At 36.7% G+C, this 117,494-nt stretch overlaps 3 protein-coding genes, 1 long non-coding RNA gene and 1 pseudogene across 6 annotated transcripts; 3 read left to right on the top strand and 2 right to left on the bottom strand.

Annotated features, from left to right (window-relative positions):
• Nucleotides 1-2,696: 2,696 nt before the first annotated feature.
• On the top strand, nt 2,697-16,278 carry LOC119982096. Of its 2 annotated transcripts, none has more exons than XR_005464271.1 (6): nt 2,697-2,853; nt 2,981-4,222; nt 6,592-6,838; nt 8,314-8,524; nt 8,634-8,712; nt 15,975-16,278. It is a non-coding gene; the product is annotated as an uncharacterized LOC119982096 (long non-coding RNA). The 2 variants fall into 2 exon arrangements; XR_005464270.1 differs by lacking the exon at nt 15,975-16,278 and adding an exon at nt 9,043-9,368 and having other exon boundaries at nt 2,699-2,853.
• A 181-nt stretch (nt 16,279-16,459) lies between these two features.
• Nucleotides 16,460-18,992, bottom strand: LOC119982095 (endo-1,4-beta-xylanase 5-like). 2 transcript variants are annotated; one of them, XM_038825293.1, is made up of 7 exons: nt 18,854-18,992; nt 18,721-18,767; nt 18,425-18,647; nt 18,161-18,327; nt 17,870-17,968; nt 16,931-17,725; nt 16,460-16,858 (listed from the first exon to the last, which is right to left on the bottom strand). In XM_038825293.1, exons 1-7 carry the CDS (start codon nt 18,903-18,905, stop codon nt 16,514-16,516), a joined length of 1,728 nt encoding a protein of 575 aa, XP_038681221.1. In that variant the 5' UTR covers nt 18,906-18,992; the 3' UTR covers nt 16,460-16,513. The 2 variants fall into 2 exon arrangements, with proteins under 2 accessions (XP_038681221.1, XP_038681222.1); XM_038825294.1 differs by having other exon boundaries at nt 18,425-18,651; nt 18,725-18,767.
• Nucleotides 18,993-36,254: 17,262 nt separating this feature from the next.
• On the bottom strand, nt 36,255-47,028 carry LOC119981903 (annotated as a pseudogene).
• Nucleotides 47,029-52,919: 5,891 nt separating this feature from the next.
• Nucleotides 52,920-55,430, top strand: LOC119981902 (endo-1,4-beta-xylanase 5-like). The gene is made up of 7 exons (XM_038825041.1): nt 52,920-52,926; nt 53,162-53,292; nt 53,444-53,663; nt 53,748-53,911; nt 54,039-54,137; nt 54,206-54,988; nt 55,077-55,430. Exons 1-7 carry the CDS (start codon nt 52,920-52,922, stop codon nt 55,428-55,430), a joined length of 1,758 nt encoding a protein of 585 aa, XP_038680969.1.
• A 29,364-nt stretch (nt 55,431-84,794) lies between these two features.
• On the top strand, nt 84,795-86,376 carry LOC119981901. Its single transcript, XM_038825040.1, has 3 exons — nt 84,795-84,901; nt 85,018-85,699; nt 85,744-86,376. Exons 1-3 carry the CDS (start codon nt 84,795-84,797, stop codon nt 86,374-86,376), a joined length of 1,422 nt encoding a protein of 473 aa, XP_038680968.1.
• The last annotated feature ends 31,118 nt before the right edge of the window (nt 86,377-117,494 follow it).

Genomic DNA, 117,494 nt, shown 5'->3' with positions numbered 1-117,494 from the left:
GGGCATATGGACTGTGCCTTGGTGATGGACCGTATGGGCTGTACCTTGGGCCTTGTATATGGACTAGGCTTATTAGGCCCAAGATATTTTTTTGGTGCTAACAGTAACTAATAACACAAATCAATGTAACTAATTGCATATCAACAAATCAGGGTAATTGTTTGCACAATGTAAGATTCACAATTTCAAACTATACAACATAGCATAGCAAACAAACTGTATAGTCACAATGTAGACGTCAAAATATATACCCACACATACACATTGAAAACAGTTAAGCATAACGACATATCAAAAAATCAAGGTAACTATTTTCGCCCAAAATCATATGCATTATGATGTCCACAAAAAAGGGTATGGATCAACATAGACCATTTCAACCTTTTTGGTACAAGATAATGTTCACAAATTGGGCCAGTACGCTTGGAACAAATGTTGGACAATCTAAGCTTCCAATATTATACTCCAAATGATATTCCAACACAGAAGTCATACAAAACCCAAGTAAATCATGCTTGTAATCTTAGGCAGGATATATTTCAATAAGGTAAGCGCCAAAAGCCACTACAGTCCAACTTCAATGTATACAACTAGCAGGTGGTTCATATAAACCCATTAAATACCAAAAAAATTCGGCCAAGAACTTGAACAGGAAGACGGAAAAGCAAACATCTTCTGATCGAACGATGTACCTTCAAGAATACGGATGACAACGTAACTTCGATTACACTATGAAAAAAATTAGAAATGATGTTTTCAATTACAACGTAACCCCATTTTTTGGGGTTAGGAGGTCCTGAAGGTGCAGATTCAATTCAGGCTCCTGAATTGTGACTCTGTGTTTAGATGGTGTTCCATTTTGAAAATATTCGAACTTGTAAATTCATTGAGATTGGAGCCAATACAATGGCAAAAAAAACACTTGCGGACACTTCAGGACAAAAAGAATTCAGGGCCCCCCCACCCATTTTTCTGTGACTTTATATTCATATAATCATATACGTGCGACTGTATATAGTGGGTTTATCACACAGTGGATGGGAGTCTATTTTTCTCAAAAACCATAGCTTATGGGACTGAGTCTGCCCATTGCATTATAAACCCTTCAGAACACTCCCAATTTTTCAATGTGGGACTCTTTGAGTGGTTCTCTAACAGTTTTCTCTTTTATATGTATATATGTAACTCTACTTCTACCAATAATCTGATGTTCTAGTACTCTGACATATATGTGTATATATACAGTCACAGAGCGTGTCATATGGCTATCTTGAACAACCCCTTTTTCTTTTTCCTTTTTTCTTTTTGTTTTGGACAATGTTGGTTCACAGTATGTTTTCTTTTCTGGGCACTCTTTGGGTGATCTTCTCTCTATGCATATGTCTATCTAAATTCTTGAAAATAAATAGATAATAAGCATATATATATATATATATATGTATGTATAGTCAAATTCTGGGTCACATGGAGGTAGAGCCAATGTTACTGGTCTAAAACAAAAAAAGCTTGCCCTGCAAAGTAACAACCTTTGCTTTCTTTATTTTTCATTACATGGTGAATCAGACAATTTATTCATGTTAACAATGGTTTGGTCAGTGATTCGACTAGAGGAGGTATATATATAATGGAGATACAAACATTTACAATATCAGGAAAGTAAATAAAAAAGATTCTAAAACTCTATGAGAACTAAATATCAGAAAAGTAAATCAAAAAGATTCTAAACTATGAGAACTAGTAAATCTCTCCAATGTGGGCTACTTAAGGGTCCATCATCTAATTGACGATCGTAAAAGGGTGTTGGAATGAGACTTTTGAGGGAGTTGTTCCTCGATTCCTTCCGGTTGATGTTGAAGCTATTATGGAAATTCCATTGGGAGATGTGAGAGCTCCGGATGTTCGTCGATGGTGTTTTGATCCTAAAGGCCATTACTCGGTCAAGAGTGGTTATCATGTTTATGAACAACGGCGTAGATTTTCTAAGGGTGATCCTAAGTTGAGCTGTTTTTCCGAATCAGAGATTTGGACTACCATTTGGTGGGTTGCAGTGCCTCTCAAAGTAAAGACGTTCATATGGAGAATGTGCAATGATTTTATTGACCTTCACAAATGTTGTGTTTGTGGTAGGTTTGGAATATGAGAAATCAAGATCTTCATCAAAACAGCATGGACAAACCTGAAGATGTAAGATGCTGCATGCTGAGCACAGGAAGACCAAGCTACTGATTTTGAGGAGGTTAGTTGTTCCAAACAATTCCCCAACTAGTTGGTGTTTGCTCCCAAGTAATGTCACAAAGATAAACTTTCGACATGGCATTGAAGAAGTCTAAGGTTGGTCTAGGAATGATTGTCAAAGACGAGTTTGGAATCAGGGGCGACCCTGGGCATGGGCTAGCTGGGCCGTCGCCCAGGGCCTCCAAATTTTAATAATGTTAGTTATATATATAGTAGTCCATTTATCCTCCCAACCCAATTTAAAACCCCAAATGTATTAGTTTATAAAGCCCCATAAAGAAAGAAAGAAATAAAATTTGAGAAGGAGAGGCCCAACTAAAAAGACCAATAGCAGCCCGTTAAAATGTCAACTTTAAAATCTACAAAAAGAGAATAAATTTTAAGAAAAAAAATATATATCAAAAGGCCTCATTGACTCATTCACTATTCCCTATTCTTCTCAGTTCTCGACTTTCAACTTCGCTTCGTTTCTACTATCTATTGCAATTGTGCAATTATAATAATAATTATTTCTAAATCTTTGATTTTGCTAAGTTCTCTCTTACATTGATTTGCTTTTCCGTTTGGGATTTTGGAACTAGAAGGAGGATGGGTCGGGTCGGGCCTTGAGAGTTGCAGGTAATTCTTTCTTTGAGTTTCGAATTTCTAGGGTTTTTTTTTTATCTTCATGATTTCTTTGGTGTTGCAATCTCTAATTCTCTTTGATTCTTTTTGCAATCTCTTCTGGGTTATGCTCTGCATCCAGTTTTGGATTCTTTGAGATTTTGCTCCTTCTGTAGTTCAACAGCCTCTGGTTATAGCCTTATCAGGTGATTTTGTTCCACTTAATAGACTCAATAATTGAATAATACTCTTTGGTGTTGCAAATGCTTGATGGTGGTTTTTCAAATACATGGATTGCATATAGAATATTGTTAACTATTCTGGTAACGGTATCCTTCACCGAGAGAAGCTTTTCAAAGTTGAAATTGATAAAATCATATCTTTGGTTCACCAAGTCGAAAGAAAGGTTAAATGAGTTAGTTATGTTGTCTATTGAAAGTGATTTGCGGAAAATGTTGATTATACTAACATAATTAGTGATTTTGCATCTCAATATGCTAAACGAGTTATATTTAAGTAATATATATTTTTCATAGAGTTAGACTTTTAAGAACTATATGACAATCGCAACAAAAAAATTTTAGTGGGTCCTTTTTTTACAGTGTGCCCAGAGCCCCCGTAGACTCAAGTACGCCACTGTTTAGAATGCACATTGCTTCTGGGGCCATTTCTTTGTCTGCCCACCGCTTTGAATCTTGTATTTCCTTAGTGCCTAACAGCTAAGGAAGCTCTTACTTCACTGCGAGTCTATTATCTGGAAGGTAATTCATAACTCGTGATTGCGATTTTGAATAGCAACAACAACAACTCTTTTGAAGTCACTTTTTAGGGGTCTCAAGCATTATCTTTTATGTTATTATAGACAAGACTTTTTCTTTTTTCGCGTGGTAGATAAAGTATTTGACAATTTGATTATGTATACATGTCTATATTTATATTGCTCGTCTATATAATTTTTTTTTTCATAAATCAAGATATTCACAAATAATTTTACGTCTTTAATATATTACCATATATTTTTAATATATATTACCATATATTTTTAATACTTTTAGTCTTTTACGTTTTTGGCTTTTTACCATAAATAAACCTCACCTACCACATTCCATTGTAATATTGTATGATCCCCGTTCGTTCACCTTAACCTAGAAATTAAATCTGCTTTCATTAGGAGATTTTCAGAGTCGGTGGTCGCCGCAAGAACGTTCACCTTCCCGAGGAGATCGCTTGCCAAGCACCGGCCTTTCCTGCCTGCGTGCAATTTCGGGATGGAAGACACTAGTTTGAGCGAGGGCGAGAGCGAGAGCAAAGACGACGAAGAAGATGGAAAATTCAAGATCTTACAACATCAGATCAGTAATCCACCAAAACCGTCCCCTCTCAGGTTTGATTTTGTTAGAATTTATTGAGAACTTGTTTGTTTATTAGGGCGTTGATGCACATTGAATTCAGAGAAAATTATTCTTAGGGCCTAGAATCTGTTCTGTATCAACCTCACTGTAAAGGTTTTATTATACAATTTATGTGGGTTTTTCCATATTGTGTTTGAGAATGCAATAGAAACTTCTCTCAAGAAGGAACCTAGCTAGAAGACTTTGTACTGGCATTAGTTAACCGTACAGTCACTTGTATTGTTTTTGACAATTTTCATATAATGGTGTTTGTACACATTGCAATGCATTGAAAACAGTTATTTTAAAAGATTTGCACTTTCATTTTTTCCCTAAACATACTGGCTATTCTTTGGTTGCAATTGTGTTATGGTATTTTGCATCTTCGCTCTGGTGTTGCTTAGCTATGTTTGATTCCGGGTATGATAACTATGAGTTTGCAACAGCGTGGTACGACAAATTTCTGTATGCTTTGTTTTGAAAATCTGGTCGTGGGAAGTCTATTTTATCAGCTCCCAGAGCTGCTGCGTTGCTCGATTTTACTGATGATTATCTTATTAGCCGTTAGATTAGATTAGCTCCACCTAAGATGTCTATATCCTTGATTAGCTGTTACCGTTCTGATTCTCTGCCGATGCTTGTTGGTCTTGTTCTCAGTTTCTTAAGTTTATTTCATAGTATTAGGTTTTGTTTACAGGGTCATGTAATGTTTACTTTTGAGCGCCCACGCACAGTTGCATATTTATGTCTAACTTGTGAAGTCTGTGGAGAATCTAAGGAAAGCTATAGGAGATGTGAAAGTTCTTGTATAATGATCCACAAACTTGCCTAACCATTGACAAACATGTTATCTTCTCTGTATGTGTGAGAAATATAAAAGTTCAACAGTCACCAAAATAAAGAATAGTAGACGAAGAGCTTCATACTCACAAGTTGGTTTTGCTATTTTTTAATGGCGATCATACCTGTCAAAGGCGCATCTGAGGTGAAGCGATGGGCTCTCACCTCACCCAGCCAGCATTCTAAGACTCAATTTCAACTTGGCTAAAGAGTTTTAATGTTGAGTTTCTTTTGGAATTTGAAGCCCTGGAAATAAATAACTCAAGATGAAGGAACCTGAGCTCAAGAACAATGTAAACTCAAATACATTGAAAGAGTAAGATTGGGATCGCTACTGAGAATCGCAGCCCTATCTATCGTGTGATAGAGACCAACTGTTTCCGAAACGTTTCGCTTTCTGAACTTAAATATGTCATGCTGTTATGTTTTCTTATTTTGTTAGTTTTATGCTGTTATGCTATTTTGTTTTATGCACTTGTGGGATCAGTTTTATCATTTATGTCACGCTTGATAATTGGTACTTTGATAATGCGATGTGATCATGTGATCTATTTATTTCTTAATTTATTATTGTGTGTTAAATAATGTATATTATTGCATACCATTTTAACAATTATTTGATTTATCATTTATTTTATTAATATTGTGCCTTGTGTCTTTCGGGCGCTTGCCTTATGTGTGCCTTGTGCCGCGGGAAATAGAAGTCCTTGCGTCTTGGATGATAGAAGTATTTTGAATCTTAGGTCTGCCTCCTTGCATTTGACAAGTATGATACCGAAGTACTTTTAAGCTAGTCTCTAGCATAAAGATGCTATGTTTCAAGGCCATATGAATTTGTTGAAGCATAAGAGAAATAAATACTATAATAGAAGAACTTGGACTTGGAGAGAGAGCACATTATCTAAGCGAAGGAAACTAGGGTTGGAATAATACCCATCCACCTTTGATTTCTAAAAATCCAAGATAGGTGGAAACCATTGTTTAGTGATAGACTTGCTCGTTCACTTGGCAAATTGGGATATTCATGCTATCCAAAATGCTCTTCATATTTAAAGGAAATAAAAAACCATATTGTGTTCACAGTGCGTCCGAAGCAAATTCGATGCATATCTTTACTATTAGTGAAAATTGATGCTCAGATATCACGGGAACACTTTAGGAATATTTTACAATTTGCAACAACATCAAAAAGAGTGTGTTTCCCAATTGGGATAGCATTATCATACTTCCATCATCGGTTTTTTTTTTTTTTTTTTTTAAATTCAAAAAGAAGCGTCTTCGAGTTGGACATGTGGTTATTGAAACATAAAACCTTGTTGTATAATAGAACCATTTACCAATCAGTATATGCCTATTTTTCTAGAAATTTCAGTTAGATAAAATTATATTCATATGTTTCTCAAAGCGTTTTTATATTATTAACTTATATAGAAACGGCATTGCAAACTCAAACCCTTTAAAATATTTGCGATCCAGAGAGTCAAATACTAGTAGTTGACATTCTTTGTATGATTTGGTACAGAATTGGACAAAGGTCAGCCCGAATATGCCTAGTATTTCCATCCCGATTCAGCAGCGTTATTGCAGCCTCAATGATCCGCATCAATGAATGCAGTGGATGGTATATCAATATTAAGTGATAAGACCATCTGCCGTAGAGGAATACTTGGATAGAAGCTGCGGTGTGTTGGCTTGTCTTCCTTGCAGAAAGAGCCCTGAATGGTGTACATCGGCACATGCTGTCGTTCTCCCTTTCTCCTTTACTTAAGGTATTTCCCTTGTAGCCTTTTAATGAAAATTTATATCATTGTTAGTATAGATTGTAAATTCACGAGACTAGACCAATAAGATACTGATGAGAAATAATTTTGATATCTATGAACATTACTATATTATCTCATTTGGTCAATGTCATTTGTTATTGTTCATATGAAATTGTCTCTTGATGGGAGTTTCGTTCAATTAATTTACTACTTCTTTGATGCGGATGAGAATTGAAAGGGTTTGGGGCGCGATCTGGAACTTGATGGGTGTCATTTGGGTGCCTTCTAAGAATCTAAACTCTGAATTGGAGGTTTGGCATTTCCTGATTCGTGACAAACCTAGGCAAAATTTCTTGGTGCTGATCCTCCAGGCTACTTGTTGGTTAATCTTGAAGGAACGAAACTCTAGGGTTTTCCAGGAGAAGGATTGTTCAATATCAGCTTTTTTGGATGGTTGGCTAATTGCGCTTAAGCAATGGTCAAGTGGGCTTAGTTCCAATTTTTTTGCTAGTCTGTCTTTCTCTTCTTTGTAATGACTGTTTGGGTTGCACCCCTTGGTGCCAGTAATAAATTTTTCTCTTCAAAAAAAATGAGAGTTGAAAGGGGTTTTTCCTTTTGGACTTTGGACCAAGTTTTAACAAGTTAGTGAAATTTTGAAAAGAATTCTTGAAGAAAGCAGGGAAGGATGCTTGGTCGGTTATTTCCTTGATCGGAGATTAGCATTTCTCTGGCCAAAGCTCTGTCCCTGGAAAAGTGCTTGGGGTTGCTGATTCCCAAAGACAGGCTGCTCTGGTATGTTCTGCTTTTCGTGGGCTTATTTAGAGCTACCTTTTCGAGGAAAGCTCCACAAGGGGCTCCTGGGGTTACGATGCAAAGACAATCAAACTTTTAACAGCTCGGGATTTCCTTATCAGCTGGCCTATCAATATTCTCCTTGATTGAATTTCCATTCTTGAAGATTAGCATGCCATTAATAACACTAGAACAAATTCATGGTTCATGATTACTATTCTTTATAAGGCATGTTGCGTGTTGCCTGGCTCGTCTAATTCATCAAATGAGAACTGGTGGAGCTATAATGATTTAATGAAGCAGGATTTAATTAGAATTTACTATATAATTGTTAAATTTGAGATGTCTTCCTATTATGAAAGTATTTCTTCTCTAGGCAAAAGCCTTCTCCGAGTCAAGATGATGTCCCTCTGGTTGTTGATTTATACTTTCATTAAAGCTTTGAGATCTTGGTTGTTGATTATACCTTTCATTAAAACTCTTAAATTCTTTTTTGCTTTACTATACTCACCTGTTAATTTCATGTAGGGAATGTGATGATTAATAATCTCTTATAATTATATTTATGTTATATTAATTAGTTTTTTATTCGTAACATATTGATCTATGTTTTCTTCATTATTTCATAATATTAATGGCTTAGCATTGTCTAGTAGGCACTTTTAATTTTCTTGTGCATGTTGTTTCAGTAACTCAATAACAAGCGAGGGGGAGAAACAGAACTTCCAAGGTGGCAGTACTACCAGATGCGGCACTTTATTCGACAACCATTATGGGCCAAGGCCAGCGCATAAATGCAACTACGATTGTCGCAACGAACGTGGGTGGCCGTGTATTCTTGCTTAGTGAAGCATAACAGCAAGCCATGAAGAGAATTGGGTTAAAACACAAATGTGTCGGGTAAGCTAAATTTAAGTGGCCAGTATTTGTATTCGCCATAACTAGGTATTGATGTCCTTGTTTTGTTCTAATATTTTATTTTTTTGGTCTAAATTTTGTTTTATTGTAGAGCTCATAATCATCAGATTAGTAATCCACCAAAGATAATGCAGTACTGTGAAGCAGGAATTTAATATACCTAAATATTGGTATGAACTTACCTTCTCTTTAAGATATGATTATTTAAGTATAATTGCTTTTTCATTAGCAATGTGTTTTAAATTCCCAATTTTACGACTGTTGGAAACTTGGAATACCCCAAGGATGGGAGCCCATTTTTCTCAAAAACCATAGCTAAGTCTACCCATTGCATTATAAAGTATAAACCCTTCACAACACTCCCAGTTTTTCGATGTGCGACTCTCTGAGTGGGTGTCTTCTCCAACATTTTTCTCTTTTTTATGTATATATGTAACTCTACTTATACCAATAATCGGATGTTCTGGTACTGACATATATATGAATATATACGGTCACAGCGCGAGGCACATGGCTATCTTGTGTGTGCTGCTCCATTGGGTATGGCAACATGTTTCAACTCTTCGGGGTCCACAAGAATTGCTATTCGAGGCAGCTTTCGATGTTTCTTTCAGCTTTATGGTTGCAGTATCGGAGCTGTTGAGTCTTGCTTTGAGTCTATTAGGAGATTATGCTTAAACCTCCATTTTTTTCTCCACAATATTAGTTATTTGTATGTAATAAAAATATGTTAATAGACAAGTTATGTGCACAGTGTGTGATTATCTTGTTTATTATTAATTTTACAGTATGGATTATCATTCTGTTAACATGGTAAATTCTCCCAGATATACCACCAAATTTATTTTCATACATACATGGTTAGCAATTACTAATGTTATATGTCGTAATCCCAATTCACTAGGCATTCTAATTGCATGAAGAGCCCTCACTGCTTCAGTTAGAGTGGATTCCATATAAGCATATATAGGGTTTGTTTGGCGCATAATTTTGACAGTAGTATATATTGTAGCATATATGGTTGATAATAAATGGTAGTAGATAAGGTTCTTGAAATGTTGGTAGGTGTTTGGTTGTACTTCTATTGGTAACATAAATTGTGTTAAAATAGTTGCAATAAATGGTAAAATAAATAATAAAAAATTTATAAAATAAAAATTAATTAAAATAAATATATTAATATCAGTAATTACTTTTCAAATATTTTTTAATAATTTTTATTTTAATAATTATTAAAGATTTGAATTATTAACTAATCTAAACTAAAAATGTGGGGTAAAAAGGTGGAGAGAGAATGAGGGTATTATAGTTACTTCAATATAAAGTGAGGGTTAAAAAAGGAAAATTATTGCAAATTATCTCCAAATTATCCCATATAAGACCATTTTGAAAAAAAAATTATATTGTCTAGAAATTGTCTCGGTTTTTGGGATATAAAATTGTTGTTTGTTTGTGATTTACAATTTAATGTTAAAAGATAATATATGGTGCACAAAACATACCCATACACATGTTTTTCTAAAGCAAATTGATCAAATTAGTTTGTAGTCATATATTAATAATCACATTTCACATATCTAACTTGTCATTTTTACTTGCTATAGACAAGTTCTTTCATTTTTTTTGGTAGAGAAAGTGTATGATAATTTGATTATGTATATATGTCTATATTTATATTGCTCGTCTATATAAAATTTTCATAAACCAATGTATTCACAAATAATTATAAGTCTTTAATATAATACCATATATTTTTAATAAAATACCTTTTTTACCCTTAAGAAGTTTACTCTTTATATTACCCTTAAAAATAATACAATGTAAATATTAAATACTACGGTTTTGCCATAAACAGACCTCATCAACCACCTTCCATTGTTGATCCCCGTTCACCTTAACCTCAAAATTAACTCTGGTTCATTAGGAGATTTTCTGAGTCGGTGGTCGCTGCAAGAACGTTCACCTTCACGAGGAGATCGCTAGCCAAAACAACGGTCTTTCCCGCCTGAGTGCAATTTTGGGATGGAAGACACCAGTTTGAGCGAGAGCGACGGCGAGGGCGAAGACGACGACGACGACGAAGATGGAAAATTCAAGATCTTACAACATCAGATCAGTAATCCACCAAAACGTCCCCTCTTAGGTTTGTTTTTCAGTTAGAATTCATTGAGGACTTGTATTGTTTATTAGGGCGTTAATGCACTTTGAATTTATAGAACATTATTCTTAGGGCCTAGGATCTGTTCTGCATTAACCTCAATGTAAAGGTTTTATTATACAATTCTGGTGGGTTTTCCCATATTGTGTTTGAGAACGCAATCGAAACTTCTCTCAAGAAAAACCTAGCTAGAGGACTTTGTACTGGCACTATTTTACCGTATAGTCACTTGTGTTGTTTTGGACAATGTTCATATAATGGTATTTGTACACATTGCAATGCAATGGAAACCGTGCTTCTAAAATTTTTGCGCTTTCATTTTTTTTTCCCTAAACATACTGGCTATTATTTGGGAAAGAGATGGTACACATTTTTTTTTCAAAACATCACGTAAAGTCGAAGAAATGTTTTTTTTTTTTGCCTAGTGTTCACTGATTTCAGAAAGAGGAACGTATACGATGCCAATCACGTAAAATGAAAAGAAAAAGAGGATAGCAGAAGTGATGAAAAGAGACTAAACCCATTTGTCTAACTTGTGAAGTCTGTGGAGGATACAAGGAAAGCTATAGGAGATGAGAAAGTTTTGTTTAACGATCCACAAACTTGCCTAACCATTAACAAACATGTTATCTTCTCTGTACCTGTGAGAAATATACACGTTCAACATTCACCAAAATTAAGAATAGTAGACGAAGAGCTTCATACTCACAACTCACAAGTTGGTTTTGCTATTTTTTAATGGCGATCATAACTGTCAAAGGCGCATCTGAGGTGAGGCGATGGGCTCTCACCTCACCCTGCCAGCATTCAAAAACCCAATTTCAACTTGGCTAGAGAGTTCTAATGTTGGGTTTCTTTTGGAATTTGAAGCCCTGAAAATAAATCACTCAATATGAAGGAACCTGAGCTCAAGAGCAATGTAAACTAAAATATGTTGAAAGAGGAAGATCCGGATCGCTACTGAGAATCACAGCCCTATCTATCATGTGACAGAGACCAACTGTTTCTGAAAAGTTTCACTATCTGAACTTTAATACGTCATGCTGTTATGTTTTCTTATTTTGTTAGTTTTATTCTGTTATGCTATTTTATTTTATGCACTTGTAGGATCAGTTTTATCATTTATGTCAAGCTTTATAATTGGTACTTAGATAATGTGATGTGATTCACGTGATCTATTTATTTCTTAATTTATTATTGTGTGTCAAATAATGTATATTATTGCATACTATTTTAACAATTATTTGATTTATTATTTATTTTATTAATATTGTGCCTTGTGTCTTTCAAGCGCTTGCTTTTTGTGTGCCATGTGCCGCGGGCAATAGAAGTCCTTTGCTCAAAAGCTTGCACCTTGTGTCTCGGATGATAGAAGTACTTTGAATCTTAGGTGCACCTCCTCGCATTTGACAAATATGATGCCGAAGTAACAACACTTGGGGAATCTGTTTTTTTTTCGTAACATATAGATCTATGTTTTCTTCATTATTTAATAATATTAATGGCTTAGCGTTGTCTAGTAGGCACTTTTAATTTTCTTGGCATGTTGTTTCAGTAAACTCAATAACAATCAATGGGGAGAAACAAAACTTCCACGGCTGCTGTACTATTAGATGCGTCACTTTATTTGACAACCATTATGGGCCGAGGCCAGCCCATAAATGCAATTACGATTGTCGCAACGAACGTATTTGGGCCAACGTATATCATTGTAAACGAACGGGCCAAACCCACATTTGTGATCCGAATTGTAATCTGCGGATCTTTTGTGATACATATACCGCAATTTGTTGCGTGAATGGCCGTGTATTCTTGCTTAGTGAAGTAGAACAGCAAGCCATGAAGAGAATTGGGTTAAAACGCAAAACGTGTCGGGTAAGCTAAATTTAAGTGGCCAGTATTTGTATTTGCCATAACTAGGTATTGATGTCCTTGTTTTGTTCTAATATTTATTGTTTTGGTCTAAATTTTGTTTTATTGCAGAGATCATAATCATCAGATTAGTAATCCACCAAAAATAATGCGGTACTGTGAAGCAGGAATTTAATATACCTAAATAGTGGTATGAACTTACCTTCTCTTTAAGATATGATTATTTAAGTATAATTGCTCTTTCATTAGCAATGTGTTTTAAATTCCCAATTTTACAACTGTTGGGATACCCCAAGGATGGGAGCCCATTTTTTGGGGTTAGGGGGTCCTGAAGGTGCAGATTCAATTCAGGCTCCTGAATTGTGACTTTTTGTTTAGATGGTGTTCCATTTTGAAAATATTCAAACTTGTAAATTCATTGAGATTGGAACCAATACAATGGCAAAAAAACACTTGCGGACACTTCAGGACAAAAAGACTTCAGGTCCCCCTCACCCATTTTTCTGTGACTTTATATTCATATAATCCTATATGTGCGACTGTATATATTGGGTTCATCATACGGGGGATGGGAGTCCATTTTTCTCAAAAACCATAGCTTATGGTGGTGGATCGTACTTAACACAAGAGGGGGGGTGAATTGTGTCCTCAAATTCCGATAGGAATCTCTTTTTATAATTTAAAAGGAAATCAATGTCAATTAACAATTAGCACACAAATTTGGACTCTAATGATTATCCTAATCAATATTCATTCCAATGCAAGATGTGATTCAATATGGTGAATGATCAATTATCAAATAATCAAGGAATTACAAAAACAGATTTTTCAAACAACACACTGCACACAGATTTTACAACTCAAATTTCATCTAGCAAATCAAGTCAGAATTCAACGAAATTTGGTATGCAGTATCACAACACCCTAATGAATACTATATCAAAAATTCAGATCAAAATTTAAAGTTTAAGTAAGTCTGCTAATCTCGGACAGATTAGGGTTTTGAAAATCCTGCAGTTTGAAACAAGTAGTAAATATAAACAAGTAAACAAAGAAATCAACACAGCGATTTATAGTAGTTCGGAGACCCTTCTCCTACGTCTACTACCTAGATTCACCAACCTAGGATTTTCCCAACTCCACTAAGGTGTGGTTTTAAGAGTCCCACAAAACTCCTTACACCAAGGGTTTCTAAGAACTCCCTCAAACTTCAATGTTTACAATTTTCCCTAACAAAGAGAATTTCTCAAATGGGATTTTCAGCCAAGGTTCTCACAGGTTACCTTAAAGGTATTTGGTGTGGAACTCTCAAGATTACAGCAACACTCTCAAAGATAGGATTTTAAGAGCAAGAGAGGTTTAGATTGTAAGTAAACAAAGCCTAAAGGATATAGGAACTTCCCTTTTGCAAAAGCAAGAGTAGTGAGAAGTCCTTGATTGTAGAGGCTTGTATTGGAGAAGAATGTTGTAGTAAATAGCAAGAAAGCTTGATGATTGATGAACTTGATAGCAAGAGGTTTCTCTCAAGGAGAATTTTCAATTTGCTTCTCCAAGTTGTATGAAAGGGAAGATCCTCTTTTAAAGGCAATTTTCTCCTATGCTTGCAGCCATTGGATCAAACTTCAAGAGTTGATCTCTACCATCCATTGCAGCTCCTAATCTTGGTCATTGATGATTTGAGCAAACAAATCTCCACCATAGAGCATATAGACGTTGCACATGCTCCTCTTTTAAGTCAAAAATTGCAAGCAAGAAAGTTGTCTTATGCACAACCATTTGATCAATGTATGTCTTCAAATCTTGACCATTCAAACTCTCTTTAATTCTCAGCCATGGATGTAGATTGTACTATGCCATCTTGTCCCTTCATTTTGAATCAAAGACTTCAAAAGTGATCCCTTAGTCAAGGATCTTGTTTGATTGCACCAACCTAACTTTCTTGGTAGCACATGTCTTGAGTGAAAATGTCAAACAAGAATATATCACTAATGATCTTCCATAAGTATTGTCACAAGCACAACCCTTTGATCAATGTATGTCTTCAAATCTTGACCATTCAAACTCTCTTTAATTCTCAATCATGGATGTAGATTGTACTATGCCATCTTGTCCCTTCATTTTGAATCAAAGACTTCAAAAGTGAACTCTTAGTCAAGGATCTTGTTTGATTGCACCAACCTAACTTTCTTGGTAGCATATTTCTTGAGTGAAAATGTCAAACAAGAATATATCACTAATGATAGAGAGGACAAGGCTTGTCCCACATGTTTGAAAAGAGTTGTATCTCCATGAAGACCACAACCAATAGCCTCAATGTTGGATTCATTCAACTTGATTAAATGCCTTAGTGGAAAGTTGGCAAATATAGGATTTTTCATAGTTTCCTAGAGCTCCAAGCTCATTCTTAGAAACAGGACTTCGACCACTCTTGAACATACTGAATTCTGAGCCATATGAGACCACAATGATGATTAACCTACAAGGAAATAGGAGGTAGAACTCCCCAATTGCATGTAAGCTCAAAGAGCTTCATATAGAGCGCATAGGTTAATTACATTAGAAAAACAACCCAGAAAATTCATATTACTGCATGATAAATCATTTTATATGTATTAGAATGTCCATGTAAAATTTCATAACAATCGGAAATCGTTTGGTCACTCAACCAAGCAATTAGATCACTAATAGTGAAACCGATAAATTCTAAGTGTAAATTCAAAGTCATTTTGCAAACTCAGTGTAAATGACCTTTTCTCTTGAACTTTACCAAATCAAATATGTTCATAGTGATGAAACTAAGATGCACACGAAATTTCATTTAAATCGGAGTTCATTTGGTTCACCACATTCACAAAGAACACATATGCACAAAATTAGGTAAAACCTAGTTTTGGCGGAATTTAAGCATATGACCAAATATATATGTGATGCACTTAATTTCTCATGATTATAGTCCTAGAACATATATTAAACCTTCATGTGCATGTGGTTCAAGTTTCAAGTCATTTGGACCTAAGTTGGTTAAGATATGATAATTGGAAAATTGATGCTTAACTTAGTCCATGTATGTTTGTTTTCAAAACTTAATTTCCAGCACTATCTCAAAAATATATAGTCATTTAAATTCAATTCATATAAATCAAATATTGCTTTAATGTTTCATTATCATTTATAAATGATTTAATATCATCAAAATTAGACATATATGACCATAGGTCCAACATATGGGACTGAGTCTGTCCATTGCATTATAAACCCTTCAGAACACTCCCAGTGTTTCAATGTGGGACTCTGAGTGGCTGTCTTCTCCAACAGTTTTCTCTTTTATATGTATATATGTAACTCTACTTCTACCAATAATCTGATGTTCTGGTACTCTGACATATATGTGTATATATATAGTCACAGAGCAAGGCATATGGCTATCTTGAGCTGCTCCATGTGTTATGGCAACGTGTTTCGACTCTTTGGGGTCTGCAAGAGTAGCTGTTTGAGGCGAAAGTTTCTTTCAGCTTAACGGTGGCAGTATCGGGATTTCTCAGTCTTGCTTTGACGCCATTTGGAGATTCTAGCTTAAACCCCCAATTTTTTTCCCCACAATATTCATTTGACAGTATGTGCTTAACTTGTTAATTATTAATTTACAATTGGTCTTAAAGAACTGGTATCTTCGAATTCGTTGCCAATATACGTATGTTTGGCATTCTTTGGGTGATCTTGTGGTTATGTATCTGTATATCTAGATTGTTGAAAATACTTTTTTTTTTATAAGTTGTTGAAAATACTCAATAAGCATATATATAGATATATATAGTCAATTTCTGGTCTCATGGTTTAGATAGTACAGATTACAATTTTTGGTAACATATTAAATTCCCTCCCAGATATACTGCCCAATTTATTTTAACACATACATAAGTAACAAGTGCATGATACAGGAATCAATCAATATGAATATGAACAGTTTTTCCTGAGATGTTTTGTGTCACTTTAATTTTCTGTGAAGTCGAGGAGTCGGTCACCGGGTGCTTAGCAGTGACATTGTACTCCCCATGGAACAGTGAAATCTCAGAGGATCCTGTATTGTCTGCTTTGAATTGTAGATTCTCAGTTTTCCACTCCCGAATCAGCTTATCCACAACATCCCCAGCTTCAGTATTCTTGAAATCTCTGTCTGCAAGAGTGGTAACGTTGAAACCAGCGTATTCGGGGCCAGCAAAAATTATAATCCCCTTAACAGCAGGATGTGTGTAACCTTCCCAGAGTATGTCCTCCAAGTACTTTGCCTGCAAATTAAGGCACAATATTTTTCAATCAAGCAACTTAGTGTATAATTAGATGGTTGCTTTTGAGATTACCTGATTTGGGCATTTGTCTATATCCACTTCTGTGAGCCAAATGGGATATCCTGTTGATCCTAGAATGTCCAATGCAGATCTCATGTAAGCGAGGTTTGGTTCGCCAGCGCCGAAATGGCCTTGCAATCCAATGCCTATTGGCAAGTCTTTGTTACCAGGGAATGCAAGAATATTCTCAAGCTTGTTCATGTAATTGACTGCATGTGCTGTCTCATCTTTACTGTGCTCAATTGTATTGTATTCATTGATGAACATGGTCGTGTTCGGATCAAGCTGATGAGCTGTGTAGTAGTAGAACGCAGAGGCATTTTCGCCTAGCTTGTCCTCGAAAAAGTGGAAATGCAGGTTCTCATTCATTACATCCCATGCAATTAGTTGTCCAGAGTACCTTTTAACAACTGAAAGTATTCTCTTTTCTGCTGCTATTCGTAATTCCTCAGGAGAAAGGTCTTTAACCCAACCGGGCTGTTGCTTCGGATTGTCCCAGAATATGTTGTGACCTCTGACAGAAATACCGTTCAGTTTGGCGAAGCTTAACATGGCGTCCGCGAGGGTATAGTTTTCATGGCCTTGTACTTTCTCTGTAGTGTACCATTTCATTTCATTGGTGAAAGTGGCAAACTTGAATCTTAAGGCAAACCAGTCCTGGTAAGCTGTGCTTTGCAGGATGTGGTAGTTCATGCCACATCCGAATGGAAAGCCCGACTCGACATGATTGATGGATATTACAGCACCTTCCACTACTGTTTTGTTGGCATTGGTTGTTACCTTGAACCTAAACTTGGCTCTACGTACCTGTGACAGTCCACATTTACACATTCTATTTGCAGAAGATGTAAAACACAACTAATTTGTATAGTGAACTTATATAGATTGTCTGTCTGTTAAGGCAATTTATAAGTCATTTTATGCAGCATCATATTGCTTGGAACTATGTACCTTGTCAATGCTTTTCGCCTGGTGGGATCTCCATTGCTGCTTGGTGAATGGTTGCAACGAGACATTGTCAATCCATATGTCCCCAGTTGTGTTCTTGCTCTAAAATGGGCAAGTTCCATAATATCAGATTCTCAAACAAGTAAAAGAAGACAGTAGAGACGATTACTTGGGAAAAAAAGGGTAAACAACTCTCGTACACACGGTTTCCATAGTGGACGGTGTCAGGACATGCAGGATCTACAAAAACCTTACTCTACATCTAAGATTGGAGTTTTGATTGCATATTTTTACCTGAATAAGAATGTCAACGGTGCCTGAAAAATTGGCAACCAAGCCACCCTTGAGTAAAGACCAGCATCCTTGCTTAGCTGCTGCTTTTCCACCATGTATCAAGTCACCATGACTAGTTCTGAACACAACTGCAACTGTGTCACTTCCGTCCGATAATTGAATCCAAGCTGCAAAAAGAAATTTCCAATGTCGTTCGACTTGTGAAGAACATTAAAGAGTTGCTTCTACTTACAGATAAATTTTTTGTCTCAGTTATTCAGTTACCAGAGAAGCTATAGAGCATTCCTTCTTCAAGAACCACCTTCTGAGAAATACCGTCTAATGACCGTGTTCTACGATGAGCGACGACAAACCTGTTTCCCTCCTCTGACATGCCTTCTTTGATGACGCCTTGTCCGAATGTCGTCCACCCTTCTATCCCATGATTGAATTCTGGATTAACTATGATTCCTCCTCCATAGTGAGTCCTTCCAGGTTGCACCACACACTGATTCAATAAGATATAGTCAAACATGTATCTTAGTTGCTAAAACAATTTATATTTAGAAGAATTTCTTTACCTCTGTTGTTGCAGAATAATCGTAAGTCGAAGCATGACTTGTTTGACCTGTATCAGTAGTTGAGATTGAAAGTATATTGACATATATACACAACAGAGATAAGAAAATGAGAGGAAGACTGACTGATTATTACCTAAATACAGTGAAATGAGTGAGAGTACCAAGCTAAGATTTTCTGGGAGCATCTTTGGTTTTTATTTTCTTAGTAAACAAACAAGTTTTCTAAGAAATAGAGGTTAAAAAAAGCACAGAGAGTGACAGAGAGGTGTTCAGTACAAAACAAAGAAGATGTCACATGTGAAACTAGACCCGTGAAAGTGTTGGATGAGCTGGGGATAATATTGGTGGAAAATGGATTTTGTAGAGATGAAGATTCAAGGCACGTTACAATGTTGCTCTCTTTAAGGGTAAATTAGCCTCCACCAATTTGGCAGTACAATGGGTTATCGGCTAATTTGCTTTAGGATACAACAAATCTTCGTTTCACTTTCGATAACTTGCTTGTACTATCGAAAGTGAAACCTTAAAAGATCGAAAGAACAAGAATGCGAATCGGAATTTTGATGCTTGTACGGAACATGTACAAGCATCAAAATTTCGTGATACCTTTAGAGAAAAGTGTAGAGAAAGAGAGTGAATGCTCGAGATGTCAAGTTGTGTATTTTGGTTGACAAACCCATGTGTTATATACAGTCAATGGTGCGCCCTTTCAAATGGGACACAACTCATTTCAAAAAAATGAGTCATGTCCATTCGCAAGAGTTACAACCCATACCCCTTTGGATGAGACATGACTAATTATGACGAAGAGTCATGTCCGTTCAGATAGGTCTCAATTCATTGCATCTCACAACTTTCTCTACGTCTTTCTTCCTTTATTCAAAACAAAAACTCTTCCTATTTTGAAAATATCCAATAGAAAGAGCTGTAGTGCCCAAACATAGAAATAAATGGATACCAATTAACATAGAAATGAATGGATTGACATTAGTGCTAACCCAATGGCAATATACAGGTGAAAACACACACTTAGAATAATGGAGGAAAGCATTGATCCATTACAAAAAAAAAATGTCAAAATAAGGTTGAGGATGTATAAATTTGTAATGGAACCCTCCTGACTCCAACCACCATGAACCATGAACCTTCCTTCCAAACATATATTGCATTAAATTTATATCTGACAAAATAGTTGAACAACAAGAAACTCCTTTGTCTGGGTTGCAAAGTAACTCTTTGAGCTCAAATCCAATAAATAAAATACCCAATGCACACAGCCGATGTAATTCCCTGAACTTCATTTCTTTTAGAAATTAGGTATGACAAACACGTGTTGAGTATGTATATACATATAAAATCATTAGAAATTAATACCGAGTGATTTGGGGGGTGTACGAGTGGTTTTAAAACTGAAAATTTTGACTACAGAGGTAACCGTCCGGACGGTTTTTAAAAACTGTCCGGACATATATAGAAGAAAAGAGATTTTTAGGCATAGGTGTCCAGACACCTATAGAGGTGTCCGGACACCTCCCTAAATCTGCACCCCGAAATTGGTTTAAAACACCTATTTTCACGATTTCTTTCAAAATACCCGACCTAAACAAATCCTAAACCTCATTTTCTCTCAAATTTCCTCCCTCCCATCAATCTAAGATCATCAACCAAGGTAAGATTACCCTCTTTCAAGTTGTTTCAATTTTGATTCCTAACTTCTCCTCTAGCTTACATATTCTTAAATCCCTCTCTTTGTTCTAATCTTTCGAGGTTTGAACCCAAACTCAAATCCATGGGTTCCTACATCATTTGAGGCCTAAAGGAAGCTTGAATCCCTTCCCTCTACTTGTTTCTACAACCTTGGTAAGTTTCTTAAACCTTAAAGCTAGTATTTAAAGATTGGGTGATTTGGGATTCTAGGGTTTTATGGGTTTTGTAGATTTGGGGGAAATTCTTTAAATTAGATGAAATTAGTGATCTAATAGGTTGATTTAGACTTGTTTATGGTTGTATTGCTAGATTCTATTATGGATTGGAGTAGCAAGCTTGAGTAGGTGAAGTTCAAGAATTTGGGAAGTTTTGGGTAAGAGAAGGTAATGAGTTCTTGATTTATTGGATTAATTTGTGTTAGATATGCGCAATTGAAGTTGCTTGTATATTGATTGGAGGATGGGTTTACCGAATAATAGGTTGGCTGAGGCCGGAAAAGTCAAGGTTGAGTACTGATTTACATAGCTAATTTTTTGAGTGCGAGGTAGGGAAATTCCACCCTTTGTTATTCTCTTTGAATGTGTCTTCCTATTGAGAATATTTATCTTTCCCAATGTTCATTATAAATTGGTTCTCGTCTTAATTGTACCTAAGAACAACCCCACTTTGTGATATCCTTATTGTATGATTTGAATTATATTGCATACCCTACTTGTTCAATCTTCCATTGAGCATGAATTACTCTTGAACATGCATCATGTAGTAGTATATATATATATATATATATATATATATATATATATCTAGGATGTATAAATACCTGATTGCATAACCATGTTGGACATGCATTGTAGTTGCATGATAGAAGTCGGGTATGGACCTGTATATCTCCTAGTTGTGATTGATGTGAAATGTGGAATGCCGTTGGGCAGTTCAGGGTTCCTATGACTACGGGAATGCCGGTGGGCTGGATCAGGATTCCATATGTGCTTGAAACACTATGCGATGATGCCATTGGGCTATTCAGGGTCCCGATATGTGTAGGGATGCCGGTGGGCCAAGTTAGGATCTTGTATGGTGTGGTTATCTACTTGTGTTTGGTGTACATGATGTTAGCTATCATATTGTTGCATTTGTGCATTTCTTTGATACTTCATCCTTATATTATTCACTTACTCTTTATTATTCCCTATCGGACCTTTCGCTCACCCTTTTCTTTCTCCCATTCCCTCCTCGTAGGTGAGTCTAGTTCCAGTATCAGGGTCGCGGATCAGGAGGTGGGTGCGTGACATGGATGGACCCCTGGAGAGTGATAGGACTAGATAGTTCTAAACTTTATTTATGTTATTACTATTTTGGTCGTATCTATATTTCTTAGTTGAGACGTTGTGTAATATCCCCATTCTTGACTGTGGGATGGACGGTAGGGAGGGTACTCCGTGTGATCGGGACTCCCGAACCGGGTTTGTGGACTTTGTGTCCTGACGACTTCTTATGTTTGCTAGATTGCTATTTGTGCTGGATGTTGATTATATATGTTGTTGTGTGGAGAAATTATGTGTGATTGTTAGGTGGCCTGAGGCCCTGCTTAGATGTGAAATTGATTGATGATATGACATGCTAGGAGGCCTGAGGCCCTGTATAGAATTGAGAATTTAAATTGTGATATGAATTGTTAGATGGCCGGAGGCCCTGCCTAGGTTGTGAATATATTTGTGAATTTGCTGCGTGTTACTCTAGGTTGGCATCCTCCGTATTATGGGGAGGTGCTGTTGGAATTTTTGGTGACTTAATGATTGAATCAATTAGGAGATTGATTAAGAGGATACCAAAAGTAACGCATTCCAGGTCGGGACGTTACAGCCTACATATATGATCCTAGCTACTGGAGTTTTGTCCTTGAAAGGACACCTAATGTCCCACATCTTAATTAGGTTGTTCTGCTGTGACGGATCGAGTTTAACACAAGAGGGGGGGTGAATTGTGTCCCCAAATTCCAAATGGAATCCCCTTTTCAATTTAAACAAATTAATGGCAATTAACAAGTAGCACACAAATTTGGACTCTAATGATTTTCCTAATCAATATTCAATCCAATGCAAGATGTGATACAATATAGTGAATGACCAAATATCAAATAATCAAGAATTGCACAAAACAGATTTTCAAGCAACACACTGCACACAGATTTTTCAACTCAGATTTTACCTATCAAATGATGTCGAAATGCAACAAAATTTTATATGCAATGTCACAACACCTTAATAAACACTATATCAAAATTTCAGATCAAAATTCAAAGTTTAAGGCAGTCTGCTAATCTCGGACAGATTAGGGTTTTGAAAATCCTGCAGTTTGAAACAAGTAGTAAATATAAACAAGTAAACAAAGAAATCAACACAGCGATTTATAGAAGTTCGGAGACCCTTCTCCTACGTCTACTACCTAGATTCACCAACCTAGGATTTTCCCAACTCCGCTAAGGTGTGGTTTTAAGAGACCCACAAAACTCCTTACACCAAGGGTTTCTAAGAACTCCCTCAAACTTCAATGTTTACAATTTCCCCTAACAAAGGGAATTTCTCAATGGAATTTTCAGCCAAGGTTCTCACAGGTTACCTCAAAGGTATTTGGTGTGGAACTCTCAAGATTACAGCAACACTCTCAAAGATAGGATTTTAAGAACAAGAGAGGTTTAGATTGTAAGTAAACAAAGCCTAAAGGATATAGGAACTTCCCTTTTGCAAAAGCAAGAGTAGTGAGAAGTCCTTGATTGTAGAGGCTTGTATTGGAGAAGATTGTTGTAGCAAATAGCAAGGAAGCTTGATGATTGATGAACTTGATAGCAAGAGGTTTCTCTCAAGGATAATTTTCAATTTTGCTTCTCCAAGTTGTATGAAAGGGAAGATCCTCTTTTAAAGGCAATTCTCTCCTATGCTTGCAGCCATTGGATCAAACTTCAAGAGTTGATCTCTACCATCCATTGCAGCTCCTAATCTTGGTCATTGATGATTTGAGCAAACAAATCTCCACCATAGAGCATATAGACGTTGGAAGCTTGAGAGAAGTCAAGTTGTACCTTTCTTCCATAAGTGTTGTCACAAGCACAACCCTTTGATCAATGTACGTCTTCAAATCTTGACCATTCAAACTCTCTTTAATTCTCAACCATGGATGTAAATTGTACTATGCCATCTTGTCCCTTCATTTTGAATCAAAGACTTCAAAAGTGATCCCTTAGTCAAGGATCTTGTTTGATTGCACCAACCTAACTTTCTTGGTAGCACATGTCTTGAGTGAAAATGTCAAGGATCTTGTTTGATTGCACCAACCTAACTTTCTTGGTAGCACATGTCTTGAGTGAAAATGTCAAACAAGAATATATCACTAATGATAGAGAGGACAAGGTTTGTCCCACATGTTTTAAAAGAGTTGTATCTCCATGAAGACCACAACCAATAGCCTCAATGTTTGATTCATTCAACTTGATTAAATGCCTTAGTGGAAAGTTGGCAAATATAGGATTTTTCATTGTTTCCTAGAGCTCCAAGCTCATTCTTAGAAACAGGACTTCGACCACTCTTGAACATACTAAATTCTGAGCCATATGAGACCACAATGATGATTAACCTACAAGGAAATAGGAGATAGAACTCCCCAATTGCATGTAAGCTCAAAGAGCTTCATATAGAGCGCATAGGTTAATTACATTAGAAAAACAACCCAGAAAATTCATATTACTGGATGATAAATCATTTTATATGTATTAGAATGTCCATGTAAAATTTCATAACAATCGGAAATCGTTTGGTCACTCAACCAAGCAATTAGATCACTAATAGTGAAACCGATAAATTCTAAGTGTAAATTCAAAGTCATTTTGCAAACTCAGTGTAAATGACCTTTTCTCTTGAACTTTACTAAATCAAATATGTTCATAGTGATGAAACTAAGATGCACACGAAATTTCATTTAAATCGGAGTTCATTTGGTTCACCACGTTCACAAAGAACACATATGCACAAAATTAGGTAAAACCTAGTTTTGGCGGAATTTAAGCATATGACCAAATATATATGTGATGCACTTAATTTCTCATGAATATAGTCCTAGAACATATATTAAACCTTCTTGTGCATGTGGTTCAAGTTTCAAGTCATTTGGACCTAAGTTGGTTAAGATATGATAATTGGAAAATTGATGCTCTAACTTAGTTCATGTATGTTTGTTTTCAAAACTTAATTTCCAGCACTATCTCAAAAATATATAGTCATTTAAATTCAATTCATATAAATCAAATATTGCTTTAATGTTTCATTATCATTTATAATTGATTTAATATCATCAAAATTAGACATATAGGACCATAGGTCCAACAATCTCCCCATTTTTGATGATTACAAAACATGCATGATATAAATGTCTATTTGATTGTAATTGAATTTAATATCAATTCAAAGTGCATTAAAAAGTTTAATGATATCAATTTAAAACAATTTTGAAACTCATATACAACTTTAGTTAAGTAAGCTTAGCTCCCCCTTACTTTAACATCTATTCTCTCCCAATCATGGCATATACACTCCCCCTTAAGTTATGCCTATATATGTATTTTGGCAAATGATTTTAATGCAATTTATCATCATGTCTCTCCCCCTTTTTGTAATAATTCAAAAAGTGGAGAACTAAGGGGTTGATGCAAGTTTTGTAAAAAATTTATAAGCATTTTTTAGATTTTATCACAAAAGTGATTTAAGACCATAAACATGCTTCAAATAATATCAAAACTAGTTCTCATCAACAAATAGTCATGGCAACACACCAATTGAACTAATAGAACCTAAGTGACCCAATTTGGAGCCTATCACACTAAGTGACCCATGGCCTCCTAATGATACTAGGTTACTTCCCCTTCAATCATGCATACCAATTTATATATTTAGCTTATAAGCACATATCACCAAGAAAATATAATAAGCATTCAAGTTCAAACTTGGGATATCAATCAAACAAGGATATGCATTCAAGTAATATGCACTCAAGGTGCTTCACACAAACCCAATGCATTTCTTAGTTTTATGAATCTATCCTTAGCTAAAGGCTTAGTGAACAAATCGGCAATATTATATTCCCCTTCTACATGTTCAAGCACAATGTTCTTTTTAGCAACATGATCTCTAATGAAATGATGTCTAATGTCTATATGCTTAGCTTTACCATGATATCTAGGATTCTTAGACAAATGTATGGCACTTATGTTATCACAAAGAATTGGAATGTTTGAAAATTCCATATTAAAATCAAGCATTTGTTGTTTAATCCAAAGCAATTGGCAAGTACAACTACCAATAGCCATATATTCGGCTTCGGTAGTGCTCAAAGCAACACATGTTTGCTTCTTGGAGAACCAAGATATGAGCATATTTCCTAGGTATTGACAAGTACCACTAGTACTTTTCCTATTTATTTTGCAACTCGCAAAGTCGGCATCTACAAATGAATGCAAGTCAAATGAAGATTTCTTATCATACCACAACCCTAGGGAAGGTGTGTCCTTTAAGTACCTAAGAATCTTCTTTATGGCTATGAGATGTGTTTGCTTAGGATTAGATTGAAATCTTGCACACATGCAAACACTAAACATAATATCGGGCCTAGATGCGGTCAAGTAAAGTAAACTACCAATCATTGACCTATATCTCTTTTGATCAACATCATTACCATCTAGGTCGGGTTCTAATTTGGTTCCCACTCCCATAGGTGTGGATGAACCTTTAGAAATATCCATGCCAAACCTTTTTAATATCTCATTTGTATACTTAGTTTGACTAATGTGAGTGCCAAGTGGGGTTTGTTTAATTTGTAAACCTAGAAAGTAAGTCAACTCACCCATCATACTCATTTCAAATTCATTCTTCATGCATAATGCAAAATATTCACACATAGATTCTAATGTAGCACCAAACACAATATCATCAACATATATTTGCACAATTAGCATATCAAGACCTTTGTATTTAATAAACAAAGTATCATCAATACTACCACATTGAAAACCATTTTCAAGCAAGAACTTAGACAATCTTTCATACCAAGCTCTAGGAGCTTGTTTTAAACCATATAAAGCCTTGTCTAGTTTGTAAACATGGTTTGGAAATTTCTTACTTTCAAATCCGGGAGGTTGTTTAACATAAACTTCCTCATTTATCACACCATTTAAAAATGCACTTTTCACATCCATTTGAAAAAGTTTGATATTTTTGTAACATGCAAATGCAAGCAATAATCTAATAGCCTCTAACCTTGCAACCGGTGCAAAGGTTTCATCAAAGTCAATGCCCTCTTCTTGGCAATATCCTTGGGCCACTAATCTAGCTTTGTTCCTAGTTACATTACCATTTTCATCCATCTTATTCCTATAGACCCATTTTGTTCCTATAATGGTGTGGTCTTTAGGTTTAGGACAAAGAGTCCAAACCTTACTTCTCTCAAATTGTTCTAACTCCTCTTGCATGGCATACACCCAATCATCATCATGCAAAGCATCACGTACATTTTTAGGCTCTACTAAAGAAAGCATGGCAAAAGAGTTTAAAGGATTAGAATTGACCGTAGAGTCCCTTTTGGCTCTTAGTTGCCTTCCTTGATGCAAGTCTCCAATAATTAGTTCTTTTGGATGAGACTTCATCACCTTGTATTTGTGAACACCCGGTTGTTCCATAGCATTTTCAGCTTCATTTTGTTCTTCATTTCCCTTGGGTTCACTTTCACTTTCTTCATTTGGTGGTGTTTCTTCATTTGAGATATTCATCTCCCTTAAGTTCTCCACCAAAGGGACATCATCTTCATCTTCTTCTAGCAATTGTACTCCATGTGTACCTTCATTTTTGTGCTTCAAAGGATGTTCCAAATCTGAAAATTTATTTTCTACACGCACATTTGGAGCAAGTGTGGTCATATCATCGAATTTAACATTTACACTTTCTTCCACAATTTTAGTTCTAGAGTTAAATACTCTATATGCTTTAGATGATGATGAATATCCTAAAAATATTCCAATGTCACTCTTTGCATCAAATTTATCCAAATTGTCTTTGGTATTTAAAATAAAACATTTAGCACCAAAAACCTTAAAGTAATCTACTTTAGGTTTCTTGCCATACAAGAGTTCGTAAGGAGTTTTCTTTAATCCTTTTCTAATGCTAAGTCTATTACTCACATAACATGCATTACTAGTAGCTTCGGCCCAAAAATATTTAGGAAGATTATATTCTAGAAGCATGGTTCTTCCTAGTTCTTGTAAAGTTCTATTCTTCCTTTCTACAACCCCATTTTGTTGAGGTGTCCTAGGAGCACTAAACTCGTGTTTAATACCAAAAGAAGCACACAAAGAATCAAAATTAGCATTTTCAAATTCACCTCCATGGTCACTTCTAATTTTTGAAACCTTTAAGTTATGCTCATTTTGCAATCTCCTAAGTAAGTTTTCAAAAGCATGCAATGCATCACTTTTATGCACAAGAAACAAACACCATGTAAATCTAGTATAATCATCCACAATAACAAATGCATAGTATTTTCCACCTAGACTCCTAACTCTACTAGGACCAAATAAATCCATATGCAACAATTCTAGAGGCCTAGAAGTACTAATATCAAGTTTAGGCTTAAAAGACTCTTTAGTTTGTTTACCCCTAACACAAACATCACAAACATGTTCAACATTGAAATTTAACTTAGGCAATCCTCTAATAAGTTCATTGGCACACAACTTTTTCAATGTAGACATTCCGATATGACCTAATCTTCTATGCCAATGCAAAGCATCATCATTCTTAGCAAGCAAGCAAGATATTTTAGAATTTTTCATAGCATCAAAATGCATTACATACATATCACCACTTCTACTTCCTAATTTCACAACATTACCATAAACATCAAACACATAACATTTATCATTTTTGAAAAGAATATCAAAGCCTTTATCGGCTAAATGACTAACACTCAATAAATTAGAAGATAAATTTTCAACCAATCTTACTTCACTAAGGGAGAAAGAAGAGTTACCTATGGATCCCAAGCCTAGGATCTTACCTTTGACCTTGTCTCCAAAGGTCACAAATCCTCCATTCTTCTTTGCTTCAAAGGATGTGAATAATGAAGCATCTCCCGTCATGTGTCTAGAACAACCACTATCCAAATACCATTTGCATGACTCGGATTTGGATTTTAAGCACACCTAGATAAACACATGTTTAATATACCTTAGGTATCCAAACTTTGGATCCTTTGGGGTTAGTAGCAATAAAGGCATATGCATCAATTTTGAAAGTTCTCATCACATATGCTTTCTTTTCAAAGTCATTCAACCCTTTAGGCACCCAAACCTTCTTCACATAAACTTTTCTCTTCCTAGGTGTAGTTCCCTTAGGAACATTAGCCTTACCCTTGGGGTAGGTACCATTTTTGTTCACGTTGACCGTGGCCTCCTTAGCCTCTAGGGTGTCCTTAAGTTTCATAGGATCATATCCTAATCCACTCTTGTCAAGATAATGTCTTTGAGATGCAAGAAGTTCATCCAATTTAGAAGAACTCATAGAAAATTTTGAAAATTGTTTTTCAAGCATATTGTATTTCTCATTGGCCATATCAAGCTCTTTTTGTAGAGAAGAAGAGTTAGGCATAATAATGCACTCATGATCATCCCATGTATCCAACTCACCTTCTAGCTCATGAATCCTAGCATGCAAAGCATCTAAGTCATGTGAATTGCTAAATGATGCAATGTTACTAGAATTAACACATGTTTTCAATTGATTTTTTAAATCCTCATTTTCTTGAACTAATGCATCAAGTGAAAAACATACATCATCATATTTAGATTTCAAATCACAACACTCATTTAGATGCATTTTTTCTACTTTAGAAAGTCTACTAACTTCTTTCTTAGCATGCTTGTGTTTATGCATCAATTTCTCATAAGCAATATAAAGTTCATCATAAACACAAGAGAGCTCATCATAAGAAGGTTTAGAAGATGTTACCATCTCATCCGAATTTGATGAGGACACTTCCTCTTCCTCATTTGCCATGAGACACAAGTTGGCTTGGAGTTCCTCTTCACTATCACTTGAAGATGATGATGAAGAATCATCCCAAGTGGCCTTGAATGCCTTCTTCTCCTTCTTCCCTTTTTCCTTCTTCTTTTCTTTCTCTCTATATTCCTTATGCTTCTTCTTTTGAAGCTTAGGGCAATCGGCCATAAAGTGACCTACTTTGCCACACTTAAAGCAAGTACTCTTTTCTTTCTCTTTCTCCTCTCTCTTTTCTTTAAAAGCATTTCTATTCTTGAATCCTCCACGTTTGTTCATCTTCAAGAACTTCTTGAAATGCTTAGCTAATAGGGCTGCCCCTATTTCACTATCATCATCACTAGAATCCGAACTAGTGTCACTATTGATCCTAAGAGCTAAGCCATTTTTCTTAGGTGGTGCATCTTCCTCATCTAATCTTGACATCTCCAACTCATGTGTCATTAGACTTCCTATTAATTCCTCTATCTTAAGCTTCCTAAGGTCTTTAGCCTCTTTAATGGCTACTACCTTATCTTTCCAAATCCTAGGTAAACTCCTAAGGATCTTTTGGACCTTATCAACTTCCTCATATGGTTTGTTCAAAGCTTCTAATTCATTACATATGCAAGTAAGTCTAGAAAACATCTCCCTAATGCTCTCACCCTTCTTCATCCTAAAGCTCTCAAACTCGGTGACTAGCATGTTTATCTTAGAGTCCTTCACTTGACTTGTTCCTTCATGCTTCAACTCTAACATATCCCAAATCTCCTTTGCACTCTTACATTGAGCTATGTAATCAAATTCACTCCTAATAAGTGCAATGTGCAAAGTGTTGATTGCCTTATTATTTAGGCTAAGTAATCTCTTATCTTCCTTAGTAAACTCACTCTTTTCCTTATCTACCATCTCATCACCCAAAAGTTTCCTAGGAACATAAGGACCATTCTCTACAACTTTCCACAAATCATAATCAATGGAATTTATAAAAATTTTCATCCTATTTTTCCAAAAACCGTATTGCAAGCCATTGAAAAATGGTGGTCTATTCATGGATAGGCCTTCGGCCTCACCATAAGAATTAATATTTGCCATAAATATGCCAAATAGGATATAACTCCTAGTTTTAGCTAACCTGCTCCGATACCAATTGACGGATCGAGTTTAACACAAGAGGGGGGGTGAATTGTGTCCCCAAATTCCAATTGGAATCCCCTTTTCAATTTAAACAAATTAATGGCAATTAACAAGTAGCACACAAATTTGGAATCTAATGATTTTCCTAATCAATATTCAATCCAATGCAAGATGTGATACAATATAGTGAATGACCAAATATCAAATAATCAAGAATTGCACAAAACAGATTTTCAAGCAACACACTGCACACAGATTTTTCAACTCAGATTTTACCTATCAAATGATGTCGAAATGCAACGAAATTTTATATGCAATGTCACAACACCTTAATAAACACTATATCAAAATTTCAGATCAAAATTCAAAGTTTAAGGCAGTCTGCTAATCTCGGACAGATTAGGGTTTTGAAAATCCTGCAGTTTGAAACAAGTAGTAAATATAAACAAGTAAACAAAGAAATCAACACAGCGATTTATAGTAGTTCGGAGACCCTTCTCCTACGTCTACTACCTAGATTCACCAACCTAGGATTTTCCCAACTCCACTAAGGTGTGGTTTTAAGAGACCCACAAAACTCCTTACACCAAGGGTTTCTAAGAACTCCCTCAAACTTCAATGTTTACAATTTCCCCTAACAAAGGGAATTTCTCAATGGAATTTTCAGCCAAGGTTCTCACAGGTTACCTCAAAGGTATTTGGTGTGGAACTCTCAAGATTACAGCAACACTCTCAAAGATAGGATTTTAAGAACAAGAGAGGTTTAGATTGTAAGTAAACAAAGCCTAAAGGATATAGGAACTTCCCTTTTGCAAAAGCAAGAGTAGTGAGAAGTCCTTGATTGTAGAGGCTTGTATTGGAGAAGATTGTTGTAGCAAATAGCAAGGAAGCTTGATGATTGATGAACTTGATAGCAAGAGGTTTCTCTCAAGGATAATTTTCAATTTTGCTTCTCCAAGTTGTATGAAAGGGAAGATCCTCTTTTAAAGGCAATTCTCTCCTATGCTTGCAGCCATTGGATCAAACTTCAAGAGTTGATCTCTACCATCCATTGCAGCTCCTAATCTTGGTCATTGATGATTTGAGCAAACAAATCTCCACCATAGAGCATATAGACGTTGGAAGCTTGAGAGAAGTCAAGTTGTACCTTTCTTCCATAAGTGTTGTCACAAGCACAACCCTTTGATCAATGTACGTCTTCAAATCTTGACCATTCAAACTCTCTTTAATTCTCAACCATGGATGTAAATTGTACTATGCCATCTTGTCCCTTCATTTTGAATCAAAGACTTCAAAAGTGATCCCTTAGTCAAGGATCTTGTTTGATTGCACCAACCTAACTTTCTTGGTAGCACATGTCTTGAGTGAAAATGTCAAGGATCTTGTTTGATGTTCTAGGACTATATTCATGAGAAATTAAGTGCATCACATATATATTTGGTCATATGCTTAAATTCCGCCAAAACTAGGTTTTACCTAATTTTGTGCATATGTGTTCTTTGTGAACGTGGTGAACCAAATGAACTCCGATTTAAATGAAATTTCGTGTGCATCTTAGTTTCATCACTATGAACATATTTGATTTAGTAAAGTTCAAGAGAAAAGGTCATTTACACTGAGTTTGCAAAATGACTTTGAATTTACACTTAGAATTTATCGGTTTCACTATTAGTGATCTAATTGCTTGGTTGAGTGACCAAACGATTTCCGATTGTTATGAAATTTTACATGGACATTCTAATACATATAAAATGATTTATCATCCAGTAATATGAATTTTCTGGGTTGTTTTTCTAATGTAATTAACCTATGCGCTCTATATGAAGCTCTTTGAGCTTACATGCAATTGGGGAGTTCTATCTCCTATTTCCTTGTAGGTTAATCATCATTGTGGTCTCATATGGCTCAGAATTTAGTATGTTCAAGAGTGGTCGAAGTCCTGTTTCTAAGAATGAGCTTGGAGCTCTAGGAAACAATGAAAAATCCTATATTTGCCAACTTTCCACTAAGGCATTTAATCAAGTTGAATGAATCAAACATTGAGGCTATTGGTTGTGGTCTTCATGGAGATACAACTCTTTTAAAACATGTGGGACAAACCTTGTCCTCTCTATCATTAGTGATATATTCTTGTTTGACATTTTCACTCAAGACATGTGCTACCAAGAAAGTTAGGTTGGTGCTCATATATTAAACCTTCTTGTGCATGTGGTTCAAGTTTCAAGTCATTTGGACCTAAGTTGGTTAAGATATGATAATTGGAAAATTGATGCTCTAACTTAGTTCATGTATGTTTGTTTTCAAAACTTAATTTCCAGCACTATCTCAAAAATATATAGTCATTTAAATTCAATTCATATAAATCAAATATTGCTTTAATGTTTCATTATCATTTATAATTGATTTAATATCATCAAAATTAGACATATAGGACCATAGGTCCAACATGCTGTTCCACTACTTACATAATGCCACAAACAAGCATCTCCACTGACTAGTACTCAAGTGGCGCACTTAATTTACAATAAGTCAAACCAACAAAACATCTTAAGAAAGCTCTCGTGATACATGGGAAGCATACTATTGAGATGTGTTAGCAACAACAATCTGGGAAGACTTCTTATTTTTTCTTCTCAGCTTGCATAAGCTTGAACAACTCTAGATAACCATGATTCTTCTAGCAAACATCAATATTATTCTGGTGCCATTGTAGTGAGTGCAACGGCGAATAGGGTATGACGTACTAGAAGTCACATGAGGAGATGGTGCCTAATAGCTGGGTCTCTTGATGGCCAAGGCTGACGCTTAATTTTCAACACGATCTTCAGTAACCATGACAACTGTTGAATTACCCCTTCAGAATCACCGGATTGAGGAGTACAACTCGGCAAGAGGATCCAATCACGAAAATGATCAAACTTACCAAAATAACATCTAGACCTCGGATATGGTATTAGACTAAATCCAAATGTTTCCACAGCACAAAAACCTAGATCTGCAAACAAAAACGACTTTTGTATCTCGCTAGAGAAGGAGAAGGAGATAGAGGGAGAGAACAGAGTGCTTGTGTGAGAACTCTCAGAAGAAGAGTAACTTCAGAGGTCATATTCCCTACAATAAATTACATTATTTACGACACTTTGGCTCGGCGGTTATCTAAAAGCGCTGACGCTTTACTTTATTTTAATTTTTATGGCGCTTCTTAAAAAATTGCCGTTAAAATGAAACACAAAAGCAACGCTAGTTATAAGCGTCATGAAAGGTTGATATGTCAGCGCTTTTTCAGAAAGCGTCGTCGATGTAAAAAAATTCGTGCCAAATCAGTTGGCGGAAATTATACCATGGCACTTTTGATAAAAGCATCATCAATGTTCCGGCGTTTTGTCCATGCATGCATCCATAGTTAGTATTACAAATAGTCACACATGCATACTACTTTTCTTTCTGGAGAATGGAACCTTTTGATTTTGATTAAAATCACTAAAAGTATTTGTTTAATTTAAAACATCACCAAGTATTTGTTCAATTTGTTGTTGAAGTTACAGTACGTAGATCAACTTAATTAATTGCTCTTTATTTGTATTTTTGTAGCTTAAGACTCAGTTGGCTACAAGGAAGGCTAAAGGTCGAGCTCTCATGGGATGCTCATGCATTTTCGATGACCAAGCTTTTATGCTTTGTCGAAATATTTTGAACTTGAGTTTTCAGCATGGGATGCTCATGTAAACTACCTATATTTGTTGTTCTATATGACCTAATTTAGATTCTTATGACTTCAATATGTGTATTGACCCTTTATTAGTTGTTTGGCTAAAGCCCATATTGGGTGAAATAAATCCAATATTTCCAACATACTCCCAATCGCCCACTATGGGCTTAAATTGAGAGAAGAATAAATATTTTTCTTTTCAAATATTAGATAAATGGGTCATGTGACTGGAAACACACATTATTTGTCATTTTTGTTAGGCCTCAAGCATACCTCTCGCAACCTGACTATGAATCGTGATGAATCTTGATATGCCAATTATATTCATATAATTGTGCATCCTTTTATATGAAATCTTGCATTGTTTAAGAGTTAATTCGAATTATATGCTGCTTAAAGAGTGTTATTTGCACATTTCAGGTTCCGGAGCATAAATGGAAGAAAAGCAGCTTAATGGATAGGAATAAGCAAGAAATTGGACCCGGAGGGAAAAACCGATCGATCGGCCCAAATGTCCGATCGATCGGATTCTGATTTAGCTGAATTGGACAGTGGAGAATTCCGATCGATCGGGCCAAAAACCGATCGATCGGCCAGAGTAGTCTCGCGAATTTTTAGGCCTTTAAATGTCCGAAATCAACCTAAAGTCAAGAAAAGACCAGCTCAAAACGACATCATCCTGTGAGATGAACGACTCTGGGTCATGAGGAGTATAAAAGGAATAAGTTGCTAGGTTTTGAGGTGGTTGGAATTTTGGAGAAATTCTCTCAAGCTTGGACGGCAGCCCTTGGGAGCTCAAGCTGGAATTTCAGGGGTTTCATCTAATTTCTTCTCATTTCTTGTATTAAATGACTGCTAGTATGGATTCTAAGTTGTATTTCGTGATTATGAGGAACTAATCCTCTAACTAGGGGTCCTAATGGAACCCCTCTTTGAATGTTGAATGAACTTGATTTTTAGTCTTTAATCTCTCTTATTGTTGTTGATTTTCTATGGATACACTTATTGCTTTCAAATGCTTGATCACCATTTGAATGATTTTTAGCTTGAGTTGAGTCCGGAAGGATAGGCCTAAGGTTGCAAGAATCCATAGAAAACATAAGTTGAATGAACCATAGAAATATAGGTTTATGACTTATGCAATTGTTAAGTGATTTCCATTGATCTTAATGGGTTTACAATGTACTAATCCGAGTGTTAGGAATAACCCGGATTTAAGTTGAAAACACATTCGATGTATCTAGGAATAGAACATTGAATAGAGTGGGAAATTGATTGTCAACAACTAATTTGAGAATTGAGAGTTAAAGAATCAATGGAGTTCAATTGGATGAGAGGTGGTGAAATTAGGAACCCTAGTGTTTAACTTTCTTGGAAATCAAATTGTCGTTTGTTGTTAGTTAATTGTTCAATTTGTTACTTACCTAGTGATTTTGCAGTTGTTTGTTAGCTTTCAATGACCACAATCACAATTCGCATTGCCAATTAGTGTAATAATTGTTTGAATTGACTTTGAATTTGAATTTGCCAAAATATCCTCGTGGGAACGATACTCTACTCATTCTTTATTACTTGTGCGACTTGTCCGCTTGCGAATAATTTCACAACAAATCTTAATTCAAAAATTATAGATCGAGAGTTTGGGTCTATCGACATTTCATATAAAGCCACTTACGTACATTTGTGTTTTTTTTTTTTAAATGTGGGGCTTGTGTTGGGTTCGAACATAATAACAAGACTCTAAAATGAATAACATATGACGAAATCACGTAAAAGATCATTCAATGAAATTTGATAGGACAACATTCAACTAAATCCCAATGTCACATTCATGTTAAGCTACAATGAGCCAATATGAAGCCTCTTTCTCCTTATTTTTTGACAAAGAAATAGTGCACGATTGGTCAGAACTAAATTTGGAGAACCAATGTTGTTTGCTCTGATGAATTTGTTGAAACAACGTTGATGCTCTGAGACAGAGAAGAAGTCAACGAGGTTGGATGAGTGAGTTTAACTTGATAATCTCCATGAGGAACTGAAGTCTCAAAGACACCTCCAGCATCTGTTTTGGCAGATAAGGTCTTGCGACCCCACTCATGCAATAGCTTATCGACAACGTCTCCTGTGGCCAAGTTTTTGAAATTGTTCTGTCAAACACATCCTGTAACATCCCTTTGGATTCCATGGCGCCCACATTACAATCCCATTGACTTTTGGGTGTGAATGTCCCTCTCTTAGAACCATCTCCAAGTAATTTGCCTGTCCATGCATAATTAATCTGAATGAGTAAAGGATAATGCTTTTGGTCACAGAAAGAAAAGTGTTGACACTTAAATAACTAGTACCTGTCTCGGAGATTTCTCAACATCTATTTCTGTGAGCCAAACTGGCAGACGGGTGGCCGCAAGGGTATCGATAGAAGATCTCATGTAAGGAATGTTTGGAGTAGAAAAGTGTCCTTCCAAACCAATCCCCATCTTAATATTGCCGGCAAAGCTTTGGATTTCCCTGAGTTTTTGAAGATATCGAGCCGGCGATGATTGACTATCGCCACTCTGTTCAATGGTGTTATATTCATTCATAAATAATGTAGTTGCTCCATCAATACTATGAGTCCAGTTGAAGATAGTTCCTGAAGCCTTTTCGCCAAGTTTGCTTTCAAAAAAATTGTTATGCAAATTCTCATTAACAACATCCCATCCTATAACCTGGCCTTTGTATCTTGAGACTACAGAGTTCACTCTTTTCCAGGTAGCCTGTAGAAGATCTTTAGGTGAGAGTGAAGTGACCCACCACGGTTGAGACTTGGGATCATCCCATACAATGTTGTGTCCTCTAACTGCTATCCTGTGGAGTTTCGCGAATCGGAGCATTTGATCTGCCTGGGAATAGTCCTCATGGCCTCGAATCTTCTCCGTACTGTACCACTTCAATTCATTCTCAAATGTCGTGACTCCGAAACCCTTGGAGAGAAACCAATATCTGTAGGCAAAGTTTGTGAGGATGTTGTTGTTAATGGCACAACCGAATGGGAAACTTGACGACGTTTGTTGGATGGAGACTGTGGCATTAGGCAGGGGATTCCCTTGTTTATCAACTGCTTTGATACGCAACTTTGTCATACGTGCCTGAAAATATATATATATTTATAAGCTATAAATCATCATGTACCTAAATGTAGGACTTTGCAAGTTTCTTACTTTGTTGATGCTTTGGTCTTGGTGAGACGTCCACTCTTGTTGGGTGAATGGCTGCAGTGAGATGCTATCAACCCATATTTCGACTGATGTGTTCTTGCTCTGAAACAATGAGCACATTGTAATATATATATGTATAGCTTTATATACAAATTACTGTATCAATATATATATATATATATATTATTACCTCAAAGTAGAGTTCAGCAGGGCCTGATGCATCAACAGTGAGACCTCCTTTGAGCATGGACCAGCAGTTGGACTCAGCAACAATTGCACCAGCAAATTTGGTCCCATTAGATGTTTTGAATATGGCGGATACTGGAACGTTTCCATCACTCACTTGTATCCAAGCTGCCAAATATACTCCAATGTTAAATATACTTTGACTGTAAACCAGCTAATAAAATTTAACCTAACTCGAGCCGTACTTACCGGAGAAGGTATAAAGCTTGTTCTTTTGCAGATGAAGCTTTTGGGAGACACCATCAAATGGTTGGTTTCTGCTATAAGCGACCACAAATTTGTTGCCTCCTAATTCTCTATGCTCAACTTTTGCAGCTCCAAATACAGACCATCCTTTCAACCCTTGGTTCAGCTCTGGGTTTATGATGACCCCTCCATCATATTGAGGTTTGTGAGGTTTCTCTAGACACTGAAATTCCACATCATTTTGTGTACACAGACATAACAAATAATTAAATGGAAAGACAATGACGTGTGTATATATATATATATATATATATGTTATTTTATTATATAAAAAAAGAAAAAAAAAAACGTATACTGCAGAGCTTGCCTCAATACTGGCCGTATAATCATATGGCACTGCTTTGGATTTAATTCCTGTACATATATACCAATAATTAAATAAGTCAAGTCATATCAAATCGTATCAAATGAAGATAAGCTTTGTAAATATTTGTATTCTAAAGGTGTATGAACACAGAATCGTGAAGAGAAAAGAGAAGTTTCGTAAATATCTCATCAACCGTACTAAAGAGATTGCATAAATTAATAATAATTAAGCTAAACCTGTGAAGAGTGGAATAAACAACAGTCGTAGAAGCACAAGCAGAGGATTGTTTCTCTCCAAAATATTCATTGTAGAAGAAAGAAAGATTGCTTGCTCTATTCATTGACACACACTTGCCTCCAATTATATATATAGTTCTTCAACTGTATGTCTTTTCTTCTATGGATATGTTTCAACAGTCTTATGTTCCCATGCATCTCCTAGTAACCCCCATTAATGGTAAATTAGTCATATATTATGAGTCATGACCAAGGGTTTGGAGCCTTCTTAATTATGACATTTTTTTCCCATAAAAATGCATCCTCCAGAAGAAGGAAGTGGTTGTCCAGCCTTCTTCAAGACATTTTTTTCCCATAAATGGATCCTCCAGAAGAAGGAAGTGGTTGTTGAGCCTTCTTCAAGACAGTTTTTTTTCCCCATAAAAGATGCAACTTGTGCAAATCCAACTTCCCATAATTCTTTAAGGGATTTCTTTTGTGGTTTTTTTTTCAAATAATTTCTTTTGTGGTTTAAACATGTGACAAAGTGTGATTTTCGCCCTCATATTAATTAGTTATATTTATAATAAAAAATAAATGGAGCTACATTAATTATAATTTATAAAAAATAAGTAGAACAAACACCGGTTTAAGCTTCAACCATCCAAATACCTATTGTTCATATGAGAGTGAGTATTGGGTCTTGGGAATGTATGAGAGAGCACAAAAGTCTGCAAACCATCATACCATATTGTGAATTTCCATTTGATAGAGCTTATTTGCTATCAAAATAAATTGGCTTATAAGTTGTGAAAATTAATCTACCTTATAAGTTATGACAAACGCCATTCTCCATAGCTTATGAGACTGAGACCATCATCCCACTGAAGATCGGCCTGCCAACCATCATAACACTGACACTTGAGAGAGGTGAGAATGACAATTTCTTAGCCATCAACCTAGATCTTATTGAAGAGAAGAGAGAATTAGCAATGTTGAAATTGACTTCATACCTTGCAAACCTGCATGATAAGAAGGTGAGAGCTAGAAGTTTCCAACCAGGATACTTAGTCCTAAGAAAAGTATCGGGTAATACAAAGAACCCGCACCCACAAGACGGAAATTGGGAGCAAATTAGAAGGCCCATACAAGGTGACATTTCTCAGCGAACTTGGAGCATATAAAATTGAGGATCTTGCAAAGAAAGTAGTCTTTAAGGTTCCATTTTTGGGGCCCAGCCCGGCCCGAAGCCCGACATTATTTATTTTTATATGTATATAATATGTATATATTTACATATATATATATATATATACACACACATACATATATATATACATACACACACATACACAGACAGTGCACACTGTCTGTGTATTTGTATATATATACATATGCAGGCAGTGCATGCACCGTTTGCATATATATACATAACTATATATATGTAATATATATATATATATACATACATACATATATATATATATATATGTATATATAATATATAATATATATGTGTATATATATATATATTATTGCAATGTATGTGTATATATATATGCACATAATACGTATATATTTCACTCTCTTTAAAATATTGTTCAATTGTATAAAAATTAAAGTACAATTATGACATTAATCAATTGTAAGCAAGGATGAAAATTTGTCCCCGACCTGCCCCGATCTGACCCGACCCGCCCCGTGTGGATTTAATCTCCAAAACCCTAAAGACTCTAAACCCCAAAACCCTAAAGACCTAAAGACCCTAAACCCCTAGATCCTAAAGACCCTAAAGCTTAAAGGCCCTAAACCCTAAACCTAAACCTAAGCACTAACCCTAAAGCCATAATATGACCATCTACTCATAAATGTTGATAAAATCTTAAGACCCTAAGATTTTATGAAATAAGTATAAAATTAAACTATTTAAAACTATAGATGTGTATAATATAAAATTTAAAATCAATACTCATTAAGTAAAACTAAAATTATTTAATTGTGTTAAAAATATAACAGGTGGTATGTAAAGATAATAATTTAATTAGTTGGCAAATATAACATGAAAGTAGCTTTGGCTTGTTGGTCAGTTCGTTAATCTCTTATCTAAAAGTCCCAAGTTCAAATCCTATGATGAACAATTTGATTTTATAATTTTCAAAGAGGATGAATAGTGGCGGGGCGTGGGAGCCTGAGCCCGAAGCCCGAGGCCCGAGCCCAAAGCCCGAGCTTTATGAGTCTGGGCCTCATATTCTCAGTTTGGCCGGGCCCGTGGCCTGAAGATCTAAACCGGGCCGGGCCGGGCCGGGCTGGACTGGCCCTATGCCGATCCCTAGTCATGGTCAACATTCCAAAAAATGTCCATGGGACTTTTCAAGTATTTTGGGTTTGATAAACCCATGGGGTTCCTCATTGAGATTTGGGATGGACGGCCAAGGCCAATAGTCTAAAAAAGTCCATGAGACTTCCCAAGTATCTTGAATTTGATTAAAAACCCATAGGATTCTTCATTGGGGTTTCGGGCTAGACAACCAAGGCCACCAATCTAAAAAAGTTCATGGGACTTCCCAAGTATTTGGGCTTGATTAAAAACTCATGGGGTTCCTCATTGAGATTTGGGTTGGAAAGCCAATGCCAACACTCCAAAAAAAATCAATAGGACTTCCCAAGTATCTTGAGTTTGATTAAAAACCTTTGGGGGGAACACTGAGGTTTGGGATGGACGACCAATGCCAACAGTAAAAAAAATCCATAATAATTCCCATGTATCTTGTATTTGATTAAAAACCAATGGGGTTTCCTTCAAATAACGAAACACTCTCTTTGCGGCTTTGAGATGCAGCTCTGTTGGTTTTTCCATAAACCTACTATTCAGACATAGAACATACATGATATCAGGTCTAGTGGTTGTCAGGTACATTAGACTTCCAACAATTTGTTTGAAGTATGTGCTGTCAATCCTCTCCGCTTCTAGATTTTTCGTGAGTTTTAGTCTAGGTTCAGTTGGAGTACCAACTGGATTACAATTCACCATGCGAAATCTTTCCAAAATCTCTTGAGAGCATATTTTCTTTGCCCAATAAAAATCCTTGCAAGTGTTTGTACAACCTCTATGCAAAGAAAATATCTCATTTTTCCTAAGTCAGTCATGTCAAATTCAGCCATCATTAAATTCTTAAAATTAATAAACATTGCTTCATTTTTTTCAGTGAAAATAAAATCATCGACATAAAAGAAAACTATCAAGATTTTACCTCCCTCTTCAGTTTTGATGAATAGAGTGCATTTGCTGATATGGACAATTATGAAAGCCTGCCTTTCCAAAGTAACCTTCTATACGATTGTACTAGACTTGAGGTGCCTGTTTCAATCCATATAATACCTTCTTCAGCTTAGAAACCTTATGTTCTTCACCTTCTTTCACATAACTAGGAGGTTGATCAATGTACACATACTCAAGAAGTTCGCCATTGAGGAAGGCTGATTTGAAATCAATTTGGAAGATGGACCATGAATTTTCTGCTGCCAATGAGACCACCAGACGAAGAGTATCTTGTCTTGCAACTAGAGCAAAGACTTCTTGAGAATCAATGCCATGTTCTTGCATGTAACCCAGCCCAACTTGAGACTAACCCGGGCCTGAAATTCAGTACGAGACAGACTCACACCCGAAACCCGGTTCGGACCCAACCCAAAAATGAGAGAAGGGTCGATACGTATGTCATGTGAGAGAGAAAGGAGGTCGTCATGTGTGTGGTGTTTTAAAAACTTTTGAAAACTTTTTTTTGTGTCTTTAAAAATTTTGAAAAGTTGTTGTAGGTTTTGATAAAAACGGAAACAAAAAATACAAACATGTTATGATGAATGTATGTGACTAATACAAAGAATGTGGATGTCCTTATACATTACATGTATTAAATTATATCATAAATGTGGATGACTCTTCACATACTATTTGGTTCCTATAAAAGGGACATTATATGAATAAAATGATGAACTTTGAGTTAATCATCTGCATACTACTCTAAAGATTTCTTATATATTTCTATCACCAACACCATTTTTTTTTGAAAACCAAAACAAAAAACAGTAGTGATACCAAATAAGTCCTTAAGTTTTTAAGTATTGTATATAGATTATGGTTTAGAAACTTCAATTGATTCTTTTTCTGAACGTATTTATACTGTGTGCATATATGTTTTTTAAATTATTTTTAAGTGAACGTAGGACAAAAAAATAAAAAGACATATATATAACCACACTCTCTGAGTTTTTGGAGATAAATCATTTTAGCTAGAAAATCCAAGTTCAACTCTCCACATTAATACCAAACATTTTGATTAGGAGAAATTGAGACAATTCAAGTATTCGAGGTTTACACACTCATACACATATACATTTTACGGTGAGGCCTCAAACAACTGATATGCATATTATTATATACCTTTTTGCTTGTGTTTTTACATTGAATTGATGTTTTGTTTACTGAAATAAGATCAGATTTGATATAAATTATATTTTTTGTGCTTTTTCAGCTCCTTACGCTCAACAGCTGCTCAACCCATGCTCAAGCATAGATGTCGCAATATTGGCCAGCAGCTAGCGCTCAACAGATGCTCAACATGCGTTCAACAGCTGCTCGACAAAATAAAATCCGATAATTAGAAGTTTGACTTGTTTTAGGAGTTTCCTTTGAGGTTTACGTGTTTATTATTATTGAAGGAAACCCTAGGAGGTTGGGGAGAGTTTAAAACATATATAAATTCATCATTACAAGTCAAGAAGGAGATCTTTGAAGGTTGACGGGAGAGAAAGAAGAAGGGATTTCGGCAATCGGGTTCCATCATTCTTGTGTTTTCTTTCCTAGATTTCCATGGATTCTATTAGTTTTATTTTCTTTTGTTTTGTCGCCTAAGTAGCTAAACCTTTTGCTAGGGGGATGATGTAGCCTCTTTAATTGTGCTTAATGATATTGGTTTGATCAATTTTTAGATTTCTTTATGTTATGTCAAGTGTTGATTGTTGTGCTTAATTGATGATTGAACCGTGATGCTTAGCTACCATCTAGGTTTGATTGTTTTGATACAATTCGTTGTAGACGCCATGCTCGGATTGGGAATAGCTTCTTGCAATTTAACACCATGACTGCCTAGACATAGACACCATATGCTAGGATTCATGTGATTGCTACATAAGTTACCATAGATCCAATTGCGTTCTTGTTTGTTAAACTAGTCTAGAAGCCATGGATAGTTGCAAATTAAGACTAGACGTAGTAAGTTAGACGCCATGACTACTACATGAATCAGGGGACTTGGTATTTGACATACATGAAGGAATTGATAATTGACAACTAAAGGATTTAAGTACAATAAAGATGGTGAAATCGGAACCCTAGCTCACCCATTTGTTTGTTCTTTGCATGCTTCTTATAATTTTCTCTTTTAATTTCATAATTGTTCAATCATAAATAATATTTTGTTTTTATTTGGTGATGTCTATAGTGAATTTCGGAATTAAGATAGATTAATACTCAATCCTTGTGGATTCGACACTCGTATTTGCTAAGCTATACTACCATTGATTCATGCACTTGCGAGTAATAAACTGAGTTTTGAATTGCTATAATTTAGTGGTTCGAAATCTCACATCAACAACCTTTAACCTTCAAAGCATATGTGCTTTCGCCACTCTAATTTGTTTAATGCAACAAATAAATATCTCCAATGGTGCTCAAGTGGCACACTTAATTTACAATATAACTCAAACTAAAAAAATATTACCTTCAAATTCGTGTTGAAATTGGGCTTAAATCTTCCCCTTTCTGCTACACCTTCCGATTGTCTTCTTGCACTTGTATATAGAATATATATGAGACCAAATAGAATTAGGGTTTTATAGATTTCTTGGAATAATTAATAAGGTAGTAGGTAGATGTAGTTTAATTAGGAACTTGAGCCACATATTTGGTCATACCTTCATACTTGCTCTTTTTTTTTTATCTATGCATGCGACTAATTAACCAGCTGTAATAAACAAGAAAAAGTAGGAATGCTTAGGTGGTTATTACCAATGTACTGTCTACATTAATAATCCCAGTAAAAAATAAGAAGGCTAACAAAAATGTTGTATTTATTGGTGAAAAATGAGTTTAGTTGCTGATTTTCTACTGCAGAGTTGCATCTGTCCGGACGGCTTATTTAGTTGTCAGGACAGTCGACGATAGATCAGTCTCCGAGGTAGTTTTTGTGTTAACTGTCCGGACACCTCAAGTGGGTGTCCGGATAGCTGACGGGCAGCAACAACTTAATTTGATGAATTCCAGTCCAATTTGGTTTCGGGTTTTTTTTTGGTTCTTTTAGGTTTTGGGACGACTTAAATTCTTCCATATAGTATAAATAAGCTATATGTTGTAAACCTTGGGGAGAGAAAACACAAAAACAAGAGTTAGACATATTATTCTTTTGCGGCAACCCTTCGACAACTTTGGAGTTTTGTTCACCGTTTTGTTTGGGAAGAGTGTGAGAGAGTTGATTGTTGTTCTGGATGAGATTTTGGGTAGTTCTTGGCATAGAGAACCGATCTCTTGAAATTTTCTTTGTAATCTTTTAGTTCATATTAGTGAAACTTTTGTCGAACCTCGTTAAACTTATGTCTTGTTCTTTTTCTCTAGTTTGTTTCCGCATTATTGTTTCCTCAAATTGAGTCGTCATTATTCACAACAAAAAATGTTAGGGATCCCAGTAAATGGTATCCAGTCATCCCAGTAATTCAGCTTTTTCCTTGATTGATGTAAGTGTAGGGATCTACAAAACCTGGTTATTGAATTAGAGAGTGACATGAATGACTGAGATCCTATTTACTGGGATCCCTATCACTTCTGAAAACTTAATAATGAATGACCTAAATATTTTGTCCATTGATGCTGAAGCTAATCTCCCCATTGATTTATTTTACTATTATGTGGCTTTAGTAAAGTCCATTCATTCACTTTACTATTATGTTGATTCCACCTTCTTGATTTACTTTAGTTTGGAACTTTGACTCCTTATGAAAATTTTTACTCATACATGTTAAAGTACTTTATTAAATTTTTATACAGTCGAAATACTTCAAGCGTGACTCAAGCGTATGGTGTCCCCCTCCCTCTGGTATTGCTAAAGTTAATTTTGATGCAACTTTGTCTTTATATATATATATATATATATATATGTATGTATGTATGTATCAATCCGTCTCACATGAGGGATCCCGTTGCTTAGTTATTTGCGGGATACAAATTTCTGCCATTAAATCAATCTTGCGGTTCATATAAGCTTTTATCCCCTAACCCATTGTCTCTATCACTCTCGATCTGCCCGTCTCTCATCTCGATCTGCTTGTCTCTCTCACTCAAGCGACTGTCTCTCTCACTCTCGATCTGAAGAAACCCATCCCTTGTGCATCATCATCTCGATCCTTTCTTCCCTTGCACATCTCTGCTTCTATTATTTCTTCCCTCTTTCTTCTTCCCTTACCTTTTATTGAAGTCTTTGCCTCCATCATTGGTGGATTCTCATGGGTAGGGGTTATGGCAAACGATTCTCCAAATGGGCAAAGCAACGACCACGAATCAGATTCCCCATGGATGGGCGATTTCATCTTATTCGGGCTTGCGTATGAGTTTGACAGATTGGGATGAGTTTGATAATGTGATGGTTTGGGTGATTTCGACAAACGATTCTTGAATCAGTTTATCTATGGTTTTGAATTTTTCCTTGTATAAAGATTTTCTTTGACAGCTTATGATTTTGAGCGGATTAGTTCGACATTTTGTGTTTCGGAAGTGAATTGGTTTGGCCGAGTTCAACAATTTTTGTTAGATGTGAATTGTTGTGGCTTATTTAGAAATTGTTTGGCTATCCATACCCGATATTGGCCGACTTCAATGCCTCTGTTTTTCCTGTGAAGTGCTAAGTTAAAATTCGGAAACCTAGATTAAAAGTGGTTACTAGTATGCCGACATTGATTCTACCCTTTTTACTCACCTTTCATGTGCTTTTGCTTATGTGAACTCTTCCTCTTATGAGCTTTGTATGGACTTTCAGGGAGGCTTTTGACAAATGAGAGTATAATGTCATGGATAAATGGTGGAATGTTTGCTAATAAGCTACTTCCGGGTTTGCCCTACCATTGCTATGTGTGGTTCCATTATCTGGAATTACATAGATGTTGAAGAGGCTCCTGTGTCTTCTAAACAACCCAATTTCTTGATCATATGATCAAGCAGACATCAATATATGAAAACAACCTCTTAAAATAACACTACTAATAATGACGAATTAAAGTAACTAAAACCACAAGTACATAAGTAGTAGTAACTAAATGCAACATAATGTCATAATAACAAGTCCAACAAATTTTTCATGTTCAATACCATTGATACAGACACAAGGGACAAACTACTCATAATAACTAAAAGCAATAGATTGCTCATAATGCAAACTCTCATAGTCTCATTCATAAGAGAAGTCCCCTGACACTCATCTCAGCATTCTTTTATATTTTCTGAGAAGCAAAATTCACAGCTCAAGAATAGGATCTTAAATAGCTGGCAAACCATCATCAATCCATTATGACTTGGAGTTCATGTATTCCTACAATAAAAGAAACCAAGTTCACCTTATCAGTCATTACAACAAATAAATATAAATAAAACATTCAATGCATGCATTATAATTTAGTGAAAACTCACCCGTTATGTAGCGTCGGACAATTCTTTTTATCATGTGATTGTCCTGCTAGCCCGCAACCATTGCAACGTCTAGGGTTATTCTTCACGGACATTTCTTTACCTCCCTTTAACCTCTTTCCACAACCTTTTGATCGGACCTTGTCTGGCTCATGATAAACAAGCTCTGAAAGACAACACTTGGAACTGATTGTTGTCCATCACTTAAGGACATGGGCTTGATCTTGTTGTGAAGAGACTCAAACGATTCTATTGCCAATTCACAAGTGTCGCAACTCACCAAAGCATCATCAATTATATTCGATACAAGTTTATGTAAGGTATTGTGATATACAACTAGTGAAGCATCACAATTGACTCTCTCACCCGCAACATTAAATGGACTCAATAATTTTACAGCCTTAGTCCATCTACATAACATATACACATCCGGCAATGGTTTTGCCAATTGAATCCTCCTCAACGTCGCCAATATATGTCAACAAACAATGCCACAAGACTCAAATTTCTTGCAACTACAACTCGTGTAATTCGTAGCTTTATCCTCTGTTACTTTACGTACCCTTCCATCACCTTTCTAATCTCTATTATAATATCCTAGTCAACTGCTACCATGTAAGCCATGCTTTGGTACAATTCTTATTGAAATTTGTAAAATATGCTCTGTGTGTATAACTCACTTGTTTACTTCTCTATTGGGCACATCATTTTCATGAGAGGGTGCTCGTTGACATCTTTATGATCAAGAGCTAACTCTTGATGTCGTTGGTGTTTTAGTGCTCTAGTAAATCTCACCACAAAATCCATCAAAGTATTTTCTTAGACATAATTTTTTTGAAAAATGAGTGACAACCTTCCACTCGTTGACTACTGGACGTGCCTACAACAAAATAAGCAAGAATTCCATCAATTAAACCAACTGAGAATGTTCATATGCAATAAGTAGAAAAGCAAATCATTATACCTGTAGAGAATGTTTGATTAATATAAGCAAGAATCACTTATGTCGGATATCGTACAACCCCTTCAACCACTCATTGTCAAAAAAACCACTGTGCTAAATCACCCTAGACCATGCCACTTCAAATTCATCTAGACTCTCAGACTCCCATATGCATTTATGGAACTCTGTGTAGTGTTCTTCCCACTTTACTGCATCTAACTTCTCTGAAAACTTGCTCAGGATATGCCACATACAATATCTATGCACAGTGTGGGGAAATAACTCACCAATAGCTCTACTCATAGTGGAATCTTGATCAGTTATAATCATTTTCGGAGCACCTGTTGGCATAGCGGCCAATAATTGTTGCAAAAGCCATAAGAAAGATTCTGTTGTTTCGTCACTTAAGAATGCACATGTTGAGAGTATGGTACGCCCATGATGATTCACTCCAACAAATGGTGCAAAAATCATACTATAATGATTGGTGTTATAAGTGGTGTCAAAAACCACAATATCCCCAAACGTATCATATGCTCTTCTGCATCCTGAATCAACCCAAAAACAATAAGTGACCTTGCTTTCAACATCCATTTTAAAAGTGAAAAAGAATTCATGATTCTTGTCCTTTTCTACCTAAAAATACTCATACAACATTTGAGCATCATGTCCTGTATACAACTTCACTTCGTCTCGTCGAGCATTATAAAAATCTTTCTCAATGCACCCAATATTTTCTATACCTCCGGCTTGTACCTCCAAAATACTAATTTGTTGATGTATGGGAATATTTGCAACAGCAAATTATTGTGTCAATGCCTTTTTTGCATTTGACATGGAACAATGAGACCGTAACATATACACATTCCTTGGTGTTGTAAGTATATGATTATGGATCGCATAAAATTGATTAACAACAAAAACTGGCTTAGAAGTTGACTTCACAACAGTCATCTTTGCCTAACATCCTTCTCTAAGTAAACCACGTATCCTAATACAATTAGATTTTGAACTTCCTTCTTCCCGAATCCATTCTTTGAAGCAAACGAATTCCCTTCTAATAAATTCATTAGATTTGTTCCTCTTCGTAGAAGACAATCGAACACTAAAACCAGCCTCCTAGCATATTCATTGTAATAGTTTTGAGATTCGTCCAATAATTCGAACTCTTGTCCAATTTTTGGAATTTTTTCGCACACTACATTAGGACATAAGTCTGCATATTCGATGAGGAAGAACATACATCTCCTTGTGATACATCAACAAATTCAGAATCCATGACCTTGTATAAATGTGAAATGCAGCTACCACTATTTAAAAAAATTTATATTAGAGGACCTAGAGCTGTCGATAAGTGCTATGTGAAAATCAAACGTGGAGATCAAAAAACAACAATAGGAACAAGGGAAGACAACAAATAAAACCTTGAAACACAACAACATTGATAACCCCCAAGATGGCAACAAAGAAGATAAATTAATTTACCTGGATATGTTGTTGTTGTGAAACCTGTTGTTGTAGACAGGCAGATCGAGAGTGAGAGAGACGGCCACTTGAGTGAGAGAGACAGGCAGATCGAGATGAGAGACGGGCAGATCGAGAGTGAGAGAGACGACCACTTGAGTGAGAGAGACAGGCAGATCGAGATGAGAGACGGGCAGATCGAGAGTGAGAGAGACGGTGGGTTAGGGGATAAAACCTGATATGGACACAAGATTGATCTAATGGTAGAAATTTGTATCCCGTAAATAATTAAGCAACGGGATCCCTCATGTGAGACAGATTGTGTGTATATATATATATAGTGTAGGGTTGGGACTAGGTCGGTTTTATCGGCCAATCAACCCATTATCGGTCGACTGATAATCATCCATCAACCGACCCACATAGTAAGGCCGATAATATCATCCGATCCATGTATAGATGGTTTTTAAAATATCATATCGTCGGTTGCCCGATAATTATCGGTCAACCGACTATTCTAAAGAAAATAAAGAAAATAGTATAAATATTAGTATTTAATTATTGTTATTGAAATAAAATTGTTAGTTTTGTTATTGTTATCGGTCATTATCGGCCAACCGACCCATTATCAGTCGGTCGATGATCAACCATCAACTGACCCAAAAATATCAATTGCCAACCGACATCCGACCCATAAAAGTTGGGGCGATAATGATTTTTCCATTTGATCAAAATCAGTTGGTCTGGTCGGTTGCCTTATCGATCGATAATCACCTGACCCAGTCCCAGCCCTAATATGGTGTAATGGGGTCTGGATATGGGCAGAGACGTGTAGGATTGGAGGTTCTCCATGCAGAAACTGCTGCCATTCTCTTTAAGATGGAATTTGCTACTACTCTTGGGGTGACGATGAGTCAGGTGGAGAGTAATTCTCTTGAGGTTATTTCTGCGTTGGTTAACTCAGATGAGTCCTTTCATTCATGTGGAATTGTTAATGTTAATGTTAAAAGAATGACAAATAATGTGGCTCATCATTTAGCTAAGTTGACTTATTTATTAGCTCAAGACATTTTTTTTGATTGAGGAGTGTCCTCATTCGATTCTTCCTTTTGTGGAGACCGATTCCCTTTAATGAAATTCATCTTCTTCTCAAAAGACTTCATTAAAGTATTTGAAAACCACCCACATGCGTTCATGTTTAACCAAATTGGGTCTCTTATTTATAGATGCATTTCTTATTTATCTCCAAAACGGTTCCGTTTGGAGCCAAAATGGCAGCGGATCCGTTTGGGAGCTTATTTGGACATCGGATCACATAAAGACGTGGGTCCCATGCCTTTTTACATGGGTCCCACGCCTTTATGATACTTTTTTTAAAAAAATTTTTTGACTGTGGGTCCCACGCCTTTATAATTCTTTATGTATTTAAATATTACATATTTATATTAAACATATTAATAAATTTATATATATTTATATTAATATTAAATTTATTTATAGTGATATCAAATGTGAGTCCTATTTTTTTTAATTAATATTTATTAATTAGTAATTAAAATTATATAAAATTCATTATAAAATTTTAATATGAAAATATTTATTAATTAATACTTAAATTTAATTTTAACTAAGAATTATATATATTAGATTTATATTAATATAAAATTTTAATTTTAAATTTAAAAAATCTAATATTATAATACTTTATTTCGATAGTTTTCCGCTAGAGTCAATTTTTACTTCACCAAACACCTCACAGCATATTTCACAGCTTTAAGTTCAGCATATTTCCCAGAGCATTTCCGCTAGTATTGAAAATCCAACTTTCCGCTCTGCCAAACAGAGCCTAGATAAATTTGACTAAGTAAAATATACTTTTGATCACTAAAAGAAAGAATTAATGCGTGAATTAGTACTGTTGGGTAGATTTCTATAAACCAAATTGGCAATTCGGCATCGGCGAGTGTATCAATAGTGTTAGAGATAAGATAGCAATCTCACTTAAGTGTTATATTATCATTTATTCTTATATTTGTTTTGAATAATTGTTATAATCCCAATGAATGAAGGGATTCTCATTATAATTCATTATGGAATGAAACAATTCATCTGGCCTTGAGGACTTTCATGATGAATGTAAGTCTTCCTAGACTGAACCATTATAAACTCTTTTATTTGTATTTTGAAGTCTATCTTGCTATCAAGGATCAAGCCAACACCAATATCCTTCTTCGCTTCTGCCTTCAACATCAATCTTCACTTTCCGTGAGATGGGTACACGAACTTCTGTCACTGTTCAAGTTGTCGGTCAAGTATCTTAAAATTCAATAATTGAAGAAGTTAATTTTTTATTTTATGTCAAAAAGAAAGTTAAAAAAAAAAGATTTAAGAAATTGAAGAACCGAATCAAAGCTATTATTACCGACGATCACAAAGTCAAATTGAAGATTACTATTTCCTATTTTGTGAATACCAAAATTCAAGACTTGTTTCCTAAACTTGAAGAGCTTATTGCCGATCTCATGAAGAATATTTTGGTGCCAAACTACAAATTAAGTCAAATGAAGATCTTGGGTAGGAATATGTATGTTGAAGTATGGAAGTGTTTTAGGATCAAAAACCAGATGGAAAATAACCTCTATGCTCAAGGTGAAAAGAAGAGAACTTGGATGATTATTGCTTTTAAAAAAATAACTCTGAACATGTAAGCAATTAGGTTTTTCAAACGTCTCCTTCAATTTTGCCATTTTGACTTCACACTTGATTATGAGAATTAATTAGCTCCATAATCTCCTCTTCACATGGAAGGAAACAAGCATTGATTTGTTCTTCAAACAAAATGGAAATAATAACATATGTATATATATTTATATTGAAAAATTAATTTTTTATATATTATTTGTTAAAACTTAAATTTTTATTTTTGTTGGCATTTTCTACATATTGTGCGGGCTCTCGACTAGTAGTAAAATAATTAATCTTTGAGAAAATTGACTTTGTGCAATCATCAGAAAAAAAATTTTACTCCTGGAGCACGAAAAAGTATTCCTTAACTTTTGTATATAAACATTAAGATCAAGATTCACAAATATTGCATACCTTATTTAATCTTCAAAACAAAACATTTCAAGTGATATATAAAACCCTAATTTTTCATAAATTAAACAAGTGTTGTTTAGGGAGTCGATCTTGAAGGGTGGTCGCCTAATATTAGTCCTAATTCACAAATATGGAAGGTAAGGTTGTATTCAACTTACTTTCATGCTAGAAATAATAATTTTGCTGCGTTTTTCCTTTGAAATTCCAGTGACTTTTGATGATTGGAACTTTGTGTTCACTCATGAAGAAATATTCAGAAAAAAAAAAAAAAAAAAATTCTCCTTAATTTGGTATCTGTGTCCATTCATATATTTTCTTTGTTACTATAAATACTGCTGTTAAATCTTTGTGTATGACAAGGTGCATGTGCAGGGTGGTCTTCTTCTACAATGAATATTTTCGAGAGAAAAAACCCTCTGCTTGTGCTTCCATTGTTGTGTATTCTTCTCTTCGCAGGAATTAAAGCCAAAGCTTTACCATATGATTATACGGCCAGCATTGAGGCAAGCTCTACAGTATACTTTTATTCTTTCTTTTATATAATAAAATAACATAATTTTCAATACCATATATATATATATATACATACACATTATTGTCTTTCCATTTAATTATTTGTTATGTCTATGTACACAAAATGATGTGGAATTTCAGTGTCTAGAGAAGCCTCACAAACCTCAATATGGTGGAGGTGTTATCATAAACCCAGAGCTGAACCAAGGGTTGAAAGGATGGTCTGTATTTGGTGGTGCAAAAGTTGAGCATAGAGAATTAGGAGGCAACAAATATGTGGTCGCTTATAGCAGAAACCAACCATTTGATAGTGTCTCCCAAAAGCTTCATCTGCAAAAGAACAAGCTCTATACCTTCTCCGGTATGTATGGCTCGAATTAGGTTAAATTTTATTAGCTGTTTACAGTCAAAGTATATTTAACACTGGAGCATATATATTTGGCAGCCTGGACACAAGTGAGTGATGGAAACGTTCCAGTGTACGCCACATTCAAGACATCTAGTGGTACCAAATTTGCTGGTGCAATTGTTGCTGAGTCTAACTGCTGGTCCATGTTGAAAGGAGGTCTCACTGTTGATGCATCAGGCCCTGCTGAACTCTACTTTGAGGTAATACTATATATATATATATATGTATGTGTGTATATATATGCATATTTATATACACCCTTAATCTGTATATAAAGCTAGATACTTGTGTGTATATATATATATTACAATGTGATCATTGTTTCAGAGCAAGAACACATCAGTTGAAATATGGGTTGATAGCATCTCACTGCAGCCATTCACCCAACAAGAGTGGACGTCCCACCAAGACCAAAGCATCAAGAAAGTAAGACACTTGCAAAGTCCTACATTTAGGTACACGATGATTTATAGCTTATAAATATATATTGGCAGGCACGTACGGCAAAGTTGAGTATCAAAGCAGTTGATAAACAAGGAAATTCCCTGCCTAATGCCACAATCTCCATCGAACAAAAGGCGTATAGTTTCCCATTCGGTTGTGCCATTAACAACAACATCCTCACTAACATTGGCTACAGAAATTGGTTTCTCTCAAAGGGTTTCAGAGTCACGGTATTTGAGAATGAATTGAAGTGGTACAGCATAGAGAAGTTTCAAGGCCAGGAGGACTATTCCCAGGCAGATCAAATGGTTCGATTCGCCAAAGACAACAATATAGCAGTCAGAGGACACAACATTGTATGGGATGATCCAAAGTATCAAATGGGATGGGTCAGTTCACTCTCACCTAGTGATCTTCTACAGGCTACCCAGAAAAGAGTAAACTCCGTAGTCTCAAGATACAAAGGTCAGTTTATTGGATGGGATGTTGTTAATGAGAATCTGCATTTCAATTTTTTCGAAAGCAAACTTGGCAGAAGTGCTTCACGGGCAATCTTCAATTTGGCTCATAATATTGACGGAGCAACCACATTCTTTATGAATGAATATAACACCATTGAAGAGAGTGCAGATAGTCAATCATCATCGGCTCAATATCTTCAAAAACTCAGGGAAATCCAAATCATTGGCCGGAATATTAAGATGGGAATTGGTTTGGAAGGTCATTTTTCTACTCCAAACATTCCTTACATGAGATCTTCTATCGATACCCTTGCTGCCACCGGACTGCCAATTTGGCTCACAGAAATAGATATTGAGAACTCTCCGCAACAGGTACTAGTTATATTTAAGTGTCAATTCTTTTCTTCCTGTGACCAAAAGCATCATCCTTGACTCATTCAGATTAATTATGCATGGACAGGCAAGTTACTTGGAGATGGTTCTGAGAGAGGGATACTCACACCCAAAAGTCAATGGGATTGTAATGTGGGCGCCATGGGATCCAAAGGGATGTTACAGGATGTGTTTGACAGACAACAATTTCAGAAACTTAGCCACAGGACACGTTGTCGATAAGCTATTGTACGAGTGGGGGGGTCGCAAGACATTATCTGCCAAAACAGATGCTGGAGGTGTCTTTGAGACTTCAGTTCCTCATGGAGATTATCAAGTTAAACTCACTCATCCAACCTCATTGGCTTCCTCTTTGTCTCGGAGCATCAACGTTGTTTCAACAAATTCATCGGAGAAAACAACATTGTTTCTCCAAATTTAGTTCTGATCAATCGTGCACTATTTTTTAAAAAGAAAAATAAAGAGAAAGAGCCTTCATATTGGCTCATTTTAGAATACCACAGAATGTAACATTGGGATTTAGTTGATTGATGTCTGATCAAATTTAATTGAATGATCTTTTTACATGATTTCTGTTGGACCTATGGTTCTACATATTTGATTTTGATGATATTCAAATCCTTGTAAATGATATTGAAACATTTATGTAATATTTGATTTTTGAGATTTGAATTTAAATGAATGTCTCATTAATTGACTTATATGATCACATGTTCTAAGTGAGGATTATGCCTAATTCTACATGAATTTGACATATATACATGCTTGATATAGTGCTGAAAATTCAGTTTTGATATATCACAATTTAATTACCAACTTAAGACTAAATGACTTGAAACTTGAATTACATGTCCATGAGGGTCTAATATATGTTTGATGACAAGAATCAAGTTAAATTAAGTGCATTACACTCAAATTTGATCATATGCTTTAGTTCCGTCAAAACTATGTTTAACCTAAGTTTTGTGCATATGTGTTCTTGTGAATGTGTGCACCTTGGTTTCATCATTATGAACAGATTTGACTAAGGATGTTTTAAGAGAAAATGTCATTTACACTGAGTTTACAAAATGACATTGGGTTTATGCTTAGAATTTATCGGTTTTCCTCATTAGTGACCTATTTGCTTCATTCATTGATCAAACATTACCTATATGTTAGGAAACTTTATATATACATTCTAACATGCAGAATATGATTTATCATGCAAGAATTATAATTTTCTGGGCTGGTTTGAATTATTATTAGCCTATGCACTTTACATGAAGGCTCTTTGAGCTTATATACAATTGAGGAGTTCTATCTCATATTTCTTTGTAGGTTAATCATTATGATGATATTATATCACTCAAGATTCAGTTTGGCCAAGTGAATTGAAATCAGATTTTCAAGAATGAGCTTAGAGCTCTATGAAACTAAGAAAAATCTAAGTTCATCAACATTCCACTAAGGGAATCATTGACATAATTGGAACAAGCCTGCAAATTCAGATTTATATTGTGAAGAATTCAGGTTGAGCATGCCTTTGGAACATTAGACCCGATTGTACAACATTGGTCTAGCTTGTTTGATTTAATTATTGGACCAAGTATGATATATATATCTACTGGAAATTAATCAAGATTGCTTCTAGAATACTTATCAAAGCTTGGAGGGATGTTTCTACAAGTTTGAAATCAAGAGACAAAGTTTGGAGGCAAACTACTAAGAGGAGAGTGAGCCACATCACTTTTACCTTAAATGGACCAACATATGATACAATTGTGGAAAGACCTTGTACTTCTTTCCAGAATTGATTAGTTCCTTGTTTGGGTGCATTTGTGAAAGAGTGTGAGCTACATTGAAGACCTATTCTCTACAACCAAACATGGCCTCTCTAAAGGAGATTTCTTGAGATTGTTGGAGCCAAAATGAAGAGCTAAGATTGCACAGTACAAGTCATCTTATGGTCAAGATTTAAAGACACGTTGAAAGGTCCAGATTTGAGCTTTCCTTTTAATCAAATGGTGGAGATTGAAGTTGCCAACTTTCTTGATTTTCAAGATCATCACCAACGGCTACATCATGTGTGGTTGAGATTTGTTTGCTCAAATTCATCAAGAGCCAAGATTTGAAGAAACATAGAAGGCCAAGATTGAAAGATTCAAGATTGATCCAATAATGATGGAGAATGTGTAGAGACAAATTGAAAGGTAGGGTTCTATCTCATTCTACATTTGGAGAAGCATATGGAGAAAATCATTTGAGAGAAAATTGCTATCAAACTACATCAATCATCAAGCTTCATCGTCAATTAAAAAATCGTCTCCATATTCTAGGACTTCTCACTACTCTTGCTTTTGTAAAAGGGAAGTTCCTACATCTTTTAGGCTATACGCACTACAAGAATAATGGTCAGTTGCTTCATTATCTTTGCCACTTACTTAGATTCCGAAGCAAATAATCAATCATTTGTTTCAGCAATTGATCCCGTGACAATAATTATTATTTGCTTCACTGTATTTGCCACTGAACTAAATGCTGAAGCTAATACATATGTTCTTGCCACGATAAATACCTCCCCCGTGACAAAAACAATTTTTTGTGGCAATCAATATCCCGCGAAATAAAATTTTGGTCTAAAATTTCTAATTTCACTATTTCACCCTAAATAGAACTCGTCACCTCTCTCTCTACACAACCCTAAACACTTCTCTTTCCATACACAAACCCTAAACGCAAAATCAAGAGAGAAATCATGTACAGGTATATTCTTCTTCACTTATGATATCTAAATCATGATTCAGGCAAATTTTTTCTTCTAATTTGTATGTCGATTTGGTTTTAAAGGTGAATTTCAACAGTACCCATCACTCAATGGTCACGAAGAGTTGTTCCCATTGCAAGAACGAGGAACGAGTCCTGTTTGGAGTCTAAATCAACTATAGGTTTTGAGTGTGTAACTACAACTCTTTAGGTGAGCACTTTGATCAATCATTTTTGGGTTTCATTTGTTTTAGAGTCTCTGTTAGCCGTCGATCTGTTTGGTGAAGTTTAGTTTGCCTTTTGTGGGTCAATGAAGCATTTGGTTGTAATTGGATTTTCTATTGGGAGTCTAAATCCACTGTAAGTGTCAACTTGTAAACCTATATGTATGTATTGATCAATTGACCAATATATTCATATGAAAATAGATAAAGACGAATTCTGTCATAGATCAAAGCATGGAACATAGAAAGTTGAATCTGGAGAGTCTCTGTTGTGTAATATACTCAGATTTAATGCCACAATGAACAAAAATTAACGATCTATTCTAGTCTCACGTAGTCAATTGAGTGGATAAAAAAATTGAATCTTGTTGTAGCAAAATGTAAAACGCAAAAAGTGAAAGTGTGGCGACTAGATTTAAAATTTCTTATATTCTTCATTACAAGTAAGCTATATTGCATACCAGCTATATTTAGATCATTTAAACTATCAATTTTTTGTACTATGAATGTACCTGATGTATCCATCATTATCAAGGTCTAGGGTTTGCAGCTATCAAATGCACTATCTCTGATAAATTATTTGTGCTAGTACTCACGGCTGCATAAAAATTGTTTGGAGTGATATGTGAATTTCATACTTCTTTAATGAAGATCTACTTAATTAGTTACTGCTACGTTCATGAACATGTTAATCAAAGTTTTTAATTATTTTTTTGGTGCACTATAAAATCATCATGTGTTTATTCATGTAAGTTTTGTATATATGTATTGTTTTGAGAATATTCAAAGACTACGATGACGAAGAGAAATGGTTCTTCGTCTAAAGACTATGGCTGGGTTACTTCTTGTTTGTACATCTCAATCGAACAATACAAACACCTCAATCACAGCAGCCATCAACTCTCTCACATTCATAGTAGCAAGCAACTTTGCCACAATCACAGTAGCCACCAACTCTGCAACAATCACAATCAACTGAGTTTGGTCCAGCATTATCTATCTCTTCTCATACACGAGGTACTGCAAAGGGTATAAAGGAGTTGGTTACTGGAGTACGAATTAAGGTTGACTTTGATGAAAATTTTCAACCAATGGACAAGAATGTTGCAGCTGGGTCAAATAGTAGGGAATTAGCGTAAAGTTTCCATTATGTATGTTGATTGGCCTGTCGTGTCGGACAATGTCAAGAAAGATATTTGGAATGAGGTTAAGGTATTAATTATATATAAATTAGCCCAAATTATTTTTAAATTTTATTTAATGGCGTGTAAGCTAATATGATTCATGATTTTTGTAGGCTAACTTGCTCGATGTTCCAGATGGTTATAAGGAGGTATGCTTACGGTCATGTAATATGTTGTGGAAAGATCGAAAGTCTAAGCTAAAGAGAAAATCGTTTATACCTCATATGGATGATCCAGACCTTAGTTCTAAAGTTCCAAAGAACATTGTGCCTCAACAATGGAGAGAGTTAAGTGGATTACTTTAGAAGTGATTATGTAAAGGTATATATATATATATCAATTTAATAATCATGTACGTTGTTAATAATTTTTTTAAAAGATTCAATTTACTATCAATTAATTAATGTAGGAAGTAACTGCTCGAAATGCATCCAGCAAGGAAATGAGAGGCCCAACCCATATTACTAGAAGAACACACTTTGCACAAATACGAGATACGGTAATGACTTAAATATAGAGTGCATAAATATTAAGTTTACATAATTTTATATATGTTGTTTGTGTGTGTTGTGGCATTATTTATTCTATTTTTATTTGATATATATATATATATATATATATATATATATGGGTTTCAGATGGCAAAGGAAGGAAAATCCACTGACAAGTTTGGTGTATTCATAGAGACATGTGACAAGACTGATTCAGATGTGAAAGAGCTAATTGTATGGTTACATTATTATGTTTATTAATTATTAAATTTTATTTGATTGGTCATAAAAGCTTAATTTTCATGTATTGTTTGTTCTTAAAAAAATTTAATTGATTTTTTAAAATGTAGAAGGAATATGAACCATGATTGTTTTAGTATGCTGAATCCAAACATATTGTAGCTATTCGAGATCAAATCTTCCACGAACTAATGGGAGATGATGGCCATGGATATTGTCGGACCTATGGTTTTGGAATTCATCGGAGTGTAGTATATGATCGAGATAAACATTGTTTATCCATTCCAACTACTGATATGATATCTAAAGAGATTGTTAGACAAGTCAAGGAGGCATTAGAGGAGGTGAAAGAGAATTTCAACAAAGAGGTGGAGGCGATGCATGCCAGGATTATATATTTGGACTCTGAGAGGGGGCACCCTATAAATGCATCTGGCTAGGTAAAATTAATACAAAGAGATGAACTTGTACTTTAAATTTGTTGATTCTTTAATCATTTTGATCCATTAGTCTTATATGTCATATATTGCAAGCTACGGATGTGGCTAGTGTATAAGACATATTAAGAGAATATGTAGGTGATGGCAATAGTCCAAGATCACGAGAGTAAACTTGCAGTACTAGTTATATCTGATTGAGGATTATATGTTGGTTTTTGTCGCAATTGGGGTCACGACGTGGACTGGTGATCGAGGATGAAAACTTTTAGAGTCGTCATCAATTGATTTAAGGTGCAATTGGACACCGTAAAGAAAAACCTGCAAACCAGAGAAAAGGGATACGGGGATCGATTGAGCATGGGGAAGGTATTAGACACCCCACAACTCCCGTTTGAAAATGGTTGTCCTAGTTAATTTAATGGTTATCTCATAGAAATTGCTCTCTGCAAGGTATAATTGTTTGGAGAAAGAGTTTGTAAGATTGTATGAAAAATACTATTAACTTATGATAGTTTTGGAAAAAGTTTGAAATAACACCATCAATTTATAATAGTTTTTGAAAAAAGTTTGGAGTATTACTATCAACTTATGATAGTTTTTGGAAAAGTTTGGAATATTACTATCAACTTATGATAGTTTTAATAAAATGCACTATCAACTTTTGATAGGTCTAATAAAATGCACTACCAACCTATTGTAGGTTTAAGGGAAATACCAACTTATGGCATGGGTTATTGGTGAAATGTCACATATCAATTTAACTTATTGTGAATTTATGACAAATTGATGAACGAAATTAAATAAGGTCCATAATTCAAATAAAAAAACCAACTTATGATTTTCTTAATTGAAATGACCTACACTCAAATTCGAGCTTACACATTCATACTTCATGCCCATACAAATAATCCAAATAATAAATGTTCAAATTATACAAGCCAACATGAATGAAATAAATTGCCCAACATGGGGGCCAAATGTATATATGATAAATTACAATAACCCATACAAAATTCCAAAATTACTCAAGCTCTCATTGATTCCGGCCCAAATGGAGTCTAACCCTGTACAAATGGAATCAAGCCCGGCCCAAGTCCACAAATCAAACACAAAGAGATGGGTTAAAATTGAATACTCATATGTAACATCAAAATCCAAATCCAATCTAGTACACATATATGCATATACACATAAATCTTCATACAAAGCCCTATACAGTTGAACCAATACGTATGTACATATATATAAACACAACCCGAACTAGCCATATGTATATAAATAAATACAACCAAACGATATATGCGCACAGGAACACATTGAACACAAATCGACAATACACAATAGAACTGACAATCTGTACATAGGCACATTATATAACAATTTGCATTGAGCATAAGCTGACTATAAACAAGACCCAAAAACAGGAACAATATATATACAAACAACGAACCAGATAAAAACCACTACATACACATACGAGACTAATAGGCTAATATACAAAAAAAGACTATAGCAAACATTATCAAAACCACTATATCAATGAAACAACGAGTATGTAGAACACTAGCAAATATTTCCCTTGAATCTGTGCAAACCGCATATGAACCTCAGTCGTTCATCATCAACAAGACATCAAAGAACTAGATTCTTAAGAACCATGAGCACGACATATATGTATCAAAAAGATTGTAGAATTGGAACAAAAGACAGAATTGGAAGCCATAAACAGAGAAATGATAGTAATATGTGCAAGCTTTTATCACCTTAAGACCATAACTCAAATAATGCAAGAATGAAATCGAAGAGCCCTACACAGAGAGATAGATTAGGTTCAAACCAGAGTGTAACCATTACCTTCTTCTCCGGCTTCCCCTTTTCTACCGTTACGCGGCTTCTCTGATTTCTTCTTGTGTGATAAAATGCTCTCTCGGCGGCTCTCCCTTGATTTTGCCCTATCTTCTTTTGTTGTGCAGCGGGCTTCCACACTCACGGTTTCTTTCTCCCTTCTCTCTGTGTGCTTTTCTCTCTCACGGTTTGCTCTCCGTTTTTCCTTTTTCTCCAAAATCTTTCTTCCTCTTTGGTTTCTTTCAATCGTGCGGTGATTTTCTCTCTATTTATCTTTCTTTCTCATCTTTGTATCTTTTCTCCCCCCTCTCAATTGTGCGGCTCATCTCCCCTTTTCCACCAAAGGACCTCCCCCCCTCCACAAAAAGCCTCTCTTTCTTTTATACTATGAGACCACCTCCCTCCTAAAACCTTATTTTTCTCTTTTTACCAAAAAAGCCCCCAAACCCTATTTTCCTCTCTCTCTTTAAAAACTTATGAAGAAACTTTTTTGTATTTTCCTTTTCTTGCCCTTAAACCCTAATCCTCACCAAAACCCTAGATCAAAAAGAAGCCACCTTTCTTTTTGTATTTTCCTACATTTGATCCATACCACACATCTTTCTCTTTTAAAGTTTTTTCTTTTTAAAATTTTAAATTCTTCTAGATATTTTCTGGGGTTTGGTTTTATTGGGATAAAATTTGGGTACTTGTTGATGGATCGTACTTAACACAAGAGGGGGGGGTGAATTGTGTCCCCAAATTCCGATAGGAATCTCTTTTTATAATTTAAAAGGAAATCAATGTCAATTAACAATTAGCACACAAATTTGGACTCTAATGATTATCCTAATCAATATTCATTTCAATGCAAGATGTGATACAATATGGTGAATGATCAATTATCAAATAATCAAGGAATTGCAAAAACAGATTTTTTAAACAACACACTGCGCACAGATTTTACAACTCAAATTTCACCTAGCAAATCAAGTCAGAATTCCATGAAATTTGGTATGCAGTATCACAACACCCTAATGAATACTATATCAAAAATTCAGATTAAAATTCAAAGTTTAGCTATGTGAACAGTGCACGGACAGACTAGTGGTTCAGAAAATTCTGCAATCAAAACACTTAATCAATCAACAAGCAAGCAATGCAATCAAGAAAGTCCACACAGCAATTTATAGTAGTTCGGAGACTCTTCTCCTACATCTACTACCTAGGTTCACCAACCTAGGATTTTCCAACCTCCACTAAGGATGTGGTTTTGTCAAGAGCTCCACAAAACTCACAAGGGTTTTTAGGTCACCCTTAAAACTGAAGATTTCAAGACAATCTTCAAACTTTACAACCAAGGATTTCAAGCACTCCCTTAAACTCAACCTCAACAAGGTTTTTGCCCAATGAATGGACTTTTACAAGTTTTCGGTATAAATGGTTCACTCAAGGTTTGCACTAAGCAAATGGGGTTAAGGAACACTCAAGAATCACAATATCACCTCACGGGTTGGATAGAAAATGAAGAATAATGAGGATTTTCGAATCTGAAAATAAGAAGCCAAATGAGAAGCACTCCCTCTTTGCAAAAGCAAAATAGTGAGGAAGCCTTTAGAGTGGCTTGGGTAGAAGCTTGGATTCAATGGCACAAACTAGCTTGAAAGCTTTGAGAGCAAGAATTTCTTCAATGTAATTTTGGCTTCTCCAAGTTGGAATGAGGAAGAACCCCTCTTTATAATTTACCAAGCTCTTGTGATTTCCACCATTGGATCTTTTTCCATCTTCAAATCTCGACCTTCAATTACATGTGCAAATCTCGGCCATTGAATGAATAGATCATTAAATCTCAACCTTGCAATACATAGCCGTTGCACTTGCATCTTTTTCCAAGTCTAGCTTTGCAAGATTTGAGTTGTCATGTGCACTTGCAGCCATCTTTGACCATTTGATCAAACTTGCACCAAATCTTGGCCTTGGTATCTCCAACAATTTTGTCATCTTTGACCATTTGATCAAACTTACACCAAATCTTGGCCTTGGTATCTCCAACAATTTCCTACAAAATGTGTAGCAACTTGCAGCCATCTTTGACTCCAAAAATCAAGTAAGATCTTCTTTTAAGTCAAAAATTGCAAGCAAGAATATGGTCTTATGCACAACCATTGGATTCACCTTTTAAATGGTCATCTTAACCCTTCAAGTCTTGTTGTAATCTGATCCATTCATAATTCAAAATAATTCAATCTCGGCCATAGATTAGTGTACCGTTGGAGCTTGTAGTCTTCAAGAATATCTTCATAATCTAAGTCTTGTCTAGTTGCAAAATATACTTTCTCATCTCTTACAAATTTCAACCATTGCATTTGTCCTTTAGCTTCATCAATTGTCTTCTCACAAAAATCTGATCATTGACCTCAATAAAGGAAGCATGTGCAAGATCTTGTTTGATGAAGACAAGAGATCCTTCACGTGACCAAACATGTCCCTCCAATCTTGACTTCAAACTCTGAATTTGGTAGCACCAATATATCCATATTATACAGCCCTAAGGCTAGTTCCAATCATCAATCAAAATGCCTTAGTGGAAGGTTGATGAACATAGGTTTTTCTTGGTTTTCTAGAGATCCAAGCTCATACTTGAAAACCGGACTTCAATTCACTTGAGCAAACTGAATTCTGAGTGATATAACATCCTCATGATGATTAACCTACAAAGAAATAGGAGGTAGAACTCCCCAATTGCATGTAAGCTCAAAGAGCTTCATATAGAGCGCATAGGTTAATTACATTAGAAAAACAACCCAGAAAATTCATATTACTGCATGATAAATCATTTTATATATATTAGAATGTCCAAATAAAATTTCATAACAATCGGAAATCGTTTGGTCACTCAACCAAGCAAATAAGTCACTAATAGTGAAACCGATAAATTCTAAGTGTAAATTCAATGTTATTTTGCAAACTCAGTGTAAATGACCTTTTCTCTTGAACTTTACTAAGTCAAATATGTTCATAGTGATGAAACTAAGATGCACACGAAATTTCATTTAAATCGGAGTTCATTTGGTTCACCACGTTCACAAAGAACACATATGCACAAAATTAGGTAAAACCTAGTTTTGGCGGAATTTAAGCATATGACCAAATATATATGTGATGCACTTAATTTATCATGATTATAGTCCTAGAACATATATTAGACCTTTATGTGCATGTGGTTCAAGTTTCAAGTCATTTGGACCTAAGTTGGTTAAGATAAATTATGATTATTAGAAGATTAATGCCCTAACTTAGTCCATGTATGTTTGTTTTCAAAACTGAATTTCCAGCACTATCTCAAAAATATATAGATATCAAATTCACATAGAGATATGCATAAGCCTTCATTTAAGTGTATATGCACAATTAAGATATTAAACAATTAACCAAATAACCATTTAAGCATGTTTTCTAGCATTTTAGGATATGTTCAAGTCAAGCATGCTCACACACATTTTAGTATACAATCATACACAATCATCAAAAACACAATGTTGACTAGACACTAAGTCTTGGTCCAACACTTGTGGGCTTAATGATCCAGGGGATGAGCTTTTGTGGGTGTTTGGTTTTAGGCTTGGATTTTTATTTTTATTTTATATATATTTTTGTATTTTTATTTTATTTTATTATTATTTCGCCGGACGGAAACTGGTTACTACATTGTTTAAACAGTTTCTGGATAGATACTAGTTGATGATGATTTTAGTATTGACTTTTTTGATATATTTTGATATGACCATAATGATTTCATGTTATTTTACATTTCTATGACTTAATGAAAATTGTTAGTTTCATGAATTTTGAGTGTAGATAGATGTTTGTCATTGAGACTTCTGTGATTGAGAAATTTGTTGAAAAATAAATACAGGTGACATTGATTAATTATATTTAATTTCTAGCGTTTTTTTAAAACCTTTTGCTTTAGTAGAATAGTTGAAGCAAATATTAGTGTCCAAAAATGTGAATATTATTTGCCCGACAATAAGGTGAAGCTAGCGCAAGTAATTATTTTTTTGAATTCTATTTGGTTCGAAAAAATTAGTGAAGCAAAACGTACAAACTTTAGCCACGATCCTTTTTGCCTCACCTCTTGCCGTCGCAAAAAGTCTCTGCCACGACATACTTACCGTGACGACAATTATTTGCTACATAGCCAAATGCCACTCATTCATTGCCATGGCAGCGCTGAAGCAAAAAGTATTAGCCACGGAAAATTCATATTTTTCCTCGGTATCCTATAGTGGGAAAAAATCTTTATTCTAGTAGTGACATACTTACATCAAAACCTCTCTTGTTCTTAAAATCATATCATACCCTTGAGAGTGTTGTTGTATCAAAAGTCCCTTGTGAAGGGCAAAGTGTATTGTTGAGTTTGGGGGTGTGTAAATAACCCTTGTGTAAGAGTTTTGTGGAACTCTAGGAAAATCACACCTTAGTGGAGGTTGAAAAATCCTAGGTTGGTGAACCTAGGTAGTAGATCGACGTAGGTGAAGGATCACTAAATTACTCTAAATCATTGTGTCGATTTTGATTATCTTGTTTGCTTATTTGCCTATTATTTGCTTACTTGTTTAATTGCTTTCAAAATCATTTTGGTCATTGCAAGACCTTGCAATTAAACTGATTTTCTGCCCTTGTGTGTTGAGCATTTACTTGAGGTTGAATATTTGCATTAGTTGAGGTTTCTCTAAGCCAATAAGTTGATTGTTTTGTTTGAAATATTCCTTTGCCCTAATCTGTGCAACCTGTCCGTGAGTTGTTACCCTATCTAGAGATTGAATTTTGATAGGGTGTTTTGAAATTTCAAATAAAATTTCGTTGCATTTCAACATTATTTGTTAGGAAAAAATGGTGTTACAAAATCTGTGCGCAGTGTGTTGTTGAAAAATCCATTTTTGTGATTCTTGAACAATTGATACTTTTTCATTCACTATATTGTATCACATACTGCATTATTGAAAAAATATTAGAGGCCTAATTTGTGTGCTAAGTGCTATTTGGCATTGCTTTGGTCAAATTTGTCAAAGGGGATTCCAAGTGGATTTTGGGGACACAATTCACCCCCCTCTTATGTTAACCACAATCCTTCAACTTCCTATGTTATTAATTTGAGAGTCGTGTTATTCTGTTGGAGCCCAATCCAATTCCCAAGTTGGAAACTTGATTTAAAATTCTTATTATCATTATGTGAATTTTAAAATTATTCAGGCTCCTGAATTGTTACCTTGTGTAAGCTGATGTTCCATATGAAAGTATCAACCTTAGTAAATTCATTAAGATGAAGTAAATCCAATGGCAAAAAAACATTTTGGGACAGTTCAGGATAAAAACATTTCTATAAGAATTGATAAAGGCTTTAGGACAAAGACACTTTAAGATAAGACTTCTATGAGAATTGTTACATGCAACGAACTCAGGCTAAGCAAAGTTTTCAATGATTCTATTGTAGGATACTCTTTATGAGAATCACCTATGTGAGTGTGAAACGATGCAAATTCTATGATAATTGATAAATGTTAGATTCTCTGGAGCACTCTTTAAAACCAGGACGTGTTCAAGGCCTAAATGAACACAACCATAAGAACCACGAATTGATCGAAAAAGAACTACGTGATTCCCATTGTCTTTGTTCACACAAAAGGTTGAACAGCTCAAGACATCATGTTCACTAGTCAACCGAGTGAATTCGATATGTTTCACTAGGGAAGGTTCAAAGCCGAAAGCTATCTATCCAGATGTAGTAAATTTCACAATTACTCTCTCTCTTTGTCGTTTGTGTCTACTCCGCAATTTATTTTGGACAGACAATTTCCATTCATGTGGGAATTGTCGGAAATGAATCGATAATTTTGTCATTAAAATTTTTTAAATCAATCTTTAATTGGTCAACTACAAAGGGTGTAGTCGTGGCGGACCAATAGCTTGCGGCCCTGGGCACGGGCCCCCAGTGACTTTCAAAATTTTTCACTAAGTATACATGTGTTCTTGACGATTTGATACATAGGCCCCCAATCCACTAACCCCACTAAATAACTTTAACCCAATCCTCCTAAGTCATAGCCCATAACCCCACTTTATTGTGTTCCCTTTACGTTGTCAAGCCCAATTGCCCAAGCCCCTCAATCGCTAATCCAACTCTATTATGTACCCTTTACATTGTCAAGTTCAATTGCCCTTTAACTTGCAACCAAATGAATGATCAATTTTTGAGTGATTCTCTTGTATGCTATAGAAACTATTACTGATGTTATAATATCATGTTTTCAACATATGAAAATTCATGAAGAACAATTGTGATAAATTACAATGTATTTTCTTATTGCTTTGAATTATTAAATGTGTTTTTTTTTTTTGTTTTTGGTCTATATTCGTAAATCCATAACATAAAGAACCCAAAAAAATTCCCAGGGCACTGCCCCCAAACACCCGCACCACTTTTGTGCCTCCAATGATCACAATTCTTGGATCCGCTATTGGGTGTAGTAGATCAAGTCTTTTATGATATATGGTAAGTTACAAGTTTTTTTATAAGCCATATATATATACCAACAAAAAGAGCAATACAGCAGGGCATCAGGGAGGATGACTAGAGAGTATTCCAATACAATTTGAAGCAATATAAAGAGAAAACAAATGAAACAAGAGAAAAATAGCAGAAAGATAGTAGGATATATATGTAGTTTAACTTCGGTAGCCTCTGATGTAGACAACCGAAACTGAAGCAAAGCTTGAGGTAACTTGTGGTAACCTAAGCTGAGAGAAGATGACAAGAGGACATGTAGATGTGAAATTTATAAGGAGCTAGTTGAAGATGATTATTCTCTGAGCGATAATGGTCACTGTGCAAGAGGATCTGCAGATATGGTTGTTTGAGGATGGTAGTACCTTTCACTAGTAGTCTCATGATTTAAATCTTGAGTTATAGTATACTGGTGGTTGTCAAACCTTTCTAGATGTCTTTGCCAACCACATTACTCTCTTTGTGTTTGTGAGGATAGTGATGATGCGGACAATCCACTGCAAGATTGTGGAAGACCAACCTTGGGGCCCTTTGACAGCTTCATCGTAGAGTTCATACCTATTGGACCATGGTGTAGTATTGTAGCTTTCCTGTTGATTGACCTCGTTGCATGAATGGCCTGTGGTTGGAGACCTTATGTGTGTTTTCCCATTGAAGCACATAGAAACAGAGAGGGATCCTAGAAAGCAAGATAAGCCCTTGAAAGCAAGATGAGAACCATACACTCCAAGGGAAAATCACACAACAAATGTACCAACAAAGGCAAAGATCTAATATTCAGCATGACACGAAAAACCACTCACGCAGTGTTTACGCAAGCTGTGTTTGCCTATACCCAAGCGAAGACACGAAGACCACTCAACCACTCACGCAATGTTACGATGAGAAATCTTCCTTTTAAAGGTCTATTTTGCTAAGAAAATTACAAGCTTTTAAAGGGGGTTCCTTCTTTTGGTTTTTTGTCGAAAATAGCTTTGTGTTACTTTTTTACAAGATATACTTCCAAGTCTCTTCTTCATATTTTTTGCTCTATCACTTTCATGTCTTTGAAAGAGGGTGATACTTAGTTCTTGGTTCGTCGTTACGATATCAGCGTGTCTCTATTAACGTGTTACTAAAGAGGCTTGAAAGGTGAAATTGTTGAGACCGCAAACGCAGAGCTAGGGCAATTAATCACTTTAAGGTCAAAGGTGAAATCACCTCAACTTGCTTTGTGTTTCGTTCTTCGTTTTCGTACTCGATTCATATATGTATATTGTGTGAATGTTGCTAATGATTCTATTTTCTAGTATCAAAAAATAGGTTATTTGGTACATCGAATCTAACAACTTTATGTACCAGAAGAAATCAATACTAATGAGGAAATTTCCAAATAGCTTGAACTTGTAGTCGTCTTCTGAGCCTACTTCTCAACACTGGATGGTGATATATGCACCACTATTGATTGAGTGTCTTTTTTGAGAAAAATCTGGAGTTCTAAACCCCCAAGGAGTGGAACGCGATTTACGCGTTTTGTGAAGGGTCTAATGGTACATGGGTCTCCTTAAGCGTCTAGGACCCAATTTGTCGTGAACAATGTTCATACCTTGATTTCTATTTACCATTAGTTGAGGCTTATTATAGATCACCTATGGTGGACGTTAAGGTCGTTGGTAGCCATATTTACCTTATCCTCCGAGTTCCTGAGGATAAGACCAGTAATGTTACTGTTGTGGTTGACATAAAAGGTACAACTTGAGATGGCCTCTGGTTGACATTGTTCATTTCCCTCTACTTATTTGGTCTTGTTCCAAAAGGAGCAATTGTACTTCCAAAGATAGAAGCAGCAATTAAAGGAGGTAAAAAGGTAAAGCCAGAAGACATCACCTAAAAACCTCTATCTTGTGCTCTAGGATCCTGAACGGTTTGGAGAGGAGTTAAAGGAGTTATTGTAAGAATTGGAACTAGATGGTTCACAACAAAAAGGCCATTGGTACTATTGAGATCTGATGGGTGTTGGCTGACCTTTAACATGGTAGCTAGCTCATTCAAAAATCTTGTAAAGGTTGAAAAGGAGTTGGCTGTTTAATGGTCTATATAGACTGTTTAGGAGCTGGGGTTGAATGCACAACTGATTGTGAGGCTTGCATAGATTGAAGAACTTATTAAAATTCTTGAGAATTACGTTGAAGAGCTTCTTGATTTTGTTAAGAGTCTACCGACAAGCTTGTTTCATATTCTTTGCTTTATGCTTCATAGTCTGCATCAAACTATGATTTTACAAGAGTATGTCTCAGCTTAAAAGTTTGACTTACATTTCTTCCTCCTTCACACCAGAATGAGGAGATTGAAGAACGTTATGTGACTCCCTAGGCGAAAGGGGTGGAGACTGATCTCTAACTACTTTTTCACCTACAGCTGTTTTTCTTGCTCTCTTTGTCATGACTACAAATTATTGACACTCAATGTTCCACCGAGTGGGTCAAAAATATGTTGGTGCTCTTATGCTTAGGAGTAGAATATCAACTACTTTTGGCACTGGGGATCATGAGTGTGAATTTTTACGGTTCGAGCGTGCCAAGACTTACTATCAATCCAAATATTTTGATATGAGATTTGTTTTTGGTCTATATTCGTAAATCCATAACATAAAGAACCCACAAAAAATTCCCCTGGCGCTGCCCCCAGACACCCGCACCACTCTTGTGGCCCCAATGATCACAATTCCTGGATCCTCCATTGGGTGTAGTAGACCAAGTCTTTTGTGATATATGGTAAGTTACAAGTTTTTTTTATAAGCCACATATATATACCAACAAAAAGGGCAATAGTAGGGCATCAGGGAGGATGACCTGAGAGTATTCCAATACAATTTGAAGCAATATAAAGAGAAAACAAACCAAACAAGGGAAAAATATCAGAAAGATAGCAGGATATATATGTAGTTTAAATTCGGTAGCCTCTGATGTGGACAACCGAAACTGAAGCAAAGCTTGAGGTAACTTGTGGAACCTAAGCTGAGAGAAGATGACATGAGGACATGTAGATGAGAACTTTATAAGGAGGTAGTTGGAGATGATTATTCTCTGAGCGGTAATGGTCACTGTGCAAGAGGATCTGCAGATATGGTTGTTTGAGGATGGGAGTACCTTTCACCAGTAGTCTCATGATGTAAATCTTGAGTTATAGTATACTGGTGGTTGTCAAACCTTTCTAGATGTCTTTGACAACCATATTACTCTCTTTGTGTTTGTGAGGAAAGTGATGATGCGGACAATCCATTGCAAGATTGTGGAAGACCAACCTTAGAACCCTTTGACAGCTTCATTGTAAAGTTCATACCTATTGGACCATGGTGTAGTATTGTAGCTTTCCTGTTGATTGACCTCGTTGCATCAATGGCCTATGGTTGGGGACCTTATGTGTGTTTTCCCATTGAAGCACACAGAAATAGAGAGGGATCCTAGAAAGCAAGATGAGAACTACACACTCCAAGGGGAAAATCACACAACAAATGTACCAACAAAGGCAAAGATCCAATATTCAGAACGACACGAAAAACCACTCACGCAGTGTTTATGCAAGCTGTGTTTGCCCATACCCAAGCGAAGACAGGAAGACCACTTAACCACTCACGCAGTGTTATGGTAAGAAATCTTCCTTTTAAAGGTCTATTTTGCTAAGAAAATTACAAGCTTTTAAAGGGTTCCTTCTCTTGGTTTTTTGTCGAAAAAATCAACAGCTTCGTGTTACTTTTTTACAAGATATACTTCCAAGTCTCTTCTTCATATTTTTTGCTCTGTCACTTTCATGTCTTTGAGAGAGGGTGAAACTTAGTTCTTGGTTCGTCATTACGATATCAGTGTGTTTCTATTAACTGTTACCAAAGAGGATTGGAAGGTGAAATTGTTGAGGCTACAAACACAGAGCTAGGACAATTAATCACTTTAAGGTCAAAGGTGAAATCACCTCAACTTGGTTTATGTTTCATTCTTCATTTTCGTACTCAATTCATATATGTATATTGTGTGAATGTTGCTAATGATTCTATTTTCTAGTTTCAGAAAATAGGTTATTTGGTACATCGAATCTAACAACTTTTTGTACCAGAAGCAATCATTACTAATGAGGAAATTTCCAAATAGCTTGAACTTGTAGTTGTCTTCTGAGCCTACTTCTCAACAGTGGATGGTGATATATGCACCACTATTGATTGAGTGTCTTTTTTTGAGAAAAATCTGGAGTCCTAAACCCTCTAGGAGTGGAACGCGATTTACACGTTTTGTGAAGGGTTTAATGGTACATGGGCCTCCTTGAGCGCCTAGGACCCAATTTGTCGTGAACAATGTTCATAACTTGATTTCTATTTACCATTAGTTGAGGCTTATTATAGATCACCTATGGTGGACATTAAGGTTGTTGATAGCCATATTTACCTTATCCTCCGAGTTCCTGAGGATAAGACCAGTAATGTTACTGTTGTAGTTGACATAAAAGGTACAACTTGAGATGGCCTCTAGTTGACATCATTCATTTCCCTCTACTCATTCGGTCTTGTTCCAAAAGGAGCAATTGTACTTCCAAAGATAGGAGGAGCAATTAAAGGAGGTAAAAAGGTAAAGCCAGAAGACATCACCTGCAAACCTCTATCTTGTGCTCTAGGATCCTGAACGGTTTGGACAAGAGTTAAAGGAGTTATTGTAAGAATTGGAACTAGATGGTTCACAACAGAAAGGTCATTGGTACTATTGAGATGTAATGGGTGTTGGCTGACCTTTAACATAGTAGCTAGCTCTTTCAAAAAATCTTGTAAAGGTCGAAAAGGAATCGGCTGTTTAATGGTCTATATAGACTGTTGTGAAGCTGGAGCTGAATACACAACTGATTGTGAGGCTTGCATAGATTGAAAAACTTATCAAAATTCTTGAGAATTACGTTGAAGAGCTTCTTGATTTTGTTAAGGAGTCTACTGACAAGCTTGTTTCATATTCTTTGCTTTATGCTTCACAGTCTGCATCAAACTATGATTTTACAAGAGTATGTCTTAGCTTAAAAGTTTGACTTACATTTCTTTCTCCTTCACACCAGAATGAGGAGATTGAAGAACGTTATATGACTCCCTAGGTGAAAGGGTGGAGACTGATCTCCAACTACTTTTTCACCTACAACTATTTTTCTTGCTCTCTTTGTCATGACTACAAATTATTGACACTCAATGTCCCACTGAGCGGGCCAAAAATATGTTGGTGCTCTTATGCTTAGGAGTAGAATATCAACTACTTTTTGCTCTAGGGATCAAGAGTGTGAATTTTTAGGGTTCAAGCGTGTCAAGACTTGCTATCAATCCAAATATTTTGATATGAGATTTGTGCATCAATCTGACCTATCACCAAACGAGCTGTGTGCAGTTTGAGAACACAGAACTACTGGTTTGGGGGTGTTTTCCTAAAAATGACTTAAAATTTATTGAGCATCAAGTGAGAAAAGCATGAGATAGAAGATAAACACCAAAATGAAAGTACTTATATTGAATTTGATGAAAATGACACATCGCTAGAAAGCATTAGAGTGTTCATTCAGAATACATCTTAGAATGTATGAAATGCGTGCTTTACAAACTAAATCAACATAATAGCCGTGAAGGCTACGATCACAAAGGCTTGAAAAGGTAATATAATGGGCTAAAAGTGATTGATTGGAGTCATGCTAAGTAAAGGATAAAGTTTAGAGACTCGAAGTATGTGTTTGACATAGGGTCGTTGCAAATTCTGCTCTTTCTCCTTCTTATAGTGTTCTTGGTCTTCATGGTGCCAGTCATCTTCTGACTTCTAGGTATGATATTACTTGTTTTGACATAATAGATCATGGGAAACTGCTTGTTGGCTTGCTGCTAAGTTATTGGCCTATATTCTTTTGTAACCTTCGTGTCTTCATGGTGTGTGGACCAATGGTGATGGATTCAGATAGTGATCTTCGTTCATGGAGGTTGTTGAGGCACAAAGAACACGTAGCTCGTCCCACTCCCCTGAAGGGAGGCTTTATGCATACTGTTGACGAATTAAAGTTAGCGGTTGTCATTTCTTGTTACTCTTAGTGGATGATCATAGCAAAGTGGCTTGATTCTCAAAGTGCATGAGGAAGTCAATTCCAGTGTCTGGTCAACTTACAATCATAGTTTTTAAAACCGACCCGTGAATCGACTTGTCAAGGATGAAGGTTCAAGATTTTCGAGGTTTAACCATTACGATAAAGGTTGAACCGCAGGTTTTTAATATACTAAAATAATAAATATTTAATTATATAGTATATAATATATAGTTATATATGGGCTTCAATATGATTTAAAAAATACATGTTTGAATATGGACTTAAATATCTAACAACAATAGACCCAAAGAACAATAGGCCCAAATACATGTTTGATTGGGAAAAAAATATAAAAAGAAAAGAAAAAGATAATGACTCAAAGAATAATAGAAGCACACCTCACACACACGCGGACTCCTATCTCTCTAACCTTATCTCATCTGTACACGTACAACCCTGTAACTCACCTTTTTTTCTCTCACTTTATCTCTTCCCTAACTCTTTCTCACCTCATCTCTTCAACTCTAAACTTTCTCTTTGCCATATCCGGCTGTTATCTCCTCCTCAGTCCTCACCTTCTCTCTTTTTCGAACCTCAGAGAAACAGAGTTGAGAGTTCGAGTTGACTGCGGCGACAAACAGAGCTGAGCAGGAGCGTCGGTGGTGATTGTCAGGCGACAGAGTGCACGATTGGGTAAGTCTCTGGATCTGGAGGTGGAGAGTGGACACTTGGTAGGGCTTTTGGGTTTGGGTTTGGGTTTTGGGTCTTGAGGTGGATCAGTGGTTTTTAATTAACCCGGACGGTTCATGGGTCGTCGGTTTTGACAAAATAACTCGCGAGTTGCTACGGTCCAATGCTTAAACAGTTTGATTGTATGAATCGGCCCGTGATAACTCTCGGTTCACAGGTTTCACAGTTTAACCAGCGAGCCAGTTCGAGTTTCAAAACTATGTTTACAATGGCTGAAAACATGTATGAGACAAGTTAGGAGCGTGAGAGTATCAAACTCTGCGAACTTCAGAACTCCTCTGAGTTTATCCAGCTAAAATCTCATTCATTAGCTGAAAAACCATTTGAAATAGAAGGAAACAATGTTGATAATAAATTCCAACGCTCATTCAAACAACATGGTTTCGAATAACAGAATCCTGGATTTCAGTTTAAATAAACATGCTGCCACTTGTCACCTGATGATTGGTGGTCATATTTGGTACAAATAAAAAAAAAGTAATATTACTGATATACTATTTTTTCAACTCAGGTAATATAATAATATTGACTCTATTGTGGCTGCTTTTTTTTTTTTTTTTTGTCTGAAGGGAGTGACCAACTTCAATATATTACTCCCATTTTAAAAATTGTAATATATCACTTTTTTTTTAAAAATCTTTTACCCATAATAAAACACATTGTAAATTTGTTATCCTTTTACCACAAAACCCTTCACCGACCTTCCCTTTTATACGGACATCTCACCTACTTGTGTTCCATTCAACGGCGCAATCCCAAAACACCTAGACAAGTAGACATTAAAAACCCTAAACACCTTGAACACAAGATGTTTTGAATCTGCGGCGGTCTCTTCGTCTATAGACGAAGCACCAAATCTCTCCCACCGGCGAGTGATTTTGCAATGGAAGACACAAGTTTAGGAGAGTGTAAGGGCAAAGAAGACCACGAAGACGAAGATGGGCAATTCAAGATTTTACAACATCATATCAGTAATCTACCAAAACCGTACCTCTCAGGTTTGATTTTCAATGAAACTTGAAATTAAGGCATTAACGCGCATTGAATTTAGAGAACATTATTTTTAGAGCCTAAAATATGTTTTGTATGCTGTGTTATATCAAAATCTTAATGTAAAGGTTTTATTGTACTATTCTCGGAGGTGTTTTCATGTTTTATTAGTGTTTTAGAATGCAATATAAACTTCTCTTTTTAGGGAACCTAGATGACTTTGTGCAGACACTAGTTAATTATATAACCACTTGTATTCTTTTTGACAATAATGTTCATATAATGGTGTTTGTATCCATTGCAATGCGATGACAACAGTGCTTTTAAACGAAGTTGTGCGCTTTCATTTTTTTCCTAAAAATACTGGCTTATTATTTTAGCAAAGATAGAAGGATGGTACCAACTTAACTTTTATTTTCAGTCCATCAATTATAGTGGAGGAATATATTTTTTTTTCCTAATGTTGAGTGTTTTCAAAAAGATGAACATATATACCAGGACAGTTGTGTAAAAGAAGAAAAAGATGGTGATGGAAGTAATGAAAACTTGAAAAGACCATAAACCAATTTTCGAACTTGTGAAGTCTATAGAGGATCCAAAGAAAGCTGTAGAAAGATGAGAGTTTTTGTATAACCATCCGTAACTAAACTTGCCTAAACATTAATGGATTAACCAACATGTTATCTTCTCTGTATGTGTGAGAAATAGAAACATTCAGCAGTCACCAAAATGAAGATAGTATACCGTAGAGCTTCATATCCCACAAATTAGTTTTGCTGTTTTGTTATGGCAAACATAGCTGTCAAAGACGCGCCTGAGGCGAGTCAATGGGTGCTTGCCTTGCCTTGCCCTGCCCAGCCAGCGCAGTAATACCCAATTTCAACTTGTTGTAAAGAGGTTTAAAGCTGGGCTTCTTGATTGAAGCCCAGAAATAGATAACCCAAAATGAAGGAGCCTGAGCCTGAGCCCAGCAACCAAGTAAAATACATTGAAAGAAGAAGATCCAAATCGCAATTGAGAAACGAAACCCTATATATCACTCGTCAAAAACTACCTGTTTTCTTAAATTTAATATGTTAGGATGTTATTTTTTGTTATTTTGTTGGTTTGATACTTTGCTCCTTTGTTTTATGCACTTATGGGATGTGTTTTATCATTTAATTAATGGTTGATAATTGGTACTTTGATAATGTGATCATCACATTGTGATGTGAATCATGTGATATATTGATCTATTTAAGTCTTAAGTCAATTAATTTTTGTATGTCAAATAAGGTACATAGTTGAATACTTTTTCAACAATTGTTTAATTTATTATTTATTTTATTAATATTGTGTCTTGTGTCTTTCGGGCACTCACCTTAAGGGTGTGCCTGTCGCATTTGACGACTATGATGCTGGAATCACAATAGTGGAATTTTTTTTTTTACCTTAGTTGATAACATTAGGTGATAGAAGTACTACTATGCCAGATGAGAATATCTTTTTTTGCCAGATGAGAATATCTTTTTTACACAGGCGAACATGTGGCCTAGTGGTAGAGTTGCATGCAAGGTGGATAAAATTGCGATTCAAATCACGATTTTATGATTTTAACTTGCAAAATATGGTTAAATCGAAATGGAATCTTATATAGATCAAAATCGTATGATTTCGTTCATTAAATTGTTCAAATTTGTAAAATCTTACGGTTTTAAATGAGTTTAACGATTTCGAAAACAATAACCAAGTAACTCTTTTTCGGGAACAAACCCACAAAATAGAACCACTAACATCAGCGAAAGAAAGACAAGGAACAAAAGGAATCAACTTAAAAGGGAAAAGAAGCTTAGCTTAAACACTTTGGTGGCTAGAGAGCAAATCTGGTGAGGTGTGTAGGATCTACGGCCAAATTTGAAGACGAAGATAACATACCTTTGTTGTATGTGAGATTAGACTTTAAGCTGTTCTTCGAGAGATGTGGAATTAGGGTTAGAATTTAACTCGGTGTGGAAGAACTAATCAATTGACTAGTTCACGACTAAGCCAACATAACTTGGAATCCACCAATAAAATTGAGAGAAACCTCAAAATATTATTAGTTCATTAATGATCTCTACTTTTGCCAAACGGCTACAACCCTATAAATATAACAAATAAGGAAACCTAATAAAATTGAAAGACTAATTTAACTAGAATTCCTATTAACTACTAAAACTTCAAATAATTCTATAACAAATACAATTCTAATAAGTAAAGATGAATAATTAAACCCTCTCCTAATTAGAACTACTAATCTTGTCCTACATCAGAATTGGCGTGATGTTGGAAGCTTTGGAAGATGTAGAGAGAGAAGATCGCTGAGAAGTAGAAAGCGGGTGGGAGAAGGAACAAATATGACAACTTGGACATGACATTGTTTTGTTTGAGGTTTTATTTTCTTGTCTTTTTCTTTTCATTTTTTTGGAAGTTAGAAAGAATGGAAGATTTCAAATCAATCTTAATTAGAACTTACTGTAATAGAATTGGCATAGACATGATTTTTATAGTGATTCCGCATTCAAAATAAATCCACTATTTGAAATCCTTTTGACTTAATTACTTGGGTTTTATTGCATAGAATGACCGTTTTGTAGGGTACCAAAAATTTTGACATTGAATCAATGCAGCATATTACGTAGTTTTTGTAAGATTAAATAGTGAAAAAAACTGAAAAACAAAAAATTAACAACCAGCATATTCCAACTTAGGTTTCACACAAAACCAAACATTAACTTTAGCCATCCAATCATTAATCTTGGATTAATGTATTCACCAGGCAAAAAATAATTAGATAGGCTATTGTGTGTGTTTTATAGTTTTTTAAAATGTTGAAACATGTCATTGAACATGTCTTATGTGATTGTAGAACATTTTTATTGTTTTTGATTTATATTATTGATAATTATACTTAATTTTACATAATGTATAAAATCTTACGATTTTACGATATTACATTCCCTTTCTGGTTTTAGGTAAAATTTTGAATTTTAACTTCCTTGGTTGCACGCAGTGTTTTAAAAATCGGGTTCGGGAACTGAGGAGCTCACCTTATTTGAGGCGAGGCGTAAGCCTCGGAAAGAATCAGCAAAAAAGCTATATGCTTAATCTAAAATGTACATGTACACATTCAAATAATATAATCATATCAATTTATCAATTTTTTGACATAACTTCATCCATCATCAATTCAAGTATCTAAATAACAATAATTCAAGTCTCTAAATAACAATAATAATATCATCAAAAACCCACATCATATTAGCCAAAAAAGGACCTGTACAGACGATGAAACACTCGCAATTTGAGGCAGAAGCCCAATAATATCAACAAAAAAAATAAAATTGTAGCCATAGATGGGGAAAAACTTAGAGATGAGGTAAGTGGAGTCATTGTTTGTATATCTTTAAAAAAATATATCAAGACACTCGGGATAGAGGCAGAACTGAAGCACGATTATTAAAAAAATATTGAAGACACAGAACGATAGAACAGAAGTCGCATACTTGAAGGCTGAGGCCACGTGTGGTAGGAGAGAAGAGGCTGAGGTCGTGACTGCCGCAAATGAGATCGCGGCTGCAAGGGGGAGGTCGCAGCTGCAAGGGGTGGCGCGATTTGAAGGGCCGGTTGTTGGAGAGGAGGTCGCGATTTTAAGGGGGTGCGATTCAGTGGTCTTTCACGATTTAGGTTATGTTTTTCTAAACTTAAGTTTTAACCTATTGAAATACACTCTCGGTGAGGCCTATGCCTCGTACGCCTTGGTGAGCACCGTTCCGAGTCATACACCTTAGGCATATGAGGCGTATGCCTCACAGGCCTCTATCAAGGGCGTACGCTCGGAGGCAGCTCGAAGGCGCCGCGCCTCAGGGCATACGCCCTAAGCATCTTTTAAAACAATAGTTGCACTTGGTGCAACTTAGAGGTCACAGGTTCAATTCATAGTAACAGGATCTCCACATACTATGTGGGACAAGGTTTGTGTATATCTTGTATATCCCTGACCTCGTCCGCTGCGGGAGCCTTTTGCATAGGTGTTGTTTACTTTTTACCTTAGCTGATAGTATTAACAAAAGCCGTATTTCAAGGCCATTAATTCAGCATAAATGTTTGTTTGAGAATAGGAGAAAAAAAAAGAAGATTCCTACCATAAATTATAAAAGAACTTGGACTTGGAGAGTAGTGGATGAGCTCACCTAAGGAAGCTAGGTCTGGATTATCCATCTGCCTTCAATTTGTAAAAAGCCCAATATAGGTGTAAATCATTGTTCAGTGATAGAATTGCATTCTTACTTGCAAAATTGGGATATCATGCTATACAAAATATTGTTCAGGAAAGGGAAACATTTTTTAAGGAAATAAAAATGTACTACGGTGTTAGCAGTGCATCCGAAGCAGATTTTGATGTAATCTCTACTATAAGTGAAAATCCATGCTCAGATATCAGGGGCACACTATGTAACAACATCCAAAATAGTGTGATTCCCAGTTAAGAACATATCAGAGTTCCATCATCGGCTTCTTTTCTTCTTAATTCAAAAGAAGCATCTTCAAGTAGGATTTAGGAGATGCGGTACCGGTTATTTTTATTTGTATTTTTCACTTTTATTCTGTAAAGTGTAAGCCTTGTAATAGTGTAGAAAAATAGTGGATGTAAAATAGAAAATGCATACATGATATCCTAGGATGCTAGAAGCATATAAAAACTAGGAATTGATTTTGTGAATGATGATTGCATCAGAATGCATGCTTAGGACTTTGATTTCTCTCATTATGTCATGCTTTAGACGCATGCTAGGATTATTTGAATGCCATGAAAATAAATGTAACGCATTAGTCATTAGAATTAATCAAAGCCGTCTCACTTTAATAAGCACACCAAGACTAAATTATGGAACCCTTATGTTTAGTTTAAATACCAAGGAGCCATCAAGATATTGGGGTTCCATTGGCATTCATCCAAAACATTTGGATTTCGTGGACCCGGAAAGCAAATATGTTATTAAGGATTAGGAGAATTTATTTAAGGACTCAAATGTGGGTTTAAAGATATTTGGCTCATTCAATGAGCCATAAATGGATTCTTTCTTTTCTCATGAAGAACATAATTGTGAGTAAGACTTAAATTGAACATTTCTTCTCGATTGTGGGCCCTTTTGGTACATCAACCAAGTCCCCAAAAAATCCCTTTTCCAAAAACATCAAAACCCAGTCAAAGTGGAATTTTTCATCCAGACTAAGCAAAACAAACATTTTTGGCCAACCCGGGAATGACCCCAATGATCCCGTGCACACCCTTTTTCAAATTACCAAACCCATTCCAAGTGGGATTTCATCTAATCTTTGGCCAAGCCGGGAATGGCCGCAGTGATCCCGTGCACCCTCTTTTCAAATCATCAAAATCCACTCCAAGTGGAATTTTTATTCATCTTCGGCCAAGCCGGGAATGGCCCCAATGATCCCGTGCACCCTCTTTTCAAATCATCAAAACCCACTCCAAGTGGAATTTTTATTAATCTTTGGCCAAGCCGGGAATGGCTGCAGTGATCCCGTGCACCTTTTTTCTTTAAACCACTCCAAGTGGATTTTTCATCACAATCATAATGAGATTTTCGAAAACAAATTAGAGTCAAATAGGAAAACATTCAAAGGTAACCGTTTTCGGGAGTTGTGGGGTGCCTAACACCTTCCCCTTGCTCAATAGACCCCCTTGCCCATTTTTCTCGTAGACCAAAACTGATGTCCAATTGCATCCTAAAAATAAATTGGTGGCGACTTCATTGTTTTTCATGCCGGTTGCTTCAGCTGGCGACTTCACTGGGGATCATGGTTGTTGTACCAAAGGGGTCGGGCCTTGTTGTCTTGGTGTTTTCCTATTTGGTTGATCTGTTTATTTTGTTGTATAATAGTCTTTCAACATTTTGAGGAATCTAATGTGTTTGTCCATGATTGTAGATAAAATAACAGGTTTTTGGTTTCATAAAATTTGAGTAGTTAAGTGTTGTTAAGGATACAGTATGTTCCCCCGCACACACATCACTATTCACATGCACACAAATGGCTCATAAAAATCGGGTCCTACTAGTGATTAGTGAGGGTTAATCTTTGCTTTTGATGGATTTTGTCCTCACGTAAGCAAGAAAAAACATCCTCCTGGATTGACGTCCCTTCAAGATATTGGGGGATGGGTTCCACTTCCAGATATGGGGTGTGAACTAACCTGATCCAGTGGCCTCTCGCGTAGCCGCGTTATAGTTAGATATGCCACCCATATGCACATTAGATAACCCTTAGATCTAGTTCGAGACCTTCAGAAGTTTGTAGGAACCTGATTTTGTTTAGGAACAATGGGGGATTTTCCTATCCTTAACTCTATTTATTTCCCGTACATTTAAATACCCTGTACCTTTATTCCTCATTTACATACTTAATGCATACCTGTATGTATACATTCATCAAAAAACACATGTACATCTTTTATACATTCGTCATATATGTTAGCCTAGGTTATGATCATGCACAAGCATAATGGCTTATGCATGTCCATGTATACTTGTATACTCATATATGCCCATATATACTTGTACACTTGTTAATTATCCATACATGTTCATATATACTTGTTCATATATATCTGTCACGTACATTATTCATTACCTTTGCATATACAATAAATCAATTGTTTATATACTATATTTGTTGTCCTTCTTCTAAACATTATACTTATTCTTTTCAAACTCCCATGCATTCACTAGTCACATTCTTTGTAATTTGCTAGACTAAGAAATTCACCTAAAAATCACAGTCATGCATGAGCATAAATAATAAAATGAATTAATTAATAAAAATTTCTTTCATCATTTAGGTGGCATATAAAAAAGGAAAAGCACCAATTCATTCATATCACCGTCATCCTTATCGCACCAGATTACAGTTGCGAATTGCTAGGACAATGGAGAACGAACAGCAGAAAGAACTGATCCAGAATCAAAGCCAAGAAATTGCAGATTTGAAAGAACAAATGGCTATGCTGATTACTCAGATGTCACAATTTATGAAAGGAAAAGCAGTTGCTGAAAGCTCAGTACAGAAAGAAGATCCCATGCTTCAGTTTTATGAAACCACGGCAATGAATTTCTCAGGATGTGCGCCGGTATTTGGGCTAACCCGGGATGGTGGATTTCCATCACTGGATTCCCAGCAGAAAACATACGTCATGCCCGCAGATGTTAAAGAGGAGGAAGGAAAGGGTCTTACTGTAGAGCAATACAAAAAGATGAAAAAATGGATGAGTTCAATTGAAGGATTTGGGTTTGTTGGTGCTTTAAGCCCACATAAGCTATGTTTAGTGAAAGATCTGATTATTCCTCCTGATTTCAAGCTTCATGCTTTTACTCTCTTCGATGGTACTGGGATTCCTCTAGATCATCTGACCATGTATTGTCGGAGGATGCAACCATATGTTCACGATGAGAAGATATTGATTCACTTTTTCCAAGAAAGTTTGACAGGGAGTGCAACCCGGTGGTTTACAAGCTTAGATCCGTCTTCTGTTGAGACCTGGGAGGATCTGGCTAATTTGTTTCTGAAGAAGTATGAGTATAACATGGAGAAGGTCCCTACCATTTATGACCTTCAGTGTACTGTCATGAAGGAAGGAGAAAGTTTTCGGGATTGGGCCCATAGATGGAGAGACTTAGCATCCCAGATACACCCTCCGCTGGCGGAACAAGATCTGGTTAACGCATTCATTGAAGCACTTCGAGAGCCTTATACTTCAAAAATTACCGGAACGGGGTACGAAGGTTTAGAAGAAATGATTCGAGCAGGGGAACGTATTGAGAGATGCATGCAGAGAGGAAATATCAGCATTAGCGTCCCGATGCTTGAGAAACCAAAATATCATAAGGGAGGGAAGATGAAGAAGAAGGAAAACGAGGTGCACACCGTTAATTATAGTAGCAATCCCACTTATGGGTCTCCCACTTCTGATTACAGGCCACGAAGCAATGTTCCCAGGCTGTCTAGTCCATATAACCACTACCCGAACTCAAATTCCTACTTGCCACCTCAGCATTCTTATCGACCACCTCAGCCAACTTACCAACCATCTCATCAAGCTTACCAACTACCTCAGCAAAATTACCAGTTACCTTAACAAGCTTACCAACCACCCCGCCAAAATTACCAAAACTTTGAGAATAACCCCAGACCCCGAAGGCAGCTAGAACAATTCACTCTGATACCCATGACCTATGCCCAATGTTATGAGAAGTTATTGTCTAATTCAGCTATTGCACCTATCCCGAGAAGAGGACCCCAGAATCCACCTTACCCCCTTGGTATAACCTTGAGGTGACATGTGCTTATCACGGGGACTCCCCTGGACATTCAATTGAAAATTGTCTGACCTTCAAGAGGATTGTGCAAAATATGGTCAATTCTGGATGGTTGAATTTTGATGGGATCAGGAAGCCTGATGTGACCACTAATCCTCTGCCAGATCATGGCAATGGAGATGCTAATGCCGTTGAGGATTCTGGTGAGTTTAGAAGGACAATTGCAAAGGTAATTATGCCTTTGAGTTTGGTGCTGGATGCTTTGGAAAATGAGGGACTTATTAAAAGAGAGAAGCTAGACTTGACATTGAAATATGATGGCTATGATGAGTTGAAGACTTGCGAATTTCACAAAGGCATTCAAGGACATTCTCTGGAGAGTTGTTTTCAATTTCAAGCAAGGGTGCAAGATTTGATTGATAGCAAGAAAGTAGTATTTGGGGTAAAGTCAAGGTGCTCAAGTGCAGTTAATGTTATTGGGGATGAATTCTATAAGAGACCAAGGCCTGGTGGGCGGGCAAAGCCAATTGTCTTGTTGTACTTTCTAGAGGATCAATCGATTGTAAAACGTCCCCTTCCTTCAAAGCCTGCTTATGTGAGTGATAAGGTTGTTCCGTGGGTATACGAGAAAAGTGATCTTGGGGTTGCTGTGGATAATATCTCAGGAGTGAGTAGGATAACCCGAACCGGACGAGTTTACTCTCGGGAGGAGTCAGGTGACCCAGTGTCAGGAGCGGAAGCTGAAAGGAAAACGAAGGGAAAGGATGTTGTAGGAGCGGAAGAGAATTTGAAAGATTTGAAGAAAGATCAGATTGTATGTGAAGAAATTAGAAAACAGTGACTGATGGAGAAATTCAGGAGTTTCTAAAGATTATCCGTCAAAGTGAATATATGATTGTAGATCAGCTGAAAAAGACCCCGGCAAAGATATCTATCTTGGAATTAATCATGAGTTCGGAGCCACACCGTAAAGTGTCGTTAAGAATGTTGAATCAAGCCTATGTGCCAGAAAAGATACCGATAGAATCTTTTGATGGGATCGTTGGAAATGTGCTCGCAACTCACTTGTTATCATTCACTGAAGAAGAGATTCCAGATGAAGGGATGGGTTATAACAAGGCGTTGCATATTTCTACCATGTGTAGGGGTTTTGAAGTGACGAGTATTTTGATCAACAATGGATCGTCGTTGAATATCCTGCCAAAGGATACTTTTGATAGGTTGCCAATTGATAGATCATATTTGAAGCAAGTACTAGTGGTGGCTAAAGCCTTTGATGGAACCAGGAAGGAGATAATGGAGGAGATTGAGGTCCCACTAAAGATTGCAAATGTGACCTTCAATGTGCCTTTTATGGTGATGGATATATCACCTACTTACAGTTGCTTGTTAGGGAGACCGTGGATCCATACTGCTGGTGCGGTACCATCATCTTTACATCAGAATCTCAAATTTACTCACGGAGGAAGAGTTTACATTGTTAAGGGCTAGTCGGAATGGATGGTGGCTAGTGTTTCAAACTCACTCCATATTGATGCGCCCCTGCAGGGGATTGAAAGCTCATTCCAGTCCTTTGACATTGCTACTGCTAGTTTTGTGAAGGAAGAACAGCTTCTGGTGCAGCCCCGTTTATCAAAAGTGGCTAAGTTTGTCGGAAGAATTATGTTGAAGGTGGGATTCCGACTAGGAGGAGGTCTGGGCAAAGAGGAGCAGGGGATAAAGAAGCTAATAGCTGTATTAAAACAGGCTGAGCGCTGGGGGCTCGGGTATAAGCCAAGTAGAGGTGATAAGGTACATAGCCAAGCTGAGAAACAGGCAAGGAGAATTGCTCGTTTTGAGGGTCGAGAGCTGGATGTCTCGAAAAAGTCAATCCCCTGGCTTTATGACAGTTTCGTGTTTGGAGATTTCTTGGAAAAGGTCAATCCGCTCAATGCAGGGCCAATTCAAGGGAAATTGATCCTTAATCTTCCGGTTGATCAAGTTGAAAGTGGTCGAACTGGGGTAAATTTTGGAGAGCTGTGTGAGCAATTGGAAGATTTTCATGTTGCTATTATAGAGGAGGATCAGAACTTTGCTGTTAAGCCTTACTATGTCATTCCTCGGCCTCCAGGTTTTGAGCTCAACAACTGGACCAGTTTTGAATTACTAGTCTCTATCAACAGCCTTCAAGAGTAATCTCTATATGCACTATAATCTATGGTCCAGCTCACGATCACTTATTGGATTTTTGTAATGAGCATGTCTTTACTTTATCTTTTGATGAATTCGCATAGTATGGCCTTTGCATGTTCTCTTGTTTCTAATGATTTTGCTATGCTTATCATAAATAGAAATCTTTGTTCAAAATTCTCATATCTATTCCCTTCATTTCATCCATCATTTCCAAAAAAATCCAAATCTCACACATTCCATTTTAGCAGGACTGAAATTGAGGATAATGAAAAAGATTAACCGAATAAACCAGATTTTGGGACACCCATTAACAATGTTGAATCTGACTCCGACACTGAGGATGAATTTGAGATATCGCAAGAAATGTTGAGACAAGTTAACCAAGAGGAGAAGATAATTCAGCCGCATAAAGAAATAACTGAGGTTGTTAACTTGGGAACTGAAGATCAGAAAAAGGAGGTTAGGATCGGTGCAGCTTTTGAAGGAGAAGATAGAAAAAGATTGATAGGTTTGCAACATGAATACCAAGATGTTTTTGCATGGTCATATCAGGATATGTCAGGACTTGATACAGACATAGTGGTCCATAGATTGCCGTTAAAACCAGATTGTCTGCCAGTGAAGCAAAAGTTGAGGAGATTGAAGCCGGAGATGCTTTTGAAGATTAGAGATGAAGTAAAAAAGCAGTTTGATGCAGGATTTCTTGCTGTGGCAAAATACCCCGAATGGGTTGTAAAAATCGTACCAATCCCAAAGAAGGATGGTAAGGTTTAGATGTACGTGGATTACAGGGATCTTAATCGAGCAAGCCCGAAGGATGACTTTCCTTTACCGCAAATTGACATACTGGTAGACAACACTGCTAAACATTTCGCGTTCTCCTTCATTGATGGATTCTCAGGATATAATCAGATCAAGATGGCACTGGAGGATCAAGAGAAAACTGCTTTCATCACTTTATGGGGTACCCTTTGTTACAAAGTCATGCCATTTGGTCTAAAAACTGCGGGAGCTACTTATCAGCGAGCCATGATTACTCTGTTTCATGATATGATGCATAAAGAAATGGAGGTGTATGTGGATGACATGATTGCTAAGTCAAAGGAGGATGAAGATCACGTGATTAACTTGGAGAAGTTGTTCAAGAGGTTGAGAAGGCACCAACTGAAGTTGAATCCCTCAAAATGCACATTTGGGGCAACCTCAGGGAAGTTGTTGGGTTTTATTGTCAGCAGGAGAGGTATTGAAGTGGATCCAGACAAGGTGAAGGCGATCATGAAGATGCTGCCTCCTCGCACCGAGAAAGAAGTCAGAGGTTTCTTGGGGAGACTCAATTATATTGCAAGGTTCATTTCACAGTTGACAACTACGTGTGAGCCAATTTTCAAGTTACTTCAGAAAAATAACCCGTCAGAATGGAATGATGAGTGTCAAAGTGCTTTTGAGAGAATCAAACAGTATTTACAAAGTCCGCCAGTCTTGATGCCTCCAGTTGCTGGGAAGCCGCTTATTCTCTACCTGACTGTATCGGACAATTCGATGGGGTGTATGTTGGGGCAACATGATTCATCTGGGAGGATAGAGCATGCGATCTATTACTTGAGCAAGAAATTAACGAGTTGTGAAACAAACTACTCCATGTTGGAGAAAACTTGTTGTTCATTGGCATGGGCTGCGCATAGGCTCCGACAGTATATGTTGTATCACACTACTTGGTTGATCTCCATGAGGGACCCGATCAAGTACATTTTTGAAAAACCATCTCTTTCGGGAAGGATTGCAAAATGGCAGATGTTGTTATCAGAATATGACATTTTGTATGTTACCCAAAAGGCGGTGAAGGGAAGTGCAATAGCGGATTACTTAGCAGAGCAGGCAATTAATGAATCTTAGCTGATGAATCTAGGGTTCCCAGACGAAGAAATCTTGTCCTTAGAGATGGAGAGTCAGAAGGATTCGGGTAAATGGGTTATGTTGTTTGATGGTGCCTAATGGGATTGGGGCTGTGCTTATTTCCCTAGAAGGCAAAGTTACCCCGTTTACTACTAAGCTTTATTTCGAATGTACCAACAATGTGTCCGAGTATGAGGCCTGTGCCATGGGAATTCAAGTTGCTATTGATGTTGGGATTAAAAAGCTTCAGGTTTATGGTGACTCTCAATTGATGATCAGGCAATTATGTGACGAATGGGAAACCAGGGATGCCAAGTTAGTCCCGTATTATCAGCATATCAAGGAGTTGATCAAATTTTTTGACTGTGTGGAATTTGATCATATTCTAAGAGAAGAAAACCAGAAGGCAGATGCTTTGGCCACTCTGGCAGCCATGTTTAATCTGGACCCTTGAGGAGAAGTAGAGGTTATCAAGATTGAGAAGCATGAAATTCAGGCACATTGTTTGAATGTAGTAGTAGAACCTGATGGCAAGCCCTGGTATTATGATGTGAAACAGTATTTGGAGAAAGGAGAATACCCTCCAGAGACCTCAGATAATGACAAACGCACCATCCGAAGGCTCTCAAGCTCTTTTTTCTTGGATAAAAATGTGTTGTATAAGAGAAGCTCAGGATTTGTACTCCTTCGATGCGTGGATACAGATGGAGCCAAGCAGATTATGGAAGAGATTCATGAAGGGATATGTGGTACTCATTCGAGTGGATATTCAATGGCAAGAAAGATATTACGGGCAGGCTACTATTGGCTTACAATGGAAAGAGATTGTATTAGCTATGCGATCAGATGCCATAAGTGCCAGGTTTACGCTGATAAGACTCATGTCCCAGTAAACCCTCTACGGGTATTAGCAGCACCTTGGCCATTATCGATGTGGGGTATAGATGTTATTGGCCCAATTGAACCTAAAGCTTCCAACGGACACCGCTTCATTCTGGTTGCAATTGATTATTTTACAAAGTGGGTGGAAGCAAATTTTTATGCCAAAGTGACAAGTAACGTTATCACCCGATTTTTGAGAAAAGATATTGTATGTCGTTAAGGGGTTCCTGAAAGGATCATTACAGATAATGGCATGAATTTCAATAACCAGATAGTGAATGATTTATGTGAGCAGTTCAGGATCAAACATCATAATTCATCTCCGTATCGTCCCAAGATGAATGGGGTTGTTGAGGCAGCTAACAAAAATATCAAGAAGATTATTCAGAAGATGATAGAGAATTACAAAGATTGGCATAAAAAGCTTCCTTTTGCTTTATATGGTATCGGACTTCTGTGCGTACATCCACTGGTGAAAGTCCTTTTGCTTTAGTATACGGGACAGAGGCGGTTCTTCCCATTGAAGTAGAAATTCCCTCGCTAAGAGTAGTGATGGAGGCTAACTTGGAGCAGATGGAGTGGGTCCGAGTCCGGTACGAACATCTAAATTTTATTGAGGAAAGAAGATTGGGGGCACTTTGTAGAGGACAACTTTATCAAAGACGAATGATAAGAGCAAATCACAAGAGGGTGCGTCCTCGTTGTTTCAGAGAAGGGGATTTAGCACTAAAGATGATTCAACCACCTCAAAAAGACCACCGTGGAAAATGGACTCCCACCTATGAGGGACCATATGTTGTGAAGAAAGCGTTCTCTGGTGGAGCAGTAATTTTGACAAAGATGGATGGAGATGATTTGCCTCACCCAGTAAATGTTGATGTTCTCAGGCGATATTATGCGTAAAAAAAAAATCTCACTAGAGTGAAAACCCAAAAGGGCGCTCTAGGCAAAAGTTAGGGATAAAAAAAAATCTCGCTAGAGTGAAAACCCGAAAGGGCGCTCTAGACAAAAATTAGGGACAAAAAAAAATCCGACTAGAGTGAAAATCCGAAAGGGCGCTCTAGGCAAAAATTAGGGACAAAGAGAAATTTTATTGATGTGCATGGCTATACTATTGAATTTATCACTGACAAAATTTTGACAGAAAATGTGAGGAGTGCATTGGGACATTACTTTTGACGGGAATTTGATTAGATTTTGGCATCCTAAGTTGGAAAGGATTTGAATGAAAAACTTGTAGCCGAGGTAAGCATTAGCAGGAAAGAGAGGATTGCATTTATAAGATGCGCACAATAAAATAAATAAAGAAAATCCAGATGAAATGGCAGCATTGAACTCAAAAGTGGGCGCACATGCAAATAAGCAAAGAAAAGGAAGAGAGATAGCTCAAGAGTTGGGTTTTAGAATGAGTGACGGCCTTTACTAATCAGCATAGAGAAGATGCATTGAAAATCCAGAGTCAGAAAGTCAAACCCTACAAAGAAGCATATTTGTTCTAGCAATTCGCAACTGTACACGTGATTGAGGATGGCAAAGCCTTGAGAGAACATGCATTCACTCATTAATGAGACATTCATATTTGAACAAAATAGATCATTACATGCATCATTGTTGCATATGGTTTGTATTTTTTGTATTATGGCATGTTTATGCAGAAGGTACAGCTTGGACATAGTCATTTTCCTCAAGTCAAAGCATATCACTTGCTCGAAACATCTTTCTGTTAAGGTGAGATTACAAAAACGTCTGAATACATATCTTGAAAAAAATCATTTTCAGCCAAGCCGGGAATGGCTACAGTGATCCCGAGCACCTTTTCTCACAACAAAAAAATCATTTTCAGCCAAGCCGGGAATGGCTACTGTGATCCCGAGCACCTTTTATCAAAATAAAAAAATCGTTTTCAGCCGAGCCGGGAATGGCTACAGTGATCCCGAGCATCTTTTCTCAAAACAAAAAAAATCGTTTTCAGCCAAGCCGGGAATGGCTCCAAATGATCCCGAGCACCATAGCCAAGCCGGGAATGGCTTCAAATTATCTCGAGCACCATCAGCCAAGCAGGGAATGGCTACAGTGATTCCGAGCATAGATTTCAGCCAAGCCGGGAATGGCTCCAGTGACCCCGAGCACAGATTTCAGCCAAGCCGGGAATGGCTACAGTGGTCCCGAGCACAGATTTCAGCCAAGCCGGGAATGGCGACAGTGATCCCAAGCACTTTTTTCAACCAAGTCGGGATTTGCTACAGTGATCCCGAGCATCTTTCCTCATCCTTCCTGTATGAAATTCGGTTAACTACACCTTTGTCTGCCTTTTATTTCATAAAAGACATACAAAGGGGGTAGTTGTAGTAACCGGTTTTCGTCCGGCCAAAAATATTAGTAAAAGAAAAATAAGTACATGAAATCCAAAATAAAAATTAATGGAAGAAAAACGAACTCCAAACTCGTTTCTTTACTTAAAAACCCGTGGATTCATGAACTCAAATTTTAAAGCCTAATTCTTAACTTTTGGCCCAATTATCAAAAACAAAACCCTAGAAAATATCTAGAGAATAAAATAAATAAATGGAAAATTAAAAGTGAAAAAGACTCAAAAGAATAGCTACCTTGGTTAAAAGGAAAGAAAAAGTAAGGGCAAAAGGGACAAATTGAAAGAACTAGGGTTTAGGAGAGAGGGGGTCTCATTCTCTCTTAATATAAAGGAAAGGTATCATTTTTTGAGAAGGAGGGGTGGCGTGAGAGAAAGAGAAGGGAGAGAGCAACCGGCAGAGGAGAAAAAGAAAAGAGAGAAGAAAAGAAAAAAGAAGAAGGTTTCGGGAGGATTGAGAGGAAAAGAGGAGGAAAACAACAAGAGAGCAGAACGGAAGCCACCGCACAATCAGAAATCGGGAAGAAAGGAGAAAGAGTTGAGAAGGTAGTGATTCCTTCATATGAATCTAATTCTATTTTCTTATTTTTCTTTCTTTTCTTTTTCTCCTCTGCCGGTTGCTCTCTCCCTTCTCTTTCTCTCACGCCACCGCTCCTTCTCAAAGAATGCTACCTTTCTTTTATATTAAGAGAGAATGAGACCCCTTCTCTCCTAAAACCTTAATTCTTTCAATTTGTCCCTTTTGCCCTTACTTTTTCTTTCCTTTTAACCAAGGTAGCTATTCTTTTTGGTCTTTTCCACTTTTAATTTTCCATTTATTTATTTTATTCTCTAGATATTTTCTAGGGTTTTGTTTTTGATAATTGGGCCAAAAGTTAAGAATTAGGCTTTAAAATTTGAGTTCATGAATCCACGGGCTTTTAAGTAAAGAAACGAGTTTGGAGTTCGTTTTTCTTCCATTAATTTTTATTTTCGATTTCATGAAGGAGAAAAAGAAAAAGAGAGAAGAAATGTACACGGTTACCTTTGAATGTTTTCCTATTTGGCTCTAATTTGTTTTTGAAAATTCCATTGGAATACGATGAAAAATCCACTTTGGAGTGGTTTGGAGAAAAAGGTGCACGGGATCACAACGGCCATTCCCGGCGAGTGGTTTTTGATGATTTGTAAAGAGGGTGCACGGGATCACTGCGACCATTTCCGGCTTGGCCAAAGATTGGATAAAATCTCACTTGGAGTGGGTTTAGTAATTTGAAGAAAAGTGTGCACGGGATCGTTGGGACCATTCCCGGCTTGGCCAAAAATGTTTGTTTAGCTTAGTTTGGATGAAAAACTCCACTTTGAGTGGGTTTTGATGTTTTTGGAAAAGGGATTTTTTGGGGACTTGGTTGATGTACCAAAAGGGCCCACAATCGAGAATAAATGTTCAATTTAAGCCTTATTCACAATTATGTTCTTCATGAGAAAAGAAAGAATTCATTTATGGCCCATTGAATGGGTCAAATATCTTTAAACCCACCTTTAAGTCCTTAAATAAATTCTCCTTATCCCTAAAAACATATTTGCTTTCCGGGTCCACGAAATCCAAATGTTTTGGATGAATGCCAATGGAACCCCAATATCTTGAAGGCTTCTTGGTATTTAAACGAAACATAAGGGTTCCATAATTTAGTCTTGGTGTGCTTATTAAAGTGAGACGGCTTGGATTAATTCTAATGACTAACGCGTTGCATTTATTTTCATGGCATTCAAATAATCCTAACATACGTCTAAAGCATGGCATAATGTGAGAAATCAAAGTCCTAAGCATGCATTCTAATGCAATCATCATTCACAAAATCAATTCCTAGTTTCTATATGCTTCTAGCATCCTAGGATATCATGTACGCATTTTCTATTTTACATCCACTATTTTTCTATACTATTACAAGGCTTACACTCTACAGAATAAAAATGAAAAATACAAATAAAAATAATGTACAAATATAGCCCATGGGGCCAATGCCCAAATCCACCCCAATTCCTCCAAGTATGCCCTTCGGCCCAAGTCCTCTAAGTTGCCTCTCGACCCAAGTAGTTCATTCGACCCAAGCCTAACAAGTAAACACAAAAATGGGTCAAATGGGTGTCCAAACATAATGTCAAGTCAAATCCATACTTAAAAATTCACATACCCGTATAAACATATATACAATATACACAACCATATCATGTATACATACGCAGATATACGCCATATAAACATATAAAAATATACACCTCCGAACCAATACTTGTGCACAAACACATATAAATATACATACCACGATATTCACCTATACATACATATAACATATACACATCAATCCGAACCAAAAACCTGTATACAAACACATATAGATATATACCACGATATACACCTATACATACATATAACATATACACATCCCAACCAAAACCTGTACACAAACACATAGATATATACCACAGTATACACAAATAAACATACACCGTTCATCAAAAAAAACAGAGTAATACTGGACTTGTAATACCAGATTTGAAGCAGAACAGTAAAGATGAAATACTGGACTTGTAATACAGAGCAATACCGAGTAATACCAAGTAATAACAGACTTGTAATACAGAGATAGAGTCTGAATAAAATCAGACTTGAAACAGGGATGTATGACCGAAATGAAATTAGAGAAATACAGAGTTTGGAGCAAATCATCACAGAAAAACACATCACAATATACGTATTCTTCAACCAAACAAACGGGAATATGTGGAAGTAATACCAAGGGAACAGCATAGAAATAGAACCATGCAAGATTACCTTCCTGAAGCGAATAAGCGACTCGGTTTCCTTGCTTTCCTTTCTGTTTCCCGGTTCCTTTTCTTTCCCGATTTCCTCCTTGATTTCTTTGTGTTTTTCTTCTGTGCAGTGATTGTTCTTTCTCTATTTTCCTTCCCCCCTTCTCTCTTTTTGTTTCTCCCCCTTTTTCTTCTGCCGGCTGCCCCCACTCCTCTCTCTCTCTTTTTTTCTTTCTAAAACCCTATGGTGTGCTCTTTATATTGTGCAACCTCTCCCCACTAAAACCCTAACTCTTTCAATTTATCCCTTTTGCCCTTATTTTTTCTTTCCTTTTAACCAAGGTAGCTATTCTTTTTTATCTTTTCCACTTTTAATTTTCCATTTATTTATTTTTATTCTCTAGATATTTTCTAGGGTTTTGTTTTTGACAATTGGGTAAAAAGTTAAGAATTAGGCTTTAAAATTTGATTTCATGAATCCACGGGCTTTTAAGTAAAGAAACGAGTTTGGAGTTCGTTTTTCTTCCATTAATTTTTATTTTGGATTTCATATACTTATTTTTCTTTTATTAATATTTTTGGCCGGACGAAAACCGGTTACTACATGTACCTTGCAATTTGCAAAATAGAGTTTCAAAATTTATTCCAGATAAGGGTAGTCTATTTATTAAATATGTAGCAGTGCTAAACGCTTCTACCCAAAGAGTTAGTGGTAAACCACTGTGAAAGAGCATTGTCATACCAAGCTCCCTGATTATGCAATGTCTTCGTTCCACCATTCCTGATTGTTCAGGAGTGTAAGGACATGAGAGCCGATGAATTATGCCAATTTTTTGTTAACAAAATCACCTTCTCCATCAAAATGAAAAATCTTGATTTTTTTGTTGAATTGTCAATCAACATATTTTTCAAACGCAATATATGCATCAACAAAATCAACTTTCAGTTTTAGAGGGAGGAACCAGGTATATTGGAGTAATCATCAACTAGGCAAGCATAGTATCGAAAATTTCCTAAAGACGAGACAGGAGCAGGACCCCATAGATCACAATAAATTTTATCAAAAATTGCAGCACTTGAATTTTCAGAAGGACCGAAAGGTAACTTACTAAGTTTTCCTAAATGACAACTATCACAAAAGAATTGTGATTTATTTGATCCTAAAATATTGATGAAACCTTTATTGTTAAGCTAAAATAAAGTACCCACGTGGGGGTGACCTAATCTTTGGTGCCAAACATCAGTCGTTCTTGATTTAAATCGATGTGAAAAATAAGCCTCTGGTGGATTGGGAAGAACATACAAGTCACCCTTGCGCATTCCCGTGAGTATTTGTTGACCTGTTTCCCATTCCTTAACATGACAACCAACATTAGAAAACTCAACAGTCAAAGGATATTCATAAGTTAATTGACTTACTGAAAGTAAATTTTTTTCAAAGCCGGCACATGTAATACATCCGGTAACTTCAATGCCATATTTTTTCCTTTGATTTTAGCGTCTCCTATTCCTTTGATGGGTAAAGGAGTGTCATCTCCTACAACCACCGAATCAGAACCAAAATAAGTATGAACAGTTTTTAGTAAGTCACGATTACCTGTCATGTGATTTGATGCACCAGTGTCGATAGTCCATTCAATTTCAGCAACTATGTTGTCTAAAGTTAATGCTGCAAGTGCTTGTGGGAGTTCCTCAGTATGACGCTGCGTACCCATTTGAAGCCACCAACAGATTTTGGCAATGTGACCGGTTCTTTTGCAGTGAGTACACACTTCATTGAGATACATTTCTCTTTCTGCAGGAGTCATTCTTCTACATTCTGGAGGTGGAGGTTTCTGATTTCCGTTGTTGACTCCAAATTGAGAACGATTGGTTTGACCTCCTTGAGCTTGAAAACCGCGTCCATTACTTGTGAATTGCATGGAATTGCTTCTGTTTCCATTGTTGTTACTAGCTCCATAGGGAGGTTGGCCTCCATATGAATTTCCTTGACGTTTCTGCCCAACAAAAGCAAAGAATGTATTGGATCCCTTAAAAAGATTAGAAGAACTTACATTGCTGTCAGGTACTAAAGAGTTCCATTGATCATGACATTGGAGCTGTGACACAAGTTCAGAGTATGATGGTCTCGGTGGCATCATGGTGGTGGCAAATTGTCTGTAGCTAGGTCCAAGACTTGTAAGGAGATAAAAAACTTTATCTTTGTCTGGCACAGGTTTCCCAATTGCTGCAAGACTGTCACATATTCACTTAAAGAGTCGGACATATTCTACAGTTGGTGTGTTGTCATCCTTACGTAGGTAAGACAATTGTTGTCACAGTGAGAATTCTCGCTCCTGAGAATCTTGAGCATAGTTATTTTTCAGGGACTCCCAAACAGAATGAGCAGTTTCTTGTCCTAGTACAAGGCCAAGAGCTTCTTTGGTGAGAGTTGCAATGAGCCAAGCACGAAGAGTGCGATCCGCTTTCTTCCATATAATATACTCTGGGTTAGGTTTTGATACAGTTGTAGTATCAGTTTCTTTTCCATCTTCATTGGCAGATTTCTTTGTGATTGAAATGGTTGGTGGTGGACCATCGGACATGAGATGATCAACAAAGTCTTGGCTTTCTGCAAGAGCCAAAGCTTGTTCCCTCTATGTTGGATAATTTGAGGAATCCAAATGTTGAGTGACGAAATTGCTAATGATGAGATTGTGGAGGGCCATTTTTTATGTTTGGCTGGGTTTTTTTTTATGTAACTGACTGGGACGTTGGGTTTGTGAGGCAATGTTGGATGAATTGCTCTTAGGTTACTGTAGTCAAGTATTGTCCTTTATATTTATTTCATTGTCCTGTTAAGTCTTTTCCTCTATGAGGTCAGTTTGGTCTTTTGCTATTTACTAGTGTCTTGTTATTAGGGTTTGTCTTAATCGAAGAAAGCAACTCCATTGTAAGAAACTGGCTTAGCCTCGCAGCTCCTGTTCTATACAATGAGAGATATATTCTGATCTGGATATTGTTTGTGTTCTGCTATTCTCTTGATTGAGTTATACTTACTAAAGTCATCAGTGGTATTGGAGCAGGTCTTCTTGAACCTGGATCTGAAGAAGGAGAGTGGGAAAAATGACTTCCTCAAGTGACAAACTATCAAGCCTTATTCCAGTCTTCAATGGGGAGGAATACTCATCATGGAAGGTCAAGATGCGAACCTTTCTCATGTCGGAAGGCCTCTGGAGCATCGTTGCAAATGGGTATAAAGAACCAAAAGATGAGAGTACCCTGGATTCCACGAAAAAGAAGGATTTGGAGAGTACACGTATGATCAATGCCAAGGCTTTGTCTAGACTGTAAAATGGGGTAAGTGCTACAATTTTTCCCCGACTTTTTGGATCCACTCATGCAAAAGAAGCATGAGATATTATAGCCAAGGAATTTGAAGGGGATGGAAAAACTATTGTCATTAAACTGTAAAACTTGAGACGGGAATTTGAGAACCTCAGGATGCTAGACACAGAGCGTATCAAGGATTTCTACAATAAGGTGATTGATCTGGTGAACCAAATGCGGACCCTTGGAGAAGTTGTATATGATCAGACTGTGGTGCAGAAAATGCTTATAAGCTTACCGGAAAAGTATAATGTTGTGGTCACGGCTATTGAGGAATCAAAGGACCTCACTGTTCTTAAACCTAAGAACTAGTGGGATCCCTGGAGGCCCATGAACAGCGTAGGCTCAGGCGTGGTGAGCATACTCAGGAAGTTGAGTCTGCATTCCAGGTGAAGCTCTTACTTAAAGATGAAGTCAAAAGAGACAAACAACCAAACTGGAGAAATATAGAAAAAGGTGAAAGAGGTACAAGCTCTAAATTTACATCTAAAACTCCCTGTCATATCTGTAAGAGATTGAGTCATGGACCAGCAAATTGCTGGTTCAAAGACAAACCTCAGTGCCACAATTGCAAAAGGTTCGGGCATATTCAAAAGAATTGTAGACTTAGACCAGAGAATAAGGCTAGTTTTGCAGAAAATAGCAGTGAACCAGAAGAGAATCTATTTTTCACTGGGCATGAAAATTCTAAAATCAAGTCTGGTGGATGGTATCTTGACAGTGGATGCAGCAACCACATGTCAGGTGATAAGGATTTATTTGACTCAATTGACTACAATCTCACTACCAGAGTGAGGTTGGGAAATGGACAAGTGGTGGAGGCTAAAGGAAAAGGTAGAGTCAAAATTCGTACAGATGATGGCAATAAAGTGATCTCTGATGTGTATTTTGCACCAGCTCTCAGTAGTAATTTCTTGAGTGTTGGCCAAATGATAGGGAAGGGATACAAACTAGTTTTTGAAGATGAGGGATGCACCATTATGGATAAAGAAAGTGGAAAAGAGCTCATGTTTATTCAAATGAGGAATCATAGAAATTTCCTCCTTGATTTTGAATCTGGAGAACAGTTGGCTCTAAAGACAGATATTGAGAAGGACCACCTTACCAGTCTTTGGCATAAGAGGTTTTGTCACCTCAATACTCATAGTCTCAAACTTTTACAACGCAAAGAGATGGTCCTTGGACTTCCACCACTCACAGAAACAGACAGTCTTTGTGAAAGTTGCCTCATGGGGAAGCAACACAGAGTACCCTTTCCTCATGAAGCCAGATAGAGAGCACAAGATGTTTTGGAGCTCATACACACCGACTTGTGTGGCCCTATGTATGTTCCTTCTCTAAACCACTGTAAGTATTTCCTCACCGTCATTGATGACTATTCCAGAATGGTGTGGGTTTACTTTCTCAGAGCAAAATCTGAGACATTCGAAAGATTTAAACAATTTAAAGCTCTTGTGGAGAAACAAAGTGGTAGATAGATCAAGAGAATTAGGAGTGACAGAGGGGGGAGAGTACACTTTTGACATGTTTGAATCATTTTGTCTGGATGAAGGAATTTGGAAACAGGTTACTGCTGGATTCTGTCCCCAAAAAAATGGGGTTGCTGAACGGAAAAATAGAACCATCATGGAGATGGTCAGGTTTATGATGGCTGAAAAAAAAATACCAAAGTGTCTATGGGCAGAGGCAGTACATACTACAATCTATGTGCTAAATCTCCGTCCTACCAAGGCAGTGAGTGAGATGACTCCCTCAGAAGTTTGGAATGGTGTCAAGTCTTCTGTCGACCATCTTAGAATCTTTGGCAGTTTATGTTACATTCATGTTCCAGCAGAGAAAAGAACTAAACTGGATATGAAGAGCAGAAAATGTATATTTGTTGGCTACAGTACAAACTCTAAGGCATAGAGGGTTCTGGAGATTGAATCACAGAAGCTCATTATTAGTAGGGATGTGGTGTTTGATGAGGACACCATACTGAAATGGAAGACATCTGATGAGTACAGTGAGGGAGGGATTGAACTTTTGCAGGATGAAGCTATTCACATAGAAGATGAGGCAGTTCCAGTTATGAACGAGACTGAACCTGGATTGGATATTGATGATGATGAATCTCCTCCTAGGAAGTTCAAAGGTCTAACTGAAATTTATGAATGATGTAACTTAGCTGTTAAGGAACCAGAAAAATTCTCTGAAGCTATTGGGGATCCTATATGGAAGAAAGCCATGCTAGAAGAGATTAATGTGATAGAAAACATCCATACTTGGGAATTGGTGAGTAGACCCCAAGATAGAGATGTGGTGGGTGTAGTGGCCAAAGGCTTTACTCAAAAGCCTGGAGTAGATTTTCAGGAGACTTTTGCCCCAGTAGCAAGGCTGGAAACTATCAGAATATCAGAATGCTTCTTTCTGTGGCTGCAGCATAGAGGTGGCAGCTACACCAGCTTGATGTTAAACCTGACTTCCTTAATGGTACTCTAGAGGAGGAAGTTTATGTGTGTCAACCAGAATGGTTTATTGTTGAAGGGGGAGAGGATAAGGTCTATAGGCTTAAGAAGGCTCTTTATGGTTTGAGACAGTCACCTAGAGCTTGGTACTCTGAGGTGGACAAGTTCTTTAAAAAAAGAGGTCTGCAGAGGAGTAGAAATGAGAGCACTTTGTACACTTTGAAAGATGGGAACTCTGTGTTGATAGTCTCTATCTATGTTGATGACTTGATCATCACAGGGAATGATGCCAACTTGATTCTGGAATTCAAAAGGAGCATGATGCAGACTTATGAGATGAGTGATTTGGGTTTACTCAAGTATTTTCTGGGCATTGAAGTGGAACAAGGTGCAGAAGGAATTTTCATCTCTCAATCAAGCTATACAAAGTCTATTCTTAAAAGACACAACACGCTGGGGCACAATCATGTTGTGGTCCCTCTCATTGTGAAAGAAAAGCTGAAGAAGGAAGATGGTTCAGGAAATGCTGATGCAAGTGTTTATAGAAGCCCTGTGGGTAGTCTTTTGTATTTGACCACAACAAGGCTTGATATCATGTTTCCTGTCAGTCTTTTGTCCAGATTTATGCAGGAACCAAGTCAGATTCACCTTGGCACTGCAAAGAGAGTTCTCAGATACTTGCAAGGTACCATGAACTATGGAATTCTGTACAAAGCAGGAGTTAGTTTGAACCTCACTGGTCACTGTGACAGTGATTGGGCAGGAAATATAGATGATCAGAAGAGTACTGTAACTTTGTCTTTGACTTGGGGTCAGGAGTTTGCACCTGGACGCCCAAGAAAATGAAGCAGACATCCCTTTCATCAACTGAGGCAGAGTTTGTTGCAGCCTCTAAAGCTGCAACGCAAGTAGTATGGTCAAGGAGAATTTTGGAGGATTTTGGGATAAATCAATCTGAACCAACCAGGCTTCTATGTCACAGCAAGTCAGCCATTGCCATCGCCAAAAACCCCGTAGATCACAACCTCACCAAGCATATAGCTGTTAAGTTTCAGTTTGTGAGAGATATGGTAGAAAATGGAGTCATTGTGCTGGAGCACTGCAGAATTGAAGAACAACTTGCTGATATTTTGACCAAGGCTCTTTCTAGAGACAAGTTTTGCTGGCTAAGGAGTCGTCTGGGTGTAGTACCTAAGTCACAATTCAGGGGGAGTGTTGGATGAATTGCTCTTAGATTACTGTAGTCAAGTATTGTCCTTTATATTTATTTCATTTTCCTGTTAAGTCTTTTCCTCTATGAGGTCAGTTTGGTCTTTTGCTATTTACTAGTGTCTTGTTATTAGGGTTTGTCTTAATCGAAGGAAGCAACTCCATTGTAAGAAATTGGCTTAGCCTCGCAGCTCCTGTTCTATACAATGAGAGATATATTCTGATCTGGATATTGTTTGTGTTCTGCTATTCTCTTGATTGAGTTATACTTACTAAAGTCATCAGGCAAGAGGTTTGTGAGTGAGTGATGACTAGAGATTATGAAGAAATTAGGAAGCAAGAGTTCGGCCTCCTCTGATACCAAGAAGAAAATGAAGAACACTTGTAAATTAAGAGACAAATTGATAAAATGAATTTTGTATTAATCCAACGTACTGTACAGTGTAGTCATAACAAATATTTATACTCACTTAACTATATGAGAACTATGTAGCTATGTTTTACACAGATAGAACCAATCCTTTCGTTGTCCACACGTGAAGCTTAGGCATGGCAACAGCATGATAAGAACTTATCAGTCTGTTGGGGTTGTTGAGGTTGAGCCATCACAATCATCAGAGTGTAACTTGAGTGTAACTTCCCTTGAGATTGTGTTGAGTGATAAGTGCCAAAAATATACACTTTTAATAATGAATTATTAAGGCATTTGTCACATAATTAGGGCTTAAAGTGATTATTACACCACTAAAATGCAAATATCATTTTCACTCACTTTGTATTTATTTTTATATTTTCAGGCCCAATTCATACCAACCAATGTTCAACATTTGCTAGCTCATTTCATGAAGAGCCCATATGCTTTTGTCCACTACCATCTTGATCAAATTCTTGATTATCATTTGAAAGCCCACCACATGATTTGTCAAAATCATTTGACATCATTCTATGCATCACCATCATTATAGTACAAATTGGACATTCAATGATGGTGACTCCACTTAAATGCAATGATGAAGATTCCACTTAAATGCAATGATGGTGACTCCACTCAAATGCAATGATGTGACTCCACTTAAATGCAATGATGGTGACTCTACTTATTTTGTCATGGTTGGTCATTCAATGGATGGATAGCTCCTAATTTCCTATAAATAGAGAGCTAGGGGAAGAAAAGAGAAGAACATTGAAGGAGGAGAGAAAGAGGCAAAAGGAGAAGAAGAATTAGAGAGTGAGTTCTTGAGTTTTTATTTTCTCTTTTACAACAATTCTCTCACATATTCTTTCTAGAATTTTGTGAGATTAATTGTTGGTTTTGTAAACCTAGTATGAGGTAATCTTCTTACGAGGGTGATGATGGATCCACTCTATTGTATCTAAATAAATTTGGCTTGATTAATTATTAGTTTATTTATGTTATGTCAAGTGTTAATTAGCTATTCTTTATTGATAATTAAATCTTGATGCTTAGCTACCATCTAGGTTTGATTACTATGATGCAAATTGAGGCAAATGCCCATGTCCAATTTGAGACAAGCTTCTTGCAATTAATACCGGAGTTACCTAGACATAAATGCCATATGCTAGGATCTTTGTGATCACTACATAAGTTACCATAAATCCTAATGCATTCTTGATTGTCTTAGCCAATCCAAATGTCCATGGTTGGTTGCAATTAGGAATAGGCGTGGTAATTCAGATGCCCATGACTATTACATAAATTAGGGGACTTGATCTTTGACATGCATGAATGAAATGATAATTGTCGGCGAAATAATTTAAATACAATAGAGTTGGTGAATTCGGATCCCTAGTGTTTGTTTATTTGTGTTAATCCTTATTTATTTTGTTTCCATTGATAATTACAAAGAGTTGGAATTGCAGATATTTAATATTCAGTCCCTATGGGTACGACACTCGTATTTGCCACTTCTATACTACAATTGATTCGTGCACTTGCGAGTATAATTTGGGTTTGGAATCGCTATACTTTTAGCGGGTCATAAACCCCACATCAAGTTTTTGGCGCCGTTGTCGGGGACTGATTTAATATATTGTTATCTAACTCTTGTATATATGTATATATTAATATTAGTATACTACACCTCCTTAATGGAAGGTTTTTCAGTTTTATATTTGTGGATGGCTTAACCGCCCCATCTAACTATATATTATTGGCTGGTTCTACTGCTACCGCCCATATCTGTTTATAATAACTGTCACTAACACTTACTAACTTACTAACATTTAAATTTCTGCCACTAACAGTAACATTTATTTATTTATTTATTTATACAGTATTATTTATATTTGTGGTTGGCTTTACACTGCCCCACCTGTATATATATATATATATATATATATATATATATATATATATATATATATATATGCTTATATGGTCGGTTGAGCCGCCTAAGATAACCTTTTAGTTCTGTTAATATTTATGGTTGGCCTCTATGCCCCATTTTATTTATTTTTTTTATATATTAATTTTTTTTTATTTTGTGTATATTCACTCTTTTAATTTTGTTAAAAAAAAATAAAAAAATAAAAAAGGGTTATTATCACTGACATTTTCTTTTATGCAAAGACGTTGATCTCAAAATCCAAATCTTCTTAAATTCAATCCAGAGATTGAACGAACTCTTGCACAACTGAGAAGAGAAGTAAGAGGAAATATGGCAGAAGGGAATCCTGAGAATGCTCTTGCTAGAATTGCAAATCCACCAGTCAACGCACCTGCTCGGAGGCCAATGAAGAATTCATTCATACCTCAGAATATGGAGCAGCCATCCAGCATAGCATTTCAACCCAATGTCCAAGGCAATGCCACATTCTCTCCAGTTCTACTCAATGCAGTCCCACATTTCCGAGGCACAACATTTGATGACCCTTACCTACACATCAGAGAATTCTTTGAACTCTGTAAGACACAATCTGTTCAGGGCTTGACGTCAGAAGAAGTACGACTCATGTTGTTTCCATTTTCTCTCAAAGACAATGCGAAACTGTGGTTCAACTCTTTGACCCCAGGATCGATCACTACATGGGAGCAAATGGCAACAAAATTCTTGAAGAAATTTTTCCCAGCCCAGAAGACGAAGCAATTAAGAAGGGAAATTCAAACATGGCAGCAAAAAGATGGGGACTTATTTTATGAAGCTTGGGATAACTTTAAACAGCTACTGCTAAAATGTCCACACCACAACTTGTCACAAGATGATCAAGTTCAAGCTTTTTATGAAGGACTCGACGCAACAAACACAAGCATCATAGACTCAGCTTGTGGAGGCATATTAATGGAGAAAAGCAGTGAAGAGGCTTTTGACTTATTTGAAACTTTAAGTGAAAATTCTCAACAATTTTCATCTAAAGTAAAGCAAGGGGTAAAGCTTCCAAAAGGTGTATATGAAGTCCACACCAGAGTAGAAAACCAACCTCAGTTGCAAGCCATGGAGAAAAAGATTGACATGTTAATGAAAGCAATTTCATCTTCCCAACAAGCAACCCAAGTTGAGATGTGTGCCATTTGTTCTCAATCTAACCACACCACAGAAACATGTCCTATGTCTTCGAACTCTGAACAAGAACATACCAATTATGTGGGACAAGGTGGCTTCCATCCCAACAACAATCCATTTTCAAATACATACAATCCAGGATGGAGAAATCACCCAAATTTCAGTTGGGGAGGACAAGGCCAGAGTAAGCAATACAATTAGAAGATGACACAACAAGTCCCTATTGAACCAAAGAAGCTTTCTTTGGAGGAGCAAATGGCTCTTCTAGCTCTCAACACCAACAATTTTATTCAGAAAACGACGGAGCAAAACAACAGGTATGACCAACAATTCAGCAACATACATGGATCTATTCAGAAACTTGAAGTTCAAGTTGGTCAAATTGCTGAGTGACTAAGTGAAAGGGAGCTGGGCAGATTGCCGAGTCAACCAGAAGTCAATCCAAAAGGCAAGGAACAAATCAATGCTATTACCACCAGACGCGGAACAACTGTGGGATTTTTAGAGAATGATGGTGAAAAGGCCAAAAAGCCTAATGATAAAATTCAGCCCAAGCCAACTGACTTATCAAAGCATAAAATGAATGAGTCTCATGTGCCTTTCCCTAGCCGGTTGGTGAATGAGAAGAAGACTGACCAGATGCGGCGAATGATGGATATATTCAGAAAAGTTGAGATCAACATTCCGCTTCTTGACGCGATTCAACAAATTCCTCCCTATGCAAAATTTCTCAAAGATGTCTGCACCAGAAAGAAGAAACTGGCACCATATGAGAAGATTATGTTGTCTGAACAATGCAGTGCCGTTCTAAACAAGAAGCTACCACCAAAGCTAAAGGATCCAGGGAGTTTCACTATCCCTTGTACTGTTGGGCAAGTCTCTTTCGAGAAAGCTTTTCTAGACTTGGGTGCTAGCATCAATCTGATGCCATATTCAGTTTTTGTGCAACTTGGTCTCGAAAAGGAATTACAACCAACTTCAATCACTTTGCAATTGGCAGATCGGTCAATAAAATTTCCACGCGGTATCATAGAAGATGTTCTTGTCAAAGTTGATACATTTCTCCTTCCAGCAGATTTTATTATCCTTGATATGGAGGAAGACAGAAACATACCAATTATTCTGGGGAGGCCTTTCTTAGCCACTGCAGGAACTATTATGGATGTACAAAAGGGTTGTTTGTCCATGACTGTACAAGGACAAACGGTGGAATTTAATCTATTTGAAGCTACTTGACACCCTTCTGATACAGGGGAGTGTTTTAGCATTGAAGCTTTTGATGGCTCAATTTATGATTCATTTTTGGAGCATCAATCTATTGACCATTTGGCAACTTGTCTTGCGTTTCCTGAACTGCAAGTTGAAGACGATGGTGAAGTTGCAGAATTTTGTGCATATTTGCAGGCACAACAACCAGTGAATCATAGGTGGATTCGTACATTTGAAGCTCTCAGTCCTTTACTTCCGAAAGTGGTTCGTTCTATTGAATCTCCACCAAAGCTAGAGTTGAAGCAACTTCCAGATCATTTGAAATATGCTTATCTTGGTGCTAAAGAGGCATTACCTGTCATTGTCGCTGCTAACCTTACTGATTCAGAGGAAGAAAGTCTCTTGAGGGTGCTACGACAATACAAAAGTGTCATTGGGTGGTCCATTGCTGACATCAAAGGCATAAGTCCCACTATGTGTATGCACCGAATTTTACTGGAAGAAGATTCAAAATCCTCACGTGAAGCACAAAGACGCCTCAATCCATCGATGAAGGAGGTAGTTCGATCTGAAATATTGAAGTTGTTGGATGTAGGAGTCATCTATCCTATTTCTGATAGCCAATGGGTCAGTCCTGTTCAAGTGGTTCCCAAGAAATCTGGAATCACGGTAATTACTAATGAGAACAATGAGCTCATCCCAACAAGAAAACAGACAGGGTGGCGTGTTTGTATTGATTATCGAAAGCTGAATTCTGCCACAAGAAAGGATCACTTTCCTTTACCATTTCTTGATCAGGTGCTAGAAAGACTGGCGGGCCATTCCCATTATTGTTTTCTTGATGGCTACTCTGGCTATAATCAAATTGTGATCGCACCAGAGGATCAAGAGAAAACAACTTTCACATGTCCTTTTGGGACATTTGCATATAGAAGAATGTCATTTGGGCTTTGCAATGCACCAGCTACTTTTCAACGGTGCATGACAAGTATATTCTCTGACATGGTGGGCCACATCATTGAAGTCTTTATGGATGATTTCTCTGTGTTCGGATCATCTTTTGATACCTGCCTGTGCAATCTTTCCTTGGTTCTGGAGAGATGCCAGAAGACTAATCTGGTGCTTAATTGGGAGAAATGTCATTTTATTGTTCGAGAAGGCATTGTTCTTGGTCATCTTATTTCCGAGAAGGGGATTGCCGTTGACAAAGCAAAAATTGAAGTTATTTCTAGATTGCCACCTCCCACTTCTGTAAAAGGTGTGCGATCTTTTCTCGGACATGCGGGGTTCTATCGCCGGTTCATCAAAGATTTTTTGAAGATTTCCAGGCCATTGTGCAATTTGCTTTCCAAGGATGCCACTTTCCATTTTAATGACGAGTGTTTGCAAGCATTCAGCAAATTGAAGCAATTACTTACATCTGCACCTATCATGATGGCACCAGATTGGAGTTTACCATTTGAGCTTATGTGTGATGCCAGTGACTATGCAATTGGAGCCGTGTTAGGGCAAAGAGTTGACAAGCTACCACATGTCATTTACTATGCAAGTCGTACTCTCAATGATGCCCAACTTAATTACTCAACAACAGAAAAAGAACTGTTGGCTGCAGTTTTTGCATTGGAGAAATTTTGATCATACCTGATTGGATCAAAGGTGATTGTCTATAGTGATCATGCGGCTCTCAAATATTTGTTGTCTAAGAAAGATTCAAAACCGAGATTGATTCGCTGGGTGTTATTACTCCAAGAATTTGATTTAGAGATAAGAGATAAAAAAGGAGCAGAAAATGTTGTAGCAGATCATCTTTCTCGTATTGTTCAAGCAAACGATGGTGAGAAGACGGAGCTTCCATTGAATGAAACGTTTCCTGATGAACAGCTTTTCTCTGTACAAATTGAGATACCTTGGTATGCTGATATTGCCAATTACCTTGCAAAAGGTGTTATTCCCAAAAATTGGACTCACCAACAACGGAAGAAATTTTTCTCCACAGCCAAGCATTATTTCTGGGATGAGCCTTACTTATACAAACATTGTGCTGATCAAATCATCGGAGATGTGTGCCACAGGAAGAACAACAGAGTATTTTACAATTCTGCCATACATTCGCTTGTGGTGGTCATTTTGGTACTCAGAGAACTTCTGCAAAGATTTTACAATCAGGGTTCTATTGGCCAACTCTTCACAAGGATGCCCACATTTTCTGCTCAACCTGTGAAAATTGTCAGAAACTTGGCAACATTTCTCGCATGAATGAAATGCCACTCAACAATATTTTGGTGGTTGAAATCTTTGATGTTTGGGGAATAGATTTCATGGGACCATTTCCCAAGTCTCATGGGAATGAATATATACTGGTGGCAGTAGACTACGTGTCCAAATGGGTTGAAGCTATTGCAAGCCCAACCAATAGAAGTGAGGTGGTAATTCGGTTACTTCAGGGTGTAATATTTCCAAGATATGGCACTCCACGTGCTATAATCAGTGATGAAGGGAAGCATTTTCTGAACAAGAGTGTGTCTACACTTCTTGCCAGGTACAATATCACACATAAGATTGCCACTGCTTATCATCCTCAAACTAGTGGACAAGCTGAGATTTCTAACCGAGAAATTAAACGCATTTTGGAGAAGACTGTGAATATCAAAAGAACTGACTGGAGTATAAAATTGAATGATGCTCTTTGGGCATATCGCACTGCATATAAAACTCTAATTGGCATGTCTCCATATCGTTTGATTTTTGGCAAAGCTTGCCATCTTCCTGTGGAGCTCGAGCATAAAGCATTCTAGGCAATAAAAAGGTTGAATTTTGATTATGATGTAGCTGATGAGAAGAGGAAACTACAGCTCAATGAACTTGATGAGCTACGTGACGAGGCATACGAAAATGCGAGGATTTACAAGGAAAAGACAAAAAGATACCATGATCAACACATTGCAATGAAAGAATTTTCTCCTGGTCAAAAGGTACTTTTGTTTAACTCTCGTCTCAAACTTTTTCCAGGGAAGTTACGTTCAAGATGGTATGGTCCATTTCAAGTTGTTCGAGTATATTCCCATGGAGCTGTTGACATTAAAAATTTGGAGACGGGAAACGAGTTCAAGGTTAATGGCCAGCGCCTCAAACCTTATTTGGAAGCTAATCTTGACAGAACTGTCTCCAGCATTACTCTCCAAGATCCAGGTAATTGAGTGTTGGGAACACTGTCTTGCCCAGACAATAAATACAGCGCTTAAGGGAGGCAACCCATATTTCTTTTTCATCTATTTATTTTTATGTAATATTATCTAGAATAATTATAAAAAAAAAAAAACAGAAGTCTTCCTCTAGCGTGGAAATGAGCAGCGATAGCCCGGCTAGAGATGGGGCTACAAACATTAGAGGATGGACAACACAGGCTGGAGCACATGTTGGCTGCACTCATGGATATGATACGCAAGTAAAAACATGGCAATGCAACGGTCAGAAATTTTATTTTTTCAAGTTGTATTTTTTTTATTTTTTTCCCATTGAGGACAATGCAAGATTTTAAGTGGGGGAGGAACTGCTAAATGATAAAAAAAAAAAAAAATTGTAGATAGAGGAGGCAAGTGCTGTGCTACCTTAGGTGCAAGCTTGAAACATTTGTAGTTGATCTCTTGGAGGGATGCCAGCTCAACCAGCTAAGTAATTAGTAGTTTGTCCAGGAAACAACCACCGATAAGGTATTTGGGAGTCTTAAGCATGGACTGGACGAAATGTCCATAATTGTGAAGCCCCAAAAGTGGAGATACAAAGGACTGTTGACCTTGGCTTGGGTTCCATTGAGCCGACCAGAAACTCTTAGAGGATGATAACCTATTGTAAGGCCTTGTTAGCCTTTTGCCCTTGCTACGGGGTACATCTCTTTAGTTAGGTTGATAGTAACCTAGCATCCAGTCTCAAGGATCCTGGTGTTGAGACAAAATCCGTTTGTTTGCGGTGCTTTGGGAATATTGAGTCTTAGAACCGTTTGTTTGTTAAATATCTATTCTATTTAATGATTGCTAAAAAAAATAATAAAAAAATAAAATAAAATAAAATAAAAAATTTTGATTTGGAAGTCATATTTGTATCATATTTCTGAATTGGTCTGAATATTTATGAAGTGTGGATAACAATTTGAGTTGAAAACCCATAATCACTTGTGGATTTTTCTGACTTTAGTTTTGTCTCACCTATTTTATTTAATAATTGGATCAATTGCACAGAATTACATATTTGTGGGGTATGATATTTAAGATTAATTATGAACATTGTGATTTTCTTGAGTTCATTTGGAATTCTTTGAATATTAATATCTTGGGATACATGTATATATTCATATTTAAAAAAAAAAAGAAGAAAAACAAAAGAGAAAAAAAAAAGCAATTATAAATAAATGAGAGTGTTTATAAGTTTTTCTGCTGAGTAACCGGGCCTCTTGCCTCAGTAAGCAGTGAGTGTTCGCGTAAAAAGGTAGAAAAATCAAGACATCAACCCATGTGACAAGCGAAGTTTTGAAGCCTTTTTGACTCGAGTTATTAAACCCGTTGGGGTGTCTTTACACCTAATGCCCTGAGCCAACTGGATTGAGAGTCATTGATTGAACGCTTGTTACAAGGGTCATTTAGAAAGCTTAATGAGACTGAGCATTGCACAAGTCACATAAAAATATTATATATAAAAAAAATAAAATAAAATAAAAAAATCAATAAATAAAATCCCTTGATATTAATTATTCATTGAGTCTGATGATTCTTGTGATATTGCAGTGTTTGTGTTAATATTAAATTAAAGCCACATATTTATGTTTAATTCGCTACGCACTACACATCACGCTAAGATAGAATGGGTAATATGAGATTTAGTCAGAATTATTTGTTTAAGTGATAGTGGTTGGTGGATTCTTAAATATATTCATACTAAAGAGATAATTAGATTATTCACATATGTGATATGAATTTTCCGAACGCTTGAATTGCTAGAGGCTAGCAATAAGCTGGTTGGGGGTTGTGATAAGTGCCAAAAATATACACTTTTAATAATGAATTATTAAGGCATTTGTCACATAATTAGGGCTTAAAGTGATTATTACACCACTAAAATGCAAATATCATTTTCACTCACTTTGTATTTATTTTTATATTTTCAGGCCCAATTCATACCAACCAATGTTCAACATTTGCTAGCTCATTTCATGAACAGCCCATATGCTTTTGTCCACTATCATCTTGATCAAATTATTGATTATCATTTGAAAGCCCACCACATGATTTGTCAAAATCATTTGACATCATTCCATGCATCACCATCATTAAAGTACAAATTGGACATTCAATGATGGTGACTCCACTTAAATGTAATGATGGAGATTCCACTTAAATGCAATGATGGTGACTCCACTCAAATGCAATGATGTGACTCCACTCAAATGCAATGATGGTGACTCCACTTATTTTGTCATGGTTGGCCATTCAATGGATGGATAGCTCCTAATTTCCTATAAATAGAGAGCTAGGGGAAGAAAAGAGAAGAACATTGAAGGAGGAGAGAAAGAGGCAAAAGGAGAAGAAGAATTAGATAGTGAGTTCTTGAGTTTTTATTTTCTCTTTTACAACAATTCTCTCACATATTCTTTCTAGAATTTTGTGAGATTAATTGTTGGTTTGTAAACCTAGTATGAGGTAATCTTCTTACTAGGGTGATGATGGATCCACTCTATTGTATATAAATAAATTTGGCTTGATTAATTATTAGTTTATTTATGTTATGTCAAGTGTTAATTAGCTATTCTTTATTGATAATTAAATCTTGATGCTTAGCTACCATCTAGGTTTGATTACTATGATGCAAATTGAGGCAAATGCTCATGTCCAATTCGAGACAAGCTTCTTGCAATTAATACCGGAGTTACCTAGACATAAATGCCATATGTTAGGATCTTTGTGATCACTACATAAGTTACCATAAATCCTAATGCATTCTTGATTGTCTTAGCCAATCCAAATGCCCATGGTTGGTTGCAATTAAGAATAGGCGTGGTAAGTCAGATGTCCATGACTATTACATAAATTAGGGGACTTGATCTTTGACATGCATGAATGAAATGATAATTGTCGGCTAAATAATTTAAATACAATAGAGTTGGTAAATTCGGATCCCTAGTGTTTGTTTATTTGTGTTAATCCTTATTTATTTTGTTTCCATTGATAATTACAAATAGTTGGAATTGCAGATATTTAATATTCAGTCCATGTGGGTACGACACTCGTATTTGCCACTTGTATACTACAATTGATTCGTGCACTTGCGAGTATAATTTGGGTTTGGAATCGCTATACTTTTAGCGGGTCATAAACCCCACATCATTGAGGTATCACTTTGTCTTTGATAGAGATGAAACTTGTACCTGATTTTATCACTTAGTTAGTAAGCATGTGATGCATGGATAATGACTACCTTATCACTCCAAACTTCCTTCTCTCTCCAAATAACCTCACATGCACATGCTTGCCGTGTCCCTAGCTGCAGTAGTCGAAGTTGTTGCATGGGATTTGGACATCTCAATCTCATCTTCAGACATCTCATTCTCATGTGATAGAGGCCGTGCCAGCTTTCCAAACCCTCACCCAGTGGCCGCGTATATCCTGATCAGGAGAATAGAAAGATCGACGCACATGATGGTACCTCTTGGTAGGCAGCTCATGTAGAACAATATGAAGAACTTGAAGGGCTTCCTAAGGTGCAACAGCTCGTCTTCCTTACTAAAAGTCTAAATGGTGTAGATCAGCATGTGCAGTCATTCTCCCTTTCTCCTTGACTTACGGTATGTCACATGTAGCCTTTTACTAGGAATTTATTTTACTTTCAGTGTATATTGTTTCTTGATGGAGATTTATTTCCTTCAATTTATTTTTTCTTCAATGCGGATGGGAATTGGGAGAATTTTTTTTCTTTTCTTTTCCCTTTGGTGCAACTTCTAACAGATGATTGGAATTCCATGCTCGAAAATTAGAAAGTTATCTCTACAATAGGGCAAATGCATGCCCCACGATTCCTAATTCTATATATGGGTTGTTGAGTGTTTGTGGCCCTTGTAGCTCACCCAATAAGAACTCCTGGAGCTAGCATGAAACATGCTTTAATCAGATTTTTTATTTACCTGTCAAATTTGAGATGCCTGTGTGGTATGAAAGCATTTTTTTCCCTCTTGGCTTTTGCCTTCTTGGAGTCAAGATGATTCAGTCTAGCTATCGCTCAATATATTCTAGTTGCTTTACTTATTTAGTTCATTCTTCAAGGTTCTTTTAATTATAGATTATTCTCGCTGGTTAATTTCATGGAGGGAATGGGTGTGAAGTTGGGTGAGCTAAATTTTACTGCCTCATATGGGTCTTCTTTTTTTTTCTTTTTTTCCTTTTTTTTGGTTCTAATATTTTTTCGTCTAAAATTTATTTTATTGCAGTTATCGGATCAGTAATCTGGTACAGATCACATCAACAAGCCCTCATCTGACACACCAGCTAGGGAGCCCACATCTACTAGGCAGTAGTAGATGGTCTGTATCTAGTTAGCTGCACTGTCCAGAACGTTGGCTGATGGAACAAGTCAAGTTCTCTTTTGTTTATGGGATTATATTATTATCTTTTGTGTATTACTTTATGACCGTTGGGGCTCTTCCTTTATGTAAGCCTGGTAACGTTAGTCTAGGGTATGAATTATCTCTTGTTTTGTAACCAGTTCTCTGAACTACTATTATCTATCAAGTTTACATTGCATCTGTTCCATTTGGTATCAGAGGCATTTGCTTCTTCAGTTGTGCATGGTTCACACGAGAAGCCAAATTGCAACTATGGAAGCCGAGCTTAGCAAGTTCACTGACAAGTTCGAACTACAGTTTCGGGACCTCACGGAAGCTGTTGCTAACCTACAACTCCAATGCGATAAAATCTCTGAGGAGGCCAGCAAAGGGAAAGCCACCACATCGGTAGTAGTTGCACCTAACTACGACGATCGAGTGGGCCGGCCAGTGGGAGTTGGCAATGGTCACTATAATATTCAAACTCGGACTCGCCTCGACTTTCCACGTTATGAGTCAGGGGACCCTGCTAGTTGGATTTTCAGAGCAGAGCAGTTCTTTGACGTGCATCAGACAGCAATGGATCAACGAGTGAAAATAGCCTCCATCCACTTAGATGGGGAAGCACTTGAGTGGTTCAGGTGGTCGTCATCCACGAGCCAGTGGGATTATTGGAATGACTTCACGGAGGCTCTTACTACATGGTTTGGCCCGGGTGACTTTGAGGATCACGCCGAACTGTTGGCCAAGTTGCGCCAAACCGGTACGGTCAAAGAGTACCAACGAGAATTCGCTCGTTTAGCCAACCACGTAATTGGGTTGACGGAGAGCTTCCAAATCAGCTGCTTTGTTGGTGGGTTAAAAGACGAGATCCGTATGGAAGTCAAGGTGTATAAACCAACCACTCTGAAGATGGCTGTAGGGTTGGCTCGCTTGTATGAGGAAAAGTTCCTGTTGAAACAAAAGAAATCACTTCCGGTGCGACAAATCACCACCTTTGCTTTCACTGACACCAAACCGAAGGTCACCAGTGAGTCCGCACTACCACCAGTTAAGAGACTGTCTCCGGCAGAGGCTGCAGAACGACGCAGAAAACATTTGTGCTATAATTGTGATGAACGATGGGAGGTAGGTCACAAGTGCAAAACCAAGACTCTTTTCTTGATAGAGGAAGAGGAGAGCAGACCAGCGGAAGAGGTCAAAACAGAGGCTGAATATTTACAAATCTCCATTGATGCCCTTGCTGGAGCCCTCTCTCCAGGAACAATGCGAGTCAATCTTGCGATCAAGGGTCGCACGTACATTGCCTTGGTAGACTCGGGTAGCACTCACAATTTCATTCATCCAAGTCTTACCGCTCGCTTCTCTAGTAAGGAATTGGAACCACGAGAGCTCAAGGTGCGTATTGCCGACGGGGGTGTCATGTGTAGTTCAGGAGTTTGTCCAGCTTTACCTTTCAAAATCCAAGGGCACCAATTCCACACAGATTTCTTTGTTCTGCCTTTGGGTAACTGTGATGCCATTTTGGGTACTACTTGGCTCCGTAGTGTGAGCCCAATAATTTGGGACTTTGAGAAACTTCACATGTCATTTGAGTTCGCTGGAGAAAGGATTGTCATTCGTGGACTGAGACATGACTCTATTCGCACAATAGAAGCCCAACAAATAGAACGTTGTTTCCGCAGCCCAAACACAACAGGAGCTTGGCTTTCTTGGACTCAGGTATGCAGTCATGAACTCTCTCAAATTTCTTTAACTAACCAATCTCATGTTTCTGCAGCTACAGAAATTCCACATCCCAGCCTACGACCATTACTTGAGGAATTCATAGATTTATTCCAGGAACCTAGGGAACTACCCCCCAAGCGAGGCCATGATCACAGCATTCCCACGCTACCCGGTAGTGCCCCTGTTAGTGTGCGACCTTATCGCTACCCCCATTTCCAAAAGGGGGAAATTGAACGAATAGTGGAAGAAATGCTCAAGACAGGCATAGTTCGCAATAGCAGCAGTCCCTATTCTTCACCAGTGCTCTTGGTGAAAAAAAAGGATGGATCTTGGAGGCTTTGTGTCGACTACCGAGCCTTGAATGCTATCACGGTTAAGGACAAGTATCCTATTCCCGTAGTGGATGAACTGCTTGATGAGTTACGGGGTTCAGTGTTGTTCTCCAAACTAGACCTTCGGTCAGGTTATCACCAGATTCGAGTCAAGGAGGAGGATGTACCAAAAACCGCTTTTCGAACTCATGATGGGCATTATGAATTTTTGGTAATGCCGTTCGGCCTCACCAATGCCCCTTCTTCATTTCAACAACTCATGAACGAAGTCTTTCGCCCTTTCCTTCGCAAATTCGTGTTGGTTTTTCTTGATGATATACTTATCTATAGCAAGTCCATGGAGGAACATCTGGGCCATTTGAGATCTGTTTTGCAAGCTCTACGACGACATAGACTCTTTGTAAAGAGGAGCAAATGCAGTTTTGGCCAAGGTCAGGTGGACTATTTGGGGCACTCGATATCAGGTGAAGGAGTCGCGGTAGATGCATCTAAGATAACAAGCATGCTACACTGGCCTGTACCATGTACTGTGACTGAACTGAGAGGGTTCCTTGGGTTAACCGGTTATTACCGGCGATTCGTCCAAAATTATGGCAAGATATCTGCTCCTTTGACTGCTTTGCTTAAAAAGGGCTCTTTTATTTGGAACGTAGCTGCTGAAGAGGCATTCAAAAACCTCAAGCAGGCCATGACCACCACACTCGTTTTGGCCCTACCTGACTTCGCGAAACCCGTCACTGTGGAAACTGATGCTAGTGGGAATGGCTTAGGTGCAGTCTTAGCACAGGATGGAAGGCCTATTGCATTTGCTAGCAAAGGTCTATCAGGGCGTCATTTGGGTTTGTCCACCTATGAAAAAGAATTCATGGCCATTATGTTTGCAGTTCAAAAATGGCAAGCTTACTTGGTGGGTCGAAGGTTCATTATTCTCACTGATCATCATAGCTTAAAATACCTCCTCAAGTCTAGAGCCAGCACACCCTTACAACAAAGATGGTTAACTAAGCTAATGGGTTATGATTATGTGATCACGTATCGCAGCGGCAAGGAAAACAGGGCTGCAGATGCTCTATCTCGCATGCCCAAGTTTGAACTTTCAGA

The sequence above is a fragment of the Tripterygium wilfordii genome, chromosome 17 (assembly GCF_013401445.1).
Source record: "Tripterygium wilfordii isolate XIE 37 chromosome 17, ASM1340144v1, whole genome shotgun sequence".
Classification (NCBI taxonomy): Eukaryota; Viridiplantae; Streptophyta; class Magnoliopsida; order Celastrales; family Celastraceae; genus Tripterygium; species Tripterygium wilfordii.
Note: the sequence above shows the minus strand (reverse complement) of the source record. Positions and strands in the feature narration are given on the sequence as shown.

Coding starts and splice junctions, on each gene's coding strand:
- LOC119982095 (XM_038825293.1), bottom strand. CDS start 18,905: ATGCTCCCAGAAAATCTTAGCTTGGTACTCTCACTCATTTCACTGTAT. Junction 18,648..18,720: donor ATTATTCTGCAACAACAGAG/GTAAAGAAATTC, acceptor TTATTGAATCAG/TGTGTGGTGCAACCTGGAAG. Junction 16,859..16,930: donor TAGACAAATGCCCAAATCAG/GTAATCTCAAAA, acceptor CTTAATTTGCAG/GCAAAGTACTTGGAGGACAT.
- LOC119981902 (XM_038825041.1), top strand. Junction 53,664..53,747: donor CAAGCTCTATACCTTCTCCG/GTATGTATGGCT, acceptor TATATTTGGCAG/CCTGGACACAAGTGAGTGAT. Junction 54,989..55,076: donor TTGAGAACTCTCCGCAACAG/GTACTAGTTATA, acceptor ATGCATGGACAG/GCAAGTTACTTGGAGATGGT.
- LOC119981901 (XM_038825040.1), top strand. CDS start 84,795: ATGACCTATGCCCAATGTTATGAGAAGTTATTGTCTAATTCAGCTATT. Junction 84,902..85,017: donor CCCCTTGGTATAACCTTGAG/GTGACATGTGCT, acceptor TGATGGGATCAG/GAAGCCTGATGTGACCACTA. Junction 85,700..85,743: donor ATTTGAAGAAAGATCAGATT/GTATGTGAAGAA, acceptor GGAGAAATTCAG/GAGTTTCTAAAGATTATCCG.